This window comes from Gossypium raimondii, chromosome 1 (genome assembly GCF_025698545.1).
Source record: "Gossypium raimondii isolate GPD5lz chromosome 1, ASM2569854v1, whole genome shotgun sequence".
NCBI lineage: Eukaryota > Viridiplantae > Streptophyta > Magnoliopsida > Malvales > Malvaceae > Gossypium > Gossypium raimondii.
This window is the reverse complement of record NC_068565.1, coordinates 8,705,109-8,815,773: the sequence shown is the minus strand read 5'-3', so window position 1 is coordinate 8,815,773 and position 110,665 is coordinate 8,705,109. Positions and strand designations below refer to the sequence as shown.

General features: G+C 36.0%; 10 protein-coding genes and 1 long non-coding RNA gene across 14 annotated transcripts; 5 read left to right on the top strand and 6 right to left on the bottom strand.

Annotated features, from left to right (window-relative positions):
- Positions 1 to 7,501: 7,501 nt before the first annotated feature.
- On the top strand, positions 7,502 to 8,908 carry LOC105786750 (aspartic proteinase nepenthesin-2-like). Its single transcript, XM_052627923.1, has 2 exons — positions 7,502 to 7,841; positions 7,965 to 8,908. The coding sequence occupies exons 1-2, from the start codon at positions 7,502 to 7,504 to the stop codon at positions 8,906 to 8,908; spliced, it is 1,284 nt and encodes a 427-aa protein (XP_052483883.1).
- A 418-nt stretch (positions 8,909 to 9,326) lies between these two features.
- On the bottom strand, positions 9,327 to 10,132 carry LOC105786749 (F-box/LRR-repeat protein At3g59250-like). Its single transcript, XM_012613235.1, has 3 exons — positions 9,938 to 10,132; positions 9,654 to 9,794; positions 9,327 to 9,581 (listed from the first exon to the last, which is right to left on the bottom strand). Exons 1-3 carry the CDS (start codon positions 10,130 to 10,132, stop codon positions 9,327 to 9,329), a joined length of 591 nt encoding a protein of 196 aa, XP_012468689.1.
- A 19-nt stretch (positions 10,133 to 10,151) lies between these two features.
- Positions 10,152 to 10,805, bottom strand: LOC105786748 (F-box/LRR-repeat protein At4g14103-like). Its single transcript, XM_012613234.1, has one exon. The coding sequence runs from the start codon at positions 10,803 to 10,805 to the stop codon at positions 10,152 to 10,154; it is 654 nt and encodes a 217-aa protein (XP_012468688.1).
- An 18,014-nt stretch (positions 10,806 to 28,819) lies between these two features.
- Positions 28,820 to 29,881, top strand: LOC128039659 (uncharacterized). The gene has a single exon (XM_052627810.1). It carries the CDS (start codon positions 28,820 to 28,822, stop codon positions 29,879 to 29,881), a length of 1,062 nt encoding a protein of 353 aa, XP_052483770.1.
- Positions 29,882 to 30,019: 138 nt separating this feature from the next.
- Positions 30,020 to 30,910, top strand: LOC105786747 (uncharacterized). Its single transcript, XM_012613233.2, has 2 exons — positions 30,020 to 30,350; positions 30,498 to 30,910. The coding sequence occupies exons 1-2, from the start codon at positions 30,020 to 30,022 to the stop codon at positions 30,908 to 30,910; spliced, it is 744 nt and encodes a 247-aa protein (XP_012468687.2).
- A 30,630-nt stretch (positions 30,911 to 61,540) lies between these two features.
- Positions 61,541 to 62,979, bottom strand: LOC105786744 (F-box protein At4g22280). The gene is made up of 3 exons (XM_012613230.2): positions 62,110 to 62,979; positions 61,879 to 62,019; positions 61,541 to 61,795 (listed from the first exon to the last, which is right to left on the bottom strand). The coding sequence occupies exons 1-3, from the start codon at positions 62,977 to 62,979 to the stop codon at positions 61,541 to 61,543; spliced, it is 1,266 nt and encodes a 421-aa protein (XP_012468684.2).
- A 727-nt stretch (positions 62,980 to 63,706) lies between these two features.
- LOC105780402 (uncharacterized) lies at positions 63,707 to 76,471 on the top strand. Of its 4 annotated transcripts, none has more exons than XM_052631272.1 (15): positions 63,707 to 64,039; positions 64,578 to 64,669; positions 65,087 to 65,183; positions 65,838 to 65,881; positions 66,145 to 66,233; positions 66,518 to 66,609; positions 66,695 to 66,841; positions 67,269 to 67,416; positions 67,553 to 67,629; positions 67,900 to 67,971; positions 68,161 to 68,208; positions 68,294 to 68,421; positions 68,516 to 68,672; positions 68,780 to 68,990; positions 76,394 to 76,471. In XM_052631272.1, the coding sequence occupies exons 1-15, from the start codon at positions 63,782 to 63,784 to the stop codon at positions 76,444 to 76,446; spliced, it is 1,713 nt and encodes a 570-aa protein (XP_052487232.1). In that variant the 5' UTR covers positions 63,707 to 63,781; the 3' UTR covers positions 76,447 to 76,471. The 4 variants fall into 4 exon arrangements, with proteins under 4 accessions (XP_052487232.1, XP_052487227.1, XP_052487236.1 ...); XM_012604716.2 differs by lacking the exon at positions 76,394 to 76,471 and adding an exon at positions 69,118 to 69,407 and having other exon boundaries at positions 63,708 to 64,039; XM_052631267.1 differs by lacking the exon at positions 76,394 to 76,471 and having other exon boundaries at positions 68,780 to 69,407.
- A 5,694-nt stretch (positions 76,472 to 82,165) lies between these two features.
- Positions 82,166 to 82,951, bottom strand: LOC128039402 (uncharacterized). Its single transcript, XM_052627776.1, has one exon. It carries the CDS (start codon positions 82,949 to 82,951, stop codon positions 82,166 to 82,168), a length of 786 nt encoding a protein of 261 aa, XP_052483736.1.
- A 2,766-nt stretch (positions 82,952 to 85,717) lies between these two features.
- Positions 85,718 to 87,375, bottom strand: LOC105784820 (uncharacterized). Its single transcript, XM_052627774.1, has 4 exons — positions 87,291 to 87,375; positions 86,945 to 87,185; positions 86,658 to 86,851; positions 85,718 to 86,529 (listed from the first exon to the last, which is right to left on the bottom strand). The coding sequence occupies exons 1-4, from the start codon at positions 87,373 to 87,375 to the stop codon at positions 85,718 to 85,720; spliced, it is 1,332 nt and encodes a 443-aa protein (XP_052483734.1).
- A 4,929-nt stretch (positions 87,376 to 92,304) lies between these two features.
- Positions 92,305 to 97,639, bottom strand: LOC105780393 (homeobox-leucine zipper protein ROC1). The gene is made up of 10 exons (XM_052627744.1): positions 97,515 to 97,639; positions 97,315 to 97,408; positions 96,585 to 96,709; positions 96,385 to 96,478; positions 95,238 to 95,759; positions 95,039 to 95,140; positions 93,659 to 94,031; positions 93,288 to 93,562; positions 93,032 to 93,127; positions 92,305 to 92,947 (listed from the first exon to the last, which is right to left on the bottom strand). Exons 1-10 carry the CDS (start codon positions 97,637 to 97,639, stop codon positions 92,600 to 92,602), a joined length of 2,154 nt encoding a protein of 717 aa, XP_052483704.1. The 3' UTR covers positions 92,305 to 92,599.
- A 7,551-nt stretch (positions 97,640 to 105,190) lies between these two features.
- On the top strand, positions 105,191 to 105,541 carry LOC128041317 (uncharacterized). Its single transcript, XR_008196122.1, has 3 exons — positions 105,191 to 105,234; positions 105,311 to 105,438; positions 105,518 to 105,541. It is a non-coding gene; the product is annotated as an uncharacterized LOC128041317 (long non-coding RNA).
- Positions 105,542 to 110,665: the final 5,124 nt, after the last annotated feature.

Here is a 110,665-nt window from a genome sequence, read left to right as displayed (position 1 = left end):
GTCTTGATGTATGCACTTATAGGTAGTTAAAATAGAATTTAATGTTTCCCTCTTTCATTTTTTCTTTTTCCATTCTCCCTTTCTTTTCTTCTTTTTCTTTTCGTTCTTAATTCCTTTTATTTTTCTTTTTGACTACGCCTATAAAGTGGCTATAGGGACTGGTTGAGGGCCTTACGTTGTTCGTTGTGTCATTGTGTCATTGTAGGATCTCTGTGTAAGTTCTATTGAAATTGTTTTGTTACTTGAATTTCCTGTTTTAAGCGTACGTTTGACTCCCTCTTTAGGCAAGGATCTTGCGGGAATCGTTTCACCAACACGTTAGTTCTATTTTTTGTGATCACGTGTGAGGTAAGTGTTGAAATTCGAGTGAGCAGGATGTGTCGATGTTTTTTGACATAAGAGTTAGCTTGTGTGTTAAATCTTGTGATTTGTTGAGAATAGTTGTTGACTTGGTTATTGGATGGTCGCTCTAGGGTTTAGGGTTCCACTGCGTTGCTCCTACGTCAAAATCTACATCAGGTACGTACCAAAAATTTGACTCTCTGCTAAATCTGGACATTAGAAACCATGACTGTCGATGCCACATGACTGTGTGGTAGGCCGTGTGCGTCACACAGCCGTGTGTTAGATCATTTAGCAGGCCATGTGACTCACTGTTTGTCATTAATGACCACATGGGCCAGAGACACAAGCGTGTGTCTAGGCCGTGTAACTCACTATTTGTGATTTAGGACCACACGAGCAGATGACGCGGGCGTGTATCAGGCCGTGTGAGACACACAGACAAGCACGCGGGTGTGTGCCAAGCTGTATGGGGCTATGCAAGCCAGTCGTTTAGGTAGTGTGAAACAACACGGGCATGTGGGTCAGAAATGAGATTTATCCTTATGTTGTAAGCGTTATCTGATGCAAACGTAAGCCTTCTGTAGTGTACATATGATCTGCATTAGATCGTATAAGTTGCTATATAATGATCTAAGACCGAGTAATCGACCGTCTAAACGTATACTGATTGTGATGACTGTTGATGATATTGATTTGTACTACCTAACTATGAATTGTATCTGAATAACTGTGTGTATGTTCTTGATATCTAACATCCGTAATCTGCACTTGCATTGGGTGGGAATTATATGAAAGGGAAGTGATCTGTTCTGATTTAGTGACTAAGCCACAATTTATATATGAATCTAGCGTTTTATCATAAATTGATCTGGCAGCTAGTTTGCAATCACATTAAAAGTGTCAGACCGACACTATGTGGTGTATAGGGCTAGATGAGTATTAAATTCCCTTAACAGTGTGTTAGGTTGGTCGGAGATGGTGTGTAGCGGATGGGGGTATGAAAAACTACATTTGTTTCTTATCTGTTCTATATTTGAACTTGAATTGTTCTACTATTCATCTAATTTGTTAAGACCGTAATGAATATCCTACTTCTGATTTGAACATGAGTTTAGGAATTTATTATTATAATTATACTTCTAGTTGAATTTATATTGGTTACATACTGAGTTCTCGACTCATTTTGTTGTTGACTGAATTACAGATAACTCACAGTGTTGATCGGGTTGGCGTAATGGAAGCTCGGTCAATCTGTTTTATCACCTTTTATTTAGATTAACAGTAATTTCAGTATTCCTTTGTATTATGACTTTCTAAGATTGTTGAACTATCGAATGGGTTTTAGGATTGTTATAATCTGTCAGATGGTTTTTAACTGTGTTTATAAAAGTTGATTTTTCCCTAATAACATAAATGTAACTCTTCAGACTTGGTTTTGACGTCTAGGTCGGGTTTGGGGTGTTACATAATTAGTCACTCAACTGTTCACTAGTTTCTATTTTGGTCACTAAACAATGCAAAATTTCAATTTGATCACTTAATTATCTATTTTCATTTTTTAGTCATTGTGCTTTAAGTCTAAAATGGTTGGATTATGTGACCAGTATGAATCGCTCAATTATAAGAGTGTTTTTGTTTTGATCACTTAACTATAAAAGAATTTCGATTTAATCACTAAAGTTTTTGAAACTAAATATTTTAGTGACCACGTAGTTAAGTTGATGATGGAATTTGAGGTGGGTTTTACTTTTGTACAAATAACACAGTCTTAGAGTAGAAAAATGTTGATTGGTTTAAGTGGCTTCAACTTTCACATTTTGGATACATTTGTTACATCTCCTGCAATAGTGTTAGACAATTAGTCTTTCCTTAGTTTTGAGATGATTATTAATCTTTGTTAGTATTTAATATGCTGTAAAGGAAGAATAATGATTATGGAATTTTAGATTTAAAGATAAATATTTGAACATGTTAAAGTTTCTAAAGCAACTCAACACTATCAGACTCTATGTTACTTATGAGTGCCGGGCACTAATATATGTCCAACATGTATGTTAGGATCGACCCGATTAAGCAATAAAAAAATAGCGGAATAAATTGAAAAATTGAACACACAAATTTAATGTGGAAAAACCCCTCCAAAGAGGATAAAAAACCATGGGCAAAAATGATTTTACTATAATGGAAAAAGAACGAAGAGTACAAAAGATGGAGATAAAAACTAAACCCCAAAAACCCCTCCAAAGAGGATAAAAAACCAATGGCAAAAATAATTTTATTATAATGGCAAAAGAACGAAGAGTACAAAAGATGGAGATAAAAACTAAACCCTAAAAACCCGAAAATAAAGAACCCTCAAAACGTAAGCACAAAATTCTCTAAATGTGTTATGAGTTCTAATTTCTAATGGGTGTATTTTCTAAGGTTGTAAAAGAACCTATTTATAGGCTAAATTAGTAGGTCAAATAAACTATGCTAATAAATGCTAAATATATTATACTAATAAATACTAAATCTTCTAGAAAGAAAATATATTTTGTTTAACTTGACTTACAAGCAATCTCTTAGAATTTGAGTCACACAACTATAACAATCTCCACATTGACACGAATTCTTAAAACGCCATCTTTGCCAAAGCCCGCCACGGGCCTATCTTGAACTATACAGGGAATTAACTGAACTGAATTTGTGCTTAGAAGCTGGAAGACTTCTAGCCTTCGACTTGTGCGCTGCCAAATCAAAACTAACCTGGGTCTGATTTTCACGAACACAGTGCCTTAACTTTTCAAAACCTGCATCCAAAAGAGAGCCTCTCTTCAACGAAATAGTCATACCTTTTTCCCTCCTATGACCAAGTTGCCTCTGCTCCAAACGAGTTGACTTCGACTCCGTAACAGACGAGGGACGTCTAATTTCATCGGTTACTGTAAAACCTTTTAGAATATAAAAACTGTCGGTTGTTTTACCTTTTAACAAAATAAGAGCTCCACGAAATACTTTAATGTCGCTCGACTCGATGTTGAATCTGCATCTTTTCAAGTCTAAAATACTTAAGGAGATAAGATTCTTTCGTAAACCAGGTACATACTTGACATCTAAGAGTGTCCTAATCGTTCCATTGTGTATCCTAATTTTAACAGTACCAATACCAATTATCTTACTAGATGAATCATTTCCCATGCGCACAACTCAACCTTCAATCGAACTGTATGTGGAGAACCATTCTCTATTGGGACACGTGTGGAAAGAACATCCTGAATCTATGATCCACTCGGAAGTGAGCTTAGAGTTATCGCTCGTTGAAACTAATAATAAATCATCACCGCTTTCATCGGCCAAATTAGCATCAGCTGCATCTTCCTCGCTACTCTCAACAGCTCTTTTATTTCGCAGTTTATAACAATCTGCTTTGACGTGACCTAACTTTTTACAATAGTGACACCTTTTGTCTCATTTCTTTGATGCTACCAAAACGGAAGCTTGCCTATCTGCCTTGCTATCCAAACCAAACTCATTGTCGAGTTTGTCTTTACTCAACAAATGAGGTATCGGGACCTTATTTTTATAAACTAAGCCATAAATATTTTTATAAATATTTATGGAGTGTCATTAAGGTGGTATTAAAGTTTCGTTAAGAAATTTTAACGTTTCGGTAGTTAATTAAGAGAAAAGAACCAAATTTAAAAAAAAGTGCATTCCCGTGACTCCGCTCTCGTAAGTCAGACTCGTAAATATTTTTAATAAATATTTACGAAGCTAGTTGTGTAGTTAATTAGGTTTCGATTAAGTGAATTTGCTTGAATTAAAAGTAATTAGGTATAAGGACTAAATTTCATATAGGGTGAAAGTTGAATTATAGATTAAAGAAAAATTTAAGGGACTAAAAAGCAATTATGCCATTGGCATTAAATGAGGCGGATATTTATAAAATTTAAAGTTAAAATATATATTTTAATATTATAATATTATATCTTAATTATTAAGTATATATTATATTATATTATATTATATTATAATGATAAAATAAAAATAAAGAAAGAAAGAAAGATAGAAACGAAGCAGAAAGAAAAGAAAGAAAGAAAGAAAGAAAAGAAAAGGAAAGGAAGGAAGGAGAAATCCATGACCTTAGGGGCTTCAATTGTTCAAAGTTCAATTGGTTAGTCAATTTAGTCTATTTTTCTTATAATATTTATATTTTAGAATTTTGGTGTTAAATACTACTGGACCCATGTCAAAATTTTAGAAATTATTGAGTTTTTAAGTGTAGTCTATGTTGAATAATTTTAGTTTTAGGGACTAAATGATAGATTTTAAGCTAGAAATGAAAAAGGATTAAATTGTAGAACAAAGCTGTAAATTTTGAGTAATAGGGACTAAATTGTAAAAATTATGAAATTTAGGGATTTAAGTGAAATTAGGGAGTTAAATCTAGTTTAAAGTGGAAATTGAATGAAAATATAGAATTAAATGTAAAGAAATAAAGTTAATCTCGGTTTAGGGACTAAATTGAAAATTAGGCAAATATTGAGCAAAAATTGAAATATGCAATATGAAATTGAATTGTGTTGTATTGATGAATTTTAATTGTTTTAATTTCATAGCTAATGTCGCATCGGAATCCTCGATTAAAAGGAGAAAGATAAATTCAACATGGAATAGCTTAGAATTCTTGGTTTGTATTTCTATAATCCGAATCTAGTTATTAATTATTGTATTTTGATTTAATACTTATGGTAAGTGGTTGAGTTGAGTATTTGGTATTTTGATATAGAATTGAATTAAAGTTGATGGAAATTGATTGAATTGGTATATATATATTATGATTGTATTGATTGTTTGATTTGATTTGAATTTATGTGATTATATGAAAAATTGATATTGGTTATTTGTTATTTTTGAAATGTGAAATTTAAACCCTACTAACTGTATTGGGCTGAGTCAGATATAGATGGCATGCCATAGGATTGGAAGAGTTCAGGGATTTCTTCGACTTCGAGTCAATGAGACACTGGGTGTCAAATTATTACTTCGGATTAATTCGATGAGGCACTGGGTGCCAATTTACTTTGGTTTAGCCGATGAGACACTGGGTGTCAAATTTTTACTTCGAATTATCTGATGAGGCACTGGGTGTCAAACTGGTGTGTTTTGGTTGGATCCGTGTATCCGTCCGAGTCCGAGTCGTATTAATAGGGATAATTAAATGATATGACACTATGATCGATGTTGGATAATATTATATGTGAAATGAAAATGGGACTGTGAATTGAAATATGGATTAAGACACATGAATTGTGCATTCATGAATTGGACATGGAATGAACATTATTGTTGTTTAAGTGAGATGTGTATTATATTGTGAGAAGCTATTTTATGGAAAATAATGAGAATTGAGTATGGTATAAAATGATGTATTTATGATTTGAGTATTGAATGGTTAATGCTATTGTATAAATAAATGTGAATTTTAAATATTCAATTGTGCTTAATATTTAATTGTGCCTATTATATTATTTTGTCTTTAAATATTTAGATTATAGAAATACCATTGAGTTTTACTCGGGTACGGTTTTGTTTCCCGTGCGCAGGTTAGGTACTTAACTTTTGATTGCCGATTCAGCATCCAACAATGATCCCGAATTCAAATGTGGTGATGTTTATCCTTTGTGTCGGCATGTACCTAGAGTGTCTAAATAATAATTATTTTGTGGTTTGATTGTAAATGAGGTTATAAGTTTAATTTTGGTTGGTTTTATACATATAAATATGTGTTTGTTTTTGAAGCTATATTATGGCATGGTAAATTGAACTAAATCTAGATAGGTGCATGTGAATTTTAATTCTATGTTTAAGTGCTCATGAACTAGGCAAAATTGATTTGGATTTTATATGTTTATAATTTGGATTAAAATGATGCTTTGATGACTTGTTTTGATGATATGAAATGTTTGTCTGTTTGATCTGTAAACTCCGGTAATGCTCTGTAACCCAGTTTCGGCGAAGGATACGGGTTGGGGGTGTTACATTCCCATTTTGTTTGATTTAGATTCTTAGGCTTTTTCCCGATAACAACATTTTTCAAGCCAGTTTGAACTAGAATTGTCATCATTCGAACTTGCCACAGATTGAAATTTGTATCACCGTTGAACTTCTCAATTTCAAACCTTATTGCTGTCATCTCTGAATGGGTTGATCTATGAAAATTGAACTAGCTCTGATACCACTTGTTAGGACTGACCCGATTAAGCAACAAGTAAAAAAATAGCGGAATAAATTAAGAAATTAAACACACAAATTTAACATGGAAAAATCCCTACAAAGAGGATAAAAAAAACCACGGGTAAAGATAATTTTACTATAATGGCAAAAGAACAAAGAGTATAAAAGATGGAGATAAAAACTAAACCCCGAAACCCGAAAATAAAGAACCCTCAAAACGTAAACACAAAATTCTCTAAATGTGTTATGAGTTCTAATCTCTAATGGGTGTATTTTCTAAGGTTGTAAAAGAACCTATTTATAGGCTAAATTAGTAGGTCAGATAAACTATGCTAATAAATGCTAAATATATTATACTAATAAATACTAAATCTTCTAGAAAGAAAATATATTTTGTTTAACTTGACTTGCAAGCAATCTCTTAGAATTTGAGTCACACAACTCTAACAATATATATGTTCAATTACTTTATACTCATGTCTAAATATATAATGGTTGCAAAAACCATTAAATTGGGTTTCAATAACAAAGAGAGCAACTGCAAATTAAGATTCAGTACAAGATTTTATCAAAGCAAGAACACTGAATCGTCAATGTGACATGCACCAATGCATGTTAAAAAATAACTAAGAATCTTAAATTGTGAAATATTGTTGATAAGCCAGATAAAGTTTGAAGCCTGGATGAAACCATGTTTAAAGTCATTGTGCACTGTCAAATAGCTTGAAATAAAATATTCTTTTCTAGTATAGTTAATCCATTCCTTGTAATCAAGAAATGGATTTAAAAAAGAGTAAATGATATACTACAAATATAGCTAATTGTTGATTACTATGTGCCGGCCTAGCAAAATAATAAGAAAATATTCAATGTGATATAAATTTGCGTACAATATGGCTTGAAAATATCACTTGCAGTCTCATTGTGAAACTCAAAAATGGCTCGAATCCCCGTTTTCACCATTGCTATACTACTCTTCTTCATAGCTTCTTTTCAAGCCTCTTCTGCAACTTCCAAACCTACTGGTCTAAGCATGAAGCTCATCCGAAGGGACTTATTGTTCCCTGGAAACCTCACTACATTCCAAAGAATAAGAAGATTGGTGCAACTTTCAGTTAGAGCTCAAAATTTTGATTCTTTTCCGAGTCGAAATCAATCAGAGGATAATGTCCTAGTACGTTTACCTATAGGTCGTGTTCCTGAGAGTTATGCATATGTGGTCGAGTTTAAAATCGGAAGCCAGTTCCATCCGGTGAAGTTGCTGATGGATACAGGAAGTAGTCTGATTTGGACATAGTGTGAGCCTTGCATACAATGCTACCCGCAGAAGGTCCCCATTTACGATTCTCGAACTTCCACGAGCTACAGCAAGCTTCCATGCACTCATGAACTTTGTCAAGGCGAAAACAATCGGTTCAGGTGTTATAATAACGAATGTGTCTACAACATACAATATGGTGCTACATCTCGGCGTAATTCAGCTAGAACCAAAGGTGTTGCATCTTTCGAAGCATTCCAGTTTCCTGTTGATACCGTCCACACTACAGTGATTAATGATATGATATTCGGATGCTCCAATGACAACCCAAATATTGATTTTGCAAATGGTCAGATTTCGGGAATTCTAGGATTAAGCAGGGGACCAGATGGACTAGCAAGCCAATTAGCCAAGAGAGGCATCATTGAGAATCGATTCTCATATTGCTTAGTCCCTTTCCATGATGTATTGAGGCAACTCACTATCCTAAGGTTCGGAGATCATATCCCCCTACCTGTAGGAAATCTTCAATATACCGACTTCATACTGTACCCCGGTCGCAACCATTACTACGTTGAATTGTTAGATATCAGTGTCGGATTCCAGAAAAAGGGGTTCGAGTCAATACCTGGAATGTTCGAGCTTAGGCAGGATGGCTTAGGTGGTTCACTCATAGACTCAGGGACTGTGGTTAGCACCATTGATGAAAACACCATAGGACGCAATGCATACAAGGAAGTGATGGCAGAGTTTCAAGCTTATTATGACAAGAAAAACTTCGGAAGAAAGGTCGGCCAAGTGGAAGAAAAGTTTGAGCTATGTTACTATAACAAGGCTGGTTTTAGAGACTTCGTGACAATGACCCTACATTTCGAAGGGGGGGACTATTTCATAGATGGAAAATATATGCACTACTTCGCCGACGAGGAAGAGGAAGGGGAAGGGTATTTTTGTGTGGCATTGTTTAAATCATCAAAAACTATATTAGGAGCATGGCAGCAACAAAACATGCGTATCATTTATGATATGAACGGTGGTGGATTCCAATGGATTACCGAGACCTGTGCTAATGATCATTTCCCATGATTGAATTCTAGTTTATATCATCAGTTAATGTAGGGTTGTAACATAACTAGATTCGATCTCAATTAAATTTCTGTAGACAAGATCGAGATGGAGAACAATCCATTGCTTCCCTCTCTCAATGCAATAATCACTCGAGTGAAATTAAGGTTCAAATCCCATCATTTACAAATATTTGCGACTACTTTTCACTAAAAATAAGACTAATTAAGTAATAACAAATCCATGCATGTTACTGTATTTCCCCCCTAAAGAAGCAAAAAAGTTTGGGAATTTATAATATTTTCTGTGTTTTCATTAATAAGGAAATTAAAAAAAGAAAATCAGAGACATGATTCCCTTGGTGAAGCAAAAGACATTATCAAAATCAGAAGCAAAAGACTAATTCATAAAAGCAAGAGAGCAACAGTAGAATATTATATCAAACAATCAAGATGCAGCAATGCTTTGATTCCCTTGGTGAACCCAACAACACTTCTAACATCTTCAATTTTTTTGCTTTAGAAATGTTTGATAGTGTACGTATAGTCAACTTCTGTAGAGCTCCAACATTCTTTAGGATATACTTTGCCTTCTCAATAACATCTTTATCGTTTCTAAAGCCTAAAATTTCCATTACCTTTAGTTTAGACAACAAACAATAAACCACTTTTTCGGGCAGCTTGCTGAGAACTTCCTAAATCCACAACATAGGAAGGAGTCGGTAAGAGTCTGCAACTTAAACCAAAGCTTAAAGTTAGAATAATACCTGATGACAGGCAAGTTTTTCGAGTTCAGGCGAACTTGACAGTAAAATTTCAAGTCCTTTATCCATTGAACTTGACCATTTAACATTTATCAGAAGATCAGCATATTCACAACTTGACTGTTCACGATAATAATCACATATCTTCAGTTCGACCAAGGTAGCAAAAACAGGGAGCGGTTCACAGCTTAAAAGAAGTTATCATAATGACAAAGATTGGACTGTTAGTAGAATTTAATAGGAGACTTTAGCAGAAATAAGACCAAGGATTTGTCAAGAAAACAAACCTTAAGAGAATTATATGTCAGAACTAGTGAATGGACATTACTGATCCCTCTAAATAATGCTGTTGCATAATTTCGAAAATTGGAGAATGCCGATTGAATAAAAGCGCTGTTCATAGATTTCAGATTCTCCAGTGGATGCCCTGCTATTACAAGGTTACCGTATTTGAAGTAAGCTAGATTTGGGGTATCAAGCATTAACCGACAATCATGACTATTAAACGTGGAAAGTATAGTCAATCTCGAGCAGATGATGTGAAATAGTGAAGTTAAATAAGTTCTCAATGTTGCAGTGCGCTATGACCAGATCTTCAAGATTATTGCAGCTGGATAAAAGGCATTTAGTTGTATCATCACTCAAAAACTCAACTGACTTGAGATGAAGAGTCTTTAGATTCGGAAATGGAACACCTCTTGGAACATCCAAAACAGAACAAGTAAAATCTAGTTTCAAAGTCGTCAAGCTCCTGCAGGTAAACATAATACCTGGCGAAGTAAACTGGTCAGGGGAGATGCTTATATCAAGATGTTTAACCCCACGACGAACTGCAGTAGATATCCAACTGTAAACACGAGGACCATGGACCATTTCCCCGCATTTCAGATGAAATCTATCTAAACTTGTCTCATGTAAACTCAGTGGTTTGTCGAAGAAGGATATAAAGCTCTTAATGTGAAGGATGCAACTTTCAAGATTCTTGTGACACAAATCGTCCACCAAATCAAAGTGGAGATTAGGAACTAAAGTAAAAATATATCTCCACCTGGAAGATAAAATGGAGGTTCCAACTGCTTCTTTTGTAGAAAGGAATGACAGAATGTAAGTTAAAATTGAATCAGGCAAGTCACTAATCCTGTCTACATCCTCCATTTTCACTTATTAGAAAGCCTGAATAAGATGAAACCGTAGAAGGAATAATCTCATAAAATGAAAAGTTGCCGATTCTTCAAGGATTTTTTTTCACCTTTAAATGATGTCCTGAAGAAGTTGAAGTGGATGACTTAAGTTGATTGGATTTTCAGCTGTTACATAAATGGCTGCTCTGGAACCCAGGCGTCTAAAGTCTCAGAGATTAAGGATATAAATGGAGAGTCCAAGACTGTCTAACTCTATGTTAAATAAATGCGAGATTACGTTTCTAACATTTAAGAACCGCAGCTATGATTCTTTCATTCGAAGACTTCCAAGTTTATTTTCCCATAGTGGGGTCAGTCTGTTGGTGTTTTTCACCAAGTGCAGAACACAAAGAAATAACTGATGGAATAAATTGCTTGAACATTCATTCAACTTTTTCATTCCAAAAATCACAATATATATGAAAATGATTACAAGTTATCAACTAATCCTACCTAATTTTCTAGGAAAAGTAAGCATAAAAGTACACAACCTGATTAGGTAAATCTGTACCAATCAGGGTCATTTCAATACTACCTCTGCTTATCCTATCAAGCAATCTTAAGTAAGCAGACTTAAACAAAATATCAACACATGCGAACCCTTCTTGAAACACATCTTGAGGTTCGCCAAATTCCCTAAAAGCTCCCACTTAGCTTGGCTTGCATCTTGGATTGAGCTCGCATTTTGTTATCAAGCTTGCAGCTTCTATTGAGCTTGTAAATGTAGAGCTCGCAGGCTTGTTTGATCTCGCATCTTCTAATGAACTCCTAGCTTCGCATGCTGTGTTCGCCACTGCATGAATGGCCACTTCGCAACACTCCTCATTGGCCATAATGCTGCGAACTCCAATATCATCTCTCAGCCTCTCGAACCTCATTCTTCTAAGAGGTTTTGCAAGAATATCAGCGAGTTGAACATCTGAATTGTAGTGAACTAACTTCACCTTATTTGATTGCTCGACTTCTCTAACAAAGTGATTCTTTATCTTGAATTTCTTTGTCTTTCGACGGAAGACGGGGTTCTTTGCAATTGCAACAGTAGATTGATTGTCACAACGTATCTAGCTTAAGATATAATTAATTTATTGACCATGACTCAAGTGAACAGCTTGTTTTGAGTAAACAAGTAAATAGTGGTGTTATGTATATACCAAGGATGTGGAATGGAGAGGAGGAGGAGGAGGAAAAATATATGTGAATATTCAGCTAATATGAGACTATTTTAAAAATAGCTAATTTACATGTTTTAAGTTCAGGGACTAAATTGAACAAATGTGAAACTTTAAGGGTAAATTTGTAAAAATGTCAAAAAGTGACCAAATTGCATGAAATGAATTGTTTTATTATTTAAATTAATAAATTGAATGAAATATTAATTTAGATCGAGATTGGGTGAAAATTTGAGAAAAATAGAAAATTACCAAAATGTCCCTAAATTTTGATATTTCTCAATTTAGCTGGTAAGTTCATATGAACTATATTACGTATAATTTTAATAAGTTCGTATGAACTATATTCTGTATAATTTTAATTAAAGTGAATATTATTTGGTGATGAATATTTTATAAATATGTGTTTTATTATTGGAATTGAATTATTATTGGTAATATGTATAATTATTAGATGCATTGAAATGATTATCAAAAGCTCGACTGGGTTGGGGGCTTGTTGGAGATATATCACACTATCCATTGATTCTATCAGTAATTTTGGATGATTTGATTCTGGTTATAATGGCATGAATAAGTTAAATTGGCCAACGTTAGCTCATTAATGTTTTGATTTTGATTGGTTATAAATATGAATGCTTGATGAAATAATGAAATGTTTGTAAATTAATTTGTAAACTCCGATAATGCCCTATAACCCTATTCTAGAAATGTATATGGGTTAGGGGTGTTACATTAATCTTTTGCGACCAGCTTAGCCTTGAGTCTACCTACTAAACCATTAACATTTAACTTGGTTTTGTAAACCCATTTTACTCCAATAACCTTCTTGTGAACTGGTATGTCAACCAACTCCCAAGTTTCATTTTTCTTAATCATGGCTAGCTCAGCTTCCATAGCCTCTTTCCAGCCATTTTCTTTTGCTGCCTCTTCATAAATCGTAGGCTCTAGTGTAGCAACATCACATCTCTCATAACTATTACCATCTTAGTATTAAACTTTATCAGTTTGCACATTCAACTCAATCTGAATCTGTTCAACCATTTCTGCTTCTATACCTTCCCAATTCCATAAGGCTTCCTCATTGAACTTGACATCTCTGCTCTCAAACACTTTACTGTCAAAGGATTATAAATCCTATACATTTTCTTATTTCCATTGTACCCAACCAAGATACCCAGTTGTGCTATTCTTTCCAACTTCTTCCTCTTAACAGCAGGAATGAGTGCATAACACAAACAACTAAAGATCTTCAAGTGTGGCACTGATGGCTTAAATCCAAACCATCCTTCAAACAGTGTCTTATCTTTCATGACTTTTGTTGGTAATAATTTGAGCAGATAAACAGAGGTGCTCGTAGCTTCAGCCTACAACTTGTTTGGTAGCTTCTTTTCAAACAACAAACATCTCATCATATCCACCACAATTCTATTCTTTCTTTCACATACACCATTTTGCTAAGGAGTGTATGTGTTTGTCAACTAATGCTCGATCCCAGCATCTTCACAAAAGTTTTGAAACTTTTTAGAATTTTACTCAGTTTTATTACAAAGACTTGAGTATTCTCAGCTTGCAATAAGCTTGATTCTCAAGAATAGCTTCAAACTTCCAAAAAACCTCAGCAACTTTAGACTTGGCCTTCAAAAAAATACACCCAACAATATCTAATGTAATCATCAATAAACAAAATGAAGTACCTGCTGTTGCTAAGTGAAGTAGTTTACAATGATCCACATACATCAGTGTGAACTAGATGAAGCTTCTCGGTAGCTTGCCATGCCTTGTTCGTAGGAAATGGAAGTCTTGCTTGCATCCCAAACTGACACACTTTACACACCACAGTTCGTTCATCAACTTTAGACATGTTCTCAACTAAACCATGCTTATACAACACACCAAGTGATTTGTAATTGATATTCCCCAATCTCTTGTGCCACAAGTCAGTACCATCAGTTGAACTATAGTAAGCTTTAAAGGTAACTAAGTTCCAATTTAGAACAAAAATATTATCACTGTTTTGACTGAAATAAGCTCGTGACTGGTTGAATCAGATATAAAATATTTATTCTTTTAAAAACAACAAAATGATTCTTTTCAACAAGCTGACCAACACTGAGCGAGTTCTGATCAATATCTGGTACAAACAAAACATCGGTAATGACTTTTGTACCTATAGGTGAACCAAAGGACCTGTCAATTTTCTTGAACATACTTTCATCTAAAACCATATGGTTTGTGCAACTACTATCAATCAACTAGTCTTTCTTCATTTGGTTGTTGACTGAGAAGCATGAGGCAGTGAATGCGAGCTTCTCTTAAGCTTGATTTTCATCAGCACCTTGAGCTTGATTGGTGTGCTGATGTTGCTGCTTCTCTTTATTTTTACAAACTTTTTCAACTTGACCAAATTGTTTGCAGTTTCTACACTGCACACCAGATCTAAACCAGTAAAATTTTTCTGAGTAACCTGTCTTTTTGCAATGGCTGCATGGTGGATACTTTTTCTTCTCACCATCTCTTTTTAGTCTTTCTTTTCTTTCATTCCATTTTCTCTTGCCTTTGTTCTTTGAAGAACATGAACTCTCCTTGTTTCTTTCTTAGAAAGCACCTTTAGTGTGCCCCTCTTTTCTGATTGCTCTTATTTGTTCCTATGCATATAGAGCATTTATAAGCTTTGATAGAGAGATTATTGTTAAGTCTCTCGAGTCCTCCAAGGATGAAATCTTGGACTCATACTTCTCAAGGAAGGTTGTGATGACTTTTTCAACAGTCATTCTATTACTAAACTAATCGCCAAGTAGCTTTATGTTGTTGACAATGGACATAATCATGTCTGCATATTTCTTGATTGTTTTAGTTTCCTTCATCTTCATGTTCTCAAAGTCTCTCATTAGGTTCAAGATTTATTGCTGCCTTATCTTTTCGATCACTTGGAACTTTTCTTTCAGCTTGTCCCAAGCTTGTTTCGGTGTCTCACAAGCCATAATCCTTGTCAATATAACATTTGGAACACCATTTTGAAGGCATGACAAAGCCTTATATTTCTTAATAGACTAATAACTATATTGTTTGATTTGAGCTATCATTGAATTAGCTCGCAAAGGTGATGACTCTTCATCTGTCTCAACCACTTCCCATCGATCATATGCTTGAAGATATGTCTTCATCTTTACTACTCAAATGTGGTAGTTTTCGCCAGTAAAAATAGGAGGTGGAGGTGGTGTGAAGCTTCCAGATGACACGGTGACACTTACAAAACGCCCTCAAAGACTTTAGCTCTTGATACCAATTGTTGTTTGTTTTTAACCAAGTGCAGAACACAAAGAAATAACACAGCAGATGGAATAAATTGCTTGTGCATTCATTCAAAATTTTCATTGCAAAAATTACAATATATATGAAAATGATTACAAGTTGTCAACTAATCCTACCTAATTTTCTAGGAAAAGTAAGCATAAAACTTCTACACAACTTGATTAGGTAAATCTATACCAATCAGGGTAATTTCAATATTAACTCTGCTTATCCTATCAAGCAATCTTAAGTGAGCAGACTTAAACAAAATATCAACACATGCGAACCCTTCTTGCAACACATCTTGAGGATCGCCAAATTCCATAAAAGCTCCCACTTAGCTTGGCTTGCATCTTGGATTAAGCTCGCATCTTTAAATGAGCTCGCATTTTGTTGTCGAGCTCACAACTTCTATTGAGCTTGGAAATGTAAAGCTTGCAGCTTCACATGTTGTGTTCATCACTGCATGAATGGCCACTTCGCAACACAGTCTGTCAGTTTATCTGAAATCCAATTGGTATTTTTTTTTGTGTGGTTCTTTTTGGGAAGGAGGTTGGAATATTGCTATTTTGTGAAGGCTATGAATCAACATATGAGCAACTTTAAGACTTATTTTATCAAATGCAAAGTGGGTTCAAGTAAGAATCTTAAATTGTGAAAGCTTGTTAAATAAATGCTTGAAGCCTAGCTAACAATAAAAATAACTTAAAAATAAAAGACTCTTTTATGCTATAGCTAATTATTCCTTCCAAGCAAGAAATGGACTGAAAAGAGAGACTAAATTGTTGCGAAGTGGCCATTCATGCAATGACGAACATAGATCGCACACTTGTGAGCTCATCCAAAGTTATGAGCTCATTCAGAAGATGCAAGTTCATCAAGTGTGCAAACTCATCAAATGTGTGAGGTCACCAAATATGCGAATTCATCAAATATTAAGAGTGTGAGCACACCAAAGCTGCAAAGTCACCAAAGATGCGAGCTCTGTTAGGCGAGCTTATACATGCGAGCCCTTTCTTTGCAAGTTGCCAACTTGCCATGAGACGATAATATTTTTGACAATTTGTTTTGGTTGCTGATTAGACTAAAATCAACAAATAGAGAGGCAAGTTGTACTGTACAAGTTCCAAGGCTTACCAAGTTATAATTGTAGCAACCTAAAATTTTCGCGAGCGCTAGTCAACGTCGTTACGAAAGGAAATCTTATCTTAACGATTATTGAAAATTTGGAAAAAGTCCCAATTTTTTATAAAAATAGGAGTCGCCACCGATCCTTTTTCTAGCTGTGATCGGACACCTATTAAATTCTCTTTTTAAAAGAAAATTTATTTTTTAAAAATTCCTTTACAAAGAGTTGATCTTAGGTCTGCGTCAAAGTCCAAAAAAAATTAGAGTTTGGGAGTCGGTTACGCATGAGGAAGGTATTAGCACCCTCGTGACGCCCAAAATTGGTATCTCATTAAGCACGCGTTGTCTTAATTTTCAAAAATACGAGTTCAATTTAATATTTCATCATGATCCGATTGAAAAATGAGAATTTTGATAAATTACATATTATTGTATTATATATATTTTAAAATGAAATTTCGATGATTTACGAGTAAAAATAAAGATTTTATTTTTTTAATGAGAGAATTTTTAAAGTTTTCAATTTTTAGAAGGGCGTTCCGTAGTTAACAAAAATCAATGATATCCACCCAACATAGCAGTGAAATTAATGACTTAATGTTAAATCGGTTCGTTGTCTTAGATATTGAAATTATTTAAATTTAAAATCGTAAATGAAGTAAACATAATAATATTTCAAAAAGGCCATTTAAAAATGCTAATTTAATTAAAATGAGATGTCTTTTAAATACATAGACTAAATTTAAAATGGATTAAAAGTTTACCAAAAGCCCAAGGTTATGGACTTGAACCGATACAAATCGGGCCTCCTTTCTCTCTCTTTTTTTCACTTTGAAATTCACTCTTGGGCCAAATTTGATTGGATTGGTTGTGGTGGAGTGAGTCTCTTCTTTGGACGGATTTGATTGGATTGAAATTTCTTCTTTGGAGTGAGTCTGTTGGGTTGGTCTGCTTCTTTGTTGAATTTGTTGGATTGGGTTCTTGGTGGAGTGGATCTGCTTCTTTGCAGCAGGTTGAACTTCGGTTGATGATCTGGTCGGTCGGGTTCGATTAGTGCAGGTCGGGTCGGACCCGATTGTTCTTTTTTATTATTCTTTTTTTCTTTCTTTTTCTTCTTTTTCTTTCTTTTTTCTTTCTTTTTCTCTTTTTCTCTCTAACCCTAGCCTCTTTTAAACTTACTTGCCGCCATTTAGAGTTGTCGGAGCTCCGATCGGGCACAATTAAAACACTCCTCTCCACCATCTCTCTTCAAATGGTCTGTTAGGTTTCCAAGAATTTGACCCAAATTTGATGAAACAAAGGTCAAAGCTTTGATCTCTTTCTTTTTCCAATCTCCCTTTTACACCATTAGATCACCACCGGTCTCCGTATGTGGTACATCATGCCGTGGTTTGTCTTACCCTTATTCGGATTGTCAAACAGAGATCCATAATTCTGAACCCGAACTTGAACAGATAAGTCCTTTGACTTTCCTTTCTATTTTTTGCTTCTTTTTTTTACTAATTTTCTGTTATTTGGTTTTGGTTATTGCTTTCGGTTACTTGGTTTTGTTAGGTTTGGTATTTTGAGTGGAGGTGATGAGTAGGGCAATGATGGTGGTGCCTAAATGGTGAGGTGATGGAGGGTGCTGCTACGGTGGTACCAAGATGGTTGATTTTTAGAGGCTTACTTTCGGTTGAGGGAGGGAGAGAATGATGATCGGTGATGGAGGGCCACTGGTGATACCCGAGAGAGGGGCCAGAGGCGATGGAGAAAAATGGTGAGAATGGCCGAGAGTCGGTGACTATAGGTAGGGATGATGGGTGTGTTGGGAGTGGTGAGGCAGTAGGGGTGATGGGCGGTTGCAGTGGTGGTCTGGGGAAATGGTCGTGGGGACTGGAAGGTAAAGAAAGATTTTTCTCATTTTTTCGGAAGCTTTCTATTTTTTTTCCTTCCTCCTTTTTTTTACTGCTCCCGAAAACCTTCTTTTATGCTGATCCCTCATTCTCCATCTCTATTTTCAGGTAGAAATAGAAGGACAAGGGCTATCATGAGCCTAGGCCAACCGCTGAAAATAGCTAAGGGTGGGGGCACGAAGTACACTTGGCTACTACTAAGGGACAGTCTGGCGCGCCAGAAGGACTGAATTGTAGAAGACGCAAAACTCTCAGGGCCAAAATGTAATTTTAGAAAAAGTGAGGCCAAAATGTAATTTTAAAAAAATGGGGGCCAAAATGTAAATAGTATATTTTTTTGTATTTTTTCTAATTTTCTTTTTTCTTATTATTATTTAAAAAAACTAATATAACATAAAAAAATAAAAACACTAATGGGTTAAAGCCCAAACAAGTCCAAAATTAGATTGGTATAAGCCTAATTATCCAATCACAACAGGCCCAATCATTGGGCCCATATGAGACAAGCCCAAACCCTAAATCCATTGATCCAAAAAATACTTCGAGCTTAAATTATCCAAACCCATAAGTTGGAAATAAAAATTAAAATACGAGATCCGAACCGGACAAAATTCAGTGATTACAGCTGCCCCACTTTGGTCATCGTTGTGAAACAGGGATAGAGTAAAGACTTAAAAGCACTGGATTTTGTTCGAATGTCCTATTTTTCTCTTTCTTCTTTTTTTTGAAAACGGAACTTGACTCACGATGAAATTTTGAAAGTAACTATTACTTCGAAAAAACATCCACTTGACAACGAACTGGAAATTAAAATACATCAGCAAGCAATATAAAACTGAAATGGATTTGGGCGGAACTAGAATTTTGAAAACAAATAAAAGACTTAAATTTAAAATACCTCGATGTGCGACCCGAAGCTCAACTTACCTCTCGGATTATGTGTTGATCTTTGAAAAACAAAAATTCAGAATACCTTGACGTGCGACCCGAAGTTCAACTCACCTCTTGGATTATGAGTTGATATTTGAAAAATAGAAATTGAAAATACCTTGGCGTGCGACCCGAAGCTCAACTCACCTCTCAGATTGTGAGTTGATCTTTGAAAAATAGAAATTGAAAATACCTCGGCGTGCGAGCCAAGGCTCAACTCACGTCTCGAATTATGAGTTGATCTTTGAAAAATAAAAATTGAAAATACCTCAGCATGAGACCCGAGGCTCAACTCACCTCTCGGATTATAACTTGATTTTTTGAAAAACGAAAAAGGAAATGATTCTTGAAAGAATCAAAGTTTCGAAAAAGATCATCAGGTGAAACTCAAAAGCCTTCTTTTTTCATTGATTCAGCACAGCTACCACCCAAAATCCTTTGTTCTACTGGGATACCTGTATATGTCATGTATGATGTTATCATGATATGCACATGTTTTCCCTAAATGCTTTTATGCCTACATGATCATGCCGTGCACTTGGGCTGTTTGTCACACTTACCTAGATGCCCCCATTTTTAAATTTTTTAATTTTTTTGTCATGGTTTTCGTGAGGGCCCGTTTTCTTCTCTATTATTTTCTCAACCCTTGAATTTTCTCTCAGGTTTTGTACTCCTCCTCAAGTTTTGTGAGTAACCCACATTTCTTCGTATATCACCTTTCTGCCCCACGTCGAACTTTGTTCTTACTTCGAGACCCTTGTACTTATCAAATTCTCATCTGGGTAATGCTGAACATTCCTTTTGTTTAGAGTATGTCATTTTAATATTTATCATTTAAATAAACCCAACATGAGATGCCTGGAAATGACAAAGTAGGTATGAAGGAAATACATCACGTTCATATTTCATTTCAAAAGAAACAGACAAATAAAATTGATAAGGAATAGTTCAATAAAGAAAGCGTTACAAAGAATAGAAAAAAGACATTTACTGTCCATGAATGCCCTAGATATCTAACTCATGAACTTCTCTACGTTTCTTCATCAAGGATCTTTTCGAGCATGGCTCCTTGTGTAGAAGATCTTGAGCTTCTAAGAATGCTTCAAATGTTGTTACTTCGCCGTTTGACTCCCCGTTCAATTCACCTTGCTCCTTTAGTTCGAACCTGCTTCATTAGGACGCCTTTTTGGGTTTTTATCCTAATCCTTTTTGTTTATCAAGACGCCCTTTTTGATTTTTTATATTAATTTGATTTTTTTGGTATAATATTTCTTCATAGCATCTGTGTTCACTGGACTAGGTAACTCTTTCCCATCCATCTCAGTAAGAATCAGAGCCCCTCCCGAGAAGGCTTTTTTACAACGTACGACCCTTCCCAATTTGGTGTCCATTTTCCTCGAAAGTATTTTTGTATTGGGAGGATCTTTCTTAGTACAAGCTCTCCTTCACGGAATTCTATTGGCCGCATCTTTTTGTCATGGGCCGTGATCATTCTCTTCTAGTACATCTGTCCATGATAAATTACCTTCAAGCGTTTTCCTTCGATAAGGTTTAGCTGATCATATCTAGCCCAAACCCATTCTGATTCTTCTAGTTTTGATTCCATTAAGACGCGTAGGGGTGGGATCTCAACTTTGATGGGCAGAACAACTTTCATTCCGTAGACTAGTGAGAAAGGAGTTGCTCCTGTAGATGTCCGCACAGAGGTGCGGTATGCGTACAAAGCTAATGGTAGCTTCTCGTGCCAATCTTTATATGTCTCAATCATCTTCTCGATGATTCTCTTAATGTTTTGTTAGCCGCTTCCACTACTCCATTCATTTTTGGGCGATATGGTGAGGAATTATGATGCTTTATCTGAAATTACTCACACTCTTCTTTAATCATCTTGTTGTTCAAATTCAAAGCATTATCTGAAATGATTCTCTCAGGCAAACTATATCGGCATATGATCTCTTTTTTTAGGAATCTACAGACTACGGTCTTCGTCACGTTAGCAAATGAAGTGGCTTTTACCCATTTTGTAAAGTAATCTATAACCACAAAAATGAATCGATGCCCATTAGAAGCTTTCGGGAAAATTGCCCTTATAACATCCATGCCCCACATAGAAAAAAGCCATGGAGAAGTCATGACATGAAGAGGCGAATGAGCTGCATGAATTTTATCACAGTAAATTTGACACTTGTGACACTTTCGTGCATAACTAATGCAGTCACTTTCTATCGCCAGCCAATAATAACCAAGTCTCATAATTTGCCTAGCCATAGTGAAACCATTAGCGTGCATTCCACAAATTCCTTCATGGACATCTTCTAATATTTTTCTAGCCTTAACAGCTTCCATGCATATCAGGAGTATTTGATCTTTTCCTCTTTTGTATAGGATATCCCCATTAAGAACAAATCCAATCGCCATTCGCCTGATCATTCTTTTGTCATTCTCGTTTGCTTGCTTAGGATACCTTTGATTCTTGATATACTCTAGGATATCATGGAACAATGGTCGTCCATCTGAATATTTTTTAATGCTAAAATAATGTGCGGGGACCTCATATATGCTTATTTGGATAGGCACTATTTTCGTTTCTCTGTTTGCTTTGAACATTGAAGCCAAGGTGGCCAGAGCGTCAACCAATTGGTTTTTTTCTCGTGGGAAGTAGTTAAAAGCCACTCATTTGAATTATTTGACTAAATCTGCAACGAAATCACAGTATTTGACTAATTTTGAATCCCTCGCTTCCCAATCTCAACGGATTTGATAAATCACTAATGCTGATTCCTTGTACACCTCTACAATTTCAATTTTCCATTTGATAGCTGCACGAAGTCCCATAATGCAAGTTTCATATTCCGCTATATTATTGGTACAGGAGAAATTCAATCTGGTTGTAAGCGGGTAATGGTTCTCTTCTGGTGACACTAAGATTGCTCCTATCCCATGCCTCAATGTGTTCGATGCACTATCAAAACTCATCTTCTATGGTTTCTCTTTTGATGTTTCACCCTTTTTTCGGAAATACACATCAAATCTTCATTCAGAAAATTGAATCTCAAAGACTCGTACTCCTTTATTGCTCAACTTGCCAAAAAGTCAGCTATTGCGCTTCCCTTTATTGACTTTTGGCTCACATACGCAATGTCATACTCAGAAAATAGGATCTGCTATCGTGTCATTTTTCTTGAGAGTGCAGGTGATTCCATCATGTACTTTATTGGGTCTAGTTTTGAAATTAACCATGTCGTATGATACAACATGTATTGTCTGAGCCTCCGAGCTACCCAAACCAATGCGCACCAGAATTTTTCACTTGACAGGTACTTTGCCTCATACTCTGTGAACTTTTTGCTGAGGTAGTAAATCGCCTTTTCTCTTTTCCCTGACTCATCATGTTTCCTTAGTACGTAACCCATTGACTTTTCGAACACAGTTAGATACAATATTAAAGTTTTTCGGGGGTCGACGGTACTAGCACTGGGGGACTAGACAAATACTGTTTTATCTTGTCGAAGGCCATTTGGCACTTCTTGTTCCATTCTACCCGATTATGTTTTCCAAGGAGTTGAAAAATTGGGTCACACTTGTTGGTAAGTTGAGTAATGAATCGAACAATGTAATTCAACCTCCCTAAAAATCCTCTGACTTCTTTTTGTGTGCGCGGAGGTAGCAGTTTTTGTATGGCTTTTATCTTATTTCGATCAACCTCAATACCTCTCTCGCTGACAATGAAACCTAGCAGTTTTCCCGAGGTAGCCCAAACGTACACTTGGCTGGGTTAAGCTTCAACTGAAACTTTCTTAATCTTTCAAACGACTTCCTAAGATTCCTAATGCTCTTTTTTTCCCGAGATTTTGCAATCATATCGTCGACATAAACTTCTATTTCTTTGTGTATCATGTCATGGAACAACATCACCATGAATCTCTGATATATTGCCCCAATATTCTTTAATCTGAACGGCATCATCTTATAGCAAAACGTTCCCCGCATTATTAAGAATGTAGTTTTCTTCATATCTTCGAAAGCCATCTTTATCTGATTATAACCCGAAAAACAATCCAGGAAAAAAAAGAATATTTTGCTGTATTATCCATCAACGTATCGATGTGTGGCAAAGGAAAATTATCCTTGGGGCTTGCTATATTCAGATCACGATAATTCACGCACATTCATACCTTGCCGTCTTTTTTGGTACCAGGACTATGTTGGCTACCCATTCTAGATATTTAGAGACTTGTACGAAGCCAACATCAAATTGTTTCTTGACTTCTTCTTTTATCTTTAATAGCATTTCAGGTCTCATCCTTCTTAGCTTCTGTTGAACAGATTTGTATTCTAGTTTCAGTGGAAGCCTATGGACCATGATGTCCGCGTTTAACCCTAGCATGTCCTGATAAGATAAGGCAAATACATCATTGTATTCACGGAGCAAGGCGATCAAATTCCGTTTGGTGTTCTCTGAAATGAAAATCCCAATCTTCACTTCTTGTTTCTTTTCTTCATTTCTTAAGTTCACTATCTCAACAAATTCTTGACGGGGTAAGATTTATTTCTCTTCTTGTTCTACCATCCTTAGTAAGTCAAGAGACGAGACACAATCTTCAGTGTTTTCTTCAGCTTCAAATTCTCCTAAACAAATAGCTTCTCGAAATCGATTTCGGGATTTGTAACGAGATTATTCATGCCATTGATATCCGAGCACCTGAAATGTGAATGAAAAAAGAAAAATATAGAGGAGTATCAAAGTATTGGAATCAACAAACACAATGTCATGGAGTGATATGAGATACATGTAGGGAAAGGCTATTAAGAGAGAGAATAATTACGAAGCTAAATGGAAATGAAAAGATCATGACAATATGCATCTTCATTAATGTTCATTGAAATGATAAAGAGCAAACATAAGCTCTTACAAAAGGAACCCTACTACTTAGGGACACACACAAAATGAAGAATTAACATTGGGCATTACTCTTGAGAGGACTTAGAAACTTCAAGGAGATCCACAACAGTCCAATTGTTCAAAATATATCCTGGAGGACAAGGGCGTATCATTGAAACATCCTCAATTGTATCACCCTCGTTGTCAACAACATTTATGCTGATATTTTGAAGGCCCTTTTCCATCGATAACAAAATGCTTCGTGGATTGTCTTGCCCCAGGTACATCTTTCTTGCAGATGTAAAGGTCTCTGACAAAGGAGGATACGTCATTGGCTTCCATTCCAATTCCTGACCTGAGGTTCTTACGATTCTTCTTTCTTGATTTTTCTACAATTGTTTTCTTCTCTGATGTATATCTGGCTCGAACCCCAAACCGCATCGAGCCTTATGGTGCGTTAGTTTCAAAGCTCTAGCTATCCCTTGTTGATATCTTCCCAAACCTTTCTTCGCCCGAGTTTCTTTTCCCACAGTCTCCTTAATTCTCATATTGGTATTCCTCGACAGCTTGGGTGTGGGGATCTTATTCCCTTTGGCGATAAATGTGGCATTGATAAATTTAAAGGAATGAAAAGAACATTCCATGACATCAGCAGAGATAGATGCGATGATGTCCTCCTCACCAGCGACAGTAATCGAGTGATTATCCATGATAAACTTCACTTTGTGATGGAGCGATGAAGGAACTGTCCCAGCAGAACGGATCCAAGGCCCCCTAAAAGGCAATTGTATGAAGTCGTGACGTCCATGACCTAGAACTTGATGTCATATGCACATGGGCCCACCTCTAGAGGAATTTGGATCTTTCCCATAACCTCTCATCGTGTCCCATCAAATGCCCTTACTGTGGAGTGACAAGGCCTTAGATAGGACATATCAATTGACATTCTAGAAAGTGTGTCCAAAGGCATGACATTGAGTGCAGATCCGTTGTCGATGAGCACATTCGGTACTATATAACCCTTGCAACTGGTTGTGATGTGTAATGCTTTTACAGATCCCCTCCCATTCGGCGATATTTCGTCATCACTAAAAGAGATGAAATTATCCGCATTTAGGTTATTTACCCACCTATCGAGATTTTCTACGGATACGTTGCTCGCCACATAAGCTTGATTTAACACTTTTAGTAAGGCATTTCGATGTGGCTCTGAGTACAATAATAGAGATAGTATTGAGATTCGCATCGGTTGCTTGTTTAATTGCTCCATTATGCTATATTCACTGTGCTTAATGAACTTTAAGAATTCATATCCTTCCTCCTCATTCACAGGTCTTTGAACTTCTTGCTCAGATGAAATTTCAACATTGACCTTGTAGAGGCCCAATTTAGCCCAGGCCCGAAACAAAACCAAAATAATAAAATGACCCACGTACAACAGGCCCAAAACGGCCCGGATTCTAAACGGCCCAAGGGGGCCCAAAGACTAGGCAAGCGCAGGGAACCCTAGGGTTCCCTCTCCTTTGCGTCGCTCCTCCTCGGGTGCAACGCCCACGCCTCGTCCCGAGGCCTGCCCAGCCTCCATTGACACCAAAACCCCGACACCTGCAAAAAAGACCAAAAGAAGCAGCACAGAAACGACAACGAGAAGACAGAAACAAAAGCAAAACATAGAAAAGAAAATAGCGAACAGTAACATGGACCAACAGTGTAATCGTGGCTATAAAAGCCACTAAAATAACCTTGTAAGAAAAAAAGAGGGATCAATCGAATAGAAAAGGAGAGCAAAAGTCAATCAAAAAAAAGTTTGATAATCTCTTTTATCTTCAAGTTTCTACTCCTGTTTTTTTTAATTTTTTTTCTTTTTCGAATATTATTATAAGTATAAAGAGGAAAAGGGGTTAAAACGTACTTGGGGGTTGGGTCGTGCGCCGTCGACGGAGGTCCCCTCCGTTCGTCAAGGTCACGAAAGCCCTTCGAGGGTTCGTTCGTGTTGCAACCGGGGACGAAGGCCGAAAGGCCATTTCTTTTTCTTTTCCATTTCGTTTTTTAAGTACCTAAATTGGTTTTGTTACCTTTTTTTTCCTTTTATAAAAAAAAAGAAGGGGATAAAAGAAGCCTCACCAAGGCGCGCCGTTGGAACCTCTTCTGTCGGTCTTCGTCGGAGCCGAAGGGGAGCACCGAATGTGAGGCGGCTGAGGGTGAGGGGGATCTGTCTCTTTTAGGGATTAAAATGTTAGGTTTTAGTTTTTCTTTTCTTTTTTTTGAAGTATTTAAAGGTGACTTTAAAACGGCGTCGTATGAGGCTTTTAACTTGATGACCCGATCAACCGCGGCTACATCCGCGCGTTTTGACGTAGGGAGGGTTATTTGCGCGCCAGGTCCTCCACTTTTGTGCCTTGGTTCAATCTAGTTTCCGTTGTTTCTTTAAATTGGGCCACTTATTTTCCTACGGACTTCATCTTGGTCCCCATGCTATGCTGCGTTTAGAGAGAGTGGGAAATATTTCCGATTAACCCTCCACGTTGTTCGCGCATTGCACATGGGTCCTTGTTTGGTTTTATTTATGTTTGTTCCCTTGTAATTCGGTTTTAACTTCGATTTAATCCCTTTCGTTTCTTTGGCTTACTATTAATTATTATTACTCTTATTATTATAGATTATTATATTTGTTCATATTTTCATTAATATTTATATGTGTATCTTGTTATTTTAAGCTATTATCATATGTTGGCATTTAATCTCATTATTTTCCTTTTGTAAGCATTATTATGATGGGTTTATTGTACATTATTACATCAAGTCTTTTTATATTGTTATTATATATTGATATTTAATTTCATTATGTATAACTTTATATGTTTTCTACGCTAATCTAGTATAATATATATATATATTAGTGTGCAATCTTATTTTATAATACCCTTTTAAAGCCCATTTATACACCTATGTATATATTCTACATATATATATACACATACTTTATATACTTTCTATAATTTTATACATATTTTAATGCATATACGTACGCTTACCTACATGTTTATATATATTTTCTACAATAATTTTGAAACATATACATATATATACGTTTTGCAAACTTCCATAATTTTACATATATATATATATATATATATCTTTTACATTTCTATAGTTCTATTCATTTTCTTTGTTCATTTCTTTATTTACATTTTCATTATTATTTTGAGAGAACGTTTTGATCTTATTTGCTTATATGTATTGCTATTTTACATGTCATTGATTTGCCTTTTTTATCAATTTCCTTTCATTGCTATTACTCGTACTATTTATGCTACGCCATTGTATTCATTAACATCTTATTACGCATACTAATACCCTTTTTAAAAAATAATAAAATTTTCAAAATAAGGCAATATTTTACGTTTGGAGAATCGAGGAAGCGTGCCCTAACGTGTTGGGTGTCGATTACTCGTTTAACCAAATAGTCGAATATCCTTCGAAGTTTTAAAATAAGGCAATGTTTTACGTTTGGAAAATCGAGGAAAGCGTGCCCTAACGTGTTGGGTGTCGATTACTCGTTTAACGAAATAGTCGAATATCCTTTGAAATTTTAAAATAAGGCAATGTTTTGTATTTGGAAATTCGGAGAACGTATCCTAACGCTATTTGGATTTCGATTTCTCGTTAGTCCAAATAGCCAAATATCCTCTTAATTTTCAATCCGTCATTCGAGGTTTTTTAGGATCGTACCCTAAATCTCTTTAAAATTTTCAATCTTGACATTAAGAAATTAATTAATCAACTTAGGTACCAATTTTGGGCGTTACGAGGGTGCTAACCCTTCCTCGTACGTAACCGACTCCCGAACCCATTTTTCTAAATTTCGTAGACCAAAATCGTTGTTTTAATAAAATTAAATTGTTTATTAAAAATAACCCCTTTTACAAGGTGGTCTAATCACACCTCATTAAAAATGATTGGTGGCGACTCCTGTTTCGTTTTTATTTTTAAAACCCAAGTCGACGCCGTTTTTATCAAAAAATGGTGTCAACAGCTTGACGACTCCACTGGGGAAAATAAAAAGAGAGTCAGGCCACGAGTTGATTACTTTTTGTCTTTTTGTCGAAAATCGAAAACTTGGTTTAAATGTACGATCCTTTCATTGCATTTCATCGGCCTTTATTACATTTTCACGGTTTTGGTTTATAAAGCTGTGTTAGTTTAAGTTTCAGTATATTTCTGCATTACATTGCATGACCGTAGGTCACACCTTTCTAAGTGGGAGTAAGAAACTAGTCCTTCGTGAGGTTTTCACCTCCGTGTAGGATAGTGGATCACTTCCGGGATACATCCGTACTTATGTCTTCGTGAGATTTTCATCTCCGTGTAGTCATAAGGAAATGTGTTCCCCTGAACTGAACTCGGTCCGAATGAACCTATAATGGGTGAGGATCGAGGAATCTGCCGGTTCAGGTACCCTTACTTTAGAACCGAACCTCATATAACGAGCCTTGAGAGCTTCCCCTAGGTAGAACCGCACCAAACCCTAGTAGCCACCTGAATAGACTATTTATTCTTTTTCATGTTATGAAATTAGCTTGATATGCGATACTAACTTATTCTATTTTGGCTTTGTCTTGGATTGCATGACATTTCATTTCTAAAGAGGTGTTGGTTGATATTCGAGATCTAAATAGAAGAGCTCAATATGGAAAGAGAGTTTCTTGGTAAAGTGGAAGACAATGCGGCAGTCCAAGTTTGGTCCGAAAAGGTTCAGCAAGAAAAGGGTGATAGCCTCGCAGAAGGATACACGTCTGAATTATTGGATTTCACTAGCATTAGTGTGACTCAAGATGGTGTGCAAGAGTTGAAGGAAATATGGAATCAGTGGGATAACAAAATTAAGCAACTCTTTTACAGCAACTATGGGGATTTGCCTTATTTACTTGATATGAGAATAAACAAACGCTTATTTCGAGCCCTTGCGCAGTACTGGAATCCGGCCTATAGTTGTTTCACGTTGGGAAAAGTAGATTTGGTGCCTACGATAGAGGAGTATACGACCTTACTACGCTGTCCAAGGATCCAAGTTGACAAGGTCTATTCAAGATCAGCTAATGTCCCGACATTCTCGAAGAAATTAATGTGCATCACAGGAATGAGTGAGCAATGGGTCACCGCCCGGATTAAGCAAAAGGGGGACAGTAAATGCATACCTTGGAGGAACTTGCGAGATTTAATCTTGGCACATCCAGATGAAAAGAAAAGGGTTGATATTTTTGTATTGAGCGTTTATGGCTTGGTTGTCTTCCCAAAAGCATTAGGCCATGTGGACGAGGCAGTTTCAGATTTGTTTGATAGGCTTGACAGAGGGGTTACACCAGTCCCAGCAGTTTTGGCCAAAACCTTCAGGTCCCTAAATGCATGTCGAAGAGCAGGAGAGGGAAGGTTCATTGGATGCGCGCAACTGCTATTGGCGTGGTTCCATAGCCATTTTTGGAAGGTGGAAAAAGTCTCATATCGGGTCTTCTCAGAAAGCTACTCCCCACTAAAGGAACTAGTAGCTACACCAAGACGAGACGACATCACGGAGGAGAAATGGATGGCAATTCTCCAAAATCTTCAAGAGGATGATGTTGAATGGAAGGCCCCTTGGATGGTGCCCGATGAAATCTTATACCGATGTGGGGACTTTAACTGGGTCCCTTTGCTTGGGATTTGGGGAGTTGTCAGATATACCCCTTTGTTGGTATTAAGACAGTATAGATAGAGACAGTTCATACCGGTAACACATGGGTTGGCGCAATGTGAGTTTTCTTATAAGGATGACAACTATAAGAGAAAAATTCAAAAAGTATCTAACGCTTGGAAACAAGTTCACCGGATGAAAAGATTTACCGTAGGGGCAATGACAACTCCTGAATATTACCGATGGTGGAGTAAAAGGATCAATGACAACATCCCTAAGTTGAGAGAAGATTGCGTTCAGTCTCTAGAGGAGTATCTGCAGGTGGTTCCGTCAGAATTGGAGATCATCAAACAAGACTTTGAAAAAAGGAGTTCAGAATGGGGAAAGAAGATAGAACAGCTGGAAGAGGAGAATATGCGTTTGGGACTAGACGTCGATGTCCACAAGCTAGAAGCCGAGAAACTAAGGAAGGGAAAGAACAAGGCTGAGGAGGATTTTGACAGTGTAAAAACGGATTATAAGAAGTTGCGATTGTCGATGAGGACTGCCGGTTTAGGCAAAACGTCAGAGCAGTGGCGACTGGAGATCAAGGAAGAAAGAACCAAGGCGGATAAATAGGAGAGGGAATTCCAAGATGTTCGAGCTCAAGAAAGCGTTTTGGAGAAAAGCTTATTAGAATGTCAAAATGAGAAAGCAGACTTAAAAGCTCGGGTGGCGGAGCTGGAAAAGTCACTTAACCTATACCGTGGTCGCAACTCCACGATCAAACTAAGAGCGAGCTTAAATAAGATCGAAGAACTAAAAGGAAAGATAGAAGAGCTTGAGGACGCATTGTACAATTCTGAACTGCGAGTGGAGCTTCTTGAAAGGCATAACGAACAGTACCAAGAGCAGTTCCATCCTGCCCAAAATCAGATTAGAGATAGAGATTACATTATGGGACAAGTCATTACTCAAGTACGAGAAGTAGCCGATCATCCGCAAACCTTAGCAGTTCAAGGCGATGTGCTAAGTTTAAGTTATGAATTAGAATCAAGCCGAGGTCGAGAGTTGGCTCAGCTCCTTAGGAGTGTTAAAACTTTGAGTATAAGGGCAAAGCCGTATATGTAGTCCATTTTATGTAAAGAAATTTGTTTTCTAAATCAAGTTCTTCTAATGAAATTGAATTAGAACCAATGCCTCCCTTTGCATTCATGCATTTATATTACATTTCATTACATGCATTAAGTTTCATTAAGAAGGCCCTAATTAATCAAAATTGTCACAGTTATCCTGGAAACCAACAAAAATCCACCAACCAAACATTACTACGGTACTCGACGTCAAACAAAAGTAATGGATCAGAGGTTAGAAAGGCTAGAACAAATGCAAAAAGAAATGCAAGATAGGATGCAGGAACAATTGGACAGAATTCAACAAGACGCATTGGAATCCCAAAAGATTATGAGCCAGCTAGCACAATTGTTGGTCGATAAAGGAAAAAGCCACGTGATTAATTCAGAAATTATCGGAGGATCTGTTTATCCTCCGTGTTTTACCCGACAAATACCCAAGCACAACAAGACATAGGCCCACAAGGAGCACCTAGACCTCAATATCGAGCTGGCGCCTCAATACCAGTGCATTTTCAAGTAGGCTCGGGTTCTAACCCTGGGGACAACCCTACCAACCCCGTGGTTCCGGATCTTGATGACATAATGAATGGAAAAATTAAAAGCGGGACGCCAAAACAAGCGGAAGAGCGGTGTAGATGGCTAGAGGAAAATTTAGAGCCATGGAAAACATCGACTACCAATGTGGAGTTAGCGCCAGCGATTTAAGTTTGGTTCTCGATCGGTACTCCTCCAAATTCAAGATGCCGGAGTTTGAAAAATACAACGGGACTAGTTGTCCTGGAGCTCATATAACTATGTTCTGTCAAAGAATGACAGGATACGTCAACAATGATCAACTGTTAATCCATTGCTTCCAGGACAGTTTGATCGAATTACGCAACCGGTGGTACAATCAACTGAGTCGCGCTAAAGTTAGTTCATGGAAAGATTTGGCGCAAGCTTTCATGAAGCAATATGGCCATGTGACAGACATAACACCTGATCGAATTACGTTACAGAACATGGAAAAGAAACAAAGCGAGAGTTTGAGCAATATGCCCAACGATGGAGGAAGTGGCAGCGCAAGTCCGACCACCTCTTTTGGAAAGAGAGGTCACTATGCTTTTCATCAATACGTTGAAGGCCCCATTCATCGACCACATGTTGGGGAGTGCCACCAAGAGCTTCTCGGATATGGTAATGTCCGGTGAAATGATCGAAAGCATAATAAGGAGCGGTAAAATAGAAGCGAGGGAAAACTTTAAAAGATCGCCCCAAGGAAAAGGATACGAAGTGAACAATGTAAGCACATATAGCAAGAGCCATTCAAAATCGATTCTGTTGGCCCCAAAATGATAACTCCGGTTACAGACCCCTCAAGGCGGGAGCCCAACACAAGGCCCAACACAAGGACTAACACGAGAGATTTCAATTTCGCCCATTCCAATAACCTACGGGGAATTGTATCAGAAGCTATTCGATACGCACATAGTGTCTCCATATTATCTAGAGCCCATGCAACCACCATACCCTAAATGGTATGACATGAATGCCCAGTGTGAATACCATGCGGGGATATCGGGGCATTCGATCGAGAACTGCACTGCGTTTAAAAAGCGATAGAAAGATTCATTAAGATGGGGTTGGTAAAGCTTGATGACCCATCGGGACCGAACGAGCGTAGTGAGAATCCGTTACCCAATCATCGATAAAGGGTAAGCGTAATCATTGAGAATGGGGGAAGGAGGATCAAAGATGACATTGCGAAGGTAAATACCCTACTGAAATGGGTTTGGAGGCAAATGATAAATCGAGGCCTAATCAAGCAAGAATCAAAGCAAAGGCCCAAAGGAATAGGGAGATATTGCGAGTTCCATGCTAAAGAGGGCCATGACATTCAAAACTGTACTAAATTCAGGGTCATGGTACAGAATATGATGGACAATAAAGAGCTAGAATTTTATGAAGAGATTAAAGGACTAGAAAAGGGAGAGGTCTATGCCTCGGAGGATGGACCCGCTAGAAAAGCTCAAAATCGCCCGGTGGTGATTATTTCAAGACCAAGAAACACGGGATCAGGAATACAACTAGCGCCAAAGGTCATAATCCAAAAACCTGTAGCCTTTCCTTACCAGGATAGCAAAAAGGTTCCTTGGAATTATAATTGCAATGTGATGATCCCGGGAGAAGAGAACCCGATAAATGCTTCAAAGGAGGGTAGCGATGTAGGTTTCTATACACGATGGGAAACGCTACGACAAGCAAATACAAAAGAGGAGTCTATGAAAGGAAAAGCTGTGGCAGTTGAACAAGACAAAGCAAAGACGGCCAGAATTGGGTCACAGGTTAACGAACCCGTGACTAAGAATGAGGCTAGAGAATTCTTAAAATTCTTGAAGCACAGTGAGTACAGCGTGGTGGAGCAATTGCGTAAGCAACCAAACAAATGTCGAGTGCTCGAGTTACTTCTAAGTTCGGAGTCACATCGTAATGCGTTGATAAAAGTGCTAAATGAGACTTATGTTGCTAACGATATCTCTGTGAGCAAGCTAGATCGCCTGGTTAATAACATAAATGCCGACAACTTCATCTTCTTCAACGATGATGAGATTCCGCCAGGCGGTATGGGATCTACCAAGGCCTTGCATATCACTGCCCGTTGCAAGGGGTGTACACTACCGGGGATACTCGTTGACAATGGATCGGCACTAAATGTTTTACCCCTATCCACATTAAATAGGCTACCTGTGGATAGTTCTCACATGAAATCATGCCAAAATATAGTGAGAGCATTTGATGGCACTGAGAAAAGAGTGATGGGAAGAATCGAGATACCTCTATTGATTGGTCCAAGTACATACGAGGTGGACTTTTTGGTAATGGACATCAAACCATCTTACAATTACCTATTGGGGAGGCCTTGGATCCATTCCGCAGGAGCTGTACCATCGTCACTTCACCAAAAAGTGAAGTTGGTAGTAGAGGGTCGATTGGTGACTATAGGTGCAGAAGAAGACATCATTGCGTCAGTTACCGATGATATGCCATATATAGAGACTGATAGTGAAGCGATAGGATGTTCATTCCGATCATTGGAATTCGTAAATGCCACATTTGTCATCGAGAGAAGCAGAATCCCGGAGCCTAAGATATCCAAAGCTACGTCAATGAGCTTATAGCTAACAATGGGAAAGGGAGCGTTGCCTGGAAGAGGACTTGGAAAATACCTCCAGGGACGGGTCGAAGTATCGATCCTGGTTAACAAACAGGACCGTTATGGTTTGGGATATAAGCCTAATGCGAGGGAAAGGAGGAAGGAGATGGAGAAAAAGCAAGAAAAGAGAAGGATACGTTTGAGCGGGATAGAAGCCAAATGGGGACCGATAACCTTTCCCCATATATCTAAGACTTTTGTTTTGGGGGGAATTGTCTACCCTGAGGAGAAGGATGAGGTTACAGAAGGAAGGATTGGAAGGTTGGACATCAATGCCATATCCGCGGAAGAAAGGGTGGAAAGGAATTTATCGGGTATTCGCCCTTACGAACCTGGTAGCGTTCTGAATAACTGGACTGCAGAAGAGATCCCTGTAACATTTAGAACTAATTCAGAGTAATGTTCAGAACACTTGTTGCCCTAAGCCTGGGGGTAACAAGAATCTTTTGTAAAAGGCACATGTCCAAAATCTAATGAAAACTTATCATTCAGTCTCACCTTGAGCAAATATTCTTTCATTCTTTTTCATTCCATTTTTATAATCATACTGTGCATACAAGTATTCTTAGATTCTTTTATTTGGGCCTCTTTTCGTCCCAATAACAGGTCTTCAGATATCAACGAGATGAGCGACGCTGTTACTGACTCAGGATCCCTTTTTGAACAAGACGTGAGTATAAATGATCCTCAAGATTTTGAAGATGACCAAGACAGCGTTTTGTCTCCAGATCTGTTGAGAATGGTGGAGGAAGAAGAAAATCAAATCCTACCCTATAAGGAATCAGTAGAAGTCGTGAGCTTAGAAGAGGGAAGGAATGTAAAGATTGGTACTGGCATTACTAAGGAAACAAGGCGAGACCTCGTTGAGTTACTTCAAGAGTTTAAAGATGTCTTCGCATGGTCCTATCAAGATATGCCGGGGTTGAGTACTGATATCGTGGTACACCGACTGCCTATAAAGGAAGAATGTAAGCCAGTTCAACAAAAGCTTCGAAGGATGAGGCCTGATGTCTTGCTAAAAATAAAGGAAGAAGTTAAAAGCGGTTTGATCTTTGGTTTCTTACAGGTGGTCAAGTATTCAGAATGGGTAGCCAATATAGTCCCTGTTCCTAAGAAAGATGGGAAGGTTCGAATGTGTGTGGACTACAGAGACTTGAACAAAGCCAGCCCAAAAGATAATTTCCCACTGCCTCATATCGATACCTTGGTGGACAACACAGCTGGATACTCACTTTTCTCCTTCATGGACGGCTTCTCAGGATACAACCAGATAAAAATGCATCCTAAAGACATGGAAAAGACTACATTCATAACTATGTGGGGGACATTTTGTTACAAGGTGATGCCATTCGGATTGAAAATTGCCGGGGCAACTTATCAAAGAGCCATGGTAACCCTATTCCATGACATGATGCATAAAGAGATCGAGGTCTATGTTGACGATATGATTGCGAAGTCTAGAACTGAAAAAGAGCATGTACAAGTGTTGAGAAAATTGTTCCTAAGGTTAAGAAAATTCCAGCTAAAACTTAACCCAGCCAAATGTACTTTCGGGGCTAGATCAGGAAAGCTGCTGGGATTCTTAGTCAGCGAAAAGGGAATTGAAATTGACCCAGAAAAAGTTAAAGCCATACAAGAATTACCTCCACCGAGTACTCAGAAAGAAGTTCGAGGTTTTCTGGGAAGACTAAATTACATTGCTCGATTCATTTCACAGTTAACTGAGAAATGTGACCCCATCTTCCGTCTTCTTAGGAAACATAATCCAGGTGTATGGGACGAGGAGTGCCAGAAAACTTTTGAAAAAGTTAAACATTACCTGTCTAACGCCCCAGTATTAATGCCACCATGCCCGAACAAGCCACTGATACTATACTTGACAGTATTTGAAAATTCCATGGGGTGTGTGCTCGGCCAACATGATGAGTCAGGACGAAAAGAAAGAGCAATCTACTATCTTAGTAGGAAGTTCTTGAATGTGAAACGAGATACTCGACAATCAAAAATTATCTTTGCGCCTTGGTGCGGACTACGCGGAGATTGAGACAATACATGTTATACCATACGACTTGGTTAATCTCAAAGTTGGACCCTCTGAAATACATGATGGAATTGATCGCTCTAAATGGAAGGATGGCTGATGGCAAATTTCTTGTCTGAATTTGACATAGTTTATGTGAATCAAAAGGCTATAAAAGGGGCATAATAGCGATTTTTGGCTAGCGAGCTTTAGAAGATTATGAGCCCTTGAGCTTTGATTTTCCAAATGAGGATCGATGTATGTAGCAACCATTGAAGATGATAGCCAAAGAGGCGATGTTTGGAAATTAAACTTGATTGAACTTCAAACGCCGTAGAGGCAACGGAATTAGGGCGATCTTGGTATCTCCGAATGGAATTATTATCCATTCACCAACAAATTGGACTTTGATTGCACAAATAACATGGCGAATCTGAAGCATGCATCATGGGTATCCGTGCGGCTATTGAGCGTAAAATCAAAGTACTAGAGGTGTATGGAGATTCCGCACTAGTAATCTATCACTCAAAGGCGAATGGGAGACAAGGATCCCAAATTGATCGCCATGAAAGTGGTTCTCGAATTGATTGAGGAATTTGATGGTATCACTTTCTGTTATCTCCCGCGAGATGAGAATCAAATGGCCGATGCTTTGGCTACATTCGCTTCCATGATGAAAGTAAATAAACAGGAGGATGTAAAGCCTATCCAAATGAGCATTTATGATGCTCCAGCCCACTGTTATAACGTTGAAGAGGAAAAAGACGACAACCCTTGGTATCAGGACATACTGTGATATGTGAAAAATCACGAATACCCGAGCCAAACAACTGAGAATGACAAGAGAACGTTGAGAAGGCTGGCTAATGACTACGTCTTAGATGGAGAGATCCTGTACAAAAGAGGAAAGGATCAGGTGCTGTTAAGATGTGTGGACGCTGTGGAGGCCAAGCAGATCTTGGAAGAAGTCCATGACGGTATTTGTGGAACACACGCTAACGGTTTCACAATGGCTAGACAAATCATGAGATTCGGATATTATTGGTCTACCATGGAAGGAGACTGCATCAAATATGCTAAGAAGTGCCATAAATGCCAGATTTACGGAGACAAAATTCATATGCCTCCCTCACCCCTTCACGTCATGACTTCCCCATGGCCTTTCTCCATGTGGGGCATGGACGTCATTGGGCCGATATCGCCAAAGGCTTCAAACGGACATCGTTTCATTTTTGTAGTGATTGACTACTTTACTAAGTGGGTAGAGGCTACTTCTTACGCCAACGTCACAAATGCAGCCGTCAGTAAGTTTTTAAAGAAAGAAATCATATGTCGATATGGAATGCCCGAAAAGATTATATCTGACAATGCATTGAACTTGAACAATAGCACGATAGCAGCGGTTTGCAGTCAATTCAAGATCAAGCACCACAACTCATCGCCATATCGTCCGAAGATGAACGGCGCGGTGGAGGCAGCCAATAAAAATATCAAAAGGATTGTGGGGAAAATGACTGAGACCTATAGAGATTGGCACGAGAAGTTACCATTCGCTCCTATGCTTATCGAACGTCCGTCAGGACTTCTACCGGGGCAACACCATTCTCTTTGGTTTATGGAATGGAGGCAGTGCTACCAATTGAGGTCGAAATTCCCTCTCTCCGAGTTTTGTCAGAACTAAAGTTAGACGAAGCAGAATGGGTCCAATCCCGATACGATCAGCTGAACTTGATTGAAGAAAAGAGGTTAAGAGCTATCCGTCATGGTTAAATGTACCAGAAACGAATGATACGAGCTTACAATAAGAAAGTTTGTCCTAGGAACTTCCATGAAGGGAATTTGGTACTGAAGAAGATCCTTCCCATACAAAAGGACTTTAGAGGAAAGTGGATGCCAAATTGGGAAGGACCATATGTGGTGAAGAAGTCATTCTCTGGAGGTACACTGATACTAACTGAAATGGATGGAAAGACTTTGCCTAATCCAGTGAATTCAGATTCAGTGAAGAAGTACTTCGCTTAAAAAATAAAATAATAAATAAAAAGTAACAAAAAGGAAGGAAGGAGAGGCCAAAGTGAAAACCCAAAAGGCGCTTTGTGACCAAAAGGGCTTTGAATTGAAAACACAGTAAAAGGCGGTTCAAATTTTGATCAAATATGGGGCATGTGCTGAATTAGCAAGAAGGAGGATGCTACATCTTGGAGCATCAACAAAGCATCTGAATTTTCCAAACACATATCGAATTCAAAGGGTTCCCCAAAAGTTTGGTGAGAGAAACTCATGCTACGATATCTGGGGCACTGTTTTCATCTCGTTCATTTTGTATCTTAGCACAATTTGCTATTTTAATTTTGAGTTTTGTTCTCAATAAAATCTTATCCATTATGATAATCCTTTTCATTCGAATCTTAGCAAAATTTGCTATCTTGATTAATTTATTCATTTTGAACCTTATTCTCAATTAAATTCCATCTTGTCCATTTTGATAATTTTTTCAAGCATTTTTCATTGAATTAACGATTAACGGATGATAATATTCATGCAAAGGAGTTTTGCACATTACTCTAAAAGTTTCTAAATAATACAGGAACCTGAAACGGGACTATTGTTTAGAGCACACCAAGTTTAAGGGTTGAATATCTAAGAAGGAAAATTCTAAATTAAGATTATCCTTTCGAATTTTGTGGTCTAAGCATGAATTGAACAAACAAGCAATGATCACCGATTGATAAGAAGAGATTGCTTGGAATAGAAAGTTCTACAATTGTGTACAAACATTGGTATGACACCTTGAGAATGGTGTAAGACCAAAGGGATTTAGATCCTATATCCTTGATCTGTGATAGCAGAGGATTGAGAAAAGTCAGATCTTTTTACCCTTGAATTACTGTAGGAGGAGAATAGGTCAAATTTTATTACAGTGGATTGAACTTTGAAGATTACGGTGGGAGCAATCCGATTAAGGAAAAGATGAGTGTTACCAGTCGAACAATATGGTGTTCTGACGTGTTGGTAATAGAGCCTTAATGAATAAAGAGCAATCACAACTCAAACATTAAGAGATCATGTTCATGACATTTTGCATTCATGCATGCACATTTAGTTAGGAGATTTTGATTCATTCCGATCATAACATCCTAATCACTAGACATAGATAGGTTCATAAAATGGACTTTCTGAGTTATGTTCCCGGAGAACAGATCAATGAAGTTATCTATACCCCTGAAGTCGCAGTGGGGTGGACTGAAGTCATCTTATCCAGTCCTATCTCCCTAAGCAGTAGTGGAGCAGATCGAAGACGGCGAATCTTATCTTCCTAAGCATTAGTGAAGCAGATTTAAGCCACCGGTCCTATCTCCCTAAGCAGTAGTGGAGCAGGTCGAAGATGGTAGATCCTATCTCCCTAAGCAGTAGTGGAGCGGGTCGAAGATAGAAGATCTTATCTCCCTAAGCAGTAGTGGAGCAGATCGAAGACGGCGAATCTTATCTTCCTAAGCAGTAGTGGAGCAGATCGAAGACGGCGAATCTCATCTTCCTAAGCAGTAGTGAAGCAAATTTAAGCCACCAGTCCTATCTCCCTAAGTAGTAGTGGAGAAGACAGAATCAATCCTATCTCCCTAAAGTCGCGGTGGAGTGGATTAAAACCACAAACTTCGTCCCTCTGAAGTTTTTGCGGAAAAGATCAAAGCAACAAGACACAGTGGGCAGGAGTGAAGTTATTCAAAGAAGAGAAGCACCAGAAGAAGTCAAGACTTGGTATGACCGGGCAAAATTGGTCCTTTTAAAATCTTTGCTCCATTCTCGTTACACAACAATGAGCAAAGAGGGGCAGCTGTAGAGGCCCAATTTAGCCCAGGCCCGAAACAAAACCAAAATAATAAAATGACCCACGTACAACAAGCCCAAAACGGCCCGGATTCTAAACGGCCCAAGGGGGCCCAAAGACTAGGCAAGCGCAGGGAACCCTAGGGTTCCCTCTCCTTTGCGTCGCTCCTCCTCGGGCGCAACGCCCATGCCTCGTCCCGAGGCCTGCCCAGCCTCCATTGACACCAAAATAGCAATCCTCTCCGTTGACCCCCGACACCTGCAAAAAAGACCAAAAGAAGCAGCACAGAAACGGCAACGAGAAGACAGAAACAAAAGCAAAACATAGAAAAGAAAATAGCGAACAGTAACATGGACCAACAGTGTAATCGTGGCTATAAAAGCCACTAAAATAACCTTGTAAGAAAAAAAGAGGGATCAATCGAATAGAAAAGGAGAGCAAAAGTCAATAAAAAAAAAGGTTGATAATCTATTTTATCTTCAAGTTTCTACTCCTGTTTTTTTTAATTTCTTTTTCTTTTTCGAATATTATTATAAGTATAAAGAGGAAAAGGGGTTAAAACGTGCTTGGGGTTGGGTCGTATGGCGTCGACGGAGGTCCCTCCGTTCGTCAAGGTCACGAAAGCCCTTCGAGGGTTCGTTAGTGTTGCAACGGGGACGAAGGCGAAAGGCCATTTCTTTTCTTTTCCATTTCGTTTTTAAGTACCTAAATTGGTTTTGTTACCTTTTTTTTCCTTTTATAAAAAAAGAAGGGGATAAAGAAGCCTCACCAAGGCGCCGTTGGAACCTCTTCATCGGTCTTCGTTGAGTAGAAGGGGAGCACCGAATGTGGCTACCGAGGTGAGGGGATCTGTCTCTTTTAGGGATTAAATTGTTAGGTTTTAGTTTTTCTTTTCTTTTTTTTGAAGTATTTAAAGGTGACTTTAAAACGGCGTTGTATGAGGCTTTTAACCCAGTGACCCGATCCAACCGCGGCTAGATCCGCGCGTTTTGACGTAGGGAGGGTTATTTGCGCGCCATGTCCTCCACTTTTGTGCCTTGGTTCAATCTAGTTGCCGTTGTTTTTAAATTGGGCCACTTATTTTCCTACGGACTTCATCTTGGTCCCCATGCTACGCTGCGTTTAGAGAGAGTGGGAAATATTTCCGATTAACCCTCCACGTTGTTCGCACATTGCACATGGGTCCTTGTTTGGTTTTATTTATGTTTGTTCCCTTGTAATTCGGTTTTAACTTCGATTTAATCCCTTTCGTTTCTTTGGCTTACTATTAATTATTATTACTCTTATTATTATAGATTATTATATTTGTTCATATTTTCATTAATATTTATATGTGTATACTGTTATTTTAAGCTATTATCATATGTTGGCATTTAATCTCATTATTTTCCTTTTTGTAACGCATTATTATGATGGGTTTATTGTACATTATTACATCAAGTCTTTTTATATTGTTATTATATATTGATATTTAATTTCATTATGTATAACTTTATATGTTTTCTACGCTAATCTAGTATAATATATATATATATATATATTCGTGTGCAATCTTATTTTATAATACCCTTTTAAAGCCCATTTATACACCTATGTATATATTCTACATATATATATACACATACTTTATATACTTTCTATAATTTTATACATATTTTAATGCATATACGTACGCTTACCTACATGTTTATATATATTTTCTACAATAATTTTGAAACATATACATATATATACGTTTTGCAAACTTCCATAATTTTACATTTATATATATATATATATATATATCTTTTACATTTCTATAGTTCTATTCATTTTCTTTGTTCATTTCTTTATTTACATTTTCATTATTATTTTGAGAGAACGTTTTGATCTTATTTGCTTATATGTATTGCTATTTTACATGTCATTGATTTGCCTTTTTTTATCCAATTTCCTTTCATTGCTATTACTCGTACTATTTATGCTACGCCATTGTATTCATTAACATCTTATTACGCATACTAATACCCTTTTTTAAAAAAATAATAAAATTTTCAAAATAAGGCAATATTTTACGTTTGGAGAATCGAGGAAACGTGCCCTAACGTGTTGGGTGTCGATTACTCGTTTAACCAAATAGTCGAATATCCTTTCGAAGTTTTAAAATAAGGCAATGTTTTACGTTTGGAAAATCGAGGAAACGTGCCCTAACGTGTTGGGTGTCGATTACTCGTTTAACGAAATAGTCGAATATCCTTTCGAAATTTTAAAATAAGGCAATGTTTTGTATTTGGAAATTCGGGAGAACGTATCCTAACGCGCTGGATTTCGATTTCTCGTTCGTCCAAATAGCCAAATATCCTCTTAATTTTCAATCCGTCATTCGAGGTTTTTTTTAGGATCGTACCCTAAATCTCTTTAAAATTTTCAATCTTCGACATTAAGAAATTAATTAATCAACTTAGGTACCAATTTTGGGCGTTACGAGGGTGCTAACCCTTCCTCGTACGTAACCGACTCCCGAACCCATTTTTCTAAATTTCGTAGACCAAAATCGTTGTTTTAATAAAATTAAATTGTTTATTAAAAACAACCCCTTTTACAAGGTGGTCTAATCACACCTCATTAAAAATGATTGGTGGCGACTCCTGTTTCGTTTTTATTTTTTAAAACCCAAGTCAACGCCGTTTTTATCAAAAAATGGTGTCAACAGACCTCATCCTCATGCATCGGTGTTTTTCCTTTCTGGATCAAGTCAGCAACTGTTGTGATAACTCGAAATAGGGCCTAATCGGAATAGTGGTTTCGTAACCACAAATTCAAAGTGAAATAGTTTAATTTTATAAATTTTTATTAGTTACTGATTGATTGAAATATGAAAATATGAATAGAAAATTTTAATGATTTAGTGCCTAATTGAATTTTTAGGACTAAATCTAGAAAAATGCAAAGTGTGTCTAATTAGTGATTAAATGACTTAATTGAATTATTGCATGAAATTGGAAGTGTTTATGTGGCAATTAGACCATAAATTAGTGTTATGGACACAAAAGGGTAATTCTAGAAAAATATCTAAGTAATGGGTCAAGGGCATTTTTGTCCAAATTGAGAAAAAGACAAAATAAAGTGAAAATAAGTGTCCATCTTCTTCAAAATTGAAGAGCTTGCTGCCGAAACTTTCATGCTTCAATAGTTAGGGTTTTTGATTTTTCTAAGCTCAATTGTAAGTGATTTCTTGCCCCGTTTTTAATTATTTTCGTATTTTTATGCTTATTGAAGCTTGAATTTCATGTTTCTACTATTTAATTTAAATGAAATTAAAGTTTAAAAATTGACCCATTCATGATATAATTGTAAATTGATTAGTGATGTTAGATAATGAATGTTTGAAGTGTTAATTACAAGTTTTACTAGATGAATTTTGATGAAAATGTTGAAAAAGGGCTAAATTGTGAAAGATGGTAAAGTGTGCATAAAGTTGTGATTTTGTGAAATTGAGGGCTGTTATGAGCATGAAATATGATTTAGTGAAGTTTGAAATTTAAAAATTTAGTGAATTTTATTTTTACGAGCTTTGGGACAAAAGTAGAATTTTTGAAAAGTTATGGGAAAAAATGTAAATTTGCCAAAATGTTGTGTATGAATTGTATTTGAATGAAATGTTGATAAAATGTATTAAATTGTGTTAATATAGATCAAGAAAGAAGAAATAGTGGAACTGATCGGGAAAGAGAAAGTTATCGACTAAATTACAAAATAGTCGTTTTGCATCCGAGGTAAGTTATGTGTAAATAATAGTAATATATTTTATAAATTGTGAATTTTATTTGATATGTGAATCAATATTGAATGTGGAAGGAAAATTGTTCATGAATTATTCAAGTGATAAAGTCTTTAAAATAAAGTGTTAAGTGTAAATTCGATTGAACTTAGGAATAGAAGTGGATACAAGTGACATGTCACTAGAGACCAAGTGTTACTGAGTGTTACAGATGAGTCCCGGTCTTTGGGTGATCTAGCATGTGTTGCAGACACTGACGACTTGTGTGAGCAGCCCATGGACATTTCAGTATTATTGATCGGTGGTAGCTTGGCCACGTTTTAGTGGTAACCGGCTATATAACGATGGTAACCGGCTACATTTCGATGGTAACCGGCTACATAACGATGGTAACCGGCTACATATCGATGTTGCACTTATGTGCTAAATCTCTACGTATCTGTGTATATTCCGAGTGTTCAACTGGATTAATAATGAGTTAAAGTGAATATGAAATGAAGTGTGTATGCAGGTACAATTGAAAGAATGAGCATATGTGATAAATGTTAAGTGTGAAAATGTATATGAAAGTGAATTGGTAAGATTGTGCATGTGTAAGTGATTGAAATTGCTAAGGAATGTTTTGATTAGTTATATGCTAAAAGTGTTATTTATTAAATGAGTACCTATTATTTACATGTAAGTTACTAAGCTATTTGTAGCTTACACATTTTCTCATTTCCTTTGTTTTATAGTGATTTGAACTTGATCGAATTGGGGATCGTCGGAGCTCGTATCACACTATCATAATCATCTCGGTATTATGTGCTTTTCAAAATGTTTAAACTATGGCATGTATAGAGTCCTAATCATTTTGAGTATGTTCATATGATATGGCTAAGATTAGCTATTGAAATGGTTAGTAAAGATTATGTTTTGGTATTATGTATGTGTAAATGGTAGCTAATACAAAGAAGCAGTTTCTTTGACAGCAGCAGTGACGTGAATGTGAAAAATCACCATAAATAGTAGAAATGGAATTAGAGAGTGAATTCTATATGGAATTAAATCTTATCAAGTATATTTTTATATGAAAGAAACGGTGTAGGCAAAGGAATTATGTATTTTGAGATATTTGAATTTTAGTGAGACAGGGTCAGAATGGTTTTTGTAGTCCCCTGTTCTAACTTTGTAAAATCATTATAAATTGTAAAGAAATAATTATAGGTCATAATTTATATTTCTAGATTCCTTAGTGAGTCTATTTTTAAAAGAAATAAACGGTAACCTTATATGAATTCTGTACAAAGAGATAATTGATTTTTAGTGGCAAGAGGTCAGATCTATCAAGCTGTGAAATGGGGGATACTTTAATGAATAAAATGTACGAATTGGATAAATAAAAAATTCTTAAAATTTTATGGTAAGTAGGAATATGAGTCTAGTTTTAGGGAAAATTTACGGATTTAAATTTTGAGTCTCGTAACTCAAGTTATAATTAAATTAGTGACAGTCATGCGGGTGGACAGTTTTGTTGTGAACAGTAAATTTAATTTTAAAAGCAAATTTTTATGCTCCGAATTGGTAAGTTAAATTGGATGAAATCTCGTACTCGATTCCGGTGACGGTCTCGTGTAAGGGGTGTTACAACTGTCCTCCTTGGTTTAACCATATCGGGGGATTAACACCTCCCGCTGCGGGTAAAGTGTCCTACTCTGCTAACACCTTCATTAGTAGCCTTTAACTTTTCACATTCAGGTACAACAATATGGACATCATATTTCCATGATACCGCCTTATTGTCCTTGTAAGGGAAAGGAGATGGCACTTCGATTATCACCTTTTGTTTAACTTCCTCCTTATTCGCCTCGTAATAAATCACCAAAGGTCAATTGGCGCTATAAGGGATAGCTAATGGTTGATTATCAGAGACGCATATTTCTCCTTCCTCTGCTTCCTCCATTCTATCAAAGATCTTGACCTCCTTGTTATCCATCATGTCTTGAAGTAGTTTTCTGAATTCCTCACAAGATTAGATGTCATGCCCTTCGACGCCATGAAAGTCACAAAAACTCTAACCTTTTGTATTTTCTTCTTTGAAAATTGTGTTGGATGGACAAAACAAACCCTTTTCAACAATGACCTCCCATACCTTACACAAAGGCATCCTTACTTTGGCAACACAGCTTTTGGCTCGCCACTCGTCTTCATTTGTCACCGCATTCACATTCCCATCAGCATGATTAGAAAGAGGATTTTTGGCCACATTACAAACACCATCAAATCTTAGAATGCCAGCATCAATGAGACCTTGAACCCTCTTTTCAAAGGCAAGGCAATTTTCTATAGAATGCCCCTAATTTCCAGCGTGATACATGCAACTAGCGTTAGGATTATACCATTTCGGGTATGGGGGCTTCAGGGGTGCCATATAATGTAGGGATATTAATTTCTTCTCCAATAGTTTCGGGTATAATTCTCCGTATGACACGAGAATTGGGGTGAATTGAGGATTTTCAATACTGGATTTCGCTGGTCTTTGTTCATTTTTGGGTTGGCTTCGTATAGGCATGGTGTTTGGTAGGAACATGGTGAACGGTCTTTGGTTATTCATGGCGTAGACGGGGTAAGAAGGTGCTTGACAGTAAGGATCTTGGGGAGAAAAGTAGAATTTTAAAGGTGGGCGATAGCGAAGTCGTGATTGGGCTGAGTACGGATTGGAGGTATAATGGCTCTCGGTTTCAACCATATGGGTTTCTGCCTCTTTTTTTCTTACGGGTACTGCCCTTTTTGAAATCTCAGGGTCTTCCATCCTCCCACTCTTCATGGCTTTTTCTATAAGCTCCCCGGATATTACAATGTCTGCGAAGTTTTTCGTGGCGCTTCCTACCAACTTATCGTAAAACGACGCTTTTAGAGTGTTAATGAAGAGGATTGTTATCTCAATTTTAGTTAATGGGGGTTCTACTTGAGCCAAGATATCCCTCTATCTTTGTGCATATTATTTAAAAGTCTCCGTCGACTTCTTTTCCATCATTTGTAAAGTTAGTCGATTAGATACAATATTTGATACATACTTGTATTGCTCACAAAAAGCTGATGCTAAGTCTTTCCATGATCAGATCCTTTCTCTATTAAGCTGATTATACTATCGAAAAGTCGATCCGACCAAACTATCTTGGAAGCAGTGTATCAGCAATTTATCCCCATTACGTAGCCAATCATCTTCAGGCAAAACATGATAAGATGCACTTTTGGACATCTTGTCCCATCATATTTTTTAAAATCTGGTGCCTTGAATTTCAGGGGTAGAACCAGATCGGGCACCAAACTGAGCTCTTTGGCACTCAACGCAGGGAAGACTTGAGTACCTTATATTGCCTTGAGCCTTTCTTCCAGGATCCTATACTTATCTTGAGCATTATGATCATTAATTTTCAACATTTCTATTTCTACAGGATCGTCAAATTTTGGAACAATTGGATCTGAAGGATTAGCCCAAGGGTTCGATATGAATATCCCTTGCCCTAGATGAGTAAGTGGTGCAGGATGTTGCTCCAAGATTGTAGGTTCCCCTTGGGGATATCCTCTTTGTGTTGTATAGGCGTGAGGTGAAGTGAATCTTGGGGGATAAAGTGGATCCTGATTATTATTAGCTCTTGACTGGGGCTCTATGATATCGGGGCTCTGCATAGGTCCCTTTCCTTTGACCAAGGCTGTCATAATCTCCATCATTCTGGCCATTTGATCCCTTTGCTCGAGTGATTCCTCTCGAGATCTTACCATTAGATCTCTCACCTCTTACTGTGACTTAGCCAGCTACTCTTGCAACTCTCTTTGGGTCCTTTTCATCTTTTCATCTTTTCAATTCTTTCGTTGACTTCAGCATCCATAGCTTTAGCTCTTAGACATGTCCTATAAGAATGACGTGATTCTAGACTTGTAGTGTCATAACTGTGGATTATATGGTTTTAGCTTTAGTGAATAATTAGGGTGATATGTACATGCAATGAATGAATGAATGAATGACTAATGAAAGTTAGTCATGCGCAAATATGCAAAAAATAGGTGTGGATTTCAAGATATCCCCATACTTGGGCGTTTCATTGATCAAAAGAGTCCATTACAAAACATTTTGCCATATTTGATTTAACAGTTACACAAATTTCCTAGCCACATCGCCTTGTTTTCTTACACGTTCTAGAAACTCCGGTATACTCAATCTTTGACTTGGAGGGAATTGGCAACTGAGAGCTTCTGCTCCATCCAATAGTTGCACTATTTGCATAGTCGCCTTGCGAATTTTATTGACCAAACTGCCGATATGCATATTCTTTTCTTGGAGAGCTATTTCGTAGGCATGAATGTTTCTATCATGCTGACCATTCTTCTCTTCTAGGGCTTTTAGAAGGTCATCCAAATATTGCTAATGAACTTGCAGCGTATTTTCTAAATCTCTTATCTTTCCTTTTAGCTCTTGACGCTCGGGCTGACTGGTCATTAATTCTACAGACAAGGTTTCGTATTCAACATTCGTCTTCCTTAACTCCATCATAGCACGGGTAGCTTTTTCCTCTTCCTTCTTCACTTTCCCTCTCCAGAACTCTATCCCACCTTTGATGTTGCTTATTTCTTCCTTCTATTTTACCGATGATTTTCCCAGTCTACTATTCCTTATGGTGCCTCGTAACTTCTTATTTTCCAAATGAAGATCCCTTAAATCATTTCTTGTGATCTTAGCTTCTTTTTGAACTTTCTCGGTTCTGGATTTTTCTATTTAAACATCAATCTTCAGTTGGTAGTTTTCCTCCTGAAGAGAACTAATATCTCGTAATAGCTTGGCTTTTTCACATTTAAATTAATGTCTTGCCATCTCCAGCTCGGATAGCATTTCTTCTGAAAATGGATTTTGTAAAGCATAATCAGTCGATGGGGTTAGTTGATTCTTCACTCGTTGTTGTCTCCTTATGTCATAATCTATAGTGATAGTATCAGCATATTTCCCTCCAGGAATTTACAGTATCTTGGACCTTTTTCATATAACCCTCACCCGTAAAGGCAAACTCGGATTGTGCCAATCCATCGGTAACTGGTATGAACTATCGCGAAGCAAACTATCTTTGAACCATCAACGGAACATATCCAACTCCTCCCTATAATCCTAGTAAAGGCACCCAATCTTGGTTTCCACAATTGTATAACAAGACAGACTGACGGATCCAAGGTGCTCTCTAAGTTATATCTTTGACACGGAGGTTCTAAAAAACCGAGACCCAGTGCTATTAAGTGACATCCTTTGGCCAATATTTTTCAAGGTATGCTGCCAACGAAGCGAATGTCTTTGAAAACATATGGAAAAGTGTGTGCTCCACTTTCCAAAAGTGGCTAAAAATCTAGACATTAAGTAATTGAGCGCATCCAATAAAACTCCTTTCCCTTTTCATCCTACAACTACTTAGAGATCTAAAAGTTTCAGCCAAGATAGTCGGGACAGGGTTGATTCCTTCCCTCAACTTTTCGAACAAATCCACTACCGCAACTTCTAAATGCCTGAGAACCTTTGGGAAGACGATCAGTCTGTAAATGGCCAAAGCAAACAGATCTACTCTCTTCAAAATATCTGGATGATTTTGAACTAACTCTCCAAAAAGAAAACCACGGAACACAACTGACTACATTCTTCTTCCTTATCTATTTTTCAACCCATGTATCAGTCATCCTTGTCAATTTCATTATCTTTTTCTTAAAGCTCATCGGTTTAGGCTCCTTCACATATATTTTGTTGAGTTGTACATTGTCAATGCGAAGTAGGACAGCATACTCCTATATGGTCGGAGTCATGCCTTTTTGATTGAAAGTGAAACACTAGTAGGCTGGGTCCCAGAATCGAACCATGGCTTGAATCAACTGCTCGTCCACATTGATTGCTATCAAGTGAGCTATATCCCCATACTTTTCAGTGAAAATACCTCTAGTATCTAAGTCCTACTGTTTCCAGATCCTAGTCAAGTTTTCGAGGTCATTCTAATGAGCATTCGAAGTCATGTGCTCGGGAAGATTAGAGATATATCCTTATTTTAAACTATCCCATTTTTCTTTCTGGGTCCTTAAAAGCCAATCTCGAAATACGATTTTTCCTGATTACTTGCGTAATTGACTCCTCTATCAGAAACCCTTTTTTTGGCAAGCAATCTCTAATCAACACTTTCCTAATAGGATGCCTATGATGTACGATGAGAAACAAAATGAAGATAAATAGACTTAGTCAATAATCACAACAAATATAAACCATGATAAATCTAACAAATTAAGCTATTTAATCATGCATTTTGGAGAAACTAACCCACGTTTTCACCCAACTATGTTTTACGAAATAAACCTACCCCACAAACTCATCAAATAATATACCCAATCCAAATTTATTAAACGGACCTGGTTCCCTTGCGAAAAATGTAAATGTCAAAGAAATAAAAGGTAAAAGACATTTCTCCCATGTACTTATTTGGTGACTATTCAACGGACGGAGGTTCGGTATGGCTCTGATTGGGTGACTTGTACGGTTCATTATATGTGGTTTTGATTCTAGAAAGGTACTCGAATTGCCCGTACTGTCGCCTACAACCTCAGTCATCACCCATCACAGGCTCGCGAGCTCACTTCGAGGGATTACATTTACTTATGCCTATGTGGAGGGACAAGTTAACTCACGAAAGCATAAGTCATGTGTAACCCGGAAGCATTTCACTAGCCTGTGCGGAGGGACGAGTTAACTCACGAAGGCTAGCATTTACTTCCACTTAAACGGACGGAGCTTGGGTGGAGAGCTCATGTTATGCAAGAATGCAAGTGCACGGTGTGTGGGGAGAAACTCACGAACCTTTTTTTGCTCCTTTTTTTTTACTAAAAAAACTAAAATTGTAAGACTTAGAGCTCAAAAGCAAAAAAAGTAAAGCAAGTTAGAAAAATATTTGCAACATGACATAGACGCATGATTTTTCAAAAAAAAAAATAGGGATCATGCTTAAACGTTAATTTGAATAAGGAATTTAAAAATTTTGATAACACGCATTTAATATCAGACTCGACTCGATCTAGGCTCCCCAGTAGAGTCGCTAGCTGTAGCAACCTAAAATTTTCGCAAGCGCTAGTCGAGGTCGTTACGAAAGGAAATCTTATCTTGACGATTATTGAAAATTTGGAAAAAGTCTCAATTTTTTAAAAAAAAAGAGGAGTCGCCACCGGTCTTTTTTCTAAGTGTGATCGGACACCTATTAAATTCTCTTTTTAAAAGAAAAATTATTTTTTTTAGAAATTCCTTTACAAAGAGTCAATCTTAGGTCTGCGTCAAAATCCAGAGAATTAGAGTTCGAGAGTAAATTACGCACGAGGAAGGTATTAACACCCTTGTGAAGCCCAAAATCGGTATCTCATTGAGCGCGCGTTGTCTTAATTTTCAAAAATACGAGTTCAATTTAATATTTAATCATGATCCGATTAAAAAATGAGAATTTTGATAAATTACATAATATTGCATTATATATATTTTAAAATGAAATTTTGATGATTTACGAGTAAAAATAAAGATTTTATTTTTTTAATGAGAGAAATTTTCAATTTTTCAATTTTTAGAAGAGCGTTCCATATTTAACAAAAATCAATGATATCCACCCAGCATAGCAGTGAAATCAATGACTTAATGCTAAATCGGTTTGTTGTCTTATATATTGAAATTATTTAAATTTAAAATCGTAAATGAAGTAAACATAATAATATTTCAAAAAGGCCATTTAAAAATGCTAATTTAATTAAAATGAGATGTCTTTTAAATACATGGACTAAATTTAAAATGGATTAAAAGTTTACCAAAAGCCCAAGGCTATAGACGTGAACCGATGCAATCAGGCCTCCTTTCTCTCACTTTTTTTTCACTTTGGGCTACTGCTGGATGGGCTGACTGGATTGGGCTGCAGTTGGAGTGAGTCTGTTGCTGCTGTTGGGTCTGCTAGGTTGGTCTGCTGCTATTGGGCTGACTAAATTGGGCTGCTGGTGGAGTGAGTCTGCTAGGTTGGTCTGCTGCTAGGCTGACTGGATTGGGCTACGGCTAGAGTGGGTCTACTGCTGCAACAGGTCAAACTTAGTTCGGTGATACGGGTCGGGTTGGGTTCGGTGGCACGGGTCGAGTTGGACTCGACTGTTTTTTTTATTTTTTTCTTTCTTTTTCTATTTTTTCTCTCTAACCCTAGCCTCTTTTCAACTCACTTGCCGTCGTTTACAACTGTCAGAGCTTCGATCGGGCACCATCAGAACACTCTTCTCCACCATCTCTCTTTAAACGGTCGGTTAGTTTTCCAAGAATCCGACCCAAATTTGATGAAACAAAGGCCAAAGCTTTGATCTCTTTCTTTCTCCGATCTCCCTTTTACACCGTCAGATCACCACCGGTCTCCATATGTGGTACATCATACCGTGGTTCACTTTACCCCCATTGGGATCGTTGAACAGAGATCCAGAGTTTCGAACCCGAACTCGAACAGATAAGTCCTTTGAATTTCCTTTTTATTTTTTGCTTCTATTTTTTTACTGATTTTGGGTTATTTGGTTTTGGTTACTGCTTTCAGTTATTTGGTTTTCCTAGGTTTGGGATTTTGAGTGGAGGTGATGAGTGGGGCAATGATGGTGGTGCCCAAATGGTGAGGTGATGGAGGGTGCTGCTATGGTTGTACCGAGATGGTTGATTTTTAGAGGCTTAGTTTCGGTTGAGAGAGAGAGAGAATAATGATTGGTGATTAAGGGTCACTAGTGATCCCCAAGAGAGGAGCCAGAGGCGATGGAGAAAAATGGTGAAAAAGGCTGAGAATCGGTGATTGTAGGTAGGGATGATGGGTGTATTAGGAGTGGTGGGGCAGTGGGGGTGATGGGCGGTCGCGGTGGTGGTCTGAGGAAATGGTCGTGGTGACTGAAAGGTAAAGAAAGATTTTTGACGTTTATTTTTTGAAAGCTTTCTATTTTTTTCCTTTTTTTTTTTTGCTGCTCCCAAAAGCCTTCTTTTATGCTGATCCCTCTTTCTCCCTCTCTGTTTTCAGGTAGAAATAGAGGGACAAAGGCCATCATAAGCCTAGGCCGATCACCGGAAATAGCTGAGGGTGGGGGCTCGAAGTACGCCTGGTTGCTGCTAGGGGACAGCCTGACGCGCCGGAAGGACTGAATTGTAGAGGACGTAAAACTCTAAGGGCCAAAATATAATTTTAGAAAAAGTGAGGGGCCAAAATATAATTTTAGAAAAGTGGAGGTCAAAATGTAAATAGTATATTTTTTTGTATTTTCCTTTTTCTTATTATTTTTTTAAAAAAATTAATATAACATAAAAAACAAAAACACTAATGGGCTAAAGCCCAAACAAGTCCAAAATTAGATTGGTATAAGCCCTATTATCAATTCACAACAGGCCCAATCATTGGGCCCATATGAGACAGGCCGAAACCTTAAATCCATTGATCCAAAAAACACTTTGAGCTCAAATTATCCAAACTCGTAATTTGGAAATAAAAATTAAAACACGAGATCCGAAGCGGACAAAATTTAGTGATTACAATAATTATTTATTCTTATTTTTAGCTTATTTAAGCACAATTGTTCATGTAAACTGAAGTGTGAAAAATGAAAAATAGAAGTTCATAATTTGATTACTTCTTCATTTTTTTTTGTTTTTATTGCTTTTAGTCTCAATACAATTTTCATCAAATATCCAACAATTGGTATCAAAACTAGCCATCTATGTGGACCTTAACCTCTATTTCCATTAAAAAAAATTGTCTTCAGTAAGCTTTTCACTGCCTCCACCCTTTGTTTTTATAGGAGAAAACTACCATATTTGGGTAGTAAAAGTGAATACTTATCTTCAAGCCTTTGATCTTTGGAAGGTTGTAAATATTGAAATAGAACCACCAACCTTGAAAGCAAATCCAACACTTGCTCATATGAGACAATACAGTGAAGAATGTGCAAAAACAAAACATAAGGCAATGTCTTGCTTGCAAAATAATGTTTCAAATGTAATTTTTACAGGAATTATAGCTTCTGACATTCCAAACAAGCTTGGGATAAGCTCAATGAGGAGTTTTACGGTTCGCAAAAGACAAGGCGCAACAGTTGATCAATCTCAAATGAGATTTTAAATACCTCAAGATGAAATAAGCTGAGACTTTAAAGTAATATTTAGATAATCATAGCAGTGGTAAGCCACATAAGACTGCTAAGGGACCAGTTTGCGTACAATTGAGTAGTTGTGAAGGTGATTATGACACTTTCTGAGAGATATGAATGAAAGATATCATCACTAGAAGATTCGAGGGATCTGTCAATCATCTCACTATCGAAACTAATTAATGTTCTGTATGTTCAAAAACAAAGAAGGGTACGTGGAGAAGAGGGGCACATTGAGAGAGCCTTTCAAGCTAGAAACAAAGAAGGCTTGAGCTCTTCAAATCAGAAAGGAAAGAAAAGTTGGTCAGATAAGAAAGAAAAGTAAAAAAAAAAAAAGAATGGAAAGAAAGAAATCCACCACGCTCGTGTTGTAAGAAGTTGGGTCAACCTGAGAGAGTCTGTTGGTTCAGGTGTAATGCTCAATGCAGAAATTGTAAGTAGTTCGGCCATGAAGGAAGGGTGTGCAAGAATAAATGGCATGCACAACAAAAAAATGTTCAGGCACAAACAACAGAATCCAATCAAGAAGAATTAATGTTCGATGCCTCCTACGAAGCCAGTTTGCTGCATCATGCGAACCCTCCAATAAAGAAAGAATTGGCTTGTTAACAGTGATTGTACAAGTCACATGACTGTAGATGCAAGCATCTTCAAGAGCATTGATAAAAGTTTCCACTCCAAGGTGAAAAATGGAAATGACCAGTACATCAAAGCAGTAGGAGAGGGAGATGTTTTTATTAAAACTCCATCAGGTACTAGACTTGTAACTGACTTTTTTTAGCTCTTGACATAGATCAAAATTTGCTAACTGTAGGTCAATTTCTCGAGAAGAGATATTATGTGGTACTCAAGGACAATAAATGTTTAATCTTTGATCCTAGTGGATGTGAGCTCATATCAACAACGATGACTGATAGAAGTTTTGTTATTAATTGGAACTTGGCAACTTCTGTTGCTTATGCCAGTTCGCTAGATGAAACCAAATTATGGTACGAGAGAATGAGAAACGTTGACTACAAATTCTTAAGTCAAATGTTTAAAAAAGTTTGGTTGAAAATTTATCAAGCATGGTAAATCATAAAGATGTATGTGAAGTGTGCCAGCTTGGGAAACGGATGAGGCTTCCATTTCTTGTGAAAAGAGCATGGCGAGCCAGTGAAAAGATACACTTAGTATATCTTGAAATTTACGGACCCATGAAAACAAGTTTACCAAATGGAAGTAGGTACTTTGTGTTGTTTATTGATGACTGTACAATGTTCTGTTGGGTGTACTTCATGAAGAATAAGTTCGAAGTGGCTAAAATCTTCTTCAATTTTAAAGCTATGATGGAGAATCTAAATGGTTGCAAGCTTAAGATGATAAGGTCAGATAATGGGGCAGAGTAAACTTCAAAAAAAATTTTAAAATTCTGTGAAGAGGCTGATGTCTATCATCAGTTGAGCAATATGTATACTCTACAACAGAATGGAGTAAGTGACAGAAAAAATAGAACAATAATAAATATGGCTCGCTGCTTGTTGTTTGAGAGCAAATTGCCAAATGATTTTTGGGCAGAAGTAGTAAACACTATTGTTTGCTTGCTAAATAGACTTCCAACTAAAACTGCTGAAGGGAAGACACCATTTGAGGCTTGGTATGGTTTTAAATCCTCTGTTTCTCACCTAAGAGTGTTTGGTTGCACTTGCTTTGTTCATGTTCTAAGAAAGGAAAGAAACAAGTTAGACAGTAGATCGCAACTAGGAATTTTTTTCGGATATTCCAGTGTTAAGAAAGGTTATAGAATTTATAACCCTTTCTCCAAAAAGATGATTACAAGAAAAGATGTGAAGTTCAATAAAGGGAGAATTTTGAAATGGGATGCAACAGAGGAGGAGATGCGCAAATAGGGGGGACTGAAACTTGATCTACAACCCATTGGAGATCAAATTGAAAATGATGCAGTTGATGTGGAAAAATGTCATGAAAGATGAAATCAGCATGATAAACAAAAATGAAACATGGAAACTGGTAGACAACCAATTCATAAGAAAATAATTGGATTTAAATAGGTGTTCAAGACTGAGATGAATCCTGATGGTTTAGTCAATAGATACAAAGCCAGAAAAGTTGTGGAGGGTTTAGCCAACAATATGGAGTGAATTTCATTGAAACCTTCGCACTAGTAGCAAGGTTAGATACCATAAGGCTACTACTAATTCTTGCAGCTCAAAAGGGTTAGAGAATACATCAAATGGATGTGAAGTTATCCTTTCTGAATGATTTCTTGAAGGAAGAAATTAATGTCAAATAGCCTCAAGGGGTCGTAATGCCTAGATGCAAAGCGAAGGTATACAAACTAAAAAAATCTTTGTATGGCCTAAAGTAAGCACCAAGGGCGTGGTGTGAAAAGATCAACAACCATCTAACAGAGTTGGGACTTGAAAGAAGTGTCAGTGATCCCACACTATATGTGGAGAAAGCTGGTAATGAAACACTTCTTTTATATGATTATATGTTAATGATTTACTTGTGATTGGCAGCAACAACGAATTGGTGGTTGATTTCAAAGAGTAGATGCAAGTGAAGTTTGAAATGTCAGAATTGGGAGAAATGACATACTTCCTTGGTCTAAAAGTAATTCAAGCTCGCGATACAATTTTTATAACCCAAAAGGGGTTTACAATGAAGATTCTGCGAAGATACTGTATGAAGAATTGTAAGCTGACGAACACCCTTATCGCACAAGGTGAAAATTTTTCCAGCAATGAAGATGTTGAAAGAGTTGATGAAACAAGCTATAGAAACTTAGTTGAATGGCTGCTTTATTTGAATGAATCTAGACTTGACATGATGTACGCTGTAGGTCCATTGTCAAGGTACATGCATTATTGTGATGTGAACCATTACAGAGCAGCCGAAAGAGTTTTGCGATATGTAAGAGGAACTTTAAACGATGAAGTGTTTGTGAAGACTAAAAATATCAAGTTACTTAGATACTCAGACAGTGATTAGGTTGGGTCTACTGAAGATATGAAGAGTACCTCAGGTTATTTCTTCACTCTAGGATCCAATGGTTTTTTATTTTAGCTCAAAGAAGTAGGAAACAATAGCACAATCAACTGCTGAAGCAGAATATGTTGTAGCCACAACCATTGTAAACCAAACCATTTTGTTAAGTAAGCTACTAAATGATTTGAATCAAAACCAAGAGAAGACAACAGAGATAAAGTGCGATAATCAGTCAAATGTTGTAATTGTAAAAAACCCAGTGTTTCATGGAAGAACAAAACACTTCAAAATAAAGTATCATTTTGTGAGAGAAGTGGAATAAGCTAAGGAAGTAACTTTAGTTCACTACATTCTCAAGATCAGTTGGTGGACATTCTAACAAAACCTCTAGGGAAGATGAAATTCGAGAAGTTACGTTATGATATGAGGGTTCGCAACATGGAGGCCAAGGATGAGTGTTGTGAAGTGGCCATCCATGTAATGTCAAACACAAATTGCTCACCTGCGAGCTCATCTAGAAGATGCAAGCTCATCAGATATACAAGCTCACTAAAGCTGTGAGCTTAATTACCAGCAGTGCGAGCTTACAAAAAGCTGCGAAGTCACCAAAGATGAGAGCTCTGTTAGGCGAGCTTATACATGCAAGTCTTTTCTCTGCAAGTTGCCAACTTGCTATGAAACAATAATATTTTTGATAAGATGTTTTGGTTGCTAATTAGACTAAAATCAACCAATAAAGTGGCAAGTTTTACGGTACATGTTCCAAGAGCCAAGTTGTAATTATTTATTCTTATTTTTAGCTTATTTAAGTATAATTGTTCAGGTAAATTAAAGGCTAAAAAATGAAAAATAGAAGTTCATAATTTGATTACTTCTTCATTGTTCTGATTTGATTGCTTTCAGTCTCAATACATATTACATCAAATATCCAACATAAATGATATACAAATATGGCTAATTGTTGACTAATATGTGCCAACCATGCAAAAGAAAAAGAAAATTATAGGTACTATAAATTTGCATACAATATGACTTGAAAATATCACTTAGAGTCTCATTCTCAACTTCAAAAATGGCTCAAATCTCAGTTGTCTCCATTTCTATTCTATTTCTCTATTTCATAGCCTTCTTTCAAGCCTCTTCTACAACTTCCAAACCTACTGGTCTAAGCATGAAGCTTAACCCAAGGGACTTACTATCCCCTGGCAATGTCACTACATCCCGAAGAATTAGAAGACTGATCTAACTTTAAGCTAGATCACAACATTTCGCTTCTTTTCTGAGTCTCAATCAATCAGAAGATAAAGTCCAACCCCATTTGCCAATAGGTCGTTTTCCTAAGACTTTCGCATATGTGGTCGAGCTCAAAATTGGAAGCCAGCGCCATGCGGTGAAGTTACTGATGGATACAAGAAGTAGTCTGATTTGGATGCAATGTCAGCCTTGCATAAAAAGTTACCCACAAAAGGTCCCCATTTACGATTCTTGAACTTCCATAAGCTATAGCAAGCTTTCATGCATGCTTCCATGCATGCTTCCATGCATACACGGACTTTGTCAAGGCGAAAATAGTTGGTTCAGGTGTCATAGTAACGAATGTGTCTACTGCACATGATATGGTGCTTGGTCTCGGCCTAACTCACTTAGAACCAAAGGTGTTGCATCTTTCAAAGTATTCCAATTTCCTATTGATACCGTCCATATTACAATGATTAATGATATGATTTTTAGATGCTTCAATGACAACCTAAATATTGATTTTGCGAATGGTCAGATTTCGAGAATTCTAGGATTAAACAGGGGACCAGATAGACTAGCAAGCCAATTAGCCAAAGAGAGGCATCATTGAGAATCGATTCTCATATTACTCAGTTCCTTTCCATGATGTATTGAGGCAAACCAACTATCCTAAGGTTCAGAGACGACATCCCCTGACCTATCGGAAATCTTCGATCAAACTCCCTTCCTAAAGATCAGTCGTAACCATTACTACGTTGAATAGTTAGATATCAGCGCCGGATCCAAAAAAATGGATTTCAAGTCAACACCTGGAATGTTCAACCTTAGGCGGGGTTGCTCAGGTGGTTCACTCATAGACTCGGGGACTCTGGTTAGCCATATTGATGAAAATACCATAGGACGCAATGTTATAACCATAAATTAAGATATGATATAAAACTTAAAAATCATAAATTAGGATTTGTCATGTTAAATCATCAAGAACAAAACAAGAATAAAACTAGATGCGGAAGCGTACCTGAATCCATAAATTCCTTGAAGTTTCTCCGGATCTTGGGGATTTGATTTTCTAAATTAGCACACAAGAAATTTAGAGAATATTTGCTCTCTCTTTGCTAAGGATGGGATATTAGAGAAATTATCTTGTGTGTAATTTGGGTACCATAACCTTAATATATATAAGTTCGACACATTAGCCCTAATTCCTAATTAGCCCATCATTAATTAAAAATTAATTACTAGAGTATCTACACATATTTCACCCAGACTTTATTACAATATAACAATTAATTTACTGCACTGAACAACAGACTACTGTTGGATCTTCGAATGTCCCGACTACACCTAAGGAACCAATAGAAGTTCAAAGTAATTTAACATTGAATTTACATGCGCGTTGACTTTTTGTTTATTTATTTTTAAAATTCTTATATTACAATATAACATTTTTCAGCTGAAAGTGGTGGGACGTAGAGAGTTCGAGGACGTACGCTGCTGAGGGATTTGTACGAACTAGATCCAGTCGAGTGTGTCCAAGTATGCAGTAATAGCTTTGGTCAGCCTGTTGGATCAGAAGCTCGCCTTCTAGCAGGGTACTTGGGCATTCTAGCACGGAATGCAAATATGTTGCCAATTAACTACGAGTCATGGCATAAAATGCCCGAGAGTAACAAGAACCAAGCTCTCAATCACATTAAGGTAACAAAACGTTAGTGTCATTTATAGTACTTGGGTTTAAGTTTCATTTATATTTACTTCCTTAACTTGTGTTTTTTGTAGGCGAGATTTGCTCTAGAGGTCTCCGATGCTTATATAAAGAAGGCATTAGGAAAAAGATGGAGAGACCATAAGAGCACTTTAAAGAGAGACTACTTTAAGACCAAAACAACACTCGACGAGAGATTACAAAATGTCCCGCCGGGAATGCTGAGGTACCAGTGGGAAGAGGTCGTTAGATTTTGGACTTCAAAGAAAGGAGAGGTATGTGTTACTACAAAAATCTTGTAATTATTTTGGTTTATAGTATTTTCTAATTAACGTACTAATAATTTCATAACGTAAGATCGTGAGCGAGTTGGAAAAAGTAGTAGGCAGAAACAAAAATTCACTCACACAGCTGGCTCGAGAAGTTTTGCTTGTGTAGCTCAGGACGAGGTATTTTGAATTTTTTAATACTGTCAGATATTTATTACTTTCTATCAAATAATATTTTTACTACTGTATTGTAGGAACTGTCCTCCGGTCAAAAAGTTGGACGCCTTCAATTTTTTGACATGACACATACGAAGAAAGATGGAAACCCTATTACTCCTGAAGCTGCAGAAATTATGGTACGTTTGCTTAATACAATTTGACTTGTTTTAATTATTTTTAGTGTTTATTTTCTAATGGTTTATTTCATCTCTTGTAATGAAAATATTGTTAAGTTATGTTGCATTTGTTTTTTTAATATAGATTGCGTTCCTAACTATGTGATTTATTTATTAGGAAAAATTAAAGGATAAAAAGGCGGAGTGTTTATTTTTAGTGTTTATTTTCTAATGTGTTTTTTTAATATAGATTGCGTTCCTAACTTTCGATTGGTTTGGATTTGGTTTTTTCTGATTTGTTTTTACAGGAGGGCTGAAAATATAAAAAATTAATTTTACAAATCTGCCAAAATTAGTGGCGTTTTTTAAAAAAGCGCCGCTAAAGGTAAGGGTTTTTAGCGGCGTTTGTAGAAAAAGCGCCGCTAAAGGTTAGGATCTTTAGCGGTGTTTATTTCAAAAAAGCGCCGCTAAAGGTAACGACGCTCTCATTAGCGGCGTTTTTTGCGGCGCTTTCAGCTAAAAAAACGCCGCTAAAAGCCTGTATTGGTGTAGTGATAATTAAAGCCCAATAAACATTAACCAAATTAGATCACTCTTAATTTGGGCTAAACTATCATGATAGTAAATAATAACATGTAATTATCCTTATTATATATGTGATGTCCATATTTTCCAATGCGCAATGCATACAATGAAATGATAGCTGCGTTTCAAGCTTATTACGATGAGGACAATGACCCTACATTTTGAGGGCGGTGACTATATTATAGATGGAAAATATATGCACTACTTTGCCGAGGATGGGTATTTTTGTGTGGCATTGTTTAAAGCATCAACAACTATACTAGGAGCATGGCAGCAACAAAACATGCGCATCATTTACGATATGAACGGTCCTGGACTCCAATGGGTTACCGAGAAATGTGGCAACGATCATTTTCCATGATCGAATTCTAGTTAATGTAGGGCTTGTATAACATAATTCTATCTCAATAAATTTACTTTTGCGAACTTCGATTTGGCATTTGATCATGAAAGTATTAAACTACATTCCCTTGCACTAGAATTAAGACTTGAAAATGTTTCCAAGGAAATACAAAGGATATCAAACAACCAAGATGCAGCATTGCTTTGATTTACTTGGAGAAGCCATCAACTGTTGGTAGATTCTCGATTTTTGTTCTTCTGAAAGAAATGGTACTGTACGTATGATCAACTTCATTAGTACTGTTGCGTTCTCTAGGAAATACTTTGCCTTTCCAATACAATCTTTGTTAGTCATAAACCCTGAAATTTCAATCACCTTGAGTTGATACAATATACAGTGAGGCACTCTTTCTGGGAGATTGGTGAGAGCTTCCTAAATACCAGACCAAAGAATGGGAGTCAATAAGAGTTTGCAACTTATTCAAATAGCAACTTTAAAAGTAAAATTTATAATACCTGATAAAAGAAAAGTGATTGTAGTCTACCCGAATCTGTCAGTAAATTTGCAACTCCCCTTTCAAAATTGAGATAATCACAATACAAATTCAGATGGAGCAACTTGGGAAAAATTGGAAGAGGTTCACAGCATTTAAGAAGCTAACATAATGAGATATATTGCAGTGTTAGAAGACATCAAGGACCAAAAACTTAGATACTTTATGATAGCGAAGTTATCAAGAAACACACCTTGAGAGAAGGAGATGATAGAACAAGTATATTAACATTAGAGATCCCTTCAAAAAAGGCTGTTGCTTTAGTTTGATGACTGTCAAATCTGATGTCTAGAAAAGCAATATCGGCTCTGATAAGAGACTGCAGATTCTTGAGTGAATACTCTCTTGCTACACTGTAAGTGTAATTGAAGTAGGCTAGAGCTGGGGTATCAATCACTAGGGAACCATAAAGTACAGACCGAATTATTTCCAATACCTTGAGCGAATTGTGGGAAATATTACACTTCTTGGTGCTGCAATTACAAATGATCAGTTCTACTAGACTAATGCAACTCGAGACAAGGCTTTCAACTGAATCATCATTCGGAAACATGATTGATTTGAGATGAAGAATCTTTAGATTGGGTAAACAAACATCCTTTGGAACATTCAAAACAAGATTAGTCTTCAGTTTCAAGGTTATCAGTGTGGTGCAAGTAAACAAAACACCAGGCAAAGTGAAGTTGTCAAGAGAGATGCTTAAACCAAGATGTTTAACCCCACGCCAAATTGCAGCAGATATCCAGCCGTAAACACGATCCGAATCAACCCTTTTCCCGCACCTGAGACGGAATGCATTGATGTTTGACGTATTATGGAAAAACAGCACTCTGTCGACGAAACACATGAAACTTTTAATGGTGGAAATTTTAAGCATTTGGCTACTTTCGTCCAATTCAAAGTCAAGATTAGAAACTAAAGCAAAAAGATATCTCCACTTGGAAGAAAGAAGGGAGGTTGCAACAGCTTCTTTTGTAGAAAGAAAAGAGAGAATATAACCAAGAATTGAATCGGGTAAATTGCTAATCCTGTCTACATTCTCCATTTTCACTTGCGTAGCCATTGGAAAGCCCTCAAGAAGTCGAATAAGGAATAATCTCAGAACCTTGAAACGTTGCCAATCCTACAAGATTTTCTTTCTTTTACCTTTAAGATGAAGAATTTTTTTTTCTCGAAGTAGCAGTAGCGGAAGAAAAGCAAGATTCCGGAATAATGAGAAAGAAGATGAAGTCACAGCATTGAATCACAGTGGTTCTGAAATTGGTATGGAGTGCTTACATCTACGTAATTTGGAGGGAGCGCACTAACTGGCAATTCAAAGGAGTCAATGAATTCATCAAGTATATAAAAGGTCGTGTATAGTCGATGTTTTCTAAACTCCACCCGATATCCAACCAGTCGGGCTATCTGTTAGTCAATCTCATCACTATAATTGATCCCATTAAAAAATTATTAAAAAAACTTTATCCAACATTAAACTCAATTGGTATGGATATTATTATTGATGCAGATATAGATTCTAGTGTAAGTTTTATTCGGTTATTTTTCATTTTTTATCTATTAAAAAGCTTTAATTATTTAAATATATTGGGAGTATACCGAACCCATATCCTCATGTATTTGACAATAATACTATACTAATCGAGTTAAAACCCAATCAGCGAGGATATGGTATATTTAATACTAAAACTTTCCAAAAGAAAAAATGAAATTAGCAGTTTTAAAAATAATAAAAGTGAAAATAAAGGGAGCATTCGGTAATTAACAAAATATAAAACGAATCGTTTCGAACGCTTTCGTCGCCTCGAGGAAAAAACCGTCGCAGGAACTTTTCGTTTGCGGAAAGAACGGAAAAAGAACGGAAAATGAGCGATCGAGAACGAGATTGGGATTTCTATCTTCGAACCGTATCGAACAGTGCAAGAGACTCGAGTTTCGCTAACGATCCAGCCTCCGATCCTTCTCTTCTTCACGCCGTCAAGAAACTCTGCGATTTTTGTAGACAAGAAGAGAAATCCTCTGAGGATTTGGTCGCTAGGGTTTATCCTCATATCAACAAGCTCTTCCAACGCTCTACTGCTTCCCTCTCTCAACCTACCTCTCCCAACGGAATTCTCTTACTGGTTTGGGTTTTCTTCTATTTTCCTGATTTTTTATTTGATTTTTAGAAAATTTTAGAACAACTTGAATGTTTTGTGTGCAATTTTGACTAAACTTCATTTAAAGTGTAATTAATGCTTTAATTGACTCTTCTTTACTATTTCAATCATGTACTGAATTTTGATTTGTTAGTGACTTAGTTTATACTGATGTATGTGTGTAGTAGTTTCTCGTTTGATTGCTGTTTTCCCCCATCGGAAATGGGCAATTTTTGAAATGTAATATCTTCTTAAGATAATTTCCAATTGGGAAAGTAAAATATTGAATTTTGTTCGAAAATGGCTACTTTTCTAAAGTTTAAGTCGTCAAAGGCCCCAAAAGGTTCTGCATTGTGTAAAGGCTGGTTTGAGATATGAGGGAAAAGATTGTGTGGATCAAAATTCAAATATCACTTCATTGATTAGATGGCCCTAGTTAAATTTTTTGTATATTATAGCATTGTAGTTTAGCTGTATTGTTTATAACTTTCTTCATCTTTGTTCTTTTGGATTTATTGAATAGGTCATTCTTCAATTTTTCCTTGATTTTGGAGAGGTGGTTCTCCATGATGCTGACCCTAGTCTGAGGACATTTTTCCGTTCATGTTTGAGCCGGTAATGATACAGAGTATTTGCACAAACGTTAGATGATGAAGACTTTATATTGTTTTTCTTATTTGTTTCTAAAGATAAGTTTTGAGCTACTATGTTTATTTGATTTATTTTATTACTTTGAAAAGATATTTCTCTTCATAAATATAAAAAAATAATAATAATAATAAAGAACTTGATTGGATAAAAATGAAGCATAATGACATATTTGCAGCGTGCATTTTTTGAATTTAAGCGCCATCCTGTAGATGTATCATTAGTTAATCTGTTTGCTACGATGCTAATCTACATGACGTTTTTTTTTTTTCTTCACATTCACTTTATCTGGCCTATTCTCTTATGTCAGCATGCATTTTATGAATTTAAACATTCTGTTTTCCTTAAACTTTATGCTTAGCACTGTTCTTATGTTGATTACAGTGAGTTCGCAGATCCTGTTGTTGCAGCTGCAACTCTTGATTTTCTAAATGTAAACAAGAACAAACTTCTTTTTTCTTTCCCCAACTTACTACCTCAGGTATGATCAATGAATTAGGATTCTTAGCAGGTTCTTTTGATAAACATAATGCATTTTAAGGTATTAAAGATGCTGGATATCTTAAGAATTTGCATTGCTTTTTGGAGCATGTTGTTTAAATTTATGAAATTGATGCTATTACTGTCATATGGCTTTAGACGTGTATAACATATTTGTTGGTAAATAAAAGATTGGAAGTTACAGAACCTAAAGAATAGAAAATTTAAATTTATGTACTATGTACTATGCATATATGTAATTTTGTCCCAAAAACAATTTTGATGTCTGCTGCACTGAATGAAAATTGAAAACCCTCTATATACTTCGTTCCTTCCAAGCATGAGTTAATACATTTTCGTTTGATCATTAACAAATCATTTAACGGTGAAGTTAAAACATCTAAATATGCTTGTTCTGTCAAACTACCATTTTTGAGTAATCCTGTTGGAGTTGCTTTATGTTTTGAAGCTCAAAGGTGCCACGTTTATCAGCAATTCATTCCCTCTGTGATTTTACTTGTTATAGCTCATCTTCCCTTTGCCAATTATGTATTTTTCTTCTAAATTGAAGCCTTCTAGTTGAACAGTGGACTAAATATGGAATCAAGTAATTATCCCTTTGCATCTCTTACTAATATTCCTTATTTCTTTGTAGTTTTTCCCTTTGCTTCTGAAGCTGATTGCATGGAACGGAGAAAAGTAAGTTCTCCTATCTAAGGTTGTTTCCATTTCAGCGGACTTAGTCTTATGAGTGTTCAGTATGTGGTATATTACCTGAATGGCAATAGCTTGCTTTCTCTATGTTCTTGTCTCCACTTCTGGAGAACCTTTATCAGTAATAAACAGGCTAAACTGATACTAAATCCATGTGATGTGGTTTACAGAATAAGCAGTTAAACATACAGTACTCATAAATGGTTTGTTTTAAAATGCTATTGAGGATCATCATGTGTGGTTTGCAGATTAGAAAAGGCATTTCTCAAGGTTTTTCCAGGATTGGTATCACCTGGATCATTTCTCCCCCTATTTCCATCTTTAGTAGATTTGCCAAGTGAGTTTATTGTCTGGGCTTCTCAATTGACTGTATTGTCCTCTTGTCTGCACTTATTTCGTCAACCTTTTCACCTCGTTTTGCATTTTAAAACTTCATTTGCATTCATTCTAAGCGCTCTTTAACATAAATAGATTGATGGATGGTTGATATGATAATTTTTATTCCCTTTTCTTTGTTATGTGCTCTATGTGCATTCATCTGGTTTGTTGAATGATGAAGTGAATTTTTCTTATTTCTTCATAAACTAATTATGCTTTCTGACTTTCATTTGTCTACATTAGTCTTGGTTGTCGCATTGGAAAAGGTAGAACGAAGCTCAGGGTCACTAATAGGAAGCAGTATAGCTTCTATCCAGAAGAGTGCGGCTCCTGAGGTTATATGTGGGACTTTATAAATTGTATATTTTAAGTGAAAACTCATTAGTAGTGCAAATGGTAAAACTCCCTTATATGATACAGATGCTACTTGCACTCATGGATGAAGCCTATACGGGTTCTACCATTGGAGATGGAGGAGGAGACTCTGAGTCTGAGGAAAGCAGTACGATTGATGTTGCTGATCCTGTGTTTCTGGAACTTCTTAAGGATGAAAATGATGGTCTTGCTGTATGGTCTTCTATTTATTAAACTCCATTTACAATTAGATGAAAGCAGTTACAATCATAGTATTACTTGAGGAAAGTATGGTTGTGTAACCATTACAGACTTTTTAAATTAGGAATTTGTTTCTCTGTGTTCTTGTAGAGTACTTTGCTTTTTAAAATTTAGATTGTTCATTTTCTCTATATCTAGTATTTTGAATTTCTATTAATGCAAGTAAAAGCAGCACTTTGCATTTCTAAAATTAAGGTTAGCTTACTTTAATATTGTACACTCTTCCAATAGTACAATATCATATTTTTTGAGCTATGAGTTGTGTCTATAACTAGGCTGACCTGGTTTTTGTTTTTGTTTTTGTTTTTTGTTACTAATATCTCTTTTCTTTCTGTAGTTTGAAATAAGTCGACATTTGACAGAAGATTGATTGTTTCAGGAACGCCATTGGACTTCTCCTGGGGTTGCTGCAGTACTACAAGCTGCAACAAATAGCCCTCAGTCTGATAGATTAAAGCAGATACTCAATATCACACCTCGGCTTCTTGATATGTATTTTACTATAGCTTTGCGCGATGCAAATAACTGTATGTTTTATGTTTTTTTAATCCATTTGATATCCTTTTAGTGCTTATATAACTCTATCTACAGGATGTAGATTTATTTTAAGTGTCGAAACTGATTGCTTGTATCTTAATTTGTGTTCTTGCCTCTCTTTTGTAGCATTAATCTGTGCATTAATTCCCATTCTGATGGCAAGAAATTCTACATTATTTCCTGACAAGAACTATATGTATGAGGTTTGTATACATTTTCTAAATATTAGTTCTTTTATTGTATTTCTTGTGGGGCTACTACCTTGTGGTTTTCATATTATCTACAGTATGTACCACCCTCTAGATACTCCCTTACATTAATTATTTGGGTCCATACTAAAGTGCTTATGTTATGTAAGTGAAATGGTTTTGTATGGATTCAAAGCTTTTCTTGTAAATGTCCATGTAATAGGATATCAATTTAGATGCTGAGATTGGAATGGCTTGTATTTCTGAGAAGCTATATTTGGGCAGGTTCGTAGAAGGCTCCTAGAGTTCATGCTTGCTTCATTTCAGCGTTCTCCAGATTTTATTGCACTTTTGAAGGTATTATTCACTCAAGTTTCTCCATATATTTTACTTTTCCAGTTTGTATTAAGCATCTACATTAATTGTTACTGAATTGATGTCTTATAGGATTGCAATTCTTTTGTCCTTTTTCATAATTATGATGGAACTTTATTTGGTGTAGTGTTATTTTTTTGTCTAACTTATGGTCCATTTAACCTTCTGCAGAAGCCTATAGTTGACAGACTTGGGGAAGCATATGACAGCCCAGAAAAGGTCAATAATTACATCCTATGTTTCTGTAAATTGGTTTTCATGCATTAGGGATCTGACGTCATATGTTTTTTTTTTCTTTAAATAGACAGAATTGGCGTTACAATTGTGTTGGGCTGTAGGAGAGCATGGTGGGGGTGGTGGATCTCACAAAGATGCAGCTAGGGAACTTTTTGAAAGTTTAGAGCTACTTTTGTATGAAAACCTTTCATCTAGGTAATATTTTCGTAGCTCTTTTTATATGTTTTCTCAAAAAAATTTCTTTCTAATGTTGGTTGTTATATGCTGACTTTATTCTTGGTTTCGGAAGTCGTCTAGGTCTGAGGCAGGAGTCTATCAACTCTGACAGCAGTAACTTCAGAAAGTCATCACAGTCGAGGCTTCTGTGTTTTGTTATCACAGCTATTGCTAAGCTTGCTACATATCACCGTGAACTATTGCCGAGGGCACGTGTAGCCTTGGGCAAGGTTGTCTGAATCCAATTTTGGACATTTACTTTGGTCAAATAGTTGTAAAGAAGGAAATGGATTTTCTAACTTAATAATGTTGCTTTTCGCTAACAATTCATATTCAGGTTGCTCGATCTCGAATATCAGATTCAAGGGTTTGGAGGCGAGCTCGTGATTATCTGGGATTAATGGATGACCCTGCTATCTGTCTGTCTGTCTTGGGACCTTCCAGGCCTTCACATGGGTACCCACACAATCCAGGCACCGTCAACTGGAATGATGGAGGCACAAAAATGATTGCGCATATTCCATTTTACATTCTTGGTGAGCAGGAAGGTAAGAGACCATGCCACTTACCCTCCCCCTTGCGTACTATTTTCTTCTGCTTTTGAACAGATGAAACCAATAGGGTTCGGCTCTCTTCCATTACAATCTTCGAGTAGCTTTATTGTTTCGGATGCAGGTCCACCCTTCCATGATTTTTCGTTTCCAGATATTCTTCCGAGAAGAAGATAGCAATGACCTTATCCAATAGAAAGGCATCTCTGGAGTCCCTAATTTTATTGGAGTTTCCAGTTTTTAGATTCATCTTGTAAGTTCATTTTGATCTTGATTTTACTGTTAGCACATTATGGTGCATTCAACTGATGATGTATCATAGAATCATAGAACATAAATGGTGTAATTCTACTTCCAAGTTGAATTCTTTGTATACAAGGTGAAAATCAGAGATAAAAAATCTGACTTGCTTCACTTTTTTTTTTTTTTTAAATTTCACATAATTAACGAGTTGATAGTGCCTCTTTTATTCTTTGTCAATATATTTATTTACCTAATAAATACAAAATAAAAAATCTGAAGAAAAAAATAGAATCATCTAAAATGTTTAAAACTAAAAATAATAGTTTAATTTACCTAATAATCTATCTATTGAAATAATTAGGCTTCAACTTTTGATTTTCTTTTCAAAATGATGATTATTTTAGTCATTATCAAATAAACTTCATAACGTAGGTCTTTTAATTTGTTTATCATTTTGAAAAGAAAATCGCGTTGTATTTTCTTTTCAAAATGATATTGGTCATCTTCAAATAGACTTTACATTCTAGGATATTTTTGTACTCTAAAGAAATTTGAGTTTTTTTTCTTTTTATGTTTTCTAAAAAAGTGATTAATATGAACCTTAGCTTCATAGATTTGTTTTAGGAATGATTAGAAATATTTTATGTTTAGCAAATTAGATCTAACGAAGTATAAAAAAAGAATAAAACAAAGAAATAAAATTTACCATTGGATTCATTTCAGGAGTAGGATTTGCCTCAAACTGGTTATAATTAACCTCAATGTCATATCCCGGAGCTTCTTGTAATCCCACCATAGGGCTAACTGCCAAAAGTAAAGAAGAAGAAAAAATTAAGCTCTTGCCAAATCCATTTTTGAAAGAAAAATCCCTGGGAAAAATTAAGAATAAGTAGGAAACACTTACACTTCTTTCCCTGCTATAACTATATATTGAATATTCTTCAAATAACCATTGTTGAGCACTTCCAAAATGCTATTTTGTTGGATATCATCACTCATGTTTTCACCATTTCAACTTATTTTGGCCATCTAAAAAAGAGATTTTTTAGTTTAATTTACCTATAAGTTTATTTGTCTTTCTATTTATAAATTTTATGTTCTTTTTCCTGAATCAACATCAATCAAAATGATAGAAAAACTTTTGAAAAATACAAAATAAAAATTTGAAGAAAAAAGATATAATCATCTATAAATGTTTAATAAAACTAAAAAATAGCTTAATTTACATAATAATCTATCTATCTGCAAATTTTAAATTCTCTTTTTCCTGGTTACCATACCTTAAATAAAAAGTGATGAATAGATTTGTCTTCTTTCTCATGAATATAACATAATATTTATCTTCTTTTTCAGTAGTACAACACTGAGTTTATATATATATTTGAAAGGAAAAGTAAATGGTGAGTAAGAAATGAGTCTTAGAAAAAGAGTGCTGAAAATTGTTGAGGATCATGACACTTCTTTAAAATATGATTAGTTAAATGATTTAATGGACAGTTTATGAAAGTCTGTGTGTGTTTTTTTGTATTTTTACTTTCTGTTCTCCGCTAATCTTTTTTCTAGGTGAAACATAAAATTTATCTTCTTTCTCAAAAGTACAACACTGAGTTTATATATACTTGAGAGGAAAAATAAATGCTAAGTTCGAAAGGAAATTAGGAAAAAAGTGTTGAAAACTGTTGAGGGTATTTGCTGATGTGGTACTTATTTAAAATAAGTTTGGTTAAAGGATTTAATGGACAATTCATGAAAATATATGTTTTTTTGTTTTTACTTTCTGTTCTCAGTTCTTTTTTTTTTTTGTGAAATTGAAAATTTAAATTACATAAACCCTATTGAAATAATAATAAAAAACCTTTGAAAAATAAAAAAATTGAAGAAAAAAGATAAAATCATCTATAAATGTTTAATAAAACTAAAAAAGTAGTTTAATTTACCTAATAATCTCTCTATTGAAATAATTAGACTTCAACTTTCTTATTTTCTTTACAAAATGATAATTATTTTGGTCACCATTAAATAAACTTCAAAATGTAGGGTCTTTTAATTATGTTTCATTTGTATTGAAATGAACATGTTTGATTTTCGTTTCAAAATAGACTTTAAATTCTAAGGTTTTTTGTACTCTAAAGAAATTTGGGTTTTTTTTCTTTTTAGAAAGTGATTAACATAAAGCTTAGCTTCATAGATTTGCTTTAGAAATGACTAGAAATATTTTATGTTTAGCAAATTAAATCAAATTAAACTTATGGAAACCAATACATTATCTAACAGAGTATAAAAAAAATGAACAAAACAAAGAAAATGAAAATTTACCACAGGATTCATTTCAAGAGGAGGATTTGCCCCAAACTGGTTATAATTAACCTCAATTTCATACCCAGGAGCTTCCTGTAATCCCACAATAGGACTAATTGCCAAAAGAAAAGAAGAAGAAAAAAATTAAACTCTTGCCAAATCCATTTTGAAAGAAAAATCCCTAGGGAAAACTATGAATAATTAAGAAACACTTACACTTCATCCCATGCTACAACTCTATTTTGAATATTCTCAATATAACCATTGTTGAACACATCCAAAATATTATTTTGTTGGATATCATCACTCACGTTTTCACCATTTCCACCAATATTGGCCATCTAAAAAAAAGTTTTTTTAGTTTAGTTTATCATCTTTCTGTCTATCTATAAATTTTTAAATTCTTTTGTCCCTAAATCAACATCAATCAAAATGATAGAAAAATCTTTCAAAATACAAAATAAAAATTTGAAGAAAAAGATAGAATCATCAATAAATGTTTAATAAAACTAAAAAAAAGTTTAATTTACCTAATAATCTATCTATCGCAAAATTTTAAATTCTCTTTCCCGAACCAACATCAATCAAAATGATAGAAAAATCTTTAAAAATACAAAAAAAAATTAAAAAAAGTGCAAGGATAAGTATTTTAAAAAAACAAAATCAAAATCATCCATAAATGTTTTATCTATAAGTGTCTTTGAAAATAAAATCTTTCAAAAAGAAAAAAGAAAACCATACCTTAAACAAAAAGTGACGAACAAATATGCCTTCTTTCTCATGAGTACAACATAAAATTTATCTTCTTTCTCAGGAGTACAGCTCTGAATTTATATATATATATTTTAGAGGAAAAGTAAATGGTAAGTAAGAAAGAAGCGTCACGAAAAGAGTGTTGAAAACTGCTGAGGGTAAATGGACAGTTCATGAAAATGTGTGTGTTTTTTTGTGTTTATGCAGCTAGTGAACTTTTTCAATGTCTAGAGCTACTTTTGTATGAAAACCTTTCATCTAAGTAGTATTTTTGTTTTCTCAAACAAAATTTTCTTTCTAATGTTGGTTGTTACATGCTGACTTTATTCTCGAGGAATAAATCTGAATTTTTGTAGCATAAATAATTTGATGAAGGTAATGGTTGTGCTTTAATGACGCCCCCTCGACCAGCATTTCACTACATGAATAGTTACCAACATCTCTTTTTATTCCCTAAAAGTCATTCCACAAATCATCTCAGGTACATCCAAGCATACATTACATCATTTTGGTTAATATATTTCATGTCTTTTTATGAATAAATTCATTCAATTACATCCTATAGTTGACTAAATGTTTAATTAAACTAAAAAAATGAGTTTAAATTTACCTAATAACCTACCTTAAACAAAATGTGGTGAACAGATTTGTCTTCTTTCTAAAGAGTACAACACTGAACTTATATATATATATATATATGAGAGGGAAAATAAATGGTAAGTAGTAAATGAGCATTAGAAGGGTACATGGGACAAGAGTGTTGAAATTTGTTGATTGACACTTCTTTGAAATATGATTAGTTAAAGGTTTTAATGGACGGTTTTTGAGAGTGTGTGCATTTTTTGTTTTTGCTTTATGTTCTCACTCAATGCTTTTTTGGGTGAAACATAAATTTGAAAATATTAAACCCTTATTTTTTTATATTATTTCCTTCTTTTATATTAAATGCTTTTTCATATTAGCTTAATTAATAAATTTTGAATAGTTTTGAACCTAAATTTATATAATAATATGTTTATATACATGAGATAATTGTTAGGGTTGAATGCAGGTAATAATTAGGATTTGATTATTAGAGATTAGACAAATAATTTAGAGTAGGGAAGTGGGTGAGATGGAAAGAGCTTGAGTGCAGATTTCAGTGTGGCGTCCAATTTTATACAACTATTATTCAAAAGGAATGGTTTGGGGATTTCCCCTTCTAGTGGTGACATTTTGTTTTCAGGATGAAATCATTTTTCAAGTTGTGGTTTCTATAATAATTTGGTCTTTATGTGAATTAATAGTGATTTTGTGTGGGTTATGGTGATTGTGTTTATCATGAGGAGCAGTGGATTTACGAGGAATGGTTATTTTGGGGTGGCTTTATCTTGAGATGATAGAAGGGGCTGTGGGGATTGAAAGTTTTTGTGTCACTTGCCAATGATTAAAAGGGTGGTTTTGTTGCTCTGCTTTAGTTAAAGTATGATTGATGTGATTTCAATTTTGAATTTCAATCTGTTGGTATAGTTGGAAACTAAGTGGATTGTGAGACCAAGTTTTATTCAATTTGATGGAGAATAGTTTTTGTAAACGAGGGTTTTAATTTTTGAAAGTGTGCTACTTAATTTCTCTTAAGATTGTGCTTCTCAAGTCTAGTGGTGTTTTTTATGGGTAAGCTATCAACATTGTAATTGCACTTTAGAGGCAAGTAGCCTTTAACTAATCCTTTGCGTTAGCATAAATTGAACCGGTATCAAGGGAGTGGTGGAAAATCCAAGCAGGTGTATGGTATCATTGGCCACTGTGTGGTGCTCAAGCTCATCATTCATCCTGTGGAAAATTGCAGTGCGGATAGTGCAAGATGCAAATTCTTGGCACTAATTGACATCCATTGTATCAATACAAATAGATTAATGTCTCCAATTTGAAACTTATGGCTAGTTTTTAAATTTTATTTACTTTTGTTATTGCCGAAACCTTTTTTGAAATCGACTTTTTAGTTTAAAAAACAAAAATGGAGTCGCCACCAATCCTTTTCAATTAGGTGTGATTGGATCACCTCAAAACTTAATCATTTTAATAAAATGTTAGATTTACTAAAACAATTATTTGCTGTCTACATAATCCAAGAAATGGGTACTTAGTTTATTACTTCATGTCTTGACGTCAAAAATTGAGAATGCAAAGAGAATTTAAAATTTAATCCCTTTTTACATGATGTTATTTGATGGCATTGAAAATGACACTATCTAAATTGAATTTTTAATGAGGAGGTTTTCTTATTTCGGGTCGATCAAGACGAAAGTCATGTCCAGTAAGTTGGGACGCAAAATCTCGAATTCTCGAAAATAAGAACGCTCATCGATTAATTATTGCCCAAATTTTATGTATTTTTTTAAAATTTATTCCTTTTTTTTTAAAAAAAAGGGATGTTCGATTATTTCGGTTCAAAAAGAAAATCGTACTCCGTAAGTTAGAGGCACAATTTCTCGAATCCCCTAATTAAAGAACAACATCTTGGTTCAAATTGTTAAATATACAATGTATGAATATTATGCTTCTAGTATGACATACTATGGACTTATTCGAACATAAAACATTATATGAGATACACGAGTATGTTTAAATGTTTTATATGATGTCATAAGAACATAAATAATGTAATATATCATAATTAATAATAATGTTATAAAAATGTTAATTAGTGCTAATAATAATTAAGGACCAAATAACAAATTATACAATTTGAAAGGGCAAAATATAAATAACAAAGATTAAAAGTGCAGGGAATTAAAAAGAAATAAGTATGCTGAAATAAATAAATAGAGGAGTAAAATGAAATTTAAATGATATTTAAAGTGCAAATTAAAAGCAAAGAAGTAAATAAAAGGCTAAAAGGAAATAATCGGAATTTTGAGGTAAAATTGTAAATTCTGTAATTTAAAGAGAAAATATAATAAATAAAAATTTAAACATGCTGGAATTTAAATAACAAAAGTAAATGGACCGAATCTAAAGATAAGGATTATTGCACTTTTGAAGGTATTATTCACTCAAGTTTCTCCATATATTTTGGTTTTCCAACTTGTATTGAGCATCTACATTAATTGTTGCTGAAATTGATGTTTAAAGGATTGCAATTCTTCTGTCCTTTATTTTGTATAAGTTATGGTCCATTTAACCTTCTGGAGAAGCCTATAGTTGACAGACTCGGGTAAGCATATGACAGCCCAGAAAAGGTCAATAATTACATCCTGTGTTTCGCTTTTCATGCATTAGGGATCTGACTTCATATGTCTGTTCTTCCTTGAATAGACAGAATTGGCGTTACAATTGTGTTGGGCGGTTGGAGAGCATGGTGGGGGTGGTGGGTCGCACAAAGATGCAGCTAGGGAACTTTTTGAAAGTCTAGAGCTACTTTTGTATGAAAACCTTTCATCTAGGTAATATTTTCGTTTCCTCAAACAAAATTTCTTTCTAATGTTGGTTGTTATATGCTGACTTTAATCTCGGTTTCGGAAGTCGTCTAGGTCTGAGGCAGGAGTCCGTCAACCCTGACAGCAGGGACTTCAGAAAGTCATCACAGTCGAGGCTTCTGTGTTTTGTTATCACAGCTATTGCAAAGCTTGCTACATATCACCACTAACCATTGCCGAGGGCACGTGTAGCCTTGGGCAAGGTTGTCTGAATCCAATTTTGGACATTTACTTTGGTCAAGTAGTTGTAAAGAAGGCAATGAATTTTCTAACTTAGTAATGTTGCTTTTCGCTAACAATTCATATTCAGGTTGCTCGATCTCAAATATCAGATTCAAGGGTTTGGAGGCGAACTCGTGATTATTTGGGATTAATGGATGACCCCGCTATCCGTCTGTCTGTCTTGGGACCTTCCAGGCCTTCACATGGGACCCCACACAATCCAGGCACCGTCAACTGGAATGATGGAGGCACAAAAATGATTGCGCATATTCCATTTTACATTCTTGGTGAGCAGGAAGATAAGAGACCATGCCACCTACCCTCCCCCTTGCGTACTACTTTCTTCTGCTTTTGAACAGATGAAACCAATAGGGTTCGGCTCTCTTCCATTACAATCTTGGAGTAACTTTATTGTTTCGGATGCAGGTCCACCCTTCCATGATTTTTCGTTTACGGATATTCTTCCGAGAAGAAGATAGCAATGACCTTATCCTATAGAAAGGCATCTCTGGAGTCCCTAATTTTATTGGAGTTTCCAGTCTTTAGATTCATCTTGTAAGTTCATTTTGATTATGGATTTTACTGTTAGCACATTATGGTGCATTCAACTGATGATGATGTATCATAGAATCATAGAACATAAATGGTGTAACTCTACTTCCAGGTTGAACTCTTTGTATACAAGGTGAAAATCAGTGATAAAAAATCTGACTTGCTTCACTTTTTTGTTTTTCTTTTTAATTTCACATTATTAACTTCAATTTTTGGAGTTAATAGTGCCTCTTTTATTCCTTTTCAATATATTTATTTCTTATTTTTGTATTTCATTTCATTATTTTCTTAGAGAGTAAATCTGAATTTTGGTTGAATGTGAATTGATAGCAGCATAAATGGTTTGATGAAGATAGTGGCTTTAATGACGCCCCTCCACCAGCATTTCTCCACCTAAAACATTTCTTTTTGTTGCCTAAAACTCATTCCAGAAATCATCTCAGGTACATCCAACCATACATTACATCATTTTGGTTAGTATATTCGATGTCTTTTTACGGATAAATTCATTCAATTCCATCTTATACTTGACTAAATGTTTAATTAAACTAAAAAAATGAGCTTAAATTTCCTAATCATCTATCTATCCGCAAACTTTTGAATTCTTTTTTTTTTTACTTGAACCAACATCAATCAAAATGATAGAAAAATATTTGAAAATTACAAAAAATGAATTAGAAAAGCACAATGATATGGATTTTAAAAAAGATAAAAACCATCCATAAATGTTTCCATGCATTAGCTCTGAGTGTCTTTGAAACTAAAACCTTTCATGAAGAAAAAAGAAAATCATACCTTAAGCAAAATGTGAAGAACAAATTTGTCTTCTTTCTAAGGAGTACAACACTAAATTTATACCTTAGCGACCTAAAAATTTTGGGCACGGGCGCTAGTTGAAGTAATTATTAAAAATTTGAAAACAGAATCTCGATTTTATTTGAAAAAGGAGTCGCCACCGATCTTTTTTCTAGGTGTGATCGGACACCTAATAAATTCTCTTTTTAGAAGAAAATTTTATCTTTGAATTTTTCTAAAAAGAGGTAATTTTAGGTCTACGTGAAAATCCAGAGACAATTAGAGTTCGGGAGCCGGTTACGCGCGAGGAAGGTATTAGCACCCTCGCGACGCCCAAAATTGGAATCTCGTTAAACGAACGTTGTCTTAATTTTAAAAATACAAGTTCAATTCAATAGTTAACTGCAATCCGATCAAAATACGAAATTTTTTTTAAAACACGAAGATTTTTGAAACAATTATTTTTTTTGAAAACACGAAAAAAATTTTAAAACACGAGAATTTTAGAGACATGAAAATTCTTAAAAACACGAAAATTTTTGAAAAGATGACATTTTTTTAAAACACGGGAATTTTTTTGAAAACATTAAAATTTTGAAACACCGGAATTTTTGAAAACACGAAAATTTTTGAAACACAGGAATTTTTTTAAAAAAAAGAAAAATTTTGAAAAATGGAATTTTTTGAAAACATGGGAATTTTTTTGAAAACATGAAAAATTTTGAAAAACGGATTCTTTTTTTATTTTTATTTTTTTAAACACGAATATTTTTGAAAACCCGGATTTTTTTTACACAAATTTTTCGATTTTTTTATTAAGCACGTATCGTATTTAACACGAACCGGTGATATTCACTCAACATAGCAATGAAATCAACGAATTAGTGCCAAATCGAATCTTTGCCTTATTTTTTTGAAAAAACGAATATTTTTTGAAACACGAGAATAATTTTGAAGACATGAAATTTTCGAAACACGAGAATTTTTTTCGAAAACACGGAATTTTTTGAATATTTTTTTATTTTTAAAAGGGCTATCGAGTTTAACGTAAACCGGTGATATTCACCCAACGTAGCGATGAAATCAACGATTTTATGTTAAATTGATTCGTTACCTTATTTATTAAAATTATTTAAAATAAAATAAAATTAAAATTAAATTAAATTCAAAATATAAATACAAAAATATAAAAATGCATATAATACTAATAATATTAAAACGAAATAACATAAAAATACGAGCATTAAATTAAAAGTGAAATAAACAAAATTACCGAAAAGATCCCGAAACACGAGCTTCGTCGAACAGGTTACACAAATTGAATTTTTTTTCTTTTTATTTTATTTTATTTTTTTCTTCTCTTTCTTTTCCTCTGCTGGGCTGCTTGCTGGGCCTCCTGGTGGGACTGGGGGGCCTACTGGAAATGGGCCTGCTGCCTTTTTGCTTTTATCGGGTTGCCCTTCTCTTTTCTTTTTTTAGCCTTTGTTTTTTTTGGCCTGCACTTTTTTTTGGGTTGCTGTTTTTTTTCGGGACTGGGGTTGCTGGGCTTAGGCTGTTGTGGGTCGGGTCGGGTCAAATTCGGGTTGGGTCGGGTCGGTTTGACCCGACTGTTAAAAAAAAATTCTTTTTTTCTTTTTTCTTTTTCTTTCTTCTTCTTCTTCCTTCTTTCTTTCTTTTTCTTTCTTCTTCCTCTTTTTTATTCTTCTTCTTTTTTCTTTCTTCCCTGTTCAGCCCGCCACCAACTTCTCTGCTGTTGTCGGCGCTTCCTCCGCCTGCGTGCGACGGCCGACGACACTCCTCTCTTTTCTTTCTCTTTTTCTTCTTTGCTTGCTCTTTTTTTTTCATGGATATTTTTCCTTGATGATTTTTTTGCTTGATTTGCTTTCTTTGGTGGTGGTAGATGGGAGTATGATGGTGGTGGCGGTTCGACGACGCACGGTGGCGATGAGGCTGCTGTTTTGCTTGATTTTTCTCTCAAAAATTTTGTTGTTTTTTTTTCTTTTCTTGGCTGCCGATTTTTAGGGGTTGAAAAACCCTTTTGATTTTGATGTTTTCTTTTCTTTATTTTACAGGTTGTCGGTGGCTAGGGAGGGCTAGGCCGGCCGCTGCCGTTGCAGGCGCAAATTGCGTTGATTGCTGCTAGAGGGACCAAAATGTAATGGCAGCTAAACTTTTGGGGCAAAACATAATTTTGAGAAAATTCAGGGGTTAAAATGTAATTTCAAGAAATTCAAGGGTCAAAATGTAATTTCAAAATGTTTAGGGGTTGAAATGTAATTTTGAAAAAGTTTAGGGGTCAAAATGTAATTTTAGAAAAGTTTAAGGGTCAAAATGTAATTTTTTTAAACATAAAATTATTCCTGGACAAAATTTAGTGATTACAGTTACCCCTCTTTGCTCATCGCTGTGAAACAGGGATAGAGCAAAGACTTAAAAGCACTGAATTTTGTTCGACCATCCAAAATTTTCTTTTTATTTGAAAAGCAGAAATCGAGAATAGCTCGGCGTGCGACCCGAGGCTCAACTCACCTCTCGCAATATGAGTTGATTTTTGAAAACAGAAATTGAAAAGAATACCTCGGCATGCGACCCAAGGCTCAACTCACCTCTCGCAATATGAGTTGATTTTTGAAAAAAGAAATTTAAAAGAAATACCTCGGCATGTGACCCGAGGCTCAACTCACCTCTCGCAATATGAGTTGATTTTTGAAAAACAACAATTGAAAAATACCTCGGCGTGTGACCCAAGACTCAACTCACCTCTCGCAATATGAGTTAATTTTTGAAAAACAGAAATTGAAAAATACCTCAGCGTGTGACCTGAGGCTCAACTCACCTCTCGCATTATGAGTTGATTTTTTGAAAAACAGAAATTGAAAATACCTCAGCGTGACCCGAGGCTCAACTCACCTCTTGCATTATGAGTTGATTTTTGAAAAAAGAAATTTAAAAGAAATACCTCGGCATGCGACCCGAGGCTCAATTCACCTCTCGCATTATGAGTTGATTTTTGAAAAAAAGAAATTGAAAAATATAATTCTTGAAAGAAACAAGGTTTCAAAACATCGGCTGAAACTAAAAGCCTTCTTTTTCATTGGTTCTGTGCAACTTTCTCCCAAAATTCCTTGCTCTATTGGTATACCTCTATTTTTCATGCGTGATGTTATTATGATATGCACATGTTTGTCCTAAATGCTTTTATGTCTACATGATTATGCCATGCACCCTTGATTGTTTGTCACGTGCCCCCTTTTTCGTGAGAGACTGCATTCATTGCTTCAATCTTTAACTTTCTCTCAAGTTTTGTACTCATCTTTGAATTCTGTGATTTCTTCGTACATCACCCTTGTGCCCCCTATTGAATTTTGTTCTTGCTTTGGGGCCCTTTTACTTATCAAATTCTCATCCAAGTAATGTTCAACATTCCTTTTGTTTAGAGTATGTCATCTTACTATTTATCATTTAAATGAATCAAACACGATGCATAAAAAAATGGCAAAGTAGGCATGAAAGAAATACCTCACATTCAATTTTTTCAAAAGCAACAAACAAAGAAAAATGACAAGGAAGTTCTAATAAAGAAAGCATCATAAAGAAAGGAAAGTGAATTCAATTGCCATAAATGCTCTAGATATCCAATGCATGAATTTCTCCACGTTTCTTTATCCTGGATCCTTTCAAGCACGGCTTCTTGTGTAGAAAATTTCGAGCTTCTGAGATTGCTTCAAATACTGTGACTTCGTCATTCGATTCCCCATTCAAGTTGTTTTGCTTCTTAAGTTCGAGCCCATTTCATTAGGGCGCCCTTTCGAGTTTTCATCCTAATCCCATTTTTGTTAATCAAGACGCCCTTTTCGGGTTTTCATCTTAATTAATTTTTTTCTTCTTTTTTTTGTCTCTTTTTTTTGTTGTTTTTTTAGGCATAATATTTTTTCACAGCATCTGAGTTCACTGGATTAGATAACTCTTTCCCGTCCATCTCAGTGAGAATCAGAGCCCCCCCTGAGAATGTCTTTTTTACAACGTATGGCCCTTCCCAATTTGGTAACAATTTTCCTTGAAAGTCTTTTTGTATCGAGAGGATTTTTCTTAATACCAGTTCTCTTTCGCGGAATTCACTTGGCCTTACCTTTTTATCATGGGTCGTGATAATTCTTTTCTTGTACATCTGCCGTGACAAATTACCTTCAAGCGTTTCCCTTCAATAAGGTTTAGCTGGTCGTATCGAGCTCGAACCCACTCTGATTCTTCTAGTTTTGACTCCATCAAGACACGTAGGGATGGGATCTCCACTTCGATGGGCAGAACAGCTTCCATTCCGTAGACTAGAGAAAAATGAGTTGCCCCCATAGATGTTCGTACATAGGTGCGGTATATGTACAAAGCAAATGGTAGCTTCTCGTGCCAGTCTTTATATGTCTCAGTCATCTTCCCGATAATCCTCTTAATGTTCTTATTAGTCGCTTCTACTACTCCGTTCATCTTCGGGCGATAGGGTGAAGAATTATGATGCTTTATCTGAAATTTCTCACATACTTCCTTCATCATCTTGTTGTTCAAATTTAAAGCATTATCTGAAATGATTCTTTCAGGCAGACCATATCGACATATAATCTCCTTTTTTAAGAACCTACTGATCGTGACCTTTGTCACATTAGCAAACGAAGTGACTTCTACCCATTTTGTGAAGTAGTCTATAACCACAAAGATGAATCGATGCCCATTAGAAGCCTTCGGAGAGATTGGCCCTATAACATCCATGCCCCACATAGAAAAGGGCCATAGAGAAGTCATGACATGAAGGGGCGATGGAGCTGCATGAATTTTTTCACCGTAAATCTGACATTTGTGTCACTTTCGTGCGTAGCCAATGCAATCTGTTTCTATCGTCAGCCAAAAATAACCAAGTCTCATAATCTGTCTGGCCATAGTGAAACCACTAGCATGCGTTCCACAAATTCCTTCATGAACCTCTTCAAGTATCTTTCTAGCATCAACAGCATCTACACACCTTAGGAGCACTTGATCTTTCCCTATTTTGTATAGGATGACCCCATTAAGAACAAATCCAATTGCTATTCTCCTGAGAGTTCTTTTGTCATTCTCGTTTGCTTGCTCGGGGTACTTTTGATTCTTGATATACTCCAAGATATCATGAAACCATGGTCGTCCATCTGACTCCTCCTCAATGCTAAAACAGTGTGCGGGGGTCTCATATATGCTCATTTGGATAGGCATTATTTCAGTTTCTCTGTTTGCTTTGAACATTGAAGCCAAGGTGGCCAAAGCATCAGCCAATTGGTTCTCTTCTCGTGAAAAGTAGTTAAAAGTCACTTCATAGAACTCCTTGATCAGCTCTGCAACGAGATCGCGATACTTGACTAATTTCGAATCCCTCACTTCCCAATCTCCACGGATTTGGAAAATGACTAATGCCGAGTCCCCGCGTACCTCTAGGATTTTGATTTTCCTCTCGATAGCTGCACGAAGTCCCATGATGCAAGCTTCATATTCCGCTATATTATTGGTACAGAAGAAATTCAATCTAGCAGTGAGCGGGTAATGATCCCCTTTCGGTGACACTAAGACTACTCCGATCCCATGCCCCAATGCATTCGATGCACCACCAAAGCTCATCTTTCATGGTTCCTCTTTTGATGACTCACCCTTTTTTTCTGAAATGCACATCAAGTCTTCATCTGGGAAATCAAATCTCAAAGGCTCATATTCTTCTGCTATTCGACTGGCCAAGAAGTCAGCTATTGCGCTTCCCTTTAGTGACTTTTGTCTCACATACGCGATGTCATACTCAGTCAGTAGGATCTGCCATTGTGCCATTCTTCCTGAGAGTGCAGGTGACTCCATCATGTACTTTATTTGATCTATTTTTGAAATTAACCATGTCGTATGATAAAACATGTATTGTTTAAGCCTTTGAACTGTCCAAATCAATGCGCAACAAAACTTCTCAATTGAAGGGTACTTTGCCTCATATTCTGTGACCTTTTTGTTGATGTAGTAAATCGCCTTTTCTCTTTTCCCTGACTCATCATGCTGTCCCAGTACGTAACCCATTGAGTTGTCAAACACGGTCAGGTACAATATTAAGGTTTTCAGGGGTCGACGGTACTAGTACCGAAGAATTAGATAGATACTGCTTTATCTTGTCGAAGGCCACTTGGCACTCTTTGTTCCATTCTCCCGGATTATGCTTTCGAAGGAGTCAAAAAATTGGATCACACTGATTGGTAAGTTGGGCAATGAATCGAGCAATGTAATTCAACCTTCCTAAAAATCCTTTAACTTCCTTTAGTGTGCGCGGGGGAGGCAATTCTTGTATAGCTTTTATCTTATCTCGATCAACCTCGATACCCCTCTCACTGACAATGAAACCTAGCAGTTTTCCTGAGGTAGCCCTAAACGTACATTTGGTCGGGTTAAACTTCAATTGGAACTTTCTTAATCTTTCAAACAACTTCCTAAGACTCCCAACATGCTCTCTTTCTTCCCGAGATTTGGCAATCATACTATCGACATAAACTTCTATTTCTTTGTGCATCATATCATGGAATAACGTTACCATGGCTCTCTGATATGTTGCCCCAGCATTCTTTAATCCGAACGGCATTACCTTGTAGCAAAAGGTCCCCCATATTGTTATGAATGTAGTTTTCTCCATGTCCTCGGGAGCCATCTTTATCTGATTATATCCTGAGAAATCATCCATGAAAGAAAACAAAGAATGATTTACCGTATTATCCACTAAAGTATCGATGTATGGTAAAGGAAAATTATCATTGGGGATTGCTTGATTCAAATCACGATAATTCACGCACAGTCGTACCTTGCCATCTTTCTTCGGTAGTGGGACTATATTAGCTACCCATTCTGGATACTTAGAGACTTGTAGGAAGCCAGCATCACATTGTTTCTTGACTTCTTCTTTTATCTTCAACAGTATTTCGGGTCTCATCCTTCTTAACTTCTGTTGAACAGGTTTGCATTCTGGTTTCAGTGGGAGCTTATGGACCACAATATCTGTGTTCAACCCTAGCATATCCTGATAGACCAGGAAAACACATCCTTGTACTCATGGAGCAACGCAATCAAATCCCGCATGGTGTTTTCTGAAATAGAAGTCCCAATATTCACTTCTTGTTTCTTTTCTTCATTCCCCAAGTTCACTACCTCAACGGATTCTTGATAGGGTAGGATCTGTTGCTCTTCTTGTTCTACCATTTTCAGTAAGTCAGGAGACGAGACACAATCTTCAACATTTTCGTCAGCTTCAAATTCTCCTAAATAAATAGCCTTCTCAAAATCGATTTTAGGATTCATAACGGGATTATTCGTGCCATCGATATCCGAGTACCTGAAAGGTGAATGGAAAAAGCTATAGAAGAGCATTGAGGTATTGGAATCAACACACAATGATATGAATGATATGAGACATATGTCGGGAAAGGATATGAATAGAAGGAGTAGTCGCGAAGTTAATGGAAATGAAAAGAACATGACAATATAAAACAAAATGCATCTTCATTAATATTCATTGAAATGATAAAGAGCAAACATAAGCTCTTACAAAAGGAACCCTACTGTTTAAGGACACACAAAATGAATGGTTAACATTGGGCATTACTCTGGAGAGGACTTAGAAACTACAAGGAGGTCCACAGCAGTCCAATTGTTCAAAACATATCCTGGGGGACAAAGGCGTATCATTGAAACATCCTCAATTTTATCACTTTCGTTGAGTTCAGCATCCATATCTCTAGCTCTCAGATGTGTTCTATAAGAATGACGTGATTCCAGACTTATAGTGTCACAACTGTGGATTGTGCGGTTCTAGCCTTGGTGAATGGTTAGGGTGATATGTACATGCAATACATGAATGAATAAATGACAAATGAATGTTAGTCATGAATAAATATACATGAATTTGGTGTTGATTTCAAGATAGCCCCATATTTTGGCATTTCATTAATCAAAAGAGCCCATTACAAAACGTTTTTCCATGTTGGGTTTAACAATTACACAAATTCCCTGGCCACATCGCCTTGTTTCTTCACGCGTTCTAGCAACTCCAACATGTTTGATCTTTGGCTTGGAGGGAATTGACAACTGAGGATTTCTGTTTCATTTGATAATTGCACTATTTGTATAGTCGCCTTATGAATTTCATTAATCAAATTACCGATGTGCATATCCTTTTCTTAGAGGGCTCCTACGTAGGCACGAATGTCTCTGTTATATTGACCATTCTTCTCTTTTAAGGCTCTTGGGAGATCATCCAAATGTTGCTGATGAACTTGCAACATATTTTCTAAATCCCGTATCTTTCCACTCAGCTCTTGATGTTCAGACTGACTAGTCATTAATTTTGCAGACACGGTTTCAAAGTCAATATTTTTTCCTCAACTCTATCATAGTACGTGCAACTTTTTCCTCCTCCTTTGCTTTTGCTTTCCAGAACTCCATCCCACCTTTGATGTTGCTTATTTCTTCCTTCCATTCTGCTGATAGTTTGCCTAGTCCACTATTCCTTATGGTGCCTCTTAATTTCTTATTTTCCAAATGAAGATCTCTTAAGTCCCTTCTCGTGATCTCAGCTTCTTTTTGGACATTCTCAGTTCTGGATTTTTCAATTTGAACATCAATCTTCAGTTGGTAGTTTTCCTCTTGAAGAGAACTAATATCTCGTAAAAGCTTGGTTTTTTCACATTCAAATTCATGTTTTGCCACTTCCAACTTGGATGGCATTTCTTCTGAGAAAGGATTCTGGAAAACATAATTCGTCGGCGAGGTTTGTTGACTATTCACTCGTCGTTGTCTCCATATGTTGTAATCTTGAGTGATAGTATCAGCATAGAAGGCTAACTCCATTAGATAGATTTTCTTCAAAGAATTTCCAGTATCTCTGACCTTTTTCATGTAACCTTCACCCGAAAAAGCGAATTCCAATTGTGCCAATCCATCGGTAACTGGTACAAATTGTTGCGAAGCGAACTGTCTTTGAACCATCAATGGAGCATATCCCACTCCTCCCCATAATCCTAGCAATGGCACCCAATCTTGGTTTCCACACTTGTATAACAGAACAGAAGGACGAATCCAAGGTGCTCTCCAGGTTATACCTTTGGCACTGAGGTTCTGAAAAACCGAGACCCAATGCTGTTCAGTGACATCCTTCGGCCAATCATTTTTCAAGAATGCTTCCAACAGAGCGAATGTTTTTGAAACATATGAAAAGGTGTGCGTTCTACTTTCCAAATGTGGTTGAAAATCTAAACATTAAGTAGCTGAGCGCATTCGATGAAACGCCTTTCCCTTTTTTTCCTACAAGCATTTAGAGATTTAAAAGTCTCAGCCAAGATAGTTGGAACAGGGTTGATTCCTTGCCTCAACTTTTCAAAGAAATCCACAACTGCAACTTCAATATGCCCAAGAACCTTCGGGAAGACGATCAGTCCATAAACGGCCAAGGCAAACAGATCTACTCTTTTCAAAACATCTGGATGATTCTGAACTAACGCCCTATGAGAAAACCACGGAACACAACTGACTTCATTCTTCTTCTTTATCTATTTTTCAGCCCATGTATCTGTCATCCCCGTCAACTTCATTAACTTCTTCTTGAAGGTCATTGGTTTAGGCTTCTTCACATATATCTTGTTGAGTTGCGCATTGTCAATGCAAAGCAAGGCAGCATACTCTTCTATGGTCGGAGTCATATCTTCCTGATTGAAAGTGAAACACTGATAGGCTGGGTCCCAGAATCGAACCATGGCTTGGATCAACTGCTCGTTCACATTGATTGTGATCAAGTGAGCTATGTCCCCGTACTTTTCAGTGAAAATGCCCCTAGTATCTGAATTCCATTGTCCCCAGATCCTAATAAAGTCTTCGAGGTTATTCTAACGAGCATTCAAAGTTACACGGTCGGGAAGATCAGAGATGTAACTTTACTTTAAACTGTCCCCTTTTGCTTTTTGGGTTCTCAAAGACCATTCTCGAACTACAGCCTTCTTCTCGGTTACTTGTGTAATTGACTCCTCCATTAGAAACCCATTTTTGGCAACCAATCTCTAATCAACACCTTCCTAATAAAATGCCTATGATGCATGATGAGAAATAAAATGAAGGCCAAATAACCTTGGTTAGAGATCACAAGAGATATAAACAGAAGAAAAAAGAAAAATAAAGACTATGGACAATTTAACAAATTATGCTATTCAATCATGCAATTTGGTGGAACAGACCCACATTTTTTTTTTGCCCCAACATGCTTTACAAAAACCTACCCCACATACCATCAAACAATCTATCCGACCCAATTTATTAAACAGACTCAATTCATTTGCAAATAAGTGTAAATGTAAAAGAAATAAAAGGTAAGAGGCGTTTCTCTCGTGTACTTATTTTTGGTGACGATTCAACGGACAGAGATTCGGCATAGCTCTAATCGGGTGGCTCGTATGGTTCACTATATGTGGTTTCGGTTCTAGAGAGGTACTCGAATTGTCCATACTGTCACCTACTAAGGTTAGTATGGAGCCTCGGTTATCACCCGTCATGGGCTTGCGAGCTCAATTAGAGGGATTACATTTACTTATGCCTATGCGGAGGGACAAGTTAACTCACGAAAGCATAAGTCATATGTAACCCGGAAGTAATTTACTAGCCTGTGCGGAGGGACGAGTTAACTCACGAAGGCATAGTGTTTACTTCCACTTAAACGGACGGAGCCCGGGTAGAGAGCTCATGTTATGCAAGAATGCAAGTGCACAGTGTGTGGGGAGAAACTCACAAACCTTTTTATTTAAAAATCGAATGCAAATGCATGACTTTTTTTAAAAAATAAAATTTAAGGATCACGATTAAAAATTAATTTGAACAAGAAATTTTGAAAATTTTGACAACACGCGTTTAACATCAGACTCGACTCTCGAAAAAAAACTCGCCAGGAGTCGCCAGCTGTAGCGACTTAAAAATTTGGGCACGAGTGCTAGTCGAAGTAATTATTGAAAATTTGAAAACAGAATCTAGATTTTATTTGAAAAAGGAGTCGCCACCAATCTTTTTTCTAGGTGTTATCGGACACCTAATAAATTCTCTTTTTAGAAGAAAAATTTATTTTTAAATTTTTCTAAAAAGAGGTAATTTTAGGTCTACGTGAAAATCCAGAGAAAATTAGAGTTCAGGAGTCGGTTACACGCGAGGAAGGTATTAGTACCCTCGCGACGCCCAAAATTGGTATCTCGTTAAACGCGTGTTGTCTTAATTTTAAAAATACAAGTTCAATTCAAAAGTTAACCGCGATACGATCAAAATACGAAAATTTTTTTAAAACACGAATATTTTTGAAACAATTATTTTTTTTGAAAACACGAAAATTTTTTTAAAACACGAGAATTTTAGAGACATGAAATTTTTTGAAAAGATGACATTTTTTTAAAACACGGGAATTTTTTTGAAAACATGAAGATTTTTGAAACACGGGAATTTTTGAAAAAAAAAGAAAAATTTTGAAAAATGGAATTTTTTGAAAACATGGGAATTTTTTTGAAAACATGAAAAATTTTGAAAAACGGATTCTTTTTTTATTTTCATGTTTTTTAAACACGAATATTTTTGAAAACCCGGAGATTTTTTTTACACAAATTTTTCGATTTTTTTATTAAGCACATATCGTATTTAACACGAACCGGTGATATTCACTCAACATAGCAATGAAATCAACAAATTAGTGTCAAACCGACTCTTTACCGTATTTTTTTGAAAAAAGGAATATTTTTTGAAACACGAGAATAATTTTGAAGACATGAAAATTTCGAAACATGAGAATTTTTTTCGAAAACACGAAATTTTTTGAATATTTTTTTATTTTTAAAAGGGCGTATCGAGTTTAACGTAAACCGGTGATATTCACCCAACGTAGCGATGAAATCAACGATTTTATGTTAAATCGATTCGTTACCTTATTTATTAAATTTATTTAAAATAAAATAAAATTAAAATTTAATTAAATTCAAAATATAAATACAAAAATATAAAAATGCATATAATACTAATAATATTAAAACGAAATAACATAAAAATACGAGCATTAAATTAAAAGTGAAATAAAAAAAATTACCGAAAAGATCCCGAAACACGAGCTTTGTCGAATAGGTTACACAAATTGAACTTTTTTTTCTTCTTTTTTTTCTTTTTCTCTTCTCTTTTTTTTCTCTGCTGGGCTGCCTATTGGGCCTGCTGGTGGGACTGGGGGGCCTACTGGAAATGGGCCTGCTGCCTTTTTGCTTTTATTGGGCTGCCCTTTTCTTTTCCTTTTTTAGCCTTTGTTTTTTAGGCCTGCACTTTTTTTTTTGGGCTGCTGTTTTTTTTCGGGACTGGGGTTGCTGGGCTTAGGCTGTTGTGGGTCGGGTTGGGTCAAATCAGGGTTGGGTCGGGTCGGTTTGACCCGAATGTTAAAAAAATATTATTTTTTTCTTTTTTCTTTTTCTTTCTTCTTCTTCTTCCTTCTTCCTTTTTTTTTCTTCTTCTTTTTTCTTTCTTCCCCGTTCAGCCCGCCACCGACTTCTCTGCTGCTGTCGGTGCTTCCTCCGCCTGCGGTGCGACGGCCGACGACGCTCCTCCCTTTTCTTTCTCTTTTTCTTCTTTGCTTGCTCTTTTTTTTTCATAGGTATTTTTCCTTGATGATTTTTTTGCTTGATTTGCTTTCTTTGGTGGCGGTAGATAGGAGTATGATGGTGGTGGCGGTTCGACGACGTACGGTCGCGATGAGATTGCTGTTTTGCTTGATTTTTCTCTCAAAAATTTTGTTTTTTTCTTTTCTTGGCTGCCGATTTTTAGGGGTTGAAAAACCCTTTTATTTTATATTTGAGAGGGAAAATAAATGGTAAGTAGGAAATGAGCAATAGAAGGGTACATGGGACAAGAGTGTCGAAAATTGTTGAGGGTATCTGCTGACTGACACTTCTTTGAAATGTGATTGGTTAAAGGTTTTAATGGACAGTTTACGAGAGTGTGGGCATTTTTTTTTGTTTTTGCTTTGTGTTCTCACTCAATGCTTTTTTTTTGGCGAAACATAAATTTGAAATTATTAAACCCTTATTTTTATACTATTTCCATCTTTTATATTGAATCTTTTTTCATATTAGCTTAATTAATAAATTTTGAATAGTTTTGAGCATAAATTTATATAAAAATATTTTTAAATACATGCTATAATCGTTAGGGTTGAATGCAGGTAATAATGAGGATTTGATTATTAAAGATTAGACAAATAATTGAGAGTAGGGAAGTGGGTGAGACGGAAGGATCTTGTGTGCAGTTTTAACTGTGGCGTCCAAGCTTATGCAGCTATTATTCGAAAGGTATGGTTTGGGGATTTCCCCTTCTAGTGGTGACATTTTGTTTTCAGGATGAAATCATTTTTTAAGTTGTGATTTCTGTAATAATCTGGTCGGTATGTGAATTAATAGTGATTTTGTGTGGGTTATGGTGATTGTGTTTACCATGAGGAGTAGTGGATTCATGAGGAATGGTTATTTCAGGGTGGCCTTATCTTGAGATGATAGAAGGGGCTGTGGGGATTGAAGGTTTTTGTGTCACTTGCCAATGATTAAAAGGGTGGTTTTGTTGCTCTGATTTAGTTAAAGTGTGTTTGATGTGGTGTCAATTTTGAATTTGAGTCTGCTGGTATAGTTGGAAACTGAGTGGATTGTGAGATCAGGCTTTATTCCATTTGATGGAGATTAGTTTTGGTAAAGGGGGGGTTTAATTTTTGAAAGTGTGCTACTTAATTTCTCTTCAGATTGTGCTTCTCAAGTCTAGCGGTGTTTTTGATGGGTAAGCTATCAACATTGTAATTGCAATTTAGAGTCAATTAGCCTTTAACTAGTCCCTTGCGTTGGCGTTAATTGAATCGATATCAAGGGAGTGGTGGAAAATCCATCCAGGTGTATGGTATCATTGGCCCTTGTGTGGTGCTCAAGCTCATCATTCATCCTGTGGAAATTTTCAGTGCGGATAATGCAAGGTGCAAATTCCTGGCACTAATCGACATCCATTGTATCAATACATATAGATTCACGTCTCCAATTTGAAACTTATGGCTAGTTTTTAAATTTTATTTTATTGTTGTTATTACCATGTAAAATAGGCTAATTTGAGAAGTCGATTTAAATCCTTTTAAGTAAACCTATATTTTTATTACCAGATTTAAGTAAATATATCTCATTTATAAAAAAAAATATATCTCATGTAAATGTCAAATTATGTGTTCACTCCATAAGTTTAAACCAAATAAATATCTAATAAAAAAAAAATTTATTTAAATTTAATTATAAATGTTTGTACAAAAAATAAACTTTTCGACGCATATCATTTTCAAAATAGCAAAATTTACAATTTAACAGCTGCCATTTAATAAGTTGACTGAATTTTCAAAGATCGAAAAATATAGAGACTTAAACTAGCGAAACTAAAAACACCACCATGTCCTGGTTTCATGATAAGTTTTAACAAATTCAACAGGTTAGGAGATAATGACAAAAATCTTAACTGAATATTCGATATTATCTCATGATTTTTCTATTCCCTCAAATTTTGTTACACTATTTTATAATTTTTGGTACTCCCTCGTAATATTATTTTATATTGCATGTTCCGAAATCATGTTTTGCCATGAGAAATCAATTTTTAGTGGTCGAAAATTATTATTTTTGCATACTAATAAAATTTGTTATATACACTAATAAATTTGAACATATTGAAAGTAAATAACTAAAGCAAATTTTTTAAGATGAGCCGATATTTAGTACTTTGGTGACAAACAAATAATCCATCATTTCTTATTTAATTTCAAACGATCATCCTATAATTTAACCAAACAAGTAACCCATTATTTCTTTTTTCTAACTATATGAGCTCATGAAAGCCAAAACCCAAATCAAGCAAGTGATTCAATCCAAATCCGAATTAAAACTCTCAACTTCGTCTTAAATTCTTGAACAATTAACAACAACATAATAAAGAAGTCTAAAACTGTGGATTGGTTTCTATGAGCCCATTGCTCAACAAAGAGTCCTATCAAAAGCTCTTCTAAAACATTCCTTTAAGAAAGCTACAGTTTGAACTCCTTGGTTTACATAACTTACATTCTCAACAACTTCAAAAGAAGCCATTAATACCTGTAACTCATAAAGCAAATATAAATCCACCAGTACCTGCAGCAACATGCCAACAAAAAGAAAAGCTCAAGACTTAGCAATGGCATCACCTTATGCCAAATAGCATAGCATCCTTGATTGAAGCAACGGTTGTTGATAAGATAGCATCAATGATTTTGAGCGTCGACGGACGCATATATTCCTTGTTGCTTAATCTGTCGACGCTTTGAAACGCTAGGGTTAAGATACTTCCCCCGGCTCCATCTCCTTGCCCAGGTGCCTTATCAGGCATAATGCTGAACCCTGATGGCAAAATAGATACAAATTTTGGGTTACCACCATTCAAGATTTTTGACATGGCCATGATATCCATCGGCGCGTACACTATGTACGAGCCAGTTTCATCGGTGTAGCTTTCTTGGAGATATAGTATCTCGATCTTGTTCGGTGATGACTGCAAATTTTTTAGTATGCTTATTAGCTAGTTCATGGAGGAAATTGTGATGAGAAAAGAAAAGGAAATGATCGAAACACTCACATTCACTTGCATAATGGAAACTCGATTTCCAGGATTTTCACCATTACTGACATACACAAGTTCTCGGACATGTCGTTGGTTTGAAAGCAAATCCCACTGCATAATTATACACCCCGGGATCCATCCATGAAAAGTTACACGCTCAATGGAGTAATATATATACACATATATGTTTGTATACATGCATGCATTCAGACGGCAGTACAAGAAAATAACCCTAAAAAATTAAACACGTATATATATAAGTTTTACATACCCTGTTTCTTGTACGTTCATGACGAAGAAAATCGAACAGAACCTCCATCGGAACCGGAATTTGAATTGAAGTAGTGAAGATTACAATGTTACCAGAAGGCTTCCCAGGAACCTTTAATATATTTCCGTATCTCAACCTAACATCTTGAGCAGCAAAGTTTTGAGGTAACCCCGACCATACATTCTCAGAACATGAATTAATATTGTTGAAAAAATTCTTAGTCATCTTTTCTGCCAGTTTCAGCAGACTCCCCCTCCCTTCTTGTGGTATTAAAACTGTTTTTTCCAAACAAATCAAATTACATCAACAAGTGTTCATTAAGTTGGCGCATGTAATGTAAATAGAAAGCAGGAATAAATTAAAATTTTTACCCCCATCAGTTGTAGGAGCGGTTCTAGCCATTGAAGTTGTGAGCCATTGGCAATGCCTGTTGATGGTTGCAATCCATCGTTTGGCACTAAATGCAAAACCTGAGCTAACAATGGGACGAAAGAGAGGGTGAAGTGATTTGTTATCAACTTCAACATGTTCAATCCATGTTACCTTTGACCCTCTATTGCCTACTTCTTGGATTACACAACCTGATGGCCTTCTTCGAAACTGTACTTGTGGATACGGGAATAAATTCTCCAAGGAAACATCAACCACTCCCCATGTTCCATTTGTGTGCTTTTTACAGTACCTTGCGAAGTAGCTTTGTCTTGCTGGTATTAACGGTGTACACTGATGAAACTCTGCTGACATCTGATGAGAAAACAAATAAAATGGAATTTGGAAGACTAGTTACCATATGAATATATTAATTATTAGAGAAAGAAACAAAGAAATCGACCGTAGAGGATATTTTAGGAATTATAGCGGCATCTAATGATACCCCTAAACACTAAAACAAATAAAACGGATTTTTTGAAGAGAACCATTAGCTAGTTACTAAATATAGGCAAAGCAAGTACGTAATTATCTCGAACATATTAATTATAAGAGAAAAAACAAGAAGATGAATCGTAATAAATATATTAACCGTAAGAGAAAAACAAACTAATGGATCATAATCAAGTACATAAAATATCGGGGGAAGAACACAGAAATAATCCATCATAATCGAGTGCATTTAATGATTTTCGTAAACCCGAAAGCGAAACCTTGTAGTTAACAAAAGAGTATTCAACTATGAAACAACTCTTTCCTTAAATTTGCATGAGATTCTTTCTTTTCATATATGAATCATTTCAAGTAAGATTCTACAAAACAATAAAGCTCCTAAATAAATGTTTCAATATCAATATGTATGTTCAGCAAAACAATAGTGAATTTTTGTACTAAATTTTAATGCATGGAATATTGTTGAGATATCAATAGGGTATTGAATAAAGTAAAATTAGATATAAAATGGATAAATATCAAAATTATACATGAACTTTCTATACAATGTGATACATTAATTTTGATTTTGAGCAATTTATACATAAAATTTTGATTCAAACCATTAAAGACTATTATCGACTATACGTCTATTGTTGTATAGATAAATAATTATATTTATCGAATGTAAAAACAAATGAATGTAGTTATTTTTTAAAAATACATACAATTGAATCAAATCGAAGTTTCAAGTGTCTAATTAAACCAAAATAAAAGTTTCATGTGTGTATATAATTGTCGCAAATCAAAATTCATGTATCGCATTCCACATTTAATCAAAGCCAAAGTGTAAATTTTAGATTAAAATGAAGATGATGTTTGAGGTTTACCACTTGAAGAACCCCATTGTAGCTCCCGTCAACGTTTTCTAATATAACTCCTAACAATGTTGTCCTCGAGACAATGCTGTAAAATGTTGTCCCCCATTGTTTCTAATCACAAGAACATGGAAAATGTTAGTTCATTAACAACTTCATAAATGAGTAATTTTACATAATGAAGTGGAACAAGGGGAAACAAAATCCCTACCGTATCCATGAGCAATTGGAGGATGTTCATAGGGTTCATCTCAACAAATGCGGTCTCTCGAGAAGTTTCGATATTCAAAGGCTCGAAATTGAGTTTCGAAAAGGATGAGGGGACATCTTGATCAAAGTTACAGTTGCAGTCATAGCTTAGGAAACATTGGGGTTCACCAACTTCAACCATCCTCATTATCTGTTCCATTGTTGCATCAAAGCTACCGAATTCCCTCAAGTATTGAAACCCATTTAGAGTCTCCATTCCATCGTTTCCATTGTGTTGCCATAGTGGTTCACCCATTATTGCCAACTTAAACAGCTCTTCCATGGCTTCCACAGCTTGTTCGATGATTTTGTTCTTGTTCAGATCAGCTCCTATCGAGACCGCCATAAGAAGATCACTTGCTCGGTTCATATGATCGAGTTTAGCATTCGTCGATGATTCTGAACCCGGTGAATTTTGTGGGGATGGAGGATTATACAATAAAGGGGAGCCAGAATTTTCATTACTTTGTGCAAAATAATCCTCCTGGGAAATAAAACATCAACAAGTGATCGAGATAATAAGGAGAAAATGGCTTAATTTCTCATTGTATTCTGTTTCCACCATAATGAAATGGACTTCAGAATATAGTATTTTTTTATACTATTTTCATTTCTAATGAAATAAACAGGCCTCAACTTCATGATTTTCTATTCAAAATTATGTTTCTTTTCAAATGGAATTCAAAATCTAAAGTTATTTTAATACTATTTTCATTTCTATTGAAACAATTAGGCTTCAGCTTTCTGATTTTCTTTTCAAAATGATAATTATTTTGGTCATCATCAAATAAACTTCAAAATGTAGGGTCTTTTCATTCTACTTTCATTTGTATTTAAATAAACAGGTTTGATTTTCTTTTCAAAATGATATTGGTCATCATCAAATAGACTTTAAATTCTAGGGCTTTTTTGTACTCTAAAGAAATTTGGGTTTTTTTTTTTTTTTGTTGAAAAAAGTGATTAACATGAACCTTAGCTTCATAGTTTGTTTTAGGAATGGCTAGAAATATTTTATGTTAGCAAATTAGGTCAGATAAAACTTACAGAGAGTAATACATTTTCTAACCAAGTATCAAAACACTTAACAAAATAAAAAAATTAAAAATTACCACCGGATTCATTTCAGGAGGAGGATTTGCCCCAAAATGGTTATAATTAACCTCAATTTCATACCCAGGAGCTTCTTCTAATCCCACCATAGGACTAATTGCCAAAAGAAAAGAAGAAGAAAAAATTAAACGCTTGCCAAATCCATTTTTGAAAGAAAAATCCCTAGGGAAAATTAAGAATAATTAAAAAAAACACTTACACTTCATCCCCTGCTACAATTATATTTTGAATATTCTCAAAATAGCCATTGTTGAACACTTCCAAAATATTATTTTGTTGGATATCATCACTCATGTTTTCACCATTTCCACCTATATTGGCCATCTAAAAAAAAAAAAAAGATTTGTTAGTTTAGTTTACCTATAAGTTTATCTATCTTTCTATCTATCTATAAAATTTTAAATTCTTTATTTCTGAACAAAGCATCAATCAAAATGATAGAAAAACCTTGGAAAAATACAAAATAAAAATTTGAAGAAAAAAGGTAGAATCATCCATAAATGTTTAATAAAATTAAAAAACTAGTTTAATTTACCTAATAATCTATCTATTCAAATAATTAGGCTTCAACTTTTTGATTTTCTTTTCAAAATTATAATTATTTTAGTCATCATCAAATAAACTTCAAAATGTAGGGTCTTTTAATCCTGTTTTCATTTGTATTGAAATAAACAGGTTTGATTTTCTTTTCAAAATGATAGTGGCCATCTTCAAATAGACTTTAAATTCGGGGTTTTTTTTTTGTTTTTGCTACTCTAAAGAAATCTGGGTTTTTTTTTTTCCTGAAAAAATGTGATTAACATGAACCTTAGCATCATAGATTTGCTTTAGGAGTGACTAGAAATATTTTATGTTTAACAAATTAGATCGGACTAAACTTCTAACAAAGTATAAAAAAAATGAACAAAACAAAGAAAATGAAAATTTACCACTGGATTCATTTCAGGAGGAGGATTTGCCCCAAACTGGTTATAATTAACCTCAATTTCATACCCAGGAGCTTCTTGTAATCCCACAATAGGACTAATTGCCAAAAGAAAAGAAGAAGAAGAAAAATTAAACGCTTGCCAAATCCATTTTTGAAAGAAAAATCCCTAGGGAAAACTATGAATAATTAAGAAACACTTACACTTCATCCCCTGCTACAACTATATTTTGATTATTCTCAAAATAACCATTGTTGAACACTTCCAAAATATTATTTTGTTGGATATCATCACTCACGTTTTCACCATTTTCACCAATATTGGCCATCTAAAAAAGAGTTTTTTTAGTTTAGTTTATCCATCTTTCTGGCTATCTATAAATTTTTAAATTCTTTTTTCCCTAAATCAGCATCAATCAAAATGATAGAAAAATCTTTCAAAAATACAAAATAAAAAATTTGAAGAAAAAAGATAGAATCATCAATAAATGTTTAATAAAACTAAAAGAACTGTTTAATTGACCTAATAATTTACTATCTGCAAATTTTTAAATTCTCTTTTTCCTTGAACCAACATCAATCAAAATAATAGAAAAATCTTTGAAAAATACAAAAATAAATTAAAAAAGCGCGAGGATAAGTGTTTTAAAAAAAATCAAAATCATCCATAAATGTTTTATGTGTAAGTGTCTTTGAAAAAAATCTTTCAAAAAGAAAACCATACCTTAAACAAAAAGTGACGAACAAAATTTGCCTTCTTTCTCAGGAGTACAACATAAAATTTATCTTCTTCCTCAGGAGCACAGCACTGAATTTATATACATATATTTCAGAGGAAAAGTAAATGGTGAGTAAGAAAGGAGCGTAACAAAAAAAGTGTTGAAAACTGCTGAGGGTAAATGGACAGTTCCTGAAAGAGTGTGTGTTTTTTTGTGTTTTTGCTTTCTGATCTCCGTCAATCAGTTCTTTTGGGTGAAACGTAAAATTTATTATATATTTGAGGGCAAAAACAAATGGTGGGTACCAAAGGAGTGTTTGGAAAAGAGTGTTGAAATGTTGAGGGTATTTGCTGACGTGACAGTTCTTTAAAATATGATTGAGACAGTTTATGAAAGCGTTTGTGTGTGTTCTTTTTTTGTTTTTGGTTTCTGTTCTCTTGAATTCTTTTTTTTTAGTGAAACATAAAAATTATGTTACTAAACCCTATTTTTTATACTTTTTCCTTTCTTTTATTTTAAATGTTTTTTCATATTAGTTTAATTAAGAAATTGTGAACAATTTCGAGCATAAATTTATATAAAAATATTTTTCAATGTATGTATATATACCTGCAATAATTGTTAGGGTTGAATGCAGGCAATAATGAAGATTTGATTATTAGGGATTGGATAAAGATAATTGAGAGTAGGGAAGTGGGTGAGATTGAAGGATCTTGTGTGCAGATTTTTTCTAAGCATCCAAGCTTAAGGGGTTATTATTCGAAAGGTATGATTTTGGGATAAAGTCCCTTCTAGTGGTGGCATTTTGTTTTCAGTATGATATCAAATTTCTCTATGAAAGGTAAAGATTTATGTAATAATCTGGTCGTGTTGAGAGGTACGTGAATTAATAGTGATTTTGTGTGGGTTATGGAGATTGTATTTACCATTAGGAGCAGAAGATGAGTCCGTTCTTGAGGAATGGTTATTTTGGGGGTTGAGATGATAGAAGAGGCTGTGGGGAGTTGAGTGACCCATGGTTTTTGTGTCACTTGCCAGCCAATGATTAAAAGGGTGGTTTTTATTCCCTTTTATTTGTTTTGTGCTCTATACGCATTCAGCTGGTTTGTTGTAGGATGAAGTGAAATTTTTTTTTTCTTCATAAACTAATTGTGCTTTCTGACTTTTGTTTGTCAACATTAGTCTTGGTTGTCGCATTGGAAAATGTAGAACGAAGCTCAGGGTCACTAATAGGAAGCAGTATAGCTTCTATCCAGAAGAGTGCGGCTCCTAAGGTTATATGTGGGACTTTATAAATTGTATATTTTAAGTAAAAACTCCTTAAGTAGTGCAAATGGTAAAACTCCCTTATATGATACGGATCCTACTTGCACTCATGGATGAAGCCTATACGGGTTCTACCATTGGAGATGGAGGAGGAGACTCTGGGTCCGAGGAAAGCTGTACGATTGATGTTGCTGATCCTGTGTTTCTGGAACTTCTTAAGGATGAAAATGATGGCCCTGCTGTATGGTCTTCTATTGATAAAACTCCATTTACAATTAGATGAAAGCAATTGCAAACATAGTATTACTAGAGGAAAGTATAGTTGTCTAACCATTACAGGCTTTTTTAATTAGGAATTTGTTTCTCAGTGCTCTTGTACAGTGCTTTGCTTTTTAATTTTTAGATTGTTCATTTTCTCTATATCAAGTATTTTGAATTTCTATTAATGCAAGTAAAAGCAACACTTTGCATTTCTAAATTAAGGCTAGCTTACTTTAATATTGTACGCTCTTCCAATAGTACAATATCATATTTTTTGAGCTATGAATTGTGTATATAACTAGGCTAACCTGGTTTTTGTTTGTTTTGTAACTAATATCCCTTTTTTTTTCTGTAGTTTGAAATAAGTCGACACTTGACAGAAGATTGATTGTTTCAGGAACGCCATTGGACTTCTCCTGGGGTTGCTGCAGTACTACAAGCTGCAACAAATAGCCCTCAGTCTGATAGATTAAAGCAGATGCTCAATATCACACCTCGGCTTCTTCATATGTATTTTACTGTTGCTTTGCGCGATGCAAATAACTGTATGTTTTATGTTTTGTTTTTTTTAATCCATTTGATATCCTTTTTAGTGCTTTTATAACTCTATCTGCAGGATGTAGCTTTAGTTTAAGTGTCGATACTCATTGCTTGTATCTTAATTTGTGTTCTTGCCTCTCTTTTGTAGCATTAATCTGTGCATTAATTCCCATTCTGATGGCCAGAAATTCTACATTATTTCCTGACAAGAACTATATGTATGAGGTTTGTATACATTTTCGAAATATTAGTTCTGTTATTGTATTTCTTGTGGGGCTACTACCTTGCGGTTATGTACTACCCTCTAGATACATTAATTATTTGGGTCCATACTAAAGTGCTTATGTTAGGTAAGTGAAATGGTTTTGTATGGATTCAAAGCTTTTCTTGTAAATGTCCATGTAATAGGACATCAATTTAGATGCTGAGATTGGAATGGCTTGTATTTCTGAGAAGCTATAATTGGGCAGGTTGGCAGAAGGCTCCTAGAATTCATGCTTGCTTCGTTTCAGCGTTCTCCGGATTTTATTGCACTTTTGAAGGTATTATTCACTCAAGTTTCTCCATAAATTTTGGTTCTCCGTATATTTTATTGCACTGCTGGGGGTAAATGGACAGTTCATGAAAGTGTGTGTTTTTGCTTTCTGTTCGCCGTCAATCAATTTTTTGGGGGGAAACATAGAATATATCTTCTTTCTGAGTACAACACTGGATTTATATATATTTGAGGGGAAAAATAAATGGTGAGTACCAAAGGAGTGTTTAGAAAAGAGTGTTGAAATGTTGAGGGTATTTGCTGAAGTGGTAGTTCTTCAAAATATGATTGGTTAAAAGGATTTAATAGACAGTTCATGAAAGTGTGTGTGTGTGTGTGTGTGTTTTTTGTCACCACCAAATAAACTTCAAAATGTAGGGTCTTTTAATTCTTTTTCATTTGTATTGAAATAAACAGGTTTGATTTTCTTTTCAAAATGATAGTGGTCATCTTCAAATAGACTTTAAATTCTAGGATTTTTTTTCTACTATAAAGAAATCTGGGTTTCTTTTTTTCTTTTTCTGAAAAAAAGTGATTAACATGAACCTTAGCTTCATAGATTTGCTTTAGGAATGGCTAGAAACATTTTATGTTTAGCAAATTAGATCAAATTAAACTTCTAACAAAGTATAAAAAAAATGAACAAAACAAAGAAAATGAAAATTTACCACTAGATTCATTTCAGGAGGAGGATTTGCCTCAAACTGGTTATAATTACCTTCAATTTCATACCCAGGAGCTTCTTCATCCCACAATAGGACTAATTGCCAAAACAAAAGAAGAAGAAGAAGAAATTAAACTCTTGCCAAATTCATTTTTGAAAGAAAAATCCCTTGGGAAAATTAAGAATAATTAAGAAACACTTACACTTCATCCCATGCTACAACTCTATTTTGAATATTCTCAAAATAACCATTGTTGAACACATCCAAAATATTATTTTGTTGGATATCATCACTCACGTTTTCACCATTTCCACCAATATTGGCCATCTAAAAAAAAGATTTTTTAGTTTAGTTTATCTATCTTTCTGTCTATCTATAAATTTTTAAATTCTTTTTTCCCTAGATCAACATCAATCAAAATGATAGAAAAACCTTTCAAAAATACAAAATAAAAATTTGAAGAAAAAGATAGAATCATCAATAAATGTTTAATAAAACTAAAAAAAAGTTTAATTTACCTAATAATCTATCTATCGCAAATTTTAAATTCTCTTTCCCGAACCAACATCAATCAAAATGATAGAAAAATCTTTAAAAATACAAAAATAAATTAAAAAAGTGCAAGGACTAGTATTTTAAAAAAACAAAATCAAAATCATCCATAAATGTTTTATCTATAAGTGTCTTTGAAAATAAAATCTTTCAAAAAGAAAAAAGAAAACCATACCTTAAACAAAAAGTGACGAACAAATATGCCTTCGTTCTCATGAGTACAACATAAAATTTATCTTCTTTCTCAGGAGTACAGCTTTGAATTTATATACATATATTTTAGAGGAAAAGTAAATGTTAAGTAAGAAAGAAGCGTCACGAAAAGAGTGTTGAAAACTGCTGAGGGTAAATGGACAGTTCATGAAAATGTGTGTGTTTTTTTGTGTTTATGCAGCTAGTGAACTTTTTCAATGTCTAGAGCTACTTTTGTATGTTTGTTTTCTCAAACAAAATTTTCTTTCTAATGTTGGTTGTTACATGCTGACTTTATTCTCGAGGAATAAATCTGAATTTTTGTAGCATAAATAATTTGATGAAGGTAATGGTTGTGCTTTAATGACGCCCCCTCGACCAGCATTTCACTACATGAATAGTTACCAACATCTCTTTTTATTCCCTAAAAGTCATTCCACAAATCATCTCAGGTACATCTAAGCATACATTACATCATTTTGGTTAATACATTTCATGTCTTTTTATGAATAAATTCATTCAATTACATCCTATAGTTGACTAAATGTTTAATTAAACTAAAAAAATGAGTTTAAATTTACCTAATAACCTACCTTAAACAAAATGTGGTGAACAGATTTGTCTTCTTTCTAAAGAGTACAACACTGAACTTATAGATATATATATGAGAGGGAAAATAAATGGTAAGTAGTAAATGAGCATTAGAAGGGTACATGGGACAAGAGTGTTGAAATTTGTTGATTGACACTTCTTTGAAATATGATTAGTTAAAGGTTTTAATGGACAGTTTTTGAGAGTGTGTGCATTTTTTGTTTTTGCTTTATGTTCTCACTCAATGCTTTTTTGGGTGAAACATAAATTTGAAAATATTAAACCCTTATTTTTTTATATTATTTCCTTCTTTTATATTAAATGCTTTTTCATATTAGCTTAATTAATAAATTTTGAATAGTTTTGAGCATAAATTTATATAATAATATGTTTATATACATGAGATAATTGTTAGGGTTGAATGCAGGTAATAATTAGGATTTGATTATTAGAGATTAGACAAATAATTTAGAGTAGGGAAGTGGGTGAGATGGAAAGAGCTTGAGTGCAGATTTCAGTGTGGCGTCCAATTTTATACAACTATTATTCAAAAGGAATGGTTTGGGGATTTCCCCTTCTAGTGGTGACATTTTGTTTTCAGGATGAAATCATTTTTCAAGTTGTGGTTTCTATAATAATTTGGTCGTTATGTGAATTAATAGTGATTTTGTGTGGGTTATGGTGATTGTGTTTATCATGAGGAGCAGTGGATTTACGAGGAATGGTTATTTTGGGGTGGCTTTATCTTGAGATGATAGAAGGGGCTGTGGGGATTGAAAGTTTTTGTGTCACTTGCCAATGATTAAAAGGGTGGTTTTGTTGCTCTGCTTTAGTTAAAGTATGATTGATGTGATTTCAATTTTGAATTTCAATCTGTTGGTATAGTTGGAAACTAAGTGGATTGTGAGGCCAAGTTTTATTCAATTTGATGGAGAATAGTTTTTGTAAACGAGGGTTTTAATTTTTGAAAGTGTGCTACTTAATTTCTCTTAAGATTGTGCTTCTCAAGTCTAGTGGTGTTTTTTATGGGTAAGCTATCAACATTGTAATTGCACTTTAGAGGCAAGTAGCCTTTAACTAATCCTTTGCGCTAGCATAAATTGAACCGGTATCAAGGGAGTGGTGGAAAATTCAAGCAGGTGTATGGTATCATTGGCCACTGTGTGGTGCTCAAGCGCATCATTCATCCTGTGGAAAATTGCAGTGCGGATAGTGCAAGATGCAAATTCTTGGCACTAATTGACATCCATTGTATCAATACAAATAGATTAACGTCTCCAATTTGAAACTTATGGCTAGTTTTTAAATTTTATTTTACTTTTGTTGTTGCCGAAACCTTTTTTGAAATCGACTTTTTAGTTTAAAAAACAAAAATGGAGTCGCCACCAATCCTTTTCAATTAGGTGTGATTGGATCACCTCAAAACTTAATCATTTTAATAAAATGTTAGATTTACTAAAACAATTATTTGCTGTCTACATAATCCAAGAAATGGGTACTTAGTTTATTACTTCATGTCTTGACGTCAAAAATTGAGAATGCAAAGAGAATTTAAAATTTAATCCCTTTTTACATGATGTTATTTGATGGCATTGAAAATGACACTATCTAAATTGAATTTTTAATGAGGAGGTTTTCTTATTTCGGGTCGATCAAGACGAAAGTTATCTCCAGTAAGTTGGGACGCAAAATCTCGAATTCTCGAAAATAAGAACGCTCATCGATTAATTATTGCCCAAATCTTATGTATTTTTTTAAAAATTTATTCCTTTTTTTTAAAAAAAAAAGGGATGTTCGATTATTTCGGTTCAAAAAGAAAATCGTACTCCGTAAGTTAGAGGCACAATTTCTCGAATCCCCTAATTAAAGAACAACACCTTGGTTCAAATTGTTAAATATACAATGTATGAATATTATGCTTCTAGTATGACATACTATGGACTTATTCGAACATAAACCATTATATGAGATACACGAGTATGTTTAAATGTTTTATATGATGTCATAAGAACATAAATAATGTAATATATCATAATTAATAATAATGTTATAAAAAATGTTAATTAGTGCTAATAATAATTAAGGACCAAATAACAAATTATACAATTTGAAAGGGCAAAATATAAATAACAAAGATTAAAAGTGCAGGGAATTAAAAAGAAATAAGTATGCTGAAATAAATAAATAGAGGAGTAAAATGAAATTTAAATGATATTTAAAGTGCAAATTAAAAGCAAAGAAGTAAATAAAAGGCTAAAAGGAAATAATCGGGAATTTTGAGGTAAAATTGTAAATTCTGTAATTTAAAGAGAAAATATAATAAATAAAAATTTAAACATGCTGGAATTTAAATAACAAAAAGTAAATGGACCGAATCTAAAGATAAGGATTATTGCACTTTTGAAGGTATTATTCACTCAAGTTTCTCCATATATTTTGGTTTTCCAACTTGTATTGAGCATCTACATTAATTGTTGCTGAAATTGATGTTTAAAGGATTGCAATTCTTCTGTCCTTTATTTTGTATAAGTTATGGTCCATTTAACCTTCTGGAGAAGCCTATAGTTGACAGACTCGGGTAAGCATATGACAGCCCAGAAAAGGTCAATAATTACATCCTGTGTTTCGCTTTTCATGCATTAGGGATCTGACTTCATATGTCTGTTCTTCCTTGAATAGACAGAATTGGCGTTACAATTGTGTTGGGCGGTTGGAGAGCATGGTGGGGGTGGTGGGTCGCACAAAGATGCAGCTAGGGAACTTTTTGAAAGTCTAGAGCTACTTTTGTATGAAAACCTTTCATCTAGGTAATATTTTCGTTTCCTCAAACAAAATTTCTTTCTAATGTTGGTTGTTATATGCTGACTTTAATCTCGGTTTCGGAAGTCGTCTAGGTCTGAGGCAGGAGTCCGTCAACCTAAAAGCGCAATGGGGTGCAAATTAATAGAGTGGTGGAATCGACCAAGTCCAAGGGAGTGACTTGCTGGTCAGGGTGGCCGAGGCATTTCTTGAGCATAGATATATGAAATACGGGATGGATGGGAGCAGTGGAGGGAAGATCAAGCTCGTATGCGACTGGACCAACTCGTTTGAGGACTTGATATGGACCAAAATATCTGCGACCGAGCTTTGAATGGCGCTGCAATCGTATAGATGATTGACGATAAGGTTGTAATTTAACGTATAACCAGTCCCCAACATTGAAACTAATATCTCGGCGATGTTGATCAGCGTAGAACTTCATCCTAGCCTGAGCTTGGGTGAGATTGAATTTTAGCAGCTGCAAAATATGGTCTCGTTCGAGTAACTGAGCATCAACAAAAGGGTGGTCGCTGTCATCCTTCACGTACCGTGCCACTGTAGGTGGGGGGCGACCATACAACACTTCAAAAGGTGTCATTTGTGCAGCCGTCTGGTATGATGTGTTGTACCAATATTCGGCCCAAGGTAAGAATAACATCCAAGAAGTAGGGTGGTCCGAAACATAGCAACGCAAATACATTTCTAAGCATCGGTTGAGGGCCTCCGTTTGGCCGTCAGACTGTGGATGGTATGCGGTGCTCATACTCAGTGTCGTGCCTTGGAGACGATGTACTTCCTTCCAAAAGCTACTAAGAAAACGAGGGTCACGGTCCGAAACAATTTCCGTAGGGATGCCGTGTAGCCGCACTACTTCTTGCACAAAGGCAGAAGCAACCATTTGACTAGAAAATTGAGTTGGTAAACCCACAAAATGCCCATACTTCGAAAGTCGATCAATGACCATCATAACCACGATTTTTCCTTTTGAAGGTGGAAGTCCGGTGATGAAATCCATGGAAACATTTTCAAAGACCAAACTCGGAATTGGGAGAGGTTGAAGAAGGCCGGCTGGAGAAACTGTAGCAGACTTCATCTGTTGACAAATCTGGCAAGAGCGGACGAATTGGGTGACATCTCGACGCATATGTTTCTAATAAAAATTTGTAGTAAGACGATGAAATGTGCGGGTGATGCCGGAGTGGCCACCAACAGGGGACGAATGGAATTCAGTCAAAAGAGAAGTGTGAAGTGGAGAATCAGAAGGTAGCACCAACCGAGAGTTAAAGAACAGTAACTTGTCTTTGAACAAAAATCCAGGTAAAGAGGCTGGATCAGTAGCTAAACGTTGCTGCAAAGCAAGCAGCTCAGGGTGCACCGCATTGGCCTCTCTTAGCTGATCAACTATAGAGAATTGAACATGAGAAAGGGCCAATAAATGAGCAGCAGGGACCCGAGATAAGGCATCCACTGCAGTGTTGATTCGGCCTGGTCGGTAAACGATGTCGAAGTCATAGCCAATCAATTTGCCTAACCATTTTTGTTGATCCGGTGTTTGAATTACCTGAGAGGTAAGACTCTTCAATGATTGCTGATCAGTAATAATTGTAAATCGGCTACCCAAAAGGTACTGGCGCCATTTAGAAACCGCTTGCGTAATAGCATACATTTCCGTTGATATGTGGAGGATTGTTGCAAGCGAGGCTAAGTCGGTGGTCGTAATATGTAATAGGGTGACCATCTTGTGAAAGGAATGACCGATTCCAGATACCAAGCATCTGTTTCCACAACAAATGGTTTGCTGAAATCAGGCAATGCAATAATAGGGGCTTATTGACAATTGTTTCAATAGCTCAAAAGCCGTGTGGGCTAAGGGAGTCCATTGGAAAGCATCTGTACGGAGCAAATCAGTCAAGGGACCAGCAATGGCCGCAAAGTGACGGATAAACGGTGATAATACCGCCAAGCCGAGAAACCACGAAACGACTTTGACGGCAAGGGAATAGGCCATGAGTGGATGGCTTTAATTTTTTCGGGATCCACCTGAACTCCCTGCCGAGAAACAATATGTCCTAAATATCCAATGCTTGTATGACCAAATAGACATTTAGAGCGTTTCGCCACTAGCTTGTGCTCACGGAGGAGATGAAAAACAACACTGATATGTTCCAAATGCGTTTCCCAATCTTGACTATAAATCAAAATGTCGTCAAAGAAAACCAACACAAACTTGCGGAGGTACGAACGAAAAACTGAATTCATAAGACTTTGAAAGGTAGACGGTGAGTTTGTGAGTCCAAACGGTATGACGAGGAACTCATAGTGCCCGTCATGAGTCTGAAAGGCGGTCTTGCTTTCATCCCCGGCTCTAACTCTAATTTGATGGAATCCAGCTAATAAATCAAGCTTGGAGAAATACATAGCCCCATGAAGTTCATCGAATAACTCATCGATTGACGGAATCAGAAATCGATCTTTGATGGTCACGGCATTAAGGGCCCGGTAATCGACACAAAAGCGCCATGAGCCATCTTTCTTGCGTACTAACAAGACTGGTGAGGAAAAAGGACTTGTACTTGGTTGAATTATACCATCAGCCAGCATTTCTGAAACCAATTGCTCTATTTCCCGTTTCTGAAAATGCGGATATCGATAAGGCTTGACGTTCACCGGACCACAATTCGGGGCTAGATGAATCGCGTGATCACAGGCTCACACCGGGGGTAGTCCCACCGGTTTGGAAAACACATCAGCAAACTCAGTCAATAAGACATCAATTTCAGGGGCCACAACTTCAGATTGATAATTAGGCTCGGAAACGAGATCTAACCTGAAGAATTCAGCCACGGAATTATTGTGAGTCAATCGACGAAGCCCATTGAACTGTATAGGTTGAACGGCGGGAGCCCCATCCCCGTCCATCGAACCTTCTGGCCGGCATAAGAAAACTCAAAAATTGATGAAGAGTAATCGGTAAGTACTGGTCCCAGTGTCGCTAACCAGTCTACTCCCAAGACCATGTCCCATCCTTGAATAGGAAGAACGAAAAAATCAACGAGGATCTCCTGATTTTGGATAACTAAGGGAACTTGTCGAACGATGCCGTCGCAAGGGAGGCGTTCACCACTACCCACCAGAACAGAAAAACTAGGAGTGGTTGTGACTGTCAAGTTCAAATAGGACGCAACGCGTGTTTGAATGAAGTTATGAGTGCTACCTCCATCTAATAGCACTTGTACAGGTTTCCCAAACACTGAACCTTAAAACCGGAGTGTCGAAACAGAGCAACCACCAGCCAAAGCATTGTAAGATATGGCGGATTGCATTGGAGAAGACAGATCCGTTGGGGAGAAATCAGGATCGGGGCCTTGAGGAGGGGGAAGCAACAATGGGTTGTTAACGTCCACGGCCTCCACATCATTCTCAAGTAACAAAAGCTGAGGTTTAGACTTGTATTTATGATCCCATGAATATTTCTCATCACAATGATAGCACAAGCCTTTAGATCGGCGTTGGGCAGCCTCCGACGGGGTAAGGCGGCGAACGGGTAAAGTGGCTGTAGACTGGGTGTTAGGAGGTTGCGATACGGAGGGGTTAACTTTGGGGGTAAAGGAAGGCGTGGGAATGAGAGGCTTAATGGTACCGAGGGTTGGAGCGGGTCTAGCAGGGGATTTTTCTAGAGCAATGCGACTCTCATGGAGTTGGGCCAACTACATAGCATCATCTAAAGTTCTGGGCCGATGAATGAGCACGGAGTGCTTGATGTCAGAGCGAAGCCCAGAAATAAAGCACTGGACTAAGAAGTGGGCCGGCAAACATATAGTTCAATTGGTAACCGCCTCAAACTCTAAGCGATAGGCACTCACTGAAGTTGTTTGGTGCAACTTAGCAAGGAGGCCTTCTCGTTCTTCCAAATCACGAGAACGGAAGTTGGCGAGGAGCGACGCCGAGAACGCCTGCCAACCAGTAACCTGACGGTTGCGGAACATCCAATCATACCAATCAGAAGCAGCCTCGTCGAAGTAAAAGGAGGCAATAGTTAAGCGGTCCTCATCTCTGATGTTGTAAAAAGTGAAGTATCGATCGGCTTGCATAAGCCAACGGTCAGGGTTGATACCGGAGAACCGAGCCAGTTGGACTGAGGCTGGTTTATGTCGCCCCAACGGAGTCTGAGAATCAGAAAGTGGAGAAGGTGCTGAATTTGAAGACTGAGAAGTAGTGCGTTGACTGACCAATTCACGGAGCAAAACTTTTTGCTCATCGAAGGAGGTAACAAGGAGATCGAAATCTCGACGGAGAGCGTTCTGGGAATTGGAAAGAGAACTCTGGGACTCGGTTAAAGCCTTGACGTTGTCGTCTAGAACGCGAAGCCGGGTCTGATGCTCTACCATATTTGTAGAGACTCAATGAAAGCACCAATATTATATGCAGAAGAAATTGCAAATTCTCAAACAACAGTTCTGAAGATTAAAGTTGAATAGATTTGATATTTAGCGCAGGGAACGTACAAGTTCTTAAGAAAATGGGAAAGAAACGCAAGGAAAAAGAGGTTGACATGAGAGAGAGAATAACAATTTCATAACAGAAAAACAATAATCCTTCATTCTCTGCCATGCAATTATTTGTAGAAAATCTTCCTCCGAGTGTGTGCACCAATATTCTCTGTTTGCTCATCATTAGTCCACGTGTCATACTGCTATGAAGTCATTATATTTCTTAGGCAGGTGCCTCATGCGTGAGCTTCTTCTCACCCTTTGGATCTTTTGAGCTGCACATTCCCTAGCAGATTCTTCAGCAATATTTGGGTCCATAACATCAACCCTGACAGCAGGAACTTCAGAAAGACATCACAGTCGAGGCTTCTGTGTTTTGTTATCACAGCTATTGCAAAGCTTGCTACATATCACCACTAACCATTACCGAGGGCACGTGTAGCCTTGGGCAAGGTTGTCTGAATCCAATTTTGGACATTTACTTTGGTCAAGTAGTTGTAAAGAAGGCAATGAATTTTCTAACTTAGTAATGTTGCTTTTCGCTAACAATTCATATTCAGGTTGCTCGATCTCAAATATCAGATTCAAGGGTTTGGAGGCGAACTCGTGATTATTTGGGATTAATGGATGACCCCACTATCCGTCTGTCTGTCTTGGGACCTTCCAGGCCTTCACATGGGACCCCACACAATCCAGGCACCGTCAACTGGAATGATGGAGGCACAAAAATGATTGCGCATAT

Excerpts from the sequence above, each read along its gene's own strand:
- LOC105786750 (XM_052627923.1), top strand. The coding sequence starts at position 7,502 with ATGGCTCGAATCCCCGTTTTCACCATTGCTATACTACTCTTCTTCATA. Across the intron at positions 7,842-7,964 it reads GTTGCTGATGGATACAGGAA|GCGAAAACAATCGGTTCAGG; the intron begins GTAGTCTGATTT and ends AACTTTGTCAAG.
- LOC105786749 (XM_012613235.1), bottom strand. The coding sequence starts at position 10,132 with ATGCTTGATACCCCAAATCTAGCTTACTTCAAATACGGTAACCTTGTA. Across the intron at positions 9,795-9,937 it reads TGACATATAATTCTCTTAAG|ATATGTGATTATTATCGTGA; the intron begins GTTTGTTTTCTT and ends GTCGAACTGAAG. Across the intron at positions 9,582-9,653 it reads AAAAACTTGCCTGTCATCAG|GAAGTTCTCAGCAAGCTGCC; the intron begins GTATTATTCTAA and ends TTGTGGATTTAG.
- LOC105786748 (XM_012613234.1), bottom strand. The coding sequence starts at position 10,805 with ATGGAGGATGTAGACAGGATTAGTGACTTGCCTGATTCAATTTTAACT.
- LOC128039659 (XM_052627810.1), top strand. The coding sequence starts at position 28,820 with ATGGAAAGAGAGTTTCTTGGTAAAGTGGAAGACAATGCGGCAGTCCAA.
- LOC105786747 (XM_012613233.2), top strand. The coding sequence starts at position 30,020 with ATGACAACTCCTGAATATTACCGATGGTGGAGTAAAAGGATCAATGAC. Across the intron at positions 30,351-30,497 it reads ATTGTCGATGAGGACTGCCG|ACTTAAAAGCTCGGGTGGCG; the intron begins GTTTAGGCAAAA and ends ATGAGAAAGCAG.
- LOC105786744 (XM_012613230.2), bottom strand. The coding sequence starts at position 62,979 with ATGGCTACGCAAGTGAAAATGGAGAATGTAGACAGGATTAGCAATTTA. Across the intron at positions 62,020-62,109 it reads TATCATCTCCTTCTCTCAAG|CTTCTTAAATGCTGTGAACC; the intron begins GTGTGTTTCTTG and ends TCATTATGTTAG. Across the intron at positions 61,796-61,878 it reads AATCACTTTTCTTTTATCAG|GAAGCTCTCACCAATCTCCC; the intron begins GTATTATAAATT and ends TCTGGTATTTAG.
- LOC105780402 (XM_052631267.1), top strand. The coding sequence starts at position 63,782 with ATGAGCGATCGAGAACGAGATTGGGATTTCTATCTTCGAACCGTATCG. Across the intron at positions 65,184-65,837 it reads TCCCCAACTTACTACCTCAG|TTTTTCCCTTTGCTTCTGAA; the intron begins GTATGATCAATG and ends ATTTCTTTGTAG. Across the intron at positions 68,673-68,779 it reads CACGTGTAGCCTTGGGCAAG|GTTGCTCGATCTCGAATATC; the intron begins GTTGTCTGAATC and ends ATTCATATTCAG.
- LOC128039402 (XM_052627776.1), bottom strand. The coding sequence starts at position 82,951 with ATGAGCTTTGGTGGTGCATCGAATGCATTGGGGCATGGGATCGGAGTA.
- LOC105784820 (XM_052627774.1), bottom strand. The coding sequence starts at position 87,375 with ATGGAGGAGTCAATTACACAAGTAACCGAGAAGAAGGCTGTAGTTCGA. Across the intron at positions 87,186-87,290 it reads CCAAAAAGCAAAAGGGGACA|ATACTAGGGGCATTTTCACT; the intron begins GTTTAAAGTAAA and ends AATGGAATTCAG. Across the intron at positions 86,852-86,944 it reads CCAATGACCTTCAAGAAGAA|GGCGTTAGTTCAGAATCATC; the intron begins GTTAATGAAGTT and ends GTTTTCTCATAG.
- LOC105780393 (XM_052627744.1), bottom strand. The coding sequence starts at position 97,639 with ATGGCCAATATTGGTGAAAATGGTGAAAACGTGAGTGATGATATCCAA. Across the intron at positions 96,710-97,314 it reads CTCCTGAAATGAATCCAGTG|ATGGCCAATATAGGTGGAAA; the intron begins GTAAATTTTCAT and ends TTTTTTTTTTAG. Across the intron at positions 95,141-95,237 it reads TCCAATTGCTCATGGATACG|AAACAATGGGGGACAACATT; the intron begins GTAGGGATTTTG and ends TCTTGTGATTAG.